Source organism: Lytechinus pictus, chromosome 16, assembly GCF_037042905.1.
Source record: "Lytechinus pictus isolate F3 Inbred chromosome 16, Lp3.0, whole genome shotgun sequence".
NCBI classification, from domain to species: Eukaryota; Metazoa; Echinodermata; class Echinoidea; order Temnopleuroida; family Toxopneustidae; genus Lytechinus; species Lytechinus pictus.
This window is the reverse complement of record NC_087260.1, coordinates 20,562,819-20,671,491: the sequence shown is the minus strand read 5'-3', so window position 1 is coordinate 20,671,491 and position 108,673 is coordinate 20,562,819. Positions and strand designations below refer to the sequence as shown.

The window sequence follows — 108,673 nt, the reverse complement described above, 5'->3', positions numbered from 1 at the left end:
ACAAATATTACGCAAGTACCTTGAAGTTATTTCAAGTACCATGTAGAGCTACGGTAACACTATACACAGACTATAGTCTAGAGGATTTCAGCAGTTGGTCGGGTTAATTCAAAATCTGTGCTTGATAGCGTCGCATGCTTTCTCTTACAAAAAATCTTGAATAAATAATTTTTTTATGACCTTCAAGTTGGGTTTGCATCATTTTCAAATTGAGAAAATTCTGTGCCATATGTATGCCACAAAATAAACTTTGTTACATTTGTAAAATGTCCATTTAATTGAGTTCTGTTGTTTACATTTTTATAGAGAGGTGGGGAGGGTTGAACCATAATATTGCTGGCACTTGTACTATTACTATTTCAGAAATTTTGAAATAGAAAGTTAAAGGGATGCTCCAGGATGAATATATTTATATCTCAATAAATAGAGTAAAATTCACAAAGCAAAATGCTGAAAATTATATCAAAATCGGATGACAATGACGAAGTTATTGAATTTTAAAGATTTGTATTATTCCGGCAAAACAGTTTTAGGCAAGTCTTTATGAATATTCATTAGGTGGGCTGGTGATGTCACATCCCCACTTGGTCTTTTAGTTATTTATTGCTGCAAGTTATTTCATCATAATGGAGACACATCATTTACACATTTATGAAAAAAATGAAACGATTATGATTTCATGTAATAACATAAGAAAAAGTAAAATGGGGATGTGACATCATCAGCCCACCTAATGAATATTCATGATGACGTGCATACAACTGTTTTCACAAAATATTGCTAAAGTTTAAAATTCAATAACTTCATTATTTGTTGTCCGATTTTGGTAAAATTTTCAGCATTTTGCACTGTGAATTTTATTCTATTTATTTAGATATAAATATCTTCAGCCCGGAGTACCCCTTTAACAATATTCATTCACATCATATAATCAACCAAAGAGATGATAGACTTTGCCATGTGCATGTAAACCGTTTGTTCAATTTGTGTAATCTATCAAGTTGCTATTTATTCAACCAGCTACACGTACCATATGTTGCATTGAACAAATATATTGCAGGATTTTCAATTATATATATTTGGCCTTATCTTGTGAAATAGCATAAGTCAGGATTTCAGTAGTTCTCCAATCTGATTGTTTGGGTCGATTTGGGGAGTGTTGCATGCAACAAATAGTCACTGAGTAGTTTGCTCTGAGCCAATCAGATGCAAGGATTTCCATAGCTTATAACAATAGTTTCATGAAATGTTTTCCAGGGTATCAGATGATTATGAAGCTGGGACTTTAATGATATGGTCACAATGCATTCGTAAATCATGCCACAAAGATACATTGTATATAGTGCACAGAGCATGTTGGCTATAATATTGCATTCTTGTACAGTTTTTGACCTGTATATACTCCAGCAAAGATATAATATACTTTCATAAACTTCAAGTGATTTTTTGTACAAGATTCAGGCAATCATGAAGTACATGCCCACCTCGCATGATCCAAACACTTTGAGAAGGTACGTGTAGATTTGGAATTTGGAAATTAGCCGTAGTGCCCACTGCAGTCACTTTTTGAAAGTCAAGAGTGTCTGGATTTAAGTTGAAAATGTTTTACAAACGATCCCATCTGGGAATTTTACTTTCTAAATTGCTCTTAACCAATCAGATGCAAGGATTGTAGCAGCTTGTAATGTGGTAGCTATAGAGTACCGAAGCAATGACGTCAGTTGCCATGGGTGTCATGGCGGCCTGGTTCTGAACAAATGAACCCGCCGAATGAAAGCGTGACTGTTTCTCATAGGAGAAATTGGCTGCTATCGGAATTTGATCGCTTGCAACCTATTTTTCAGACGAGCCAAAGTCGTACAATCGTCAGTTGCGACTGTTTAGAACCAGCCTGCCATGACACCATGGCAACTGATATCACACTTCGGTACTCTATAACAGTTGTCAGCAAAAATCACCTATAAAAACCTTCAGAAAACACTTTAAATTGAGGTTGGTAGCGATATATTTTGTCATACTGTGAATGAAAATAAGATTTTCTTTTTTAATTTCATGTCTTGAACATCCTCCTGGGCCTCCATTTCTTTAAGAGCTTGTCGTTGTGGTAACAGATGGCAATACTATAACTTCTGAAGGTGGCAATACTACTGGAACCTTGATTTCCTTGGTCAATGTTACCATAATTTGAAAAAAAGGTTATTTGTGAAAATGGGTTTCAGTTCGGACTGCATCAAACTATTACCTGTATAAATATTGGTTTAATCCTGCTTTAATAATGTGCAATTATTTATCATATGACCTTGCAGTACATGTATAGTTAAATATATTTCTGTAAATTTTTAATTTAACTCTGTATTATTTTAGTGTAGTTAAATATTTTTGTAAATTTTTAATTTAAGTCTTTGTTTTAGGTATCAAATTTAGATCTTTGCATTCAAGGAGGGTTAAATTATAGCAAGGATTCAAATCATGCATAAACTCAAGAGGAAGGTTGAATGAAGACTTACTACTAATACAGAATAAGGTTCAGATTGCGCCAGAACATCTAGCCACCAAGAGCTGAACCCCGGCCACAAGGGATGAACACTCCGCTCGCAACAAATCAATCTGTATTGGACATCATCATTTTGTGATCAAGTCTACAGGGCCCCTTGAATATGGAAAGTTTAAAGTGAGCTTACCAAAATAATTTTCTGTTCACATGTACTGCTATAAGTGAAGGTGCCACTTTACTGTTTATTACGTAGATGTTTGTTTTTGCCAAAGCCTAAGGAAGAACGAAACTCTTGGAACAAGTTGGCTTTAAGTCTATGAAATCAATGAAAGTCTGAGAATAGTGAAATTATGACCATCTAATCAGTGTGATTACTAATATCAACATTTTCCAATTCGCAATGTGACTAAAGTGTTGTGACGGCACACTTGTACAACTCCCCCATTACTTCTGTACATATTTTACTTAAATCAACACTTTTATCAAGTCTATCTGTTAGTAGATCAGGTGGGTGTTTCATAAAGCTGTTCGTAAGTTACGAGCGACTTTAAGAACGACTAGATAATTGCCAATGAACATATAATGGTGAACATCATTTGCCACAAGAAAGGATCACCAGTCGTTCTTAAAGTCGCTCTTAACTTACGAACAGCTTTATGAAACGGCCTCCAGGTGCATATATGGGAGGACATATGAGGTTTCATGATAGATATCTCGAACAAAGTGTTTGTACCTTCAAAAGAATGATGTCAAATCTAGATGTTTACAGTGTACAAATGGGAAAGTGGTTCATGTGTGACATCACAATTTGTAGTCACAATGCCAATAGAAGGATCTCCATAGCATTCGTGTTTGCGGCAATCAAATGCTTACAATTTTATACTGTTCAATTGTTTTCAAAATTTCATTGATCTTATTCTTTGTTTTTTATTTCTGTTTTCACTACAGCTAATTTGTACCAGGGATTTCATTCTTCTTTAATAGCCCTGGGCCGGTATTTAATTGAAAGTATTTCACTTAGCATTTTCTTGGATAAGCAAAATGCTTTAACTTGTATTCCGATCACATCTAAGTATTTTACTTTATCAAGCCAAATTTAAGCTAAATACTTGCTAATAATCATTGCGACGTCATACACTTTGAGCCAAATAGCGCGCAATGTGCATGTATCCATCTGTGCGCAGAATGTGTGATGTTTGTAAACTGCACGCAAGCAAGACTCAAGTCTGGTAGGCAGCTGACTAAGATTTAGGCAAATACTTAGCTGAAAAATGTAATTGAATACAAAAGATCTATAGTATTTTATTTAACCAAAATACTGAGTAAACTACTTTAAAGTGGCTTAAATATTGAATTGAATACCGGCCCTGTGTGTTGTTGGGTAGAGTACACCTCATGTGTGTAGTTTCTAGACTACCGAAATCACATGTTAAATTTCCTTTGTATTTTCAATTCTTTTCATGCAAACAAGAGAAATCTGAGCTGTACCATCTATGAATAAGAACAAATAGCCATATTGTGTGTAGTTTTTGGACAAACAAAATCACATGTTAAATTTCCGTTGTATTTTCAATTCTTTTCATGCAAACAAGAGAAATCTGAGCTGTACCATCTATGAATAAGAACAAATAACCAAATTGTTGAAATATTTTCCTATGAAGCTTCAGGTACTTATAAGCCCCACCCACAGGAATCATCTATTCTTCGTGCTACTTATCTGTATGTACTTTATGATTGTAATGAAAGATCCATGATTTGCAAATAAACTTCATAAAAAAAACACATTGATATTCCATTACCGACTGATCATTCTATTGCCTCGGTAAGTTATATCCATTGCTAGAAAAATACCACCATAACAAAACTCTATGGCCCGTATTCTGAACTCTGGTTTAAATTAAACCATGGTTAAAAGTTGTGGTTTAACTATGGAGAGCCAATCGGGGTACAAATCCCTAACAGTACACATCCAATTTATTAACTCATATGACACCCAAATTGTTCATAATTGTCTGGGAATGATAACTGAAGTATTTTTCATCTTTGTGAAAGCAAAAGGAAACAAAATAGTAAACATAAGAAATACACAATATAAACAGAATCTTTGAATTTTTGGCTCCCCATAATTTTAGCACAGAGTTAGACCATGGTTTAAGTTAAACCTGACTTCAGAATACGGGCCTAAGTCAGATGCAAGTGCATATTTGTCATACGGTAGATCGAGTTTGGTTTTAAATCTTTCTGCATAAATTCCCTGATGAAGAAAACAGACCTTTTACACATTTACTGAAAAAATCATACAACAAAATAGTTTGGAACCACACATTTAAACTTTGGCATGATTTACTATTTAATTAGAAATATTTTAAACCAAAATATTACAAATACCCTGAATTGGTTATCATATAACTCTATAATCATATACATAAATGAACTTTGATCAATTCCATTAAAAAAACATGTACTATATTATAATACCAGATTACACACACAAATCATTCTTATAAGACAATTTAACTTTATCAAGCAGTCATAAAAACATTGTGAAATGAAAAAAATGAATTATTTCCTATTACAACAAGCAGCATTTTTTCATTGAAAGACAATGTAACTGTGACAAGCATTAATCAAAAGATTGAAAAATTAAAATGATCTTTTCTCTATTACAATGAAGTAGCAATTTTAAAACAAATTTAATTGTAATCTTAATTTGTTGTGATTTCAGACAGGACTAAAGTACTATTTCTTTCACATGCACATTTTGTAACCTCTTTTTATCAAAATTGAAAAATAATATAATACTGAAGTTCTGGCTGTAGCGAACCTACCGCATTATAGGCGCTGAAGCATTACGAGGGCTGCATTTAAACCAATGAACTGATTGAAAGATGACAGTTCAGTAACAATAACTATACAATAGATTAAACACTCACATGAGTTGATGAATTTCCAATGTTTGATAAAATCAGCTCCAGTCTACCTTCAACAATTAATATCAGAATACTCACCCTCCCGCAACTTGCGCTCATGCAAAAAATCACTCTTAAAAGTTCCTGCCATCAACACCCAGTCTTATGGTTCCCGATCTTTTTGTTCAGCATCCCCTCAACTTTGGAACAACCTTCCTCAGAGCATAAAACAAGCAGACTCAACTGACAAATTCAAATCTATGTTAAAAACTCATCTTTTCGTTAAATAGATCATCCTTAGCATATGCGGCTTCAACTGTCTACTTTCAACTGTTAACATGTATAATTTGATTTTAGCTGAAATTTCTTGTCTTCCTATGTATTTTCCTTAAGCGCTTAGAGACATTCTTTGTGATAAGCGCTATATAAATGATGTTAATTATTCTAATGAAAAATATTTAGTACTTTACAATAATGAAGAATTAACAAACAAGATAACAAATATTGGATTATTTTGTAAAAAAAAATCCCCCATCTCTTTAGGCATCAATCAAGTTGAGATTGAAGACGTTACAATTTTTTTTCACGTTTTACTTAATTTTGACAGACCTTGAGGCCCATCAAAGAAAGCTTTGCGACCTTTTTTGGATACAGGGCTCTCGACAACATTTTTTCCCCAGGAATCTGGCCAGGCGCCCAGATTTTATAATTTTGCAATTTTGAGCGCATAAAGTTCAGTTTTGGGCGCCCAGAATAAAATTTCATTTTTAGTGACCCAACCATCATGCACACACAATCAACCTTGATGTTGACAACTTCTATTGCATTTTGTTTCCCTTTCCGGCATAGTCAGGAAGATACTTGAATTATATTTCTTCCAGGATAGAGTTCATTCCGGAATGTATGAGAAATTTATTATATATCCGATATTACCAGCATTACCTAAAAACATGTTCTGAACAATTATGCCTTAATGTGTGATGTTGATAACTTCTACTTTTATTTCTTTTATGACTTTCCTGTGAATTGTATTTCTTCTTGGAGAATAGTTAATTCTGGGAGTTTAATAAAGAGTCTCTCAGAACACAGAATATCTGAAATAGGGGCATCTTCTCTTTTCATAAAGCTCTGACATATTTAGGAACTTATTCGATGGAAGGAATTGGAAATCAATTCTGGAAATTTTGAACGCCTGATCCGGGTGCCTGCTAATGTCGAGCCCTGCCAAATGAAAAAAAATTCCTAACTATTTCAGTTGTACACAAATTATTCAAAGGCTGACCAAATGAAAACATACACAAATGCATTTCCATGTAAAAGGCAACGTAACAATTCTGAATAAATCAATAAGAAAAAAAATATGAAGGCTGCTGAATACCACTGTGACCTTTACTCATATACAGGTCAAAGACTGAATATACAGATAATAAAACCATTAACCCTTTGCACGCTGATGTTGTAATTTTGCACATTCGTACAATTAATTCATCAATCATAATAATTAGTTTTCTCCCCTACCATCAAATTAGATAAGCTAATAAAGGCAATAGTTCTTGGATAATATCTATATAATGATAATAAGTATAAAATGGTGCAATATGAATATCTTGAATTAAACAATTGTCATTATAATCCCCCAAAATAAATTCAGTGTGCAAAGAGTTAATAGCCTATAACAGATTCCATGCATATTCCATATTTATACAATAGTAAATATATAAAATTTCTGAGATAGTAATATTTTTAAAGCATGCATAATATATATGTCAAAATGAAAGAATAGAAAGTATGAAAGAATATAAACATTTGGTCAATCAAAATATCGATTCATTTGGTAAAACATGAAGACACGATCTGCAAATTATTTCAAATTGCAAATAAATGCATTTAAACAAGTAACTGAGTATTCATATACACGATCCACAAATTTTGCGGCTACTTTACGGATATGATCCTTTTAATATAGTGTACGAGAACAAAGTTCAGTGAATTCACCTTCTAATTTTTTTCTTGCCTGCATAGCAGAAGCAAAACATACATGTAGGAGACGCTGTGTACATTCTAAGGCTACAATAAAAAGGGAAAATGTTTGATTGTTATAAAGTCAGCACTGCTGTTATATTGACTTCTATAATGCAGAAGTGCCTGGCAGGAAGGTTCCACTTTTTATGAATTCTTATACTGTGCGGATTAGTACCCTCGACAACAAAATATTGTGCTATTATACTCGTATACATAATACTGCAAATGTTGCAGATTTTCTGCAGATACGCAATACACACACACTTTCTATGCACATTCCCTTGTACTGTAATGCTTTCATTTCAATTTATGATGTTGCTGAATAATGCTCTGATTCTCAGATATGAAGAGCATTGGCTGTTTAGAATACAGCATTCTGACATATATACATGTATGCTGTAACAGGGGTTTTGGAAAGCGCTATTTCTGGAATTGGCATTCAGAATTACTCATCTTGTTTGAATAAACACCCAGTCCCATAAATTTTTCTCTGATTAGATACTTGATCTGTACAATATTCAGATTGATATTTTTTTATGCATCATAAAAAAAATATACATTCATTTTGATAAACTAAATCAACAAAAATAGAGCAATACTTGATTATTTAGATACTCCTTAATTAAGTTGTTCATGATTGCAACTTATTGGTATGAGATTTAAAATCATTTTTACTTTCAATACTGTGACACACTTTCAATGCAAACCACAGGACAATGCTCCTGAATATCATCCGGGGAGCCTTTCACGAGGAGTTATCTCTGTGTGATTTTCCATCAACTAACTTGCTCTCGGCCAATCAGAAGCAAGGATTTCCTGTAGCTTATAACATCTTTGGGTGAAAATCAGTGACAGACATCTTCTTGAAATGCCCCCACGATGTTGCATTCGAGGTAGGTTAATTTTCATCATACAGATTTTAGGTAACCACTGATCTGTACCAAGTCATAATATCTTTACCAAGAGATGAATGAATATCTCATTGGCAAGGAGGTTTTTAACCACACGGCCCTTACAGTACGCCACATTACCACTTCTCAAACAATCCATAATTTTACAATGTACACTCCTAACATGGACGTAAGTCAATAAATGCTAGAAATTTCATAAATACCTTAAGAAGAGTTGGATTGAAATTTTGCCTACAATCACAATTGTACTGTTATTTTGACAAAGAGCTTCTGAGGTGTACAACACCTGCTTGCACCTTCTATTCAGTATAAATTGCTGCAAAGATCACTCTTTAATGCCGAGGTAGGGTGATTAAGCACCGGGGGGGGGGGGGGTGTTTCACAAAGAGTTAAGTGTGACTTCAAGTCATGCTTAAATGCTGATGCGCACATGATATGTAACGCGCAATCTTATTGGTTAATACGGAGTATCCTGCGTCCTCTTGGCATAATCTGACCAATGAGGTGATTTGCTTGATACCACACTCAACTAAAATTTAAGTGCGGCTCTAAGTCATACTTAAATCTCAGTGAAACACCCCCCTGGTCAGGTAAATGAGGAATGTGTGTAGATCGTAAAGCTGCTCGTTAGTAACAAGAGACTACCTGTGACTAGTGACCCTTTTTTATGCTAATGCAGATTCTTAATCATCTGTTTTCCCATCAACTATACTTGAAATCCACTCTTTTGAGATGAAAATTCTAATCTTTGATAACAAGCATTGGAATGCAAAAATTAGTAATCTGTCAAGGGGCCTGTTGCAGAAACCGTTGCAATCAAACACAACTCAGAAAATCAAATGTACCTTGATGTCAAACAATGGAAAGCACATATTATGGAATTGCAATTGATTTGGTTTTTTTAGATTCCTTCAAACGCAACTCTTTCTGCCACGGGGCCAGGATTTCAATAGAATTATGGAATGATACATCAACTATAATATGGGGAAAGAGTTTGGTATATCATGTAGCATAAGAAATGGTCACCAGTTGTGCATAACTCACAAACAGCTTTATGAAAAGGCCCCCTGCTGACTTAGCTGGTATACCAAGCCAGCCCTCTCTTGACAGCCCGTTCCCAGGTCCGGAATTCCTTCTCTTCCGTTGTGATGGGCTTGGGCTCAAAGACAGCATCCTTCTTTCTAAGAGCCTGGAGTTCTTCTTTGTTCTTCCAGATTCCTTCATAACAATGAGAAAAGAAAGAGAAAATAAATATATATCTTTACAAGAAAGCAAAACAATGGGTGATAATATGACTTGATGAAAATAGGGGATGGAAAGAAAGAACTTCAATCAAACATGGTGAGGAAAGGAGAAAGTTATGACAGCTTGAAAAGTGTTGACTTTTTATATGGAGATTCTCAAATTGGCAAATTACTTTAAGATAACAGACCCATGTGGCCAATTCTCAATTTTTTTGCGCTAACATTTCCAGATAGTCATTATTGCCTCTCAAAGCCATGATCTGTGTTCAAACAAAACTACCCCAATTTTGAAAAGATTACAAAGAGGACCAAAATTCAACATCAGAAGTTAGTCATAGTTCTTGCCCCCTATTGTGGCACTGCCCCCCCACAATATACAATCTTGGATACGTAGTAGTGAAAAGTGCATGCTATTATCAGTAGCTTATTCTGCATAGATCTACCTGAAGCTAGACCAGCCAGGAAGGCGGCACCAAGGCAAGACATGTCCAGGTTTGTAGGACGCTCTATGGGCTGTCCTAGGAGATTGGCAGTCATCTGTAAAATGAATTCATTCCGACTGACCCCACCGTCAACTCTGTTCAAATAATATCAAATAAATCATCAGTGTAATGATGAGACAAAAAGGGAGAGATTAGCCTAAACGTGTGACAGGGCCATGTTGGTAGGCCAATTCATGGTTGGTCTAAAGAATGGCCATGAGCAAGAATAAAAGAACTACATGTACTTGCTCCTGCATCCTCTCCAAAATTCTTGTTATAACATTTAATCGCATCCAAGGATAGTCCCCCTCATACATTGCAAGCATGATCAGTATTGATCTCCCCTACCAACTTTCTTGGTCACTTCGGTCATCAGACAAGAATCTTTAGTCATACCCAAGACAACCTCTCGTACACAAGGCGACAGAGCCTTTTCACTTGTGACTCCTACACTCTGGAACTGACTTCCCCTTAGCTTAAGATCTCATTCCTATCTTAGTTCCTTTAAAGTAACACCCAAGACATTCATGTATCTCTTCCGCAAATAGTAAGCAATCTGATTTTCACAGTTAATTTGCCTGTTGTTAAGTTGGTAGTCCAGTCATCTAAAAGGTTTCAACACAAAGTGTTGGTCATTTTCCATACATTTCTCCAATTTGACACACCTACCAGAATACCAGGGGTTGCTGCCTATGGAAAATAATACACGCAGCACCCCCTGGGAAAATCTTGGAGGTGCTTCAGCACCCCCGCTTCCCAGGGCCATGTAAGTTACTGAGTCTAGTTGAATTAAGTTAAGTAGTTAGGTTGTGTAATCTAAAGAGTTTAGAAAATTTTTATATGCTTCATGAAATGCAACCGTTCTCACCTGATTACTTGATTTAGCTTGACCCTACTCTCCTTCTTCTGAACTTCATAGAGCTGTTTTACCCTGTAAAATAAAGAGTAGAAAACGGAAATAAAGGCTCATTCAGATAAATATAAGCCAACATCTTATTTGCAAAGTCAATGGGAATTAGGAATAACAGATCAAATTTCCTAAAACGCTATCTAGAGCAAGATAAATTTTGTTCAAAGTTGTGTACAACTTTGTGCAAACGAAAGACATCATGTAACAAAGCTAATTACTCTTCACTCATTTTCAAAATATTACATTTTTTCAAGTAGATGCTTGAACAGCTCTATCATTTTCTCTATTTGAAATAGAAATAAGATTAGTATGAAATAGAAGAAACCATGCATATGCAACCAAATCAGTTTATCTCAATTGACAGAGGCACATCCATTTGCGTACATTGTTTTGAGAAATGAGACTTGGTTTGAAAAAAAAAGGATGAGAGAATTTGAACAGCATATTCTTTGCAATTAACTTTCACCCTTTTAAAAGAGCAATACATAAGTTTAAAAAAGGTTGGCTCTTCCTTTAAAGTTATTACAGACCTGCCAACCCCTGGGAATGAAAAATTGTATTCTGTGATTAAAAAAAGTGTATTTTTCCCCCCAAAAGTGTATTTCATAATAAAATGTGTGGCGCACTCGCTCATCGAGGCGCTCAAGCTGCATGCAAGCTAAAATGCGCACTGCTCAGTCTTGCAGATGAAAAAAAAAAATTAAACATGTGTATATCTCACCCTGGTTTTAACAAAATGATTGAAAAAAAAAACAAGTTACCTGAAATTACATTGATCTAATAACCATATTTGTGTCAGTTTTATGAAATGGAGACATATAGAGATGATTTTTCTCAATAAATTACGATTTTGTATTAAAAAAAACGTACTGGTTGGCAGGTCTGTTAATACTATGGCATAACCCCATAAACCAACCTGTATACAACTGATTCTAGCAGTGACCTCGTGACATGAGCTGGTTTTGTCCTAGGGGTCAACCCGATGAGACAGGCACATGCACAGTTATCATTGATTGGGGCCTGTAACATCAAACAGATTCAACATTTTTAAGAAGTATACAAATGACAGTAAAAATAGAAGTGTATAGAAAAGCAAATACAGTAGACATTGCTTAATTACACCTTCCATAAGATTAAGCATTTTTTTTCAGACTGGAGAATGCAAAACAAGTTTAATTCAAATCTCAGTGGCGGATCCAGAGGGGGCGGGGCACATCCGACCCGTGTCTGCCTTTAGAGAGTCACAGCAAATATTTTTATAGGAATATGTCGTTCATACAGAAGTGAGGACCTCTTTTTTGCTTGTCAAATTGCACACGGCACGAAATAATCAGCCTTTTTAGTGGAAAATGCCTAAATGAACAACATATTTCTGTTGTCTCAAAGGAAAAGACTACGGCAGAGCCATTTTTTCACATATTCCCCTAACTTGGTAACTATGTATAAGATGCTAATTATACCAAGATTTTGTTTTCAAAGGTTGTATTTTGGGCAATGATTGCTGAAGGCAGGAGAACGTCATCATCAATATCTTTGACATCGCTGTCATCATCATAATGATTTTAGTCAGCTAAAATTAAATTATATACCGCATATCAAACACAAGTGGCTACAAAATGCATAAGAATATGCACTTAATGTACATCACATTATCATTAAAATCACATACATGTACAGCAAAATTAAATACGAGTTGCTGACAAAATACAGAAGAATATAAGCAAATCATATTAGCATCCAAATCACAAATGAAACATGTGTGCCTTCATATTACATAAGCATACATTAGTGGCTACAAATATCTTAGAAAACAATGCAACTTTGTATCTCATTCAAATCACTTAGTCAAGAAGGACCACAGACAATACATGCAACACTGTAGAATTCACAGAGGAATTATTTTTAAACATTAATTTGACTTACTTGTAAACCCTTGAAAGCTGGGACAAAATAAACACCACCATTGTCATCCACTGATCTCGCTTCACCATCTGTTTCTGCAGGGCTATTGTAGTAACCTAGAAAAAATAGAGAGAGAAAAGGGAGATATTTCCATTCTGAAAATCTCAAATCATTTGAAGTATAGGAATCGGCCTTTTGAAGGACTGAGTAGGTAATATATGGTATTTTAGTGGAACAATATTTTGAAGAGCTTTGCAACCGCAAGGAAAAGTTGCGAAACCAAATAATTAAATGATTGAACTGGATATTCAAATTGTATGGGAAGATGATATTAATGTGAGTTTTCACATTCTTGTTTGTATGAACCCTGCAGAACACAACAATTTTTTAAATATCTGTAATACACTACTCAAAAAAAGTTAAGGACCACTTTTTAAAACATACATAAAGATTTTATACAAGGTGTTTTATTTCTGGAAATACCTCAGTACAACTGTCCTAAATGTCCTTAAACACGCTGTAATCAATTTCACGCATGGGTGGTTTCAGTTGTTGCACAATGTCTCTCGCATCACTGCACATCCTGAAAAGTTGCTGCAGCGAAGTCATTGTTGAGGCGGCGTGCACTGTGAAAGCGGTTGCGGAGGCTGAGATTCATCAAGTAGCGATCATCTCTAGGGGTTGTCGAAACTGGTCGGCCACTGCGGGGTCTCTCGGAGTATAGCCCTGTCTCTCGGTGTCTTTGATTTGCTCTGCTAATGACACTGTGTGACACGCCCATCATTCTGGCTACTCTTCGCTGACTGAGGCCAGCTTCCAGCATCCCTAGGGCTCTGGCTACATCTGTTTCACTTAGGTGGTGTCTTGGCATTGCTGTTGTAGGCAAGTTGTTGATTGTACAGACTAAAGACGGAAAATGCTTTGGAAGACACTTGTCTTATGGCCCACTTTTGTACGGGCACATTGCAATGATGCCAGAGACATCATGAAAGAACTGCATGTGTGAAATTGATTTCATTGTGTTTGATGGCATCCTGGACAGCTGTATCTTGGCATTGCTGTTGTCAGCAATTTGTTGATTGTAGAGACTACTTGACGAATCTCAGCCTCCGCAACCGCTTTCACAATGACTGCGCTGCAGCAACTGGAGTGATTGTTTCCACTCAAACAATCCGTAACCGACTTCACAGAGCCAATGTGCATGCCAGACGGCCAGCTCAGTGTGTCCCACTCACCCCTGCTCACAGAAGAATTCGTCTCAACTGGGCCCGGGAGCATGTCAGATGGACCAGACAGCAATGGCGTAGAGTTCTGTTCACAGATGAGAGCAGATTTTCCCTTGACCACAATGATGGACGTTCGAGAGTCTGGAGGCGACCAGGAGAGAGATTTGCAGACCCCTGTATTGCAGAACATGACCGTTATGGGGGAGGCAGCGTCATGGTGTGGGGAGGCATCACCTACGCCAACCGTACTCGTCTCTACGTGGTCCCAGGGGGAGCAATGACAGGAGTGAGGTACAGGGATGAGGTCCTTGAACCTATAGTGGTGCCATTTGCAGAAAATGTGGGACAAAACATCATTTTCATGGATGACAATGCCCGTGCCCACCGAGCTAGGGTGGTGACCGAGTTCCTTGAGGGCCAGGGGATTGAGCGTATGGAGTGGCCAGCGAGGTCCCCGGACTTAAACCCGATAGAGCACGTCTGGGACATGATGGGGAGGAGTCTCGACCAGCTCGAAGCCCATCCACTTGGACTGCAGCAGCTGGGTGTGGCTCTGGAGGCTGCATGGGATGCACTGGACGTCAGAGACATCAATCGCCTCATCAGCTCCATGAGACAGCGCTGTGAAGCCGTTATTGCTGCAGGAGGTGGTCACACTCGTTACTGAACTGCCTGAAAGACACTCAGACATTCGTTTTTACCACTTCATGTCAGTAGCTGATACCCCTCGGGGCCCACTTTTCAGGATGTGCAGTGATGCGAGAGACATTGTGCAACAACTGAAACCACCCATGCGTGAAATTGATTACAGCGTGTTTAAGGACATTTAGGACAGTTGTACTGAGGTATTTCCAGAAATAAAACACCTTGTATAAAATCTTTATGTACGTTTTAAAAAGTGGTCCTTAACTTTTTTTGAGTAGTGTAGTATTCTGAAGGTGCTTAGACTAGAAAATAATTAAAATATTCTGCTTTTTTAAATAGTTCTTAAAAGGACAAGTCCACCCCAACAAAAACTGATTTGAATAGAAAAAGAAAAATCAAACAAGCATAACACTGAAAATCTCATCAAAATCTGATGTAAAATAAGAAAGTTTTAACATTTTAAAATTTTGCTTAATTTCTCAAAACAGTTATATGCACATCCTGTTTGGTATGCAAATGAGGGGACCAATGACATCACCCACTCACTATTTCTTTTGTATTTTATTATATGAAATATTTTGATTTTCTCGTCATTGTCATGTGAAACAAAGTTTCATTCCTCCCTGAACACGTGCAATTCCGTTATTTTAAAATTTTGTGGTTCCAGCAAGGGGTTCCTAATTGTCAAATTAGTAAAAATTGAAATATTGTATAATTCAAACAATAAAAAACAAAAGAAATAGTGAGTGAGTGACATCATCGACTCTCTCATTTGCATATGACTGAGTTGAGCATAGAACTGTTTTGTGAAAAATAAGCGAAACTATAAAATGTCATAACTTTCCTATTTTACATCCGATTTTGATGAAGTTTTCGGCGTTATTCATTTTGGATTTTTCTCTATTTATTTAAATCAACTTTTTTCGGGGGTGGACTTGACCTTTAATATATCAGTTGTCTCCAAATGCTTTACATACATGTATATACTTTACCGTTACCCCAGCCATCAGATTTTGGCACTTGCACACAATACATGTATATGCACTTTCTCTCCACACCCGGGGGAACATTCCAACAAGAGTTCCAAGACTAAATTGTTAGGCATACTGAACAGGCTTCTGCATCCTACCGGGTACCCATTTAACACCTGGATGGAGAGTGGCAAAGTATGGACAAAAGCCTTGCCAAAGGACACTAGGCTGAAGTGGGATTTGAACACACAACCCTCTGCTTACAAAGCAAAAGTCAGGACCACTACACCACAATCAACACAATGCTTCCAAAGCAAACACATGGAAAAACACATACAAAATTTTAATAACAGTTGCCGGCCGACAATGAAACATACATGTACCTTTTAGAAAACTATAAAGTGATGGTGAGATTTACGGAAGACCACCTACCCATAGATTGACCCCAGTCCACCAAAGTCCCGCAATCCGATTGGTTGCATTCAGTGATGTAACAGATGTCATCCTTGATTTTCCAGCCAATCAAAGGATATGCACCTACCAACAAAAACAGCAAGAAGAAATCATGGTGTAAAACTATGATTCAATCTTGAGGACAAAAGCATACTTGACAGAGCTGAGCAATAGTCTCATAGTAATCCTGCAGTTCGCTGTGGGGTGGGGAAGGGGAGAGGCGACACAATGATTACAACTGATTATGAGCCATCCTTAATTTCCAATATGCACATTGTTCAGAAGTTTTCTTTGAAGAACACTCAGTAGGACTGTAAGTGATTAACTTGACGATGGATGTTTCTGGAATAATCCGTTTACAATCTCCTTGGAATCCGATTTGCATACACTATGTGTCGCCATGTCTGGCAATCAAGTGTTCTTATTTTTATCAATGATATCAAATGTATTTTGTGAGAAAAAATAATTACAACGTGAATAATCTAATAAGTACTTTTTTATTTTGATCAATGATGCAAAATTGTCAAAAAGCACAGGTATAAATGTAGGCAGTGAACCTACATATATAGTTCATGGGGGGGGGGGGGGAGAAGATCTATTGTTCCATTTCCCATTTAAATAGCATGACATCACAGATTTATGCCAGTGTCAAAAAGTATTGAAAATATTTTCAAAACACCCAATGTTTTTTGTGAGAAAATATGTCATTCTAGCTGCATCACTATAGCTGTATAGTGGGAAGCGCAAATTTGAATGAACATACCTTGGGCAGGCACTGACGGCATCTTCCCCGTGTTGACGACGGTAAACGCTCCCGTTCCCAAGGTTATTTTCATATCCCCTGACCTGAAGCAGCACTGACCAAAGAGGGCGGCCTGCTGATCTCCAACCTGAGCAGATAGTGAAGGTGAATCATATGTCAGTTCCGGGTCCCGTCTTACAAGTGCTACGATTAATCCGATCAACCACAACTATGGACGGCCAGCAACGTCAACATCTAAAATTCATATTTGTTCATAATATTTTCTAGATATAATATGTACATTCATCATCCTCTTGAAAATTCATGAAGTTATTGATTGTTGCAGCCAAGCATATTCAGCTTAAAATGGAATAAAGTCTCTACAAAGCAATTAAATAATATCAACTACATGAATAAGGTGGTGCCGAATTAGTGAAATTCAGACCATTAGAAATTGAATCAATCCTGCTCAGAGTCACATCCATCGCACACAGAAATGCATGAATGGGACTAAACATTAAAATAATCTTCCCAATTATTTTAGATTTAACACACAAAAAAAACCAACAACCAAGAATGACAAACTCATAAATTGTACACTTACCACAGCTTTTATTGGAATCTCCACACCAAACAAGACTGGGTCGCAAATCCCAAAGTCTCCACTAATAATAATACATAAATAAAAGTGAATATTAAATAGAGATGAGTGAAACAGTCAGTTCTCATGTACAATATGTACCAATCATATTGATGCATAGTAACCACTCAAGGTGATTTTTACATATAAATAAGTGCTTGATACAATGGAACAAAAAATCTAATTGATTTACAGACATCATTACCCCTGTCATCGGATCCTGGGGGCGTTTCACAAAGATTAAAGTATGACTAAGAGTCGCACTTAAATGTCTAGTTGTGCACTGTATAAAAGGCATGACAGTATTGGTCAGATCATGCCAAGAGTACAAGCATTACTGCGTATTGATCAAGAAGATTGCGCGTTGCATATCATGTACGCGTCAGTATTTAAGTGCGATCTAGGTCATACTTAAATCTTTGTGAAACACCCCCCTGGCTTGCAAGCACACAATGTTTGCACCTCCTCCACTACCTGGGGGCATTTCTGAAGGAGATTCCAAGATAAGATGCTAAAACTGTCAATTAACTTGTTATTTACAATTCTTATTATATTGTTGATAATTATTCCCTGTATAACAATAAAAGCATGTCTGTACAAGAGGTGAAAAGTGCTTTAAAAATTCTATTCAGTAGAAGAGGGTGATTTAACTACAATGCGACAAGCAGAAGCTCAAGTTACTCAACTAGAAAATACCACATCAATATATTTTACATAAAAATGCACTTTAGGACAAAAATACATAGAATGATCAAGAAACATAAGAGAAGAGGGGAAAACTTATAAGAGGAGGCGGAAGAACAAGAGGATAAACGGGATGGGGAATGGGAGGAAGGGTAGGATGGCGAAACACAGGAGAAGGAAGAGGAGGAATTATGAAGAGGGGAAATATGAGAAGGAAGAGGATTAGGAGAAGGAATACGAGGAGGGGAAGAAGAGGAATAGGAGGAGGAGGGAGGAGAATAAGAGAAGAAAGAGGATTAGAAGATGATGATTTACAGGTGTAGGAGGATATGAGGGGGGAGGAGGAGGAAGAATGGGGAAATAGGAGGATGATTGGGGTTAGGAACATGGGGAAGAATAGAAGGAGGAAATAAGAGGAAGGGAAAGGGAGTAACAGGAGGAGAAGAAAGAGAAGGAATACATGTAGGAGGATTAGGGTGACAAATAGAAGGAAAACAAGGAGGAATAAGAGAATGAAGAAGAATATAAGGAAGAATACAAGGAGGAATAAGAGGACGAATAGAAGGAGGGGGGAATAACAGGAGAAGGAAGAAGATTAAGTGGAAGAGGAGGATGAACAGGAGGAGGAATAGGATTAGGAGGAAAATGAATAGGGATGGGGGAGGAGGGGAAATAAGGAGGAGGAATGAGAAGAGGAGGAAGTGGAGAAGGAATAAGAGGAAGAAGAGAATGAGGAATGGGAGAATGAATAAAAGGATCATGAGAAGTAGGAATAGAAGGAATAAGAATAGTAGGAAGAATAAGAGGAAGAGGAGAAGGATGCGACAGAATGGATGGACAAGGGCGATTTCTACCTTGTGTCTCTAATTTCAGGCAGCAGTGAGCTTGGTAGACCAAGATATGACATGTGAATACTATTCCATCTAGACTGAATGTGAACACAACAATAACAGAATAAAGTCATAACTTATAACAGAACACCCAGAGAAGCAAAAATATGGAATTAATAGGAAAAGGATTTTCAATTGTCACAAACTTATATTTCACTGAGTATGGTATTTAGCCTAAATATAGGTAAGAGTTTTAAACATTGAAATGGTTATGAATATCTAGAGTATAAGTTCAATCAATTAAACATATTCATGCATAAAATCTGTTTCCACAGATATTGAAAGATTTAATGGAACTATTGTAATTACTCATTGGGGGTCTGGGGAAGGGGTTATTGTTTCTATGAAGTGCACATAATCCGATAAGCACTGAACAACCCACCGAAAACAAAACATCACAAAACGCAAAAAAAAAAATTGTTACACAGAGATGTCATCTTATAGTCATGTATTGATCACTTCTAATCTATTTTTTTTAATCAATTAAATGCTTTAAAAAAGTTTCAATATTTCCTCTTTTGAAGATATCCTATTGAACCCCTCCCCTATCACATAATGATAATAATAATAACAGTAAATTATCAATGATAAAAAAAATAATGACTATACAAAACCTAAAATTGAACAAATAAAAATGTGCCTGACCGAGGAATTAGGATTGCACAGAAATACAGTTACATCACCCAAACAAATACAGTTGTTCCCATACTTACTACGTACAGATCATACAGGCCAGTGCAGCTTATATTGGATAGGTCAGTAGCATGAACTTTCCCTGAAAACATAAAATAAATCATTTCTAATGTTATCAAAATTATCCTTGGAGTAAACATGTCAGGGTAAACTTACATCTTCTCTTCGTCCTCCTCTACCACCCCTTCCTTCCTCCCTACTTCCTCTCCCTCTTCTTCTTCAGCTAAACATTTAAAAATAATAATAGGCATTTATATAGCGCCATCTATCTAGAAATATTCTATTCCAAGGCAAGTTGTTATTATTATTACCCCGGCCTTAGCTCAAGCTGCCTTTCAGCGCTCATGCATTCAAGGAAATAATCCTGCCGGGTACCCATTCACCTCACCTGGGTTGAGTGCAGCACAATGTGGATAAATTTCTTGCTGAAGGAAATTACGCCATGGCTGGGATTCGAACCCACGACCCTCTGTTTCAAAGCCCGAAGACTAATCCACTGGACCACAACGCTCCACATTTCTCCATATTGCACTGCACCCAGCCAAGGGGAGGATTTCATCAACATGTGTCGTCCCGACAACTTGTCAGATCCGACAACTTTAATTGATTCTTATATGCTGAAAGGCAATGTTACTATGGCAACTGTCGGATAAAATTGGACTTGATGGATAAAACGTCCAACACGTCCTTTAAAGAAATGCTCCCCACAGTGGCGTAAAATAATATTACGTTTCACCCTTCTCTATCTCCTTTTCTTTCCTTTTATCTTTTGTTTTCTTGATGTTGATGTTCTTACTTGTAGATACGCTAGTGATGTCAATACAAAGCACACTTGACCTCTCTGTTTGTGCGATCCTAAAACTGTGGAGGGATTTGAACAAACTTTCCACTATAAATTCATAAAACAATAAGGTGCATTTTTGACATACAAATTAAACATCCCTGATCACCACAGCATACGACTGGGTATTATCTGTATCCATTTGCATATTCATTCGGCCATCCCGTTTTATAAAACAAATAAGGCGCATTTTTGACGCACATTTTAAACAGCCTGGATTGCCACAGCATAAAACTGTACATTATTTGTTACATTCATATACATCCATGGTAAGTGACCGTTTACAAGGGTATAGGAGTGGAGACCACAACCAAGCAATCCCATGGAGCAAGGCTACCCTTGATGAAAGCTCCAAAGAGGACAGCTTTTCCAGAAAGACATCATCCTCGAAGACGACTCCCCTACTCAAAAAATAGGTTGTCCTACGGGGCAACTGTCCAAGAACTATACACATATACTAACCTTTGGTCATTTTCCACACAAGCCATGTATCTATTGTTCCAAATAGGACCTCCCCTTTTTGCAGATCCTCTCGAACCTACAAGAAACAAATGAGGAATGCTTAACAATTAAAAAATAATAATAATAAAAGAAACAAACAAAGTGTCAAACTAATTATCAAAATTGTTTCACTTCTTCTATAAACAGTATTGGTTTTCATATTATCTACCACATGAAAATTATCTACCAAATGAAATACATGTAGAGCAGGAGGGGGAAACACTACACGACATGATTCGATCAGCTGATCAAACAGGTGCACAGGTCTGACTCTTTTTCTTCCTGGGGAGTTTTTCATGAAACAAAATATTGGCCTTTTCCACTGACAATTGTTATAAGCTGCAGAAATCATCGCATCTGATTGGATCAGAGCAAGTTTTGTCAGTGGAAATCACCGACTATTTGTTTCACGATACACTCCCCTGACTTCTAAACAGGCAATTTTGAGAATATATTATCACTTGCATACATTTCAAGCTCAATTGTGACTTGTATGTTAAGTTTCTACTTAAAGGTCAAATTCATCCCAACAATAAGTTGATACTGAATAAAGAGAGAAAAATCCAACAAGCATAACACTGAAAATTTCATCAAAATCGGATGTAAAATAAGAAAGTTATGACATTCTAAAATTTTGCTAAATTTCACACAACAGTTACATGCACATCCTGGTTGGAATGCAAATGAGGGGACTGATGATGTCACCCACTATTTCTTTTGTACTCTTATATGAAATATTCTGATTTTCTCCCCCTTGTCATGTGAAATTGAGTTTTATTCCTCCCTGAACATGTGGAATGAACATTGTTTTTACATTTACATTATTGCCAATTCTGTAAAAATTGAAATATTGTGTAATTCAAACAATTAACCAAAAAAAAAAAGAAATAGTGATTGATGGACATCATCGACTTTCTCATTTGCATATCACCGAGTTGTGCATGTAACGGTTTTGAGAAAAATAAGCGAAACTTTAATATGTCATAACTTTCTTATTTTACATCCTATATTGATGAAATTTTCAGCGTTATGCTTGTTTGATTTTTCTCTATTGATTCAAATCAACATTTTTCTGGGGTGGACTTGACCTTTAATGAACAAAAAAAGCAAACACATTTATACATGTACTTACTCCATTTATATTGTCAAGGACCCAACAAAGCCTCATGATAACCTGAAAATATTTGAAAAAGGAGAAAATGAAGACAAAAACTAATTTTAGGCATTAATTAAACTGTGTGCTTATTCATTTCTATCAGAAAAAAACCCTAAGCAAATCATTAAAACATTTATGTTTGGTTGTATAACTGAGAGCAGATAGTGTATAAAAATATTTTTCTAAATATTATTGTTTTTTTTTAATAATAATTCTGAATGCAAAGTTAGTGAAAATTTACATCATATTGCAGCTAATTCAATAACTAAATTGTTTTCACCATTAATTATTATCATTTATCCCTGCCAACATAAGTAGCGCATCTAATTTTGTCTGAAGGAGAGCAGCAATAGACATTCTACTTTGATCGATGAACAGGCTTAGTCCTACAACATCGTTGGAGTAAACTAAACTAAACTAATAATATCAAATAGCATCACAAACATACTCAATTCCATCATTTTTGTCAATACAATGTCATCAACACAACCACCACTACTAATACCATAATCATTTCCATCATCAGAATCATTAATACAATTATCATTACCATTACCATTACTGATGATGTCCATCATCATCTTCATTACCACCATCATCATTATCCTCAACATCATCATCATCACCACCATCACCATCATCGTCATCGTCATCATCATCATCGTCATCGTCATGGCATCATCATCATCATCATCATCATCATTATCATAATCATCATCATCACCTAAATTTAAACATCATCATAACATCAAAACAGAACTTACTAGCTGGGGAGTAAATGACAGTACACTCGCTGCTTCATATCTTCTGCTTCCAGTTACCCATTTAACAACCCGAGCACCAGCCTTTAGGCCCTGTACACAAACAGACAATGAAAGATAATTCTGAATTTACGCTTATTGGTGAATAATTAAAATGCGAGTTGCAGCCCATTCTGCCGGATTCCACATAGGCAAGATTTATACCAATTTTATTGGAAGTGCCGTGGATAAATCTAGGGGTGGTGGTTGTGAAGGAGGTTTGGGACAGATCAATGCAAATGAACCACACAAATCACAGACCATATATAGTTTTTACTCTTATAGAATTTTTGTCATGGTCAAAAGAGAGAAAAACTTGCTATTGCTGATAACTTACTAGCCATAATAACCAAGGGCCATGGAACAGAGAGTCTGAAGGGGCTTCAGCCTCCCCCACGCTTTTTTCAGTAACCATATATGCACAAAAACATAAAAATAGCCATGAAATTGTAAATTTATGCATGTTCACTCAGCCCCCCCCCCCCCACCACCAACTCTTGGCTCAGACCTCCTACCGTCTTCTCACAGCCCCACCCCACCCTCTCCTATTTTCAAATCTATTCAGAGACCCCTGATAAAATAGATCCAATATCTTTGTGACATACCCTGAAAGTAATTGCCCTGTTGACCGAATCAGTGAACTGAGCTGCCCGGGTGTCGTTCCATGAGATAAAGTTGTGATAGTGACACGCGGTGCGCTTGTTCCATGTCGTAAATGTCGCCCTCTGTGTTGAAATTCCGATAGATGCTATTTGATCGGCTGGAACTTTGGAATCTAGAAGAGGAACATGTTAAGTATTTCAAAGCTAACACAGAAAGTTCCCCTTTTATCATAATGTGATAACTATTTTTAATTACATAAAAGGGTATAATAAGCAAAATAGCTTGGTTAAATTAGTGCTACATGTACACATATTGACTACCGTAAGTAACGGTCTATTAACCGCACCTTTTTCTCGGCGGGATAGAAGCAAAAGTCGGGGGTGCGGTTTATCCACGGTGACGGGTCCGAGCCAGCCCGCCGTAACCCGTCCCGAACATGTAAGACGTCTGCCAGTTCACAACACATCGAGTGGCCGGGCGTAGCCGCCCAGGGCAATGTCGTTAAGAGGGGTATGAGCCGCGGGTAATGGGAAGCGATTATTACGATCTTAATCAAATATTGTCCATAACAAACGCACCCACCTTCATGACACTAATTTCGACTTTATTCTCGATTCAAAGCAGCGAAGTACCCTGGCTAAGTTCAAAGAGAAACCAAGCATACTCGGTAATATTTTGTCACAGCTGAGCGAGAGTTGAGTGGGCTGAGAGCTAGCTTGCGTTGTATTGTGGTATTATAGTGCGACTTAAGCTGGCGCTATTCATTTTAACCCCAGCTCCTCGGCCGCAAAAGTCCCGTTTCGCGCCAGCTTATTTTTTCTTTCTCGTTTGCTTTTCATAAGATACCATGTACACTACGCACAAGAGAGACGGCACGAAGCCGTAAAAACAATTGGAAAAATGCCAATTTCTCTGTTTCTCGAACCTTCCTGTAATCCCGTATCCAAAATTCATGCTAAGACATCGAATGCTAGACAAATTCTGAAAGTGATTGTGAGGTTGTGATGCAAGAAATGTGAATGTTTCTTCTTCCTACGCCGGGAACGACACATCATAATTTGATAAGATGTACTGCTGGTACCGTATCGTAGTTTGCATTGTAAGAACGGCAGTGCTGTGTGTGTGTACACTGTGACTGTGAGGTGAGTGAGTGTGTAAGTGGCCAATATTGTCGGGACTTTTCTTTCTTGCTAACATTTAGATGAATTGATCAAGAACAGCAGATTTCCGCATACCGGTAATCTCTTTGGATACCTTGAAATCTTTAACTGAGTTGTTGTTTCTTCGTACCTCAAATATGCATGTAAATGTGAGAAGGATTTTATTATTATTATTATTCATTTATTTTTTTTTTGTCCAAAGTTGGGGGTGCGGTTTATAGTCCGTTACTTACGGTACCAGTAATGTCTATGAAGATATGAGACTGATCCATGCATGGATGACTACATTCACCTGTGGAGCAAATTGTAATTTTTCTGAAAAATCATGACAAATTTTCAGAATATATTTTGTTATAGTCTTTATCTGGTGCATTTTCAACTTCAAGTTTGGTGATTGCTATTCATTGCTAAACTCAAATGCAACTATCCAAATAGGAACAAAAAACAGAACAGAACAAAGCAACAAAACACTTAAAAAATCAATACAAACCTTCTATTGCCTCTCTACCGACTGCCAAGAACTGTGACCAAAGGACATCTGGAATGATTTCGACATGGCCCCTTTCTGGAACGGAAAACTCCAACTGTTAAAGAGATTGAATACAGGATGAAGTCGTTGTTAAAATCATGTTTGGCAAAACTGTTGATAAGGTCCTTGTATATTTTTAATCCTAATGAGAATCTTCTATGACCATGCTTTACCCATGCTACTCAACACCAAATAAGTTTTTGGTATCAACTTCATCTTTTTATACGCAAATTCATTATTGTAAATATATGTTCTTGTTGAGACTCACATACTCCCGATCGAAGTCGATAGAGTTTAATAAAATCTTATCTTCTCTTCGATGCAGTTAAAGGCAATTTGAATAATCTATGAAAAACTTAATGCCTACTCAAGGTAAATCCAAGATAAATACAATCAAATACCCTGATTTTACCATATGAAATCAAACATTCTTGGAGGCCTTTAATTCAATATCTTTAGGGCATCATCACCCAAAGGCACATTTCTTTAATAACTACATGTACATCATAAATGGGAAAATGAAAAAAAAATGGTAAAAAAAGGGGGCACAACAAATCTCCAAGGCCACTCAACTATTGACCTACTGTGCATGTGCATGACCAGTAATTTTCAAAACCCTAACAATGTCATTTTTGTTGATTGGTCCAACACCAAAATATTTCCACATTCATGATCACATATCCAGGCCCTGGCCTGAGCTCTGCCTTTGTAGCTTTTTGGCTCCCTGACTCTGAGTGAGACTGAGTTAGCTGGAGTGACAGTGCTCCCGGCCGCAAAATTATTTTTCCCACCGGAGTTCCGGACCACAATATGAATATTCATGACCTGCATCTTTGGAATAAGGGAACGCATGTGCGTGGACTTAATTTTTACTAAATTGTGGTTGTTCGTGTTGCCATGAATGAATCATCACCCTCAGTCAAATTGCCAGTACCCTTATCTAGTCCTTAGGCTTATATCTAGATCCAGTTCTCAAAAACTTATCAAATTGCCATTAATGACAAGACAATTGCTAGACTAGGCTATGGCTAGCCTAGGCTGGGGCATTAATTATATCTCAAATCTGGACCTAATGCCTGCAGCCGAATAAAGCCATGGTTAACTTAGAACTTGTTCGAGTAAAAAACCCAAATATCGGACGGTTCCAAACATCGGACGAAAAATGACTTCAACTACCTCACCACAACTACGGGTATGCGCACTGGTTGGGGACTTGCATGCATACATGTGATACATGAACATATCTCCTATTGAACGGCACACACAGTAGATCTAGGTGCTGCTAAAAAAAAATATTCCAGGGGTTAAATCCAGCCTGGGTAAAATCCATGATTTTGACTTCCAAAGATTCTTATGACCCTCGCTAATTATGGACTCTGAAAGATCAATGACCAAAAAAAATCTCGTAAGGGGGAAGTGATTTTCATCGGAAATATCGCTGCCGAGATCGCACAAGTTTGATATATCACAAGAAAATCTGCAATGGCCGCCACAGGGGTTCCCCATAGCGGGAAATTTGACTCCCTTCCAAATATGGCACTCTCCTAAACATCGGACATATTAGCCGATTGAATTGGAAATGCGTGCTGTGCTGTAAACATGCACGCGCTCGTTTTCAGAACGAAGTCGTGCGCAGCTGAGCGAAGACGTCCGATGTTTAGAGCTGAAAGAGGTCCATTTGGTAAGTAAATAATCATTATTTACCAATTTCATTATCAAAATTATTTATAGTAACTGAAATCGGCATTTGCGCAGATAAGATAAGTTATTTTCTCAACAATCAAGTCATAATTTTTTTATGTGTAGAGCACGATTCAAATCGCTGAAATTGATCGTGGCGCACAACTCTACACGTCCAATATTTGGAAACTGCGTCCAATTTTTGACAAAAAACAAGCTTCTGGTAGAAAGTAAATAATTTCTGTTTACCATGTTTTTTACATTAATATTCAACATTTGTACTATGGAAATACATGATTTTTATTTGATTCAATAATTGTATTTTTGTTTTGGTCCAAAAAAAGTGTCCAACATTTGGACACTTTACTCTAGTCTAATTCTGAATTTTACGTTTACTTTGTTCAGTAATTTTGTCTTGTCATATAATGGCAATTTAAGTGCAACTAGCACGGCACGCTGAAGTACCTGCCACTCCCACCTGCCAGGCACTGGGCTGGCGAAGGTACGGGCATGGCTGCACACGTCGGTAGCAGCCCGGCGCGCCCGCGCCCGGCCGTCATCGGCATGCTGGCGCTGGCATTGTTTTGTAGCTGGCGACGCTCAGCTCAAGTCAGATCTTCACGCCCATTTTCTCATACCTTCTGCAATCCCTGTCCAATTAACTCTGCCTTCTCGTCATACACGTGACCTCTTATCGTTGTTGTTCCAATGTCTATTGCTAAAATAAATCGCTTATCTGTCATCTTTGCGTCGTCTGCTTAGTTTGACATTCCTTTTGATTTGCTATGAAGTGAAAGTAAACATGCCACATTCACGAAACTTATCGTAGATGTAAAAACAGTCGTTAGTATAGTATGTGAACCCAGAGTATAGTGAGACAGATTACATGCGGCGGCGCATTTATCTGCGCGAAAATAAAAAAGAAATGTAGACCAAACGGCTGCATAAATTTTAGACACTTCGACCTTACACAACTCGCCTAAAAAAATGATTAAAAAAACAGAGATGCCCCTTCTATTTCCTTTAAATTGCATAGGCGGATCCAGGGGGAGGGCCGAGGGGCCCACCCCCTCCCCAATAGCGGAGCATAAAAAGGGGGAAGAAAAAGGCGGGAAAAAGGAGGAGAAAAGGAAGAGGAAAAATAGGAGTAAGACGAGTGAAAAAAATAAGATGAGGGGACGATTTGGAAAATTGAAAATTACGCTCGCGCTTCGAGCTCGCATTGCCTGATAGGTGATTTACATATCTTGCTCAACATGGATTTTAAAATATCAAACTTTGAAGTCAATATACAAAACACATTTCAGCTGGGAAATCGAACTTTCATTTTGTTTGATTTATAAACTGATTTTTTTTAAGTGCTCTCGAAACGTCAACTGCGTTTATATGGTCTGAATATTAACAGTTTCTACTCGCGCTGTGCGCTGGCAAAATTTGATTTATCAGGTTGGCCCACCAATTCGTGTATTCCATAAAATTTTCTAAATATCCCTATTCAGGTCTGGTTCAGGTCTGCTTGTCAAAAATTAGCTAGCGCTGCACGCTTACATTTTGATTGGTGAGTTATGTATTTCTCAATATCAAGTCTCGCTATATATAACAAACTCAAACTAGTGACTTAAAATCCCCATTTCTTGACAGTATCAAAAATTCCGGCAATTCAGGCCATGTTAACAGACTTCGCGCTCTCTTTAGGCTTGTATAAGATATTAATCTAGTAAGGCCTTTTTCAAAATAGAACATCGACAAGTTTCTTCTCGCAATTATAGGAAGAGGAATAGGAAAATAGTCATCATTTTCATAATTATGATGACAAAATGTCCTTAGAATGTCCCAGTCCTATATGTCAAAACTCGAAGTAATAATAATAAAAAGTATCGGCTCTTTATATTGAGTGCGATCGATCCATGATATCCATTTCACAATGCTCCTATACAAAGTGCTTGAAATGTAGAGCTTAAACAAACCTTTTTTCAGATCGGATTATCAAATATTTTAAGCTCGCGCTTCACGCTTGCTTTATTGATTTTCATGATAAAAATGTATTTAGAATGCCCAAATTCTAGGTCTTAATCTGAAACCCGTGCGCGCATGATTTTATGGCGTAACTCGTTCTCTATCATTATCCAGTTTCTGATAAGAATATTAAAAAAAATCTGCTCGCGCTTTGTTCTAAGTTCTATAGCATTAGATCCCAAATTACTCATCCTTTTCATGATTTAAAAACTTAATAGAGCTGTTTTAGGTCTAAATCTCAAAAATTTTCGCTCGCACGAATGGTTAAGCTTATATACCTAAAGTGATAGTAACCTATCCTGTTCACGATTACAAAAAGTGTATTCTTGGAATTTCCATTCTTTAGGTAGAAATGTCAACAATTTTCAGCTTAGGCTTCGCGCTCGAATTATTTGATTGTTGAAATGTGTAACGTCTTCATGGCTAACTGCAAGCAGTCCTTAACAGGTCCTTTTTTCGATGAGATCAAAACGTATATTAAAAATTTCTGCTCGCGCTCGTACAGTAATTATTTAGTTGTTTACACATCTTTTTCAGGACCACAAACATTACCCAGAGTGTTATATTTTTAGGACAAACTGCATAGAATTTCAACAACAACAAAAATTAGCTCGCGCTTCGCGCTTGCACTATCTAAATAAGTCTTATGAGATTATTATATATTCATGCTGAAGCTAAGAAATGACCATTAGGACTACCCCTGCAAAGAAACAAACAAATCTAGTTCGATCGGGGAAAATATGGCTGAAAAAGATTCTGCCCCCTCGACCTATTGGCGAAGGCTGGATCCGCCCCTGAATTGTGCTTCATCGTCGTCATATTCTCTCGATTAAAAGTAGTAGACAAAATAATAGACACATCGAGGGTTCTAGTAAGAATTAAAACTTTGGAACAGCTCTCAGATAATTTGGGGGTGATTTTGACACTTTCTGCAGCCAATTATAGGGGCAGGGGCCGCTGAACGATTTTGAAAGATTTTGAAAGCATGAAAGTGGGGCCGGGGCTGACCATGCAAAATCATAATAAGATGGTCAGTTTACGTTTTTGTACACGGTTTTGGAAAAAAAGTGTAGGGCTAAGGCGGCCCCCACAGCCCCACTCCCCCGGACGTTTCCACGGCCCATGAGGGGTATTGCGAGCGAGCTGAAGCGAGCTAGTTAATCAAAGATCATGAAAAAATATTTTTTTCAAGCATCGTTTGAATTAAAAAAGAGGATAAGTGAGCATAATAAAATTATATAACTGAACAAATAATTCAAGCGCGAAGCGCGAGCTAATTTTGGTTTTAAACGGACTCAAGCATCGTTTGCATTCTTGAAAGGATTGGTAATAGAGACCAAGGCTATATGCACTGCTTAGGATCGAGCGCGAAGTGCGCCAGCTATAGGGCCTATTACTAGTTGTTGTTTTTTTGTTTTTTTTACAGTGTTTGTTTGTCTGTTTTGTTTTTTGTATAGCCAGGCCTCGGAAGTGAACAATTTTCAGCAGCATTATTTTTAGACCAAACAAGTGCACACCTAATTACCAATAATGCGTATAGCATTTCTATTTATTTCAATGCAGGATTTCAAATAAAGGGGGAGCGGGGTGTAAAAATCTTTTCATCCACACATTTTCCCCAATATTGACAAGTAAGAAGCTGCCTTTTTAAGGTCTTAAAGGGGGCAGTCCTACCTGTAACACTGATGTTTTAGATCTTTAAACAAGATCGTATATAAGGTCTAAATAAAATACAAGCCGAGCGCCGCGGAGCGCGAGCTCAAATTTTCGGACATTTCATGTTTATATTTACAACTGAAAATTAAACATTCTGAGAATATTTGTTGTAATCATGAACAAAATGCGTAGGCCCTATTAATTATTAATCTTTCTCAACAGGCAACATTGCGGGCAGCGGGCAGGAAGCGCTCGCAAGAGAATTTTTTTTTTCTTCAGTATAACCGCGACAGTTTTTGTTTTCATGATCCCCTCTTCTTATTTAATTCAATATTTTCTTCCTCCTATCTTTAATTCTTTTTCTCCTCTCATCTCCTTTTTTTGCGCCGCCCGGCACCTCCCCTGGATCCGCCTAAGACCCCCTCTCACGGCATACTAGAGAACTGGTGTAAAATGAAATATAATTATAGATAAGTCAGGTTTATAGAAGATTAATCCTATCATGCCAATTAACTGCGAAGGACCATAAATGAGGCTTATTCATTTTCCTATACGCGATCAATGAAAATTATTCTTGTATCAGTATATTGCAAGGAAACTCAGTGAAGGCTTAGGATAAATGGAAAGTGTAAGGGTTTAGCAAAGGGGCATGGGGCAAACTCTCTCGAGAGAGGCGAGGCTAGCATTTATAAATTTACATGTAGTATATGAGTTGCCCCCTCGGGGCGAAATTTTTTATTTTTTTCAGTTACAATTTTAGATAAGAAGAGTAGTTTTATTCTTTATTTTGTCTTTAAATATATTATTTTTCAACATTTAGAGGTGACAATGTTGCAAAAACTCGTTTTGCCCCCCCCCCAAAAAAAAAAATATGCTTGGGGGGCAAGTGCACACCCCCCTGCTTTGGGCGTATACTAGTATTATTGAAGATTCATCCAAAACATTATTTTGAAAGATCATCGAGGTTTTCCAATAAAACATACATTTTTCAGTGTTGCTGACAGCTAAATTGGTTTAAGAGATGATTTTCACTTAATTTGATTAGCTGCTGAACCGAGACGAATGATGTGAGATAATAGTTTTTATGAATGACTTTCGAAAAGTTGCCTCACGTATTATACTGCTGCAATGCGACTACGTGGAAGATAAAAGAAAAAAAATAAAGGAGAAAGATAAAACCTCCTAAAATGAAACAAGCCATTTAATTCTTATAAAAAGATGTGGCAAAACTAGTCATTTCTTTCTGGTTGCCATTATCATGATTATAAAGCCAAGCCAAAGGGGAAAGAAGAATAAGAACTATACAGGGACGAATTTTTGGAGGCCGAAAGATTACCCGGCCGAGTCAATCTTTTATCATCCGGGAATTCGGAATTCGTTACCACAGCAAACATGTAAACTACATCGCAAGACTGCTAATGTCGAATCGTGATTCCCGATATAAAAGTACTGGAAATGACATCAATTTTGACGAATATTCGACATAATTGAATTATTGTTGACCGAGGATTAATTGGAATTCCCTTACATAAAAAGAACGGAGCATTTTTTTTTGGGATTAGCACTGAAGCTGATTTATTACATCAGGGTCACTCCGCATCAGAACTGCTGAACTGCGCTCAATTCGGCAGCTCGAAACATTTCACCGCTGGACCTGTGGGTGCACGGTCCCGTAGCGACAGCCTGTGAGCTAGGGCCGAAGGCTGAGGTCTATTTTGATTGAAGTGGAGACCAGTTAGACAGCAGTGAAATCAACATGAGCGTCAAGAGTGTTTTGAGTGATATGGAGTGGGACAGTGGGCTCCAAATTCCTGTTGCCAATCAGGAGAATAAACTGCTCGAAGAACAGGTGAAGAATTTTACTAGTTTTCTCAATCTCAATCTCATTTACTCACTCAGCTCAGTTTAACGTTTGTTGAATTGCCCCCATTTACGCAGCAGAAAATGATTTTTTATTTCAATATGCTTTAAAGTAAAACTTTGCAACATCCTTCCGAGCCAAGCAAGGGGAATTTTAATAGAAAGAAGATGAAAATTGCAAAAAACACATTATAAAATCCTTTAAAGATTTATTTTTCAATAACAACAAAATGATGGTCATTATTATTAGTTGATCAGTGATTTTGTCAAGTTTCCAACTTTTCCCACAGAAAACACATGTTGGGTAATACGATACCATTTCAACTTAAGTGATCTAAATATTTCACATGCGAAGAGGGGTCCGATTGGAAGCTGATATCATATTCGTAATGAAGAAAACTGATCTCTGCAAAAATCTGAGGCCTATATCTATATATTTACTTTGTGTAGAGTACAAGTACATGTATTCATTGTGGAATTTCAATGAATTTTAAGAAAATATTGCATTTGATATTAATGAATTTATGAAAAGTATATACGATCCACTGTATGTTGAGGGCCCAAATCTACCGTAGACCACTCATCCATGCATTTTGTGAATTTGCGAGATTAAATTGTTTTTGGTCAGGTTCTCAACCAAAATGATATTTAAAACAACTGCTCAATTTTGTTATTTGCTTTGGCCTGGGTAAAACAATAAATGGCTTTACCAAAGCCAAAGCGAATAACAAAATTTATCAAGCATGGAATGGTCTGAAAATTTCAGGATACTTTTGTTTGTTGCCTTTTTATATTCAAATTCAATTTCTAATACTAGATGAAAAAGCACTCAGTTCTGATTTTTATCATTTTTTCCCTCAGGTTGCCAAAGGACAGAAAGACAAGGTGAAACTTCAAGGAGAAGTCGGCCAGAATGAAGATAGAGTTCATGCAATGTCAGAGCATATGAGGAATGTCCAACAGGAGCTCAACCAAACACAGGTATATTTCTAAACCACTCGAGACAAAGTAACATGATAACGTGACTACGTTTTGTGGTTTAACCCAAATAATGAATGCTAAATCCATTTTAAATGTATCAGAAGAAAGAGTGTTTTCTGTTTTTTAAAATTTATTTTATCATTAAAATTTATCATTTGTTCAATGGTAAAACAGAAAATTTGAATTAGTGCTGCAAGTCAGGCGCCATGTTCGGGTTCGGTTCGGTTCGGCAAGGTTCGGCAGAAATTTGCCGAACATTGGTTCGGTTCGGGGTTCGGTAATGATAGACTGATAAAGCTATAGTTCATTCAGGTATACGTAGCGCGTACCGGTAGACAATTTGTACTTGATTGACTGCATGTGCTCGCGCGTACCTCTGTCACATCAAACCATTTTATCTCTATCTTGTTGACATGAAACTATGAAAGTTATAGCGCTCAACGAATCAACTGTTATCTCGAATTTGATTATCTGATGACAGATTTATTGGGTAACTCACAGTTCTAAAATGGCGACTCTTCCTAGTCGTCCATACCTGGACCACACTTTGGATACTTGCCAAATTAACTACGCTCGCGATCGCACTCGTACCCGTACCAGCTAGGCCAGCGCATGCAGTCCCCTTGTAGCGGGACTCTGAGCTCATGAATATTTATATATACAGTCCGGCCAAACGTGATTGGCAATTGCATCACATACGAGGCGGCCAGCGCCAGTGCAGTGCACTGAACTAGGCATAGTAGGGCCAGGGGCGTGTCGAAGAAAGCGTGCTTATGTAATGCGCCTTTCGCTAATTGGCTCGATGGGTGAACTAAACCACCAATCGCATGTCGCTGATTGTCGCATCGGTACATACAGCCACGTGCTTTGTCTGCTCGCGAAACTCAGCTCACTTGATTGAAGAGCAATTCCCGAGATTTCTATGATTTCATTGGTCAGATTTCATTCGACCATGAACATACAGACCAAGTGGGATGCAAAGTTTTACGACTGTAATGGGACAGGGGGAGTAGAGTGATCATCGAATTGTTTATGGTTAATTTGAGAAGTTGATAAGAAAGGGGAAAAAAGTAAAGATTGGGGGTCATTTTCCCCCAAGAGATGAATGTTTCCGCATGGCTTTATCTTCATTCAACTTGTCAACGAGGGGAAGTGGATCTTGCTATATGCTATACCGTAATCATTCATGAGTGTTTATTTTTATTTTCATCTGATTGTTAATAATAAAAAAGATAACTTCACCTCATCTCATTTCTATATTATTTGTTTTGCGTCTCTCCTTTTCATCTCTAACAGTCACTCACTTTATTTCCCACTTTCACTGGATCTCTCGTTTTCAAAACTCTTTACTTCTCTCTAAAATCATGAAAACTAGACAGTACTGTAGCGAGCCGACACCTCAATAATAATGTCAATCATCTCAATCAGATCTTTATTCTCCGCCGCAACAATACACGAGTTACGATCTTAATCACATCGTATCGTAATTCGTAATATTAATGGTACTTCATCTTTCACTTTCGGTTTATTGAGCTCGTTCATTCAAAATACTTTGAAGATTTTCAAACAAGAATCTTGTTCGCCACCTAAAAACAACAATATTTTAGATAATTAGATTTAACCAATGAACACTCATACAGTTTTGGTTTTCTTTACCATGCTTCGGCGATTCGGCCACAGAGCGAGAGATGATGAAAGCCAGTAAAATGATTATAGCGCAAGCTCGCGCAACATCATTCATCGGATCTCCTTTCTTAATCAGGGCCGTAAAAACCACAATGTCAACATGAAAATGAAAACAAAATCTAGTAACCGCAAAATAAGCGCATACTTCCAACATACAATTGCAAAGAAGATTAAATAGAGAATGCGCAAAAATAATGATTAGAAAGGGTGTAAACTTATAAATTTGTTAGCTGAAAGCCGTTTTTTTTTTTTTTTTGCCGAACTTCCGAACCAAGTCTTAGTGTTCGGTTCGGTTCTGTTCGGTTCGGAAGTGCCATGTTCGGCGAACTACCGTTCGGTTCGGCGGTTCGGCTACAGCACTAATTTGAATGAATACATGTATAAATCACTAAAATCCTTAGACTGACAAAGCAGATGAAACCTTAAAATTGTTGTTTTCCTTGCAAAGTAAAAAAAAATTGTAATTTAAAGATGATGATCATCTTTATTTTTTTAGTTGATACATGTAAGAACAGGTGGGGGATGAAGTTATGAAAGATTGAAGCTATTTTGGCAGCCAATTTGAAGTGGAGCTGATCATAGAGCAAATGGTTAGGAGACAAACTGGCTGTAGACAAATTAGGATTAGACCTTGTGGGAAAGTCAAAGAAACTGGTCTATTTGTTGCTGCAAGTTACCATGGAGAACACTGGGAAAACAAAATTTAATCAAACTTCCATTGAAAACTTATAATTTTTTTTATTTTCAGGGGCTACTTTTCAAAAATCTACTGCACAAATCTGCTTTAACATTGCAGTGAATGGGATTTTTCCAGGGATCTTTTTTAAAATATTTTTTTAGGGCAGTTTCGCGCATTTCAGGGGCAAAGTCACCAGGATTCCCAATGTAACTTTTTCCCTGGTGTGAAATAGGGTAAACAATTGTTTTTAGCTCAATAAATTTTGATTAAGAGTTCTAAAACTCATACCAAGTACATGCAAAGAAAGAGACTAGAAACAAAATTACTCAAAATATGTACACCTTGAAGCTTTAATCATTTGAATGTGTTTATTACAGTAAGTTTTCTTGTTTTCTTTGTACATGTAGAATGTTTGCAGAGCCAGGGACAATGAGATTGAGACAGAAAATCACATGAAGCTGGTTGCCCAGAGGGAGGAAGGGCGATTGAAGCAAGAGATTGTCAGGTTGGAGAATGACCTCGGTGACATCAAAGAAAGGAAGAATATCCACCAGGTGAGATGTGAAAGAGAAGTCAAAGCTCAGTTTCTTGTCCTAATGATGACAGGAACTGAATGAACTTGAGAATGCAGTAGGACGAGGGTTAAAGTTATGTTCCATATTGGAAATGATAGTTTGATATAATGCTCAAGATCATGGTCTAATGTCTTTGATCATTTGAATAGAACAACCACATTCTTCTCTGATAGCTTAAACTTTGTGTTGGCACCTTCGTTGGTTTGTATCCAGTGGTTACACTAGCAAATACATAGGCCTATAGTCTAATTCTCAGATTATTAAACACTGTCGTGGCTAAACCTGGCCGTCAATTAATCTGAGGCCATTGAAGGCCATAGCTTTGAATGTCTTGTTGATTTGCCTTGATGGCCCTTTTCCTTGGCCTTTGGAATATTTGTGTCCATTTGGAAGTTTGGATTTTGCCCATTCATGATAGAAATGTGCCCTTTTTAATAGGAAAGTGGCCTTGCCCTAAAAATATCAAAATTTAAGGCCTGCATTGATGAAGAACAACCATCCTTTACAGCACCTAACACCTTGGTACATGTACCTTCATTTGAGTCAATTGACGTGAATGATAGCCGAGGAGTTGTGAATGCAATTACTGCATCAAGTGACATTATATCAAGACTTGAACACAGTACCATTTAACTTATGTGCTGGCAATGATGATGTTTTCTTCAAATAAATAGTTGAAGTGCATTATAATCACTCTCTTTGTCTTAAGACCCACATTTTTTTTAGCAGATAATCATTCAAAGATATTTTTTGTACGAAAATTTGCAAAGTTGAAATATACAAATCAAAACTGAACTAGTGTAGTTGCAGTAAACAATGAATTCATGAGAAAGTCTTTAAAATCAAAGTTGATCGTCACCCTATCAGCAATTGTCACATATATTAAGATCTGTTTCATTCATTTGTGAACTTTGTGAAGTCATAAAATCAAACCTGAAAAACAATTACTCTGAACATGTGGGACAGTGTATTATTATTGCTAGAAAAAGCAGACACCATATTGGTGAGTGTTGCCAAAGGAAATGTCAATATCATTCAATATAATTCATTGTCATATTTTGTTTTTGATCAGAACACAGTTTTCAAGAACACCCAGAAGTTGGAGGAGCTGAAGTCACAATTGAACTGGGATCAGCAAGCCCTTGAGGCCTGGCTAGAGGAGTCTGCTAGGAAGGATGAAGACTTCATGACCATCACCAAGTACAGACAGATTGATGATGCCAAGCTCAAGGTTAGTGATAATTATGATCTTACATGAGGAAGCTTCCAAATTTTTTTTTTTTTTTATTAAATCATAAATCCATTTAATCATCACTATCATCCTAATCACCACATCACCCTCACAATCTTCATCATTAGCAACAAAAGGCGGTGCTGCACCATCCCGAGTTTGCTCAATCTCGAGATTTTAGCCCGATCGGCCCTCTTCGCGATTAATCTCGAGATTCAAGAAACCCCGTCTCCACCATCGCGAGAAGAGTGATTCCTGCTTGAGCGAGGCATCGATGCATTATGGTCTGATGCCGTGAATAAATAATCCTGAGTGCGTCTGCACCTACAAATTGGCGCGATAATTTGTAAAATAGCGCGCTATTTTGCAAATAATCCCAAGTTGCGATTGCAATCTCGAGATTAATCCTACGAACAAGCGCGATAATTGCGTCTCCATTGCAAATAATCTCGAGATTGTTCGGATCGGGATAATTTGCCGGATCAGAAATAGCGCGCTAGTTTGAAAACTCGGGATGGTGCAGACGGCCCTAAAGGCATCATCAACATCAACATTACCTTCGATCCCCATAATTATCATAATTACCATCATTCTTAGATTATTGTTCATGGTATAAACCTATCATAGCAAATTCACCCAATTTATCATTTTCAGTTTATATTTCCAACTTTGTCAACAATTGTTAACTCAATCATCATTTCTTAGAGCCAAAATGTGTATTAATTTATTTAAATTACATGCATGTGTTACTCCTTTTTGTTCCTCAATTTGTAAACACACATGAACAATATAGGATGTAAACTTAATTCAAAACTATGAGATCCAGCTTATATTCAAAGGTACATCTTTCAATTCACTGTTATCAAAGATACTGTAACAGCTATAAGGAAACAAATGTCATTTTGTTCATTTCAGGAATTGAGATTGCAGATGGAGAGAATGACAGAGACTTGTCAGAAGCGGAAGAAGGACTTAGATTCAGAAATGACAGAAACGCTTACAGCACAGGTAAGAAATTTCAACGGAAAAGGAAAATTTTGTGAGATGAGGTCAGGGGTGTGAGAGTTCAGATTTTTATCTGATTTCAGATTTTTTTGTTTTGATTTTCAGCTTAATTTCAGCTTATTTTTGGCCTTCCTCTGTACAAAAAGTATGGGAGCTCTTTCTATTTCAGACTTTTTCAACACTCTTCAGCTTTTTTCAGATCTTTTTATTTGTGACCACTCACACCCCTGGATGAGGTAAAAAATATCCTTGTAAGTTTTTTGGGAAAAAATGTATAATAAATGTTATGCTATATTAATTTGAAGATTACACCAAAACTTTTTTTCTTTCATATCCTTTAGTTGGAGATGGATAAAACTGCTGAAGAGTTCCGCAAGGCACATAATGATCGTCAGCAGCTGATAGAACAATGGGAATCAACAATTGAACAGATGCAAAGGAGAGATAGAGAGATGGACAGATTGGCCACGGTAAGATATCTCCAGGGTTTAAAGTGGGATTTTTAACATTTTGTTGAAGCACCAAATTTGTTATTTGAAACCAGGGGGGGGGGTGCTTAATCAACATTTGTCATCTGTCAAGAAATGTCGGATTTAACATCTGACAAGTCCTTTTATGATACGCTCCTCTGTATTTCGCCACTTTCCAACATGTGTAGGGACCAAAGCATCGTAGCCAGAGGTTAAGGGGAGAGAGACACCCAAAGCTTTTAGATATGAGGCCTTTTAATTGGCCAAAAGTTGCTATTATCAAAGGGGTACTCCATGCTGAGATTAGTTATACCTGAAGAGATAGCATAAAATTCAGTGAGCAAAACCCTAAAATTCCATCAAAATCTGATAAAAAATAAACTGTAGTGTAGTTCTTGAATTTTTGGAATATTTTGTGAAAACAATTATATGCACGCCTTCAACGTTCTCGCTACCACGCGTCACGGTTGGCGGGCGCCGCCAAGCCTGAAAATTTTCAGGGCAAATCCGCCAACCCTGAACTTCCCCGGCAACCGTGGCCGACAACTGTAAAACAGGCCTAGATCTACACATAAACTGAATAATATATAAAAAAATAATCTGCTTTTCAGATCCTAAAATAAACTTGTCGATTATTTCGATTTCTTCTCGGGATTTCTTTGACTCACTCACTACTACTAGTGCGCTATATATACGATACGTCCTTTACACGAGGCCCAATCTCTTTAGTGGGAAGCGCGAAGATGTTTACCTCGCATTTGCGTATCGCATTGCTCACATTATTTACGTCTTTAAAATGGTAGTAAATACGCTCAAAAACAAGTGAGGGGAGAGGGGTATCGTGGGTTACTGGCTTGGGCAATGTAATTTAGATTATTACGAATTTCATTTGATATTGTCACTTATTATGTCAAAAATAAAGTGTGTCAAAATTACTATCAAAATTCGATCGAAATATAGTTTCATCTCGTCCCAGGCCCCAGCCTTTATAGCTACATCTACATGAATTCATTGAATGCATTTCTGATGACACTGCCGTAGAGCGAATTGAGAAAAACTATTCAAAGATCACGTTAATAATGACAAAGCCAATGGAATGGATTGATATAATGTCCAACTCATTTACTTACATCAAAATGATTTATTCACATTTAAATTCCGATTTTACTCCATTATTTCCAAAGTCTTGATCTCTACGTCGATCTTTTGAAACTGTTGATTAATTTCGCGACGGCGTGTCTACCAAGTTCTGTGCCACTGCATTCGCGCTCGCAACGGTCACATTCATAATACAAATCGCACATGGCATCAAAATCCTTGATCCGGGGATCCGATAGTCTTCCAAAATGAGATGGGATCCAAAACTAATTTAATTTGATTTTTTTCATATATTCATTGAATCTGTTATAATTTTCATAATTAATAATCTTTATTAATATTATTCACATTTTTTATCATTACGACTCATTTTTTTACTGTGAGTTATACGTACAGTGTATTTTCATTTGTATTGTTCTTTATTACTCTTTGCCTGCCAATTAAATAATGAGCGCACCTGTCGCGGGCCTGAGAAATGTTTTTAGTCATCACAGTGAATGCTTTATGAATTTGTTGTACAATTGCTTAACTACGATTTAAAACAAAATATCATTTGAAATTAATTTGTGTAAAGGAAAAAAGAGAATGGGGGGTGGCCGTGGGCAATGTAGATGAAAATGATGGGATGTTTGTGACTTTGTGGGGGGGGGATTAAGTTCGTAGCGAATGAAATTAATATTCATTTATGGATGTGTCTACTGTGATTGTGGCTGCATAATCTTTATGGCGATTGGAAAATCCACCTTGGGTCGGGAGAGGTACGTGATTCAATAGATTTCGATAGAAGTACACATTCAACTGGCAATTGGCAATTCATTCACAGATATTCGTTTCAAGTACGAATTATTGAAGTTGATATGTGTGAACGTTTTAGAGGATATCGGATATGTATATCGTTTTTTCACGTCCACAATGAGTTGCTAGTATAATTTGAATATCGTTGGATGAATTTTTCAAGTTCACTTATGTCTTTATTGTTTTATATTGGAATTGTGCTTTTAATATATGAGTTATATCTTGGCAACGTCGTTAGCCTAATTATACTGCGAGTGGATGATATTTATGAAATGAGTTGGAATGTGAACGAGACGCCCCAAAGCCGATGGCACGTGATCTAATTAGTATTCACTTTCTGGGTTGAGCCAATCATTGTGCTTGAAAACGGAATTCCCCGAATTCCCGCCCTTGGAATGTGTCCCACGTGTGTGACCTGTTAACCTGTTGTTTGAATGCGAATCAGCTGATTTCGTGACCTCAAAAACTCTTCATGGTGTTGACGCTGGATGGGGGCTATAAAATTAAGAGGATCTTTCTCTTTTATTCATTTTTAATAAACTGTTCGTGATTTTCAAACTACACCTATAGTGATATTGTGATGCAATTTATTGAATCATGGTGCAAGAAAATATTTTTTTAATTCACCAAAATATACATGTAAGAAAGATTATTCGGCCGTCATCATCGGTAGAAGTATAGACACGTCTATAAAAATGTATTCGCTTTGAATATTGACTTCTTCACCAATCCCACACACACGATCTCAACATCCCCTTGTTATTGTCCACGCCACGACCCCTCCCCTATCGCTCTCTCCCTTCGACCATCATACAACCCCACCCCTCTTCCTCTCTTTCACACACGCTGTATTTGTAGGCCTACATAATGTATTATGTAAAAATAGAAATCTTATTTCCTGTCAATTAACCTATACTTTCAAAACATTTTAAATCGCAGTTAAGAAAAACAAATTCGTAATATTACAGTATATAATGAATGACTAAAAATATTTCTCACGCTCGTGATGAGCACAGCACATTCATTATTTTATAGGTGAGTAACGAACAATACAAAGGAACACAGCAATAATTGACAGTGATAAAAGAATCTCGATTGGAAATTATTAGTATAAACATCATCAACAGAAGTCTTATGAGAGTTATAGTTTCAGTGAGTATCGAATAAACCAAACAAAAAAACATGCAAATTATATAAGTTGGGGACCCCGTCTCATGAATACCGATGCCCATTATTTGGAAGCCTCGGAAGAAAACTTCCGAGGCTTCCAAATAATACCTCCGTCACATTTGCTCTACGGCGAGTCGAAAACAGCCGTTTTATTCATTTTTATTCAAACCACGGTAACCACCTATATTCAGCTGGTACAAAAAATGTTAAAACGGCTGTTTTCGACTCGCCGTACGGCCGCCGTAGAACAAATGTGACCGAGGTATAAAGTCGGAACAATCTTTGGATTTAGTAAGGGCGTGACGCAGCGCAAGCTCAAAGGGCTACGCATGCGGTCCGTAGATGCAAGCTCAAAGGGCTACGCATGCGGTCCGTAGATGCAGTCGGTCATTGACATAAGAAACAACACGCATTCACAAAATTAATCGCACTTTCTAAGGATGTAGCGATATCGATCTGAACATTGGAAAGTATGGAGTTAATTTATCGATGTAAATAGTCTATAAACTGTAAGTATAAAATGAGATTGACTTCAATTTCTAAGTTATCAGTAATTGCCTTTCTGCTTCAATCGCAATTCGCGCAACCGTTACGGCTGTGTGGCCGGAGAAGCATTAAATAGACTTAAAATGTGGTGCATTTAGCAGCAATCTAAGCTCATCGATATTGATATTTTCGATAGCTACCCCCCGTTCGATAGCTCCCCCCGTGCGTGCTTCGCACGCACCGAGGCCGCTGCGCGGCTTGCGTCACTTCGCGCCGCCAAGCGTCAGAGTGAACCTGGCGAGAACGTTGCACGCCTTTATGAATATGCAATCTCTATCCTCCTTACTCCACCCAGAAACTCGCGGAGGCCAAGTCGGACCTGATGGACCATGAGGAAATGGTGAAGGAGAAGCAGCAGTTCCTGGAGAACGAGATGGAGAACAACCAGGAGCAGACCAAGAAGATCCAAGCCACGGATCGACTGGCCGCTCGGCTCCGTCTCGACTACCAGGATAACGAGAACCAACGGATCCAGTTTGCTGATGAGGTGAGGCTTCCATTAGAAAATATCTGTGTTCAAGTTCTCGTAACACAAAGAGTTGCGACTAATCGTACGCTTGATTTTCACGATTTATTGTACATTGTAGTCAATGCAGTCAATCGTAGAAAACTGTTCTATGATCATTGCTAAGCTTGTTATGGGCCCCTGGTCTACATAACACAAAGCTACGCAACTGGTCGTAGAACTATTTTTACGAATTATCGTAATGACTACATCTTGCAATCTATTGTTTTATCATTAATCATGCAGTCAGAGGCCAAGATTTGTGTTGTGGGATCCTGGGTCGGCCTATTGAGAAAGAGTTGGTATAGATGCATCTATGCAGCCTGTCCCGTCTTACATGTCTTGGGAAGAAGCGGTTGACACACGATCCTCTCATGATAATGAATGCTCTTCTTTGCTAGTCTTGCGCTTGACATTCTAACAGTAGATTACGGCATCATGGATGACATTATCCAAGAAGACTTTCTGTACATCGTGTGTGTCCTCTTGACTCCACCCCTTCTTTGTGGCACATGCATCATGATATGCCTGCATTTATTTTATGCCATAGAATGTGTTATGAATGTGTTGCTAATGATCTATTTATCATCTTTTTTATCTTCCGCAGTTGGAGACCTTGAAATTCACCGTTGAGAGGACGGCCACCGACCTTGAGGCCATGAGAAGACAAGTCAATGAACTCAAGAAGGATGTAGAAAATAAGAAAGAGAGGTAAGACTTGATTGATATTCTCATGAACGGCAATCTCAAGATTTAGAAGGAGGTAGAAAGTAAGAAATAGCTTGTGATAAAGGTCTCTAAAGATAGTTGAGTTGAGATAGTTGATACAAGTCTGCTTAGAGTCACATTCATTGCACAGAGTAATACATTGATGGGACTTTGCACATATGCTAGGCCCAAACATTCAAGGCGTTTTGGGTCATAGCTCGAATGTTAGAACATCAGAGAGGCAGTCCTTTTCAAAGGGATTTGTTCTTGCAATATTCTCCACCAATAACAGGAAAAGAACTGGAAAGCTTACATTTAATGTTGAGATCCTTCTAATGACATGAGTTTTCCCATTTAAGATCTTCTGATGTGGGCTTTGAAGTTTTGAGGTCTTTCAAATGGTCCTGTGTCACTATTCTACACGTGTTCCACAAGACTCCAACCCTTCAACAATCTATTATTGTCATACTCTTCTGGACACTATCCCTGTTTCATCCTGTTCTAATCCTTTGTAAATCCCACGTGTTCAATCTGTAGAGTGGAAGCCGCCAAGAGACACCGTGGTGAGCTCATGAGTAAACTCAAGATGGCCACCGACCAGTCTCTCTCTGCCGAGGAGATGGCTGCCGTCATGGACTCCATGCTGGAGGATGAAGAGACCACACTGCACCTCTTGGAGCAGGAACTAAAGAGGCTTCGAGATCTACAATACAAGAGGTCCCAGGTAAACTGACTTCTTCAGTACTGAGCATGTTTGTCTTGAAGAGTCTGTGGTGGGCATTTCGCAAAGCAGTTTGTGAGTTTCTGTGACTTTACACCTGACTGGTGACCCTTTTTTGGAAGCTAAATCAGTTTGATGTTGGTATCTTTTACTCCAAGAAAGGCTCACCAGTTTGTAAAGTCATTCATAACCTATGAACAGCTTTGTGAAATGGCCCTCGGTATTCAGCTTAATTTGCATATTCATTGAGCAGAAGTTTTGAACCATTTTGAAATTTCATCTTGTCCGAAAATCATTGGGAGAGACAGTGAGTGATTTGAAGAACAGATATACTTCCTCGGGACGTTGTGTCTAAAACAGATACTAGTAGCTAACCCACACCTCTCTTCCATTTCAGTGAGAAATTCCTGAAATGGAAAATGGGCTTCTTTGGGTTAGTGTTGGAATTCTGTGAAAATTAAACTGATTGTGGCTGTGTAGACCTACAGGCAGGATGGAAATATTGAAGATTGAGTGAAGTGACATAGCTAGAAATATTACAACTTCTACCACAACCAAACCTGTTTTATTATTTTTTTAACAGGAGCAAGTAGGAACTTTTACAAGTGCTATTTGATGCAATGCTTTGAACAAACAAAAGATCTTTCCAAAGCATTGTCTTAAAACAAAAGATTGAATGAATATGTGATATCCTACCAAAAAAGAATGATCATTCAAAACATCATGTATTTCCAGAAATGATCAAATACATATATTATTTATTTATTCATTACTTCTTAACATGCTTAGAATACTTTTTGACTCTTTTTTAGACCTATAATCCATCTTATCCTTGCCATTCCCTTCTTTCTTGCTTCGTATTATATTATTATATTTTTATATTAATGTATGTTACATAATCGTTTTGTAAAGCGCTTAGAAAAACCATGTATTAAGCGCTATATAAATCAATATATTATTATTATGATCCATCATTTTAGGAGCTGTATGAAGCCAAGACGGCAGAGAAGAACTCAAGCGCAGAGATCCAAGGGGCCAGAGCAGCAAGTCGCAATCTCTCAAGCCGTATCAACAAGATGGACCATGACTCCCTCAAACAGCAAGAAATTATTTATAACCAGGTAAATCAGAGGTGATGTTTCAATGAGTAGAGGGTCGGTGGTGTTAGATAGCGCACTTTCCATCTTGATTAGATGCTCAAGGCGCTTCAGAGCTGAACAACAACAAGAGCTATTTACATATAATACATGTCTGAACAATAAGTCAATGTCTATCAAAAAGCACTCTTAAACAGGTATGTTTTCAGGTTGCCCTTGAAAGTGCTCGCTGAAGTCTGGGTTTTCAAACTCTGTGGAAGAGAATTCCACAGGTTAGGCCCTGCCTATGCAAAGGCTTGTGCCCCGCATGATTTCTTAGCAACTGGATTTGTAAGAGATTAGATGATGAGGATCGTAAGGTTCTTGAAGGTTGGTTGGTAATTATGCATCAAAGACTTATTGTAACTGGGGGAAGTACCATTGACTATATGAAAAATCAAAAGAAGGAATTTAAAGACTATGCGTTCCTTCATGGGCAACCAGTGAAGAGTTTTCAATATAGGGGTGATGTCGCTGCACTTTCTAGATAGAGTTACAATACGCGCAGCTGCATTTTGCAACCTCTCCAATTTCCCAAGTTGAGAATCTGGTAAGTTGTAAAGGAGGCTATTACCAAAATCGAATCGTGAAGACATGAGTGAATGTACCAGTTTCTCTGTTGCTGAACGAGTGAGATATTTTCTTATGAAGCCAATATTACACAATTGATAACGCACTGATGGAAGAATAGTGGAAAATGCAGCCATACCAAAGGAGTTTTGTCTTGCTCAGTCAGATAATACTACAGATAATGAGACACTGCTAATGGGTGACATGAAGCAGACATGCCAACCCTTCTCTTTTCAGAGTACTTTTTTTGTATGATTTGTTACTTTTTTTAAAATTTCCAATCATGGAGTATGTATCATACACAGCGCGTGACACTAGCGCCGGTCCGACGGTCCCAGACCGGAAAAAAATCACTGTCGGGCCAGTACCTTGTTGCATGAAAAGAACAAGTAAATTCTTGCTTACGAGCACATGTTCAAAAGGGTGAATTATCATGTTTTTAAGTACAGTCATTTCACATGTTTTTTCACCCATCTCACTACAACAGGGTGGCGATTGTTACGTTGAGACAAATTTTTAAAAATACTCTTTTTTTTGTCAAAAAATACTTTTTTTCCTTTTAAGAATACTTTTTTTTTTTTTTTAGAAGGTTGGCAGGTCTGCATGAAGGCAGTGAGGGATCAAGCTGGAATAGATACAATACCATATCACACGCCATTTTGTTTGTGTACAATGGTGGCGCCATCCAAAGTATTGTGTCTAATCTGGCTAGATCTAATCTAATATGGCTCCTGCATGGAGAATCTCACACGATATCCACATTTCTCTTTTTGGTTCAGACTATTGATACTAAATATTGGTGATCAACCTTTAAATTTCTATTTTCATTTTTTTTTCTCCAGGATTTTACAGTTCAGCAGCTGGAGCGCAAGATTGCCCGGCTGGAAGGCGAGAGAAGCACTGAGGAGATGGACATGCTCAACGCTCGCATCAAGGAACTCACAGATTTCCTGGAAGAGCGTAACAACACTCATGGTCTCCTCAGTAATCAGCTGAAGCGATTACAGGTAATATTGATGATAACCTGTTCTCATGATTTAAAGGTCAAGTCCACCTCTGAAAAATGTTGATTTGAATCAATAGAGAAAAATCAGACAAGCACAATGCTGAAAATTTCATCAAAATCGGATGTAAAATAAGAAAGTTATGACATTTCAAAGTTTTGCTTATTTTTAACAAAATAGTTATATGAACGAGCCAGTTACATCCAAATGAGAGAGTCTGTGATGTCATTCACTCACTATTTCTTTTGTTTTTTATTGTTTGAATTATACAATATTTCAATTTTTACGAATTTGATGATAAGGACCTCCCTGCCTGAAGCACAAAATATTAAAATAATGGAATTCCACGTGTTCAGGGAGGAATAAAACTTCATTTCACATGACAATGATGAGAAAATCAAAATATTTCATATTTCATATAATAAAATACAAAAGAAATAGTGAGTGAGTGATGTCATCAATTCCCTCATTTGCATACCGACCGAGATGTGCATATAACTGTTTTGTGAAATGAAGCGAAACTTTAAAATGTCATAACTTTCTTATTTTACATCCGATTTTGATGAAATTTTCAGTGTTATGCTTGTTGATTTTTTATCTTTTTATTCAAATCAAGTTTTTGTTGGGGTGGACTTGTCCTTTAAAAGAATTTAGTCCCATTGCCAATTTAAGGATTTCACTGATTATCAAAAAATTCCATCATCAAATATGAGCATTAAATGAGAGATATCAATAACAGCTTATGTAGAATATTTAACAATTTCTTCTAACACATTTTATTTTATTTCTTTAATGGCTGTGTATTTAAAGTTATGAGGCCAAAGCATTAAATGTTATTGTAACTCAATTGTGTTGATATGCAGTATCAGTTGCATGTCCACTCATTTACTTTATCAGTTAATCACCTCTTCAGTGAAAAAATTATCAGATGTATTTTATATAAAATTAATTTTTCTTCACAGGACGACATACGTCGAGTCAAGCGTGACCTCGACAAGAGCGGGGCGGAGAAGGCCGACCTTACAAGCAAGATTGAGGAGCTCAACCTGCATAATGACAGCTCGAATCGTGAGCTCAAACGCATTGTCAGGAACAAACAGGTTAGTGACCACCTGTATATAGTGACTATGGGTGGTATTCTAATATGGTTTAGTTAACATGTGGTTAACATAGACTACAATTTTGTGGAGTGCCAGTTATCAACGTTTTCCCTAAATACAAATTATCCTGATGCTTCTGCAAAAATTTGTCATCAAAATAAATTGTGTTGTGAAATTAGGTTAATGTGATAATATGAGAATACAATTTCTTTTTGTCAATTTTAGGGTTACCCCATCATTATCATGAATATTGAGGAAGTAAGGTGAAACCTAGCATTCTATAGATGTGTTGAGTACTGCATTTCTTTTTTAGTCTACGGTTATCAGAATACCATCATAAAAGTAATTTCTCTTGAAAACATTTGCTAAATGAAACAAGAACCATGATCTTTATGATCTTCCAATATCCATTATAATTATCCAAGCCTGAATTAAAGAAAAAGTGAATGAAATCTTTGGCTATTTTCTTTTTTTTGCTGCCCTCTCTCTCTCTCTTTCTTTCTCTCCCTCTCTATCCCTCCCCTCTCTGTTTTACTCCACTTTCCACCATAACTCTTGATCCAGGACCAAATGGTAGAAGAGAATATTCTCAAGTTGGAGTTGAAGCGTCTTCGAGACATCCTCAACTCACGAGCCGACGAGGTGTTGACTCTCGAGAAACGTAGACTGCAGCTCGAGACAGTAAGTCCAAAATAGTATGAACACCCTGACTAACATGTTCACATTTCAGAGACCAATTTTTGGTAAATCCTAGGGGTTTTTTTGGGGGAGGGGCAATGGCTGCGAGGGCCACATCAACATTTTTTTTAGATGGTACAAAGCAATATTGCTTTGTTTAGCATTTTATTGCTAATTTTCGTGGCTAAAGTATTTGTATAAACATGTAAAACTTGTTTTTGAAAAGAATTGTTCAGAAATTATGAAAAAAAATAATCAATGATTCTTGACATGTATTTGATAACTGTGTTACTCCAAATTCATCACTTATCATTCAAATAAAGGCTATGAATGAGAGACGGAAGGAAATCACTATCCACAAGGAGATGTTGAGGGCGCAATTGAAGGCTAATGACGAGGAGCGCGGTACGGTCAGTTCCGAGCTCCACGATCGCATTGCCAAAATCGACAAGCTTCGCAAGAGGTGAGAATATTAACCTATTGTGTCACTCATTGTTAGAATACAGACCTGCCCTGTTTTTCCAGATATCACTTAGCTTGACACAATGAAATCTGCAGTTCTTTGGAATGCTAATTTTCATCTTTTTTTTTTTCAATATTCATGGGAAAGATAATTAATGTACATTGAAGTTAATTTCATACTTGCATCATCCCTTTTTGTCTCGCCTGCATAGCAGAGCGAGACTATAGGCGCCGCTTTTCCGACGGCGGCGGCGGCGTCAACATCAAATCTTAACCTAAGGTTAAGTTTTTGAAATGACATCATAACTTAAAAATTATATGGACCTAGTTCATGAAAATTGAACATAAGGTTAATCAAGTATTACTGAACATCCTGCCTGAGTTTCAGGTCACATGACTAAGGTCAAAGGTCATTTAGGGTCAATGAACTTAGACCATGTTGGGAGAATTATTTTCAAAATCTTAACCGAAGGTTAAGTTTTTGAAATGACATCATAACTTAGAAAGTATATGGACCTAGTTCATGAAACTTGGGCATAAGGTTAATCAAGTATTAGTGAACATCGTGCTCGAGTTTCAGGTCACATGACCAAGGTCAAAGGTCATTTAGGGTCAATGAACTTTGGCCAAGTTGGGGTTATTTGTTGAATTACTATCATAACTTTGAAAATTTATGGATCTAGTTCATGAAACTTGGACATTAGGTTAATCAAGTACCACTGAATATCCTGTGCGAGTTTCAGGTCACATGACCATGGTCAATGGTCATTTAAGGTCAATGAACTTTGGCCGTGTTGGGGGTCTTTGTTAAATTACCATCCTAACTCTGAAGGTTTATGGATCTAGTTCATAAAACTTGGACATAAGAGTAATCGAGTATCACTGAACATCCTGTACGAGTTTCAGGTCACATGACCATGGTCAAAGGTCATTTAAGGTCAATGAACTTTGGCCGTGTTGGGGTAAATGTTGAATTGCCATCATAACTTTTAACGTTTATGGATAGAGTGAATGAAATGTGGACATGGGTGTAGTTGACAAGTCTTAAGTCACCGTTCAAATGTCATCTACGGTCAATGAATGTGTTATTATGTCATTATATGAATGGTGTTTTTGTGAATTATTATTTTATAGTAGTTTTCAAAGTTAGCACTGCTGCTATATTAAATTGCGTAATGCAGGCGAGACTGCCAGAGGCGTTCCACTTGTTTATCATATCATAACAATATTAATTATTTCAACTGTTTTTTCAATGCAGGTTTGAAATTATATGTACTGGGAGGATGAAATGGAAACTTCCACTCTATCTTGACCAAAAGGCTTAGCGGTAGTGGCTTTATACCAATGTAATCATTTAAGCTGCAATGCACAAATACCAAATGTCTCAAATATTTTTTGTCATAAATTCCTTTTATAGGTATGAGATTCTAATGGTTACCATGGCACCACCAGAAGGTGAGGAGGATCGCTCTCAGGCGTACTATGTCATCAGGGCAAGTATCAATATCTCAAACATTTTTCCTCAAATAACTGGTTACGTCATTCTTTCTAGTTACCATCAGTACTGCAATTTTTCTGAATAGCACTAAAATGTCACAGTGATTCAACAAATATCCAATTATTTGTAACTAAAGAAAAAAAGAGTAGTAGTATCTTTTAATAAAATGTGTTATAGAAATGTCAATATTATCATTATTATTAGTACTGTAGCAGTAATAGTAGTATGATTAGTAATTATTACAAGGAATAATTTTGCTTTACAATAGCATTTTTTGTCATAAGAGAAAAGCTCTCAACTACGTTATGTACATAAAAAAATATGCTATACAAGACTTTATGCATAGCAGTCTTTCAAAAATGTGGAGCAAATTGCGATGCGATACAAGGAAAATATTCCCTGTATTAGGAGTGGTAGGAAATAGTAGTATAAGTAATAGCAGCAGTAGTTGTAGAAGTAGAAATAGTAGTGATAGTAGAAGAAGTCGTAGTAACAGTAATAGTTTTAGTAGTAATAATAGTAGTAGTTGTATTAGAAGTAGTAGTAGTTATAGTAGTTTATGAAGTAAGTAGTAGTATAGTAGTAGAAGTAGTTGTAGTAGTAAATGTACAAGTAATAGAAGTAGTAGCCTTAACAGTAGTAGAAGAAGAAGTATAATAAAAGTATTAGTAGCAGTAGGTGTCCTAATTAATGACTGATTCTTTTTTGCACAAATAAACAGGCCGCCCAGGAGAAGGAGGCCCTTCAGAGGAAAGGAGATGAACTGGATGCCAGGATCCGTAAGGCTGAGAAGGAGATCAAAGCCTTGGAGAACACGCTCAGATTGATGAACGGACGCAACGAACAGTATAGGAAGAGCTTCAACAGGGTTACTGAAACCAGTGAGTAACGATTCTGTCTAGACAGCAAAGGTTACGTAACTGACAAAATACTGCCCCACAATTACCCCTTGTTCCCACTCAAAATCTTATTGTGCATTAATTAGCAATGGTTCAACCCCCGAAACCTATAACGGCTTAGAATATTCTGGTGCCTCAGGGCTCTTCTACCAGTTCTCACTCCCAACTACCGTAGAACCAAACCAAACCGTTGATTTATCGCTCTGAATAACCTTGCGCAGGTGAAGAGTTCGAGGAGAAGCAACGTCTGGAGGAACAGCTCAGGGCCGCCATGGACAAGTACAAGTACAAGAGAAGACAGATCAGGGAGCTACAGGATGATCTTCAGACTATGAGTTCAACCATGGAGAACCTAGGACGGGATGAGAGCGCTTACTCAGAGATGATCCAAGAGAAAGAGGTAAGTGGGTGATAATGATGATGGTTGTGATGATGGGGGTGGTAGAGATGATGATAGTGACGGTGGTGGTGGTAATGATGATGATTGTTGAAGTAGTAGTGTTGGTGATAGTGATGATAATGGTGATGATAGGATAGTGGTATGGTGAAGGTAGCGATGGTGGTGGTGGTGGAGTTGATGGTGTGACAAGTGTGGTAGTGGCAGTGGCAATGGTGGTGATGGTGGGGAATTGATGGTGATGATGGCGGTGGAGGTGGTGGAGGTGATGGTGGTGATGGTGATTGTGATGATGGCCATGGTGATGATGATGGTGATGATGATGATGTTAATGATAATGGTCATGATGGCGATGCTGATGGTGGAGGTGGCAATGATGATGACGATGATAGAGATTGATGATGAAAGTAATGGTGATGGGTATAGGACATGATGATGATGGTAGTGATGATGATGACGATGAGGTGGTGATAATGATTTTGAAGCTGCTGATATCAATGACATTAAGATGTCCCCAAAAATGATGCACATGGTCAATTCCAGCGTAACGGACATGACGTTCAGACAAATTTTTGTAATTCAAAGGTTTATACAGTAGAATTAGCAGTCTTTTGATAATTGTTACTAAGCTTATCAGACACATTTAAGTATCAGTTACATACACATAAAATTTCAAATCGTTTCGTTGAAGAGTTGCGGAGAAATTGCACTCTTTGTAAGCGTAACGGACATGACACGAAATGGACGAAGCATTTTTACCTCCTATTGCTTATCAAAATTCCTGTGAATTCTTAGATTGCATGCACCTGACGTTGGTGTTAATTTAACCTTAAGATCATGCTCTATCCATAAAATGGTGTTTAACAACAGTTTTGCAGTGCATTCTGTATTCATAGCTCAAAATGTAGCGTAACGGACATGACACACGAAGCGTAACGGACATGACAGTTTCGTCCACTTTTTGTAAGCGAATATAATTATTTTATTACAAGACGTGGTACAAGTCTAATTGTTTACATCTTGAGGCTAGAGGTTAGAGACACACATCATAACTGGTAATCTGTAATATCTCTTATTATTTTGCAATTTGAGAGGGGGGCTTTTTGTACAATATTCATACAACATAAAAACATTTAGAAAAAATTCTTTTACACCAGTTAACAACAGTTAATGAGTATTTTCCAGTTACTACCATTCGCCACACCTAATTAAAAGAGAAAAAGTTGATAGTAAAGATTATTTTTTATTCATGGCTTACTATTTGATATTATACACTAGCGTAACGGACATGACACCCTTATGAAGTGAACTTCATCAGCACTTATTAGTTTCAAAATGAAAGAAATATGAATAATGAATGTAATTATGTAACAGAAAAGTACCTTTACTAAAATTCTTAAGAAAAATATGTAGATATTATTGGCAGGTATCATTAATTTAATAGCTATAGCCCACATGATAATTTTATATAGAATACAATGTTTATCGTACCACTACGGCACACTGAGAAGACCAAATCTCATTTTTTGTGAGAAGAAAACAAAATGTACCAGACCTGTATAAATCTAAAATGAACAAATTATGAAATGTATTTTATGATAAAGAATATGTACTAGTATTAATGTCAGTTTTAAGATTTAAAAAAAAAATGATATTAAAAAGTATTTTAAAATTTAATAGCAGTACCTGGAAACCAGTCTTTCATTATCGATAATCGATTATGTATGAGTTGAAAGGTAATCAGAATGTTTGTAAATCGCTTCTGAGATTTTTTTTCATTCAAAATAAATATCATCAGTGTAATCATCCTTTCATCAAATCTTGAATGTTTTAAATCTTACAATCTTGCTTGCTGACAAATGTGGCTGTATCTAATTTTGTTGCATTGTCCGCGCTGCTTGTGTACAAATGAAGATCATCATTCAAATCGTGATTATGGCTGACCAAAATACTATGATGACATAATTTATTGATCGCGCCACATTCCTTCCACAGCCCCTTTGATTTGTGATATTGCAAAGAAGTGCCACTGTAGATTCATAGAGCTACATCATGTAACACAGATATCTGAATCAATACAAACTTGTTTTTAAATGTGAGCCCGTACCATCACTAAAGAAGTAGAGGTTGGTGAAAAGTCAGATACTTTGAAGCAATATCATAATTGATCTCATGAATTCACAAGTTGGAGTTTTATCATGCTCCAAACTGTCAGTGCAAACACCTAAGATAATCAATTGTATTGTTCAAACACAAATGATGCAGATTATGATCTGAGTATGTTGCCAGATCTAGCTGCATCTTATCCTAGTATTATGTGGCATACCCGGTAATTCTCAGAAAAATCTACCAGAACAAGAGCTAAACTTTTATCATTCACCAACTTCTAAAAATAGCTTGAATGGCATGCAGATTCTAGGAGTTATTACATCCAGCTATCCTCAAGCCATTGAGACTAACCTCAGTCTGTGACACTGAGCCTAATTATTTTGCTTTTGTGAATGCTGCCTTTTTTCATATATAAGGCGTCATGTCCGTTACGCGAATTGTCATGTCCGTTACACCATTTTTATGAAAATGAGAAGTGGTAAGGGAAAATGATTGCTACACATGGTAGGAGGTTTAATTCTAACATAGAATCTGAATCTGCAGTATCTTTGGACAAATTTCCTGTAAGCTGTGAAAACTTTAAGTGAAAAACGTAACGGACATGACACTGATAATGGTAAAGAAATCACACAAATGTGAAGACAGATTTCTCTAAAATTGATGAATGGCATAAAATTTAACGATGATTTTCTGTTGATTTAAACATTAATCAACTATTCAAAAGTTAAAAGACACCTCTGGGACCTTATTTGCTTTTAGTAGAGACAGGAACGATGAATTGTTTAAAAATAGCCACATTTTTTAGAATTTGCAATTTACTATTCTGTTTTTTTTATGATGGAAAAAACTACAAAATTTTATCAATATTGCGATGTTTCTATTGGAAATTGAAACTTTATAGATTACTTTTTAAGAAAATTTGACTGCTTAAGTGAAATCTGAAACTTCATTTTTTCTCTAAAGTGAACATTTTCCATGGAATTGCCCACATCTTATAGTTATATATGCTCATTTCCCAGTTGCGATACACTCCATGTATTCTATCCTTACAAATTGTTTAATCTCTACTCTGTAAATGTAGACCTTCTGCTGTAATAGCCTACTCTTTCTAAAACCTAAAACTAAAAACCATTCCATCATACTCTTTACTACCCTTTACAGAACAAGAAGCAACAGCTGACCAAGGAACTGGACGATCAAAAGGTCAAGATTGAGAGGGTCATGAAGCAGATCGCTCGCTACGCCAAGGAGCTGAGGGTCAGCCGTAAGGTCAAAGGTGAAACTCATGAAGAGGTATGGAATAAACTTTTGTAACATTGGCAAAACCGTGTAAAGTATGTAAAACCCCTTCCATGCCTCTTAAGTCTTGAAAATTGTCCAAATAAAGTACCCCCCCCCCCGTCTTGTGGTCATCTGTATGCATGCTCTCAGTTCAACAACAAAATGTTTATTTTAGGGGGTTTTTAGGAAGGGGGGTCTTTATAATAATTCAATGGGGGTACTTTTTCGAGAATAAAAATAATTTTGGGTAGTTTTCAAATCTCCCAATCCAGAAATTTACAGGGTACTTTTGCTTTCTTTCCTTTAAAATACATGTAATAAGGGGTATGATTATGCTGGCTTGTCTTTCGAAATTCTGTGATATGGGGTCAATACCCAATCTATTTCCATCCTTTAAGTAGGTACCACTAAGAATCTGGAACAAAGAGAGACTGCCAGAATAGGGGAGGGGGGGGGGGGGGAGTTGCAGATTGATCTCAGATTGGGTTCAAATCTATTCCAACTATTTGGAAGACACGCCACAGTCATATGCATTGATATTTCTTTTTGTAGGCTGTATATTTGAAATTGAAAGTAGTTCATATTGTGTTTTTTCAAGTCAACATCTCCTTTTCTTTAATTTTGACTGTTTACCTTTGTACTTATCTTATTTATGTATTTATTTATTTATTTTTGCTGAGCAGAAAGACTTTGAGTTGAGGGAACTGAGAGAGTTCAACAAGAACGTGATGAAAATGATGGGCGAGGTTATCCATTCCTACCCTGACATATCGCCAACAGCTCAAATGCTCTTCTCACAGGTAAGCAATTAAAAGTCAGTGGCCCGTATCTGAAGTCCATTTTAAGTAAGATCACTGTCTAACTCTGCTAGATTAAAGGGAAGCCAAAAATGTCAACAATTTAAAAATATATATATTATGTTCCTTATGAATATTGTATTCTTTATCCATGTTTAACATTATATTTTCACGTTGAAGCACCTATCATTAAACAAAGATACAATATATCTCTAATTAATATTATTTCTAGTTGAATAGGGACAATGGCCGTATTCTGAAGTCAGGTTTCATTCAGGCCATGGTCAAACTCTTTTAAACTTATGGGAAGCCAAACATTTCAAAATAAAATGTGCATTATCTGTTTCCTATTTTTTACTTTAGCTCTTTCCCTATGTTCTAATGATGAGGAAAACTTTCAGTAATTATTCCTAGTCAGTTATGAATAATTTGAGTGTCATATGTGCTAGCAGATTGAACATGTTCTCTTAGAGATATCTGTTGCAATTGGCTATCCATAATTAAACCACAACTTAAGACTAGAGTTTAAATTAAATCAGATATCAGAATACAGGCCAATTTGTCTCAAATCCACACCCGACCGACCGCATGTATTGTCATCAAAAGGCAATTCTTAACATCAGGTAAAAGGATTAAATGATAAATGGCTCTTTATAAATAAGTCCGGGGGAGTGTTTCATCAACATTTTCATCCGACAAATTGTCAGATCTGACATCTTTCTCTGATGTTGATTGGCTGAGAGGTACTGTTACTATGGTAACTGTCGGATAAAATGGGACTTGTCAGATAAAACGTCCGACAAGTCCTGTCATGAAACAACCCCCAGGTATGACAGCTAGTGCAGTGGTGGGTGATTCTCTTTGTGAAAATTCTAATTTTGAATTTTAATGATATCTAGTGCCCTCTTTCGATAATATTTTGCTTTTATATAAAACAGTCTTATGTAACATATTTAGTGATTGGATTTTATAAAACTCCAGGAATAACCTCCTAAAATTTCAGCCCATTCCATGCTTGAAAAGTGTTTTTATTTTTAAAAAAATGCACATAATTTTATTTGCACCTGGCCAAAATAGATTTTCATGATAAGTACACAATACATTTTAAAAATGCATTTTTTCTTCTAATTTTCCAGAAACCAAGCATTCATACACTAGTTTCATTTATGGGATATGAATAAAGCTAGATTTGAATTCAAAGAATTAATTACTTCATCTTGTTTACACTATTCAGAAAAGTTCACTTTTCAATATACACATATACGTTTACAGAAAAATAAAAAATAACATCGCTGCAATTTAGAACTTCCTACATGTATCTCAGAAATAAAAAATAAAATATATGGCCTATACATTTCTTTAAAATCAAACTTTCCTGAACTCTGATATGAAAACTGTTTACAGATCCGATAATGCAATGGTAACAAGATTTTGTGTGTAAATTCATGAATTCGTAAAGAGTGCAATTATGTAGGTCAACAAGTGTGAGATTTATTTGATTTTGCAGAGTTAAATAAAATTCATTGATTTTGGGATAAACAAACATTCTTACTCGAGTCTTATTCATTTTGCCTCCGACGAAGATTCTGCTAGGATCGAAAGCTTAGGCCCCTTTTTGACTTTCTTATTCATATATCTTAGGTTTAGGATAATACTGTTTGGATTATGGGAATATACTTCCACTTGATCTTATGCTTTCAGACGTCCAAAACCCCTTTGCTTTTAATGCATGACGATGTATCCACCCTATTCTGTATCACTTTGAAAGAAATAATCCTGTTCTGATTAGGACAGGCCATTAAGAGATCAACCTCTATCCTTCAAAATAAAATGACTTTCTGCCTTAATAAAGCAATTGCTTGGATTCTATAATTCATGTTTATTGAGATGCCGGGCTTTGCTGGCTATAGTCAAGTGCCGTTCACATATGCTGCAGGATACAGGGTAAAATCTTTGTAAACTCTAAAGAAGTGCTTCAGTAATTGCATGAAGCAGAAATTCACCACAGATCTACTAAGCTCCCCGTTGATGAAAATAAATAAAAAGCATGCGATACTTTCGATCTTATTAAAAAACAATCCTACATCTTTGCTGTGTCATATATAAACAGGACCAGCTATGTTGATCTAAGCCATAATGCCATCAGTTGAAAAAGGAAGCAAGTTGCATATCAACTAATTTTGATAGTGATACGTGTATTTTCATTATTTCTCTCTGTATGTTCTTTAAAGCAGAAGATAATGCATAAATGGTCTACCAGCTGACCACAGACGTTATACAATACCATAACTCTATATATCATGTGATTGACATGTTACTGATCTCAAATGGTGACTGATAGTACTTCATATCCATCATCAGTGATGACGTTAGAATGTCACGTTACTGATTGCTACTGGTGATTGATAGCACTGTCCATAGAAAGTGATGATAATGTCTGAATGACATGTTACTGATCACCAATAGTGACTGATAGCACTGTCCATCGTCAGTGGTAATAACGTCTGAATGACGTTACTGATCACCACTGGTGACTGATAGCATTTAGATCGTCACTATCTGAATGACCATGTTACTGATCACCAATGGTGACTGATAGCATTATCCATGGTCACTGGTAATTAACATCTGAATGATATGTTACTGATTACCAATAGTGACTGATAGCACTGCCCATCGTCAGTGGTAATAACGTCTGAATGACGTTACTGATCACCACTGGTGACTGATAGCATTATCGATCGTCACTATCTGAATGACCATGTTACTGATCACCAATGGTGACTGATAGCATTATCCATGGTCACTGGTAATTAACATCTGAATGATATGTTACTGATCACCAATAGTGACTGATAGCACTGCCCATCGTCAGTGGTGATAACGTCTGAATGACATGTTGCTGATCACAAATGGTGACTTATAGCGATACACATCGTCAATGGTGATCTAACGTCTGAATGATATGTTACTGATCACCAATGGTGACTTAAAATGCTATCCAAAGCAAGCAGGCCAAAAAAATCAATTCTTTATTTTTAGGGACTACTTTTCGCAATTGATTGCCTTAAATTGGCAACATTGAATAAGCTTTGACATTGCAGTAAATGGGGAATTTTGGGGTCTATTTTGTTATTTTCCAGGGCTTTTTTGAGCATTTTAGGGGACAAAATTGCCCTGAGACCCTGTGTACCGTAATTTTCACCACTGATAGCTAGTGGTGATAACATCTGAAATCACCCATGGTATGAAAGATACACCTTGCTCTTTTCTCAGAAAGACTATATCCATCACTTGCGTCCTTTTGTCATTGTAATACAGCTTGACTCTGAAGAGTCAAGTGGGTGAAAGTATCAAAGGTTTATCTGGGATATTCAGGATTTAGAATTTGATGCATAAATAATGACCCCTGTGCTCTTTCACTTAAAAGTCCAAAGCAGTTGATCTTGTTAGAGATCTTGGTAGATATTGTAAAGTAGGTGTTGTCATCTCTTTGGGATTAGCTTTCAACTGAGGAATACAATAATTGAATGTAACAAATAAAAATACAATATAATTATCTTGTAAATTCCCCACCCCCTCTCCCTTCCCTTTTCCTTCCAAAGAAAAGTTACAGATATTGAGAAGGTTGTTTTTTAATAAAATATATTGAAAATGAGACGTCTAAATTGTTTTGTGAACTGGTCTGGCCTTGAGCATCCAATTAAGATGTAGAGTGCACTATACACATTCTATGTATTTTTTTTTCCATTAATTTAGAGGCATTATACTGCATACCTGTAGAACATTCTTCTTAATCCCTTCAGTGCCCCCTCCCTACTCTTAATCTCTCAAAGCATGAATATCAAAATGCTACTCCATATCATTAATTTTACTATATCATCATCTTTCCTACTTTTGTTTATTCTCAATCAACATTCTAAAAGCTAATCTAATAACTATCAATAGGGGTTAATTTCAAAGAAGAGGTGCATATAAAGCATGAGGAGGGTGATTCAAAAGGAGTTAGGCATCACTTAAAGTCATGCTAAAATGCTGATGCGTACATGATATGCAACATGCAATGAATCGTATTGATAGATACGCTTTACCGGTGTCCTCTTAGTATGATCTGACCAATGTGGTGATGCATTTTATACCGCAAGCAACTGAGACTTTAAGTGTGACTCTAAGTCATTCTGAAATCTTTCTGAACACCTCCCTCCCCCCCCCCCCCTGTTATAAAGATTGCTTTGACTTGTTTGGCTGGGGTTAATATCTGTCTTACATAAGGTCGACTTATGCTTTCCTGTATAAGTTACCTGTATTATGTAGAAATGTAAAACACTCTTTTAATACAATAATGAATTTAAGAATTATACCATCACTGGAGACCTTCAAATCTAAACTGAAGTCTTATCTTTTCTAACAGTATTAGTTATTGACACTTTGACACTCATCCAAACTTTCTCATTCTTTCTTTTCTTGTGCGCCTCGGAATAGAATATTTCTAGATAGATTGCGCTAAAATGCCTATTATTATTATTAATATTATTATGATGATGAACCTCTAATATCTCCTCGACTGTTTTGTCTATTGTAGGCTGGCTTACCAGTGCCACCCCCACCAAGTGCCACTCAACGCTCCTCCAGACCAGGCTCTGCATACAGCAGTCGCAGCCTCTCATCTCCAAAGTAAGATCTTACGTGTATATTCCTTCATTTTGTTGCATGAATCGTTTTTACCATAATGTATACGTCGAAGATATGTCTGCTCCACCCAAACTCTTCTAAATTTTTGTGTTCAGATTTTTAACCTTGGTAATGCAAGTTCGGTCATTCCAGTGAAACCGACTCCAGACAGACGAAAGCTTGTATGTTATTTTGAATGGCATACCATTGGTCGGTTTGGGGACGGTTTCATTGGTGCGACTGTAGCTCAAAAAAATTACCAGAAACTGGTGTCCTTTTCACAGAAGAAAAATGCGATATAACTCCAAGTATGCATTTTAATATTACTAATATTGAGGAGACTATTTAAAAACCCTCTTCTATTTCAATTTAGTTCCAGACTTTTATCATTGCAATTTGTTAGTGTAGTAGGTTTCACGTTACACCATGTATCTTTCTTGGGCAAGTGTTGGTCCTGAAAAGGATCACACAGGCTCGATTGTTCAGGATCAACATTTGCCCAAGAAAGATACATAGTGTACCGTGAAACCTACTACACTATTCTTCTTTGCCATGGAAACCTTCAAAAGTTGCATTGCAATTTCGTGCTGAAATGAACCTTTTTTTTATCGCTTCTGTTGTAGATGGACATATTTCTGTCGACCGGTCAAACAAATTAGCAGACATGTAAATCAACCTATTTTTGAACAGCATTGAAATATTTATTAGTATTGTCAAAGTACCTTACTAAGTAACTGTCATTATCATGCCATAGAAGTGGGTGAGCCATTTTATTCCACTTTGATACAATCTATCAGTGAAATTTGAGTGGTTTTAGCAGACGGAAGTTTGGAGAGGCAAGCCATGGTAAACAGACGACTTGTGTTTGTAGTATCTTTCCACTAAACCTCTCTCATGGCACTGGACAACCTATTTTGTATTATGTCTCTAATATTGTATATTTATTCATTTTTATTTTATATTTAATCACAGGACGCCCTCTTCAGTTCGGAGCGGTGCATCAAGCCGAGCCAGCAGCATTGGTTTGAAGACGGTGGACGTCGGAGGGTTCGGGATGTCCAGTAGTCCTGCTGGGACGCCCAAGAGCGGACGATCGCCCGCTGGATCACGAGCAGGCAGCCGGACCAGCAGCCAGGGCAGTCTTCGAAGTGGACGTCACTGAGGAAATACTGATTGGGATAGAGGCCTCTGAAGGGGGGGGGGGGGGTCTTGAGAATCAGTGGATCTATCTATTTATTGATTCTGAAATCTGTTAAAGTTCAGGTGGGGGTCAGTACCAACAAGTCAAACTTCAGTTTTAGAAACTTTTAAGATCGTTATTTAATGGTCATATTGATCACATATTGTTCCTCAAATTGGCAGTAATTGCAATATCTTTCAAATCAGTTAATCTTGTTTATAAGTTGTATTCTCGGTTAGGGTCAAGTTGGGGGTCAACTATTCATTATTTAAGTTTAATTGTTAAATTGATCGCATATTGTTGGCCAAATTATCAGTTTATTTTTGCTGGCAATTTTTTTTTTTACACACAAATTCCACAGTTTATTTATGTTCAGTTTAACTCCGAAAGTACAATGAAATAATTGCCAATTCAAAGATTTTGAGCTTCATTTTTTTTCATTGAAAAATATCCTTGCATCAGATGAAATGCCCTTGAGTTAAAAATTAGGATTGTTGGTACAGTAAGAAAATGGAAAATTATAATAGGATATGGGAAAATAAAAAAGGCATGAGTTACTCTTGATAAAATTTGTTTCATTGAGATACATTCCAAATTAAATGTGAGAAGTGTTGTGTGTTTTTGAAAGAGAGAGAAGAGAGAAAGAGAGAAGAGAGAAAGAAAAAGAGAGAGCGAGAGAGAAAGAGAGCTTCAAGGAAAGGCGAATGGGAAGGGAAGAATAAATTGTAGTACATTAGGATTTTTTTTGTCATAATTCAGGAGTGAGGAAATTTTATATAATTCTAGATTTTCTTCTGTAAATCACCTTGCGTGTACAGTACATGTAAAACTTATATTTTGTATATAAAAAGCTTATTATATAAATATATATATTTCTTGCATTTAGCATAAATGGGCTTGTATTCTGAATACAGGTTGAACTGCAGTCAAAATTATGCTTTGACTATGGAATGCCAAATGTGGCACAAATCTCCAACAAAAGAGTTTAGTATCACATTTGGCACATAAACCATTAATAACTGTTTTTTATTGATAATTGATAGTTTTCTTTACCTTTAAAGCATGGAGCAAGTGTGAGCATAAGAAATAAAAGTGTAAACAAGGTTTTGATATTCGGACTATTCATGATTCCAGCAGAGTAAGACCATGTCTGACGTTGAAATTGTTTCTTAAAGGGATGCTCCAGGCTGAAGATATATATATGTCAATAAATAGAGCAAAATGCAGAATATTTGATGAAAATAGGATAACAAATAATGTTATTGAATTTTAAAGATTTGCATTATTCCGGTGAAACAGTATTAGGCATGTCTTCATGAATATTCATTAGATGGGCTGATGATGTCATATCCCCACTTGTTCTTTTGTATTTTATTATATGAAATTAGATTTATTCAAAAAATGTCTACCAAGAACTAAAACAATTGGATTGACAACTGATTAAGTGCATTAGTTATTTCTTGCTGCAACTTATTTCATCATAATGGAGACACATCACTTTCAAATTTATTAAAAAATGAAACAATTATGATTTCATGTAATAACATAAGAAAAAGGAAAGTGGGGATGTGACATCATCAGCCCATCAAATGAATATTCATGAAGACATACCTAGAACTGTTGCACCGGAATAATGCAAATCTTCAAAATTCAATAACTTCGTTTTTTGTTATCCGATTTTGATCAAATTTTCTGCATCTTGCTCTGTCAGTTTTACTCTATTTATTTAGATATAAATATTTTCAGGCTGGAGTATCACTTTATACAATTGAAAAACTTGTAGATTGTCGGGTGGAGAGGTTTTAACATTACCAAGAAATTGCAAAAAAGATTTGAAATGTCATGCCAGTTTTTTTTCTTTTCAAAATTCAATTATCAAATGAAATTCATAATAAATGATAAAATAAATTATCTGATTGTCGAATGTGAAAGAATAGTCTTTTTCATAATGTCCTGATCTACATCTATATATACTTGATGTTTGTTTTGACTTTGTAAATAAATGTCGCTTTTAAAAAAGGAAGCTTCTGTGTCGATTGTAGTTTTTAAAATTGAATTGTATTTTATGTCCAGGAGAAGAATGAACAATGAGAAATTAATTTCATATTGATTTAAAAAAAATCGTTTCAACAGAAGAAAAATATAGAACAAAAACAACAAATGTTCTTTCCCTGCTTTGGGGAAAAATTGAGTTCTTTTCCTTGTTTGGGGAAAAAATTATACAAATTCAAAATAATCTTTCTTTTTCGTCTTTCACAAAATAATTTAATTCATGATTGTTTCAATTGAGGTATTCAAATTAAAAAAAAACCATGGTAGTGGGCTGTAAGGGGGTTGTTTAGATCTTCAAACTTGAAGAAGTTGCCCAATTATGGTATGGAAACCAATATGAATTACCACTACACTTTAGCTTTTAAAACAAGGAAATAAATAAATTACTATTTTCTTCATATTTTCAAGATTTATCTCACTCTTTCTATATTTTCATGTTTTCTTTAAGTGGATCCAAGTGTCTCTGAAGTTGATACTTGTGATTGAAATCTTAAAAAAATACCCCAAATTCTAACATTTTTAGTTTGGCATTAAGTGCTTCAAGACTATTTATTCCTTGAATTTCCATACTTTCAAATTGTATCTCTTGAGCATTATAACATTTCAAAACATTATTTCTAACATTAATATATTTTTGGGGTTGATTGAAGCTTCTCATGTTTGGGTGTGTTTGTTTCACTTTTTGTTTTTATGTAATAACTTACAAGTGGATTTTGTGTCAATTTTTAAGAAGTGAAAATGCAATATTAAGAAAAGAGGAAGGAAACAAAAAGAGAGAGTGTGTGTGTGTGCATTTGCAAGTTTTCAAAAGATAGTACTGTGGACGAGTGGTCTAAGGTGCCCAGCTACACCATGAAGGTCTGGGATTCCATTCCTAGCATGGCCTTGAACAAGGCATTTTATCCACATTGCTCTATTATCTTGCATCAAATAGATGAAAAATGCTACACCTGTATATGCATTAATATTGATACCTACATGTGCATTTGTTAAAATATTAATAATACATGAGATTTGTATAGCGCACTTTCCATCTTGATTAGACACTCGAGGCGCTTCAGAGCAGAACAACAACAAAAGCTATTTACAATACATATCTACAAAAATAGTGATAAAGATTGATAAAAAAACCCTCTTTATATTTCTGTTGTTACATTATTTACAAACACTACCACATGCTTATGACAGGTATTAAGGAATACCTAGATTTCATTGATAAAAAGGATAAGAGAATGATGACTGATTAAAGAAAAAATTACCCCTTGTATACATCCAACATAATTTCATTTTAAAAAATGGTGTAGATACTTCCTTGCAGAGAAAGAAACTAATCTTGAAATGAATGTACAAGTAATCTTGCATAATCAGATATTCGCCAAGTCAAAGTATGTTTTTAAACCAGGTTATACAAAAAAGCTAGTACTGTATATTATATATGCCTCTTATAATTCAAAGTTCTTCCAAGTAGAACAGATTTCTTGGGTCTCTCAAAGTTACCTATATCTTATTTGAAGAACACAACCAAAAACACATACATGTAAAAATCAAAATCAATATAAATATATAAGACTTGATAGCTTTGACATGTACTCGCATGCACCAAAAACTAGCTTTTCTGAACTATCGCCCCCCCCCCCCTCACAATAGTCAAATACAGTTACTCCAATTACATTTCTTCTATTTAGAAAGCACACTAACAAAATATATCCTCTGGCGCCCTCTCATGTCTAATTTTGTAGCATGGTCCCCCAAAATACTCTATATAAATATAAGAAGTCCATTGAAAGTTCATTTCGAGTAAATCAAGAAATCCGAAATAATTAAGTTAGTTTTTCATTCATTTCTGACACTTGTGGGTATAATTCTGGAATATAAATTAATAGAAGATGGGATCATGTATAAGCGACTACATCCTATGTTAAACTTCATTTAGCAAAGAGATGGACTTGGGTCAGACTTTTGTTCATATACTCATCTGTGTCGTTAATCTATGCATTTTAATCATCTATCCAAGTGGAAGTTGGTCATTGGGATGGATGGTTTTTTTAAGTGTTTTAACAGACCTGTATCAATCATTTTGATTATTTACGTCTGGGACCGACATTTAACGTCACCCTCCAAAAGACGTGACCAAGGCTCGAACATCTGCATCTATTTGAAACTTCGTCCCCAATGTAACTTGAATAACAGACACATGCCATAACACCCAGTTAAATAACTATGAGAAACTGATCATATAAGATGGGGCTGTGCGATTAAAAAAGACAGCTGGGACAGGAAGTTCAGTCGTTCAATATTGCTTTATGCGTTCAGACATTTCTTATAACGTCACAATCGGGTAATCTCCTCTCTCCTCCTTTTTTTTTTGTCAATTAACCGATCAAAAGAAAATAAGAAACGGGTGGCTGATGAAATCCTGTTAGACCAATCTACTAAAGAAATAATCCCCAACGGAGAATGGTTTTATCACTGGTGGCATAATGCCCGAGTTTAACTGGCAAGTTGAGGAAAGCAATACCTTTTGAATAGCATTATACCCACGAATGGCCATCTCCCTTAAGAAATTATGTTAGCGAGTGTTTTTGTCGTCGCGAGAAATAAAAGCGATTATTCTGCTTCGGTGGGAAATGAAATGATATGGAGAGGCCACAAGGGCTCGGTCGTCCAAAATGAAATTCTTGAAAGACCGGGGGGGGGGGGGGGGGGGGGGTGAAATCGGATGGGGAGGGGAGGGGACAAGGAGAGCATTGCATGATCTGTAAAGTACCCCCCCCCACCAATCGACAGATACTATATGCTTACACATGCAAGACTGGATAGTCATTTAAATTTGTGCCCGTGATAGCATAACCACATACCTACATTGAAAATAGTTTTCGGTGAATATCTAAATTTTACATAAAAAATATGGTTCTAGTTAGTACATAACATTTGGCTTCTGATCTCAATATATCAATTTATATTCTGTGGAGTAAAAACTTATTTCCAGAAAAAAATTATTCTCAAGAAATGCAAAATAAATCATACAAACCTAATCCATGACAAAAAAAAGATCAATGCAATATTTTTTTTTTCAACATTGAGATGGAAAAGATACTACATTATGTCGCATTGAATACAATATATGTTATATAATTCTATATCAAAGACTTTGATCTTTCACATTTTTTCCATAAAACACTGGAATCTCTATCAATCTCAAAAATATGATATATAATTTCAATGTTAAATGTATTTTGAAGAAAACAAGAACAGGTGTCAGAATTGCATCTTCTGGTTTCAATTTTCACTTTCTATAAAAGGGTTTAAAATGCGATTGGTCACCATACAGGTCTATTAAAATCTTGGCTTGAAATCACTCAGATGACAGAAATGGTGAACGAGAAGAATACTTCTGTGGAGAAGTAGAAGCAAAGGGAAGGCAACATGGAAGCTGGAAGAGAGGATAGAAAGGAAGCTAGAAGGTATAAAGGAAGAAGAGGAGGTAAGAAAGGAGGTGAAGAAGAACAAAAAATGAATGAGGGGAGGAGAAAGAAAACAGTTGAGGATAGAGAGAGACAGGATGAGGAGGAGAAATGGAGGAAAGAAGGAAGATGGAGAAGAAGGAAAAGAAGGGGAGGAAAAAGAGGAAGAAGAAAAGGAAGGAGAAGGTGGAGGAGGAGAAGGTGGAGGAGAGGAAGGAGGATGAGGAGGTGGAGAATGAGAAGGTGGAGAAGGAGAAGATGGAGGAGAAGGTGAAGAAGAGGAAGGAGGATGAGAAGGTGGAGGAGAAAGTGGAGGAGAAGATGGAAAAGAATGAGGAGAAGTTGGAGGAGGAGGTGGAGAAAAAAGAGGAGAAGGTGGAGGAGGAGGTGGAGAAAAAAGAGGAGAAGGTGAAGAATGAGGTGGAGAAAGAGGAGAAGGTGGAGAAGATAGATAAGGAGATGTATTCACCCTCCTTCCATTACTGCATCTCTCTCCCTCTCTATTTCCAATAAGGATAGATAGTAAAATATCATCCTTTTCCATTCTCTATTTCCTCTTCCTTGTGTGAAATACTTCTATTTTCCTTTGCATCATCCTTATATCTTACATCCCCCCTATCGTCTCCCTCCTCCCTTTTTCATTTCAATATTCATATCTTCTCAGTTATGCCAGTTTATTGGATTGCCGTCCCAAGTACAGTGCCAAATGAGATTACACCTGACTGGTAATTCCCCTTTCGGCACTCTCCCACCCATTCTTGGTGGAAGAGAAAGGGCGCGAGGCGATCACTTTTCTATCCCCTAAACAGGATTAACGATGAAAGAAGGGGATAGGATGAATTGCATGATGAGATGGCAAATTAAGATACAATAAAGAAAAGATACGGCCATCGAGCCCCCTACTCAAAGAGAATTGTCATGTTACATCTTGCTTCGTGCTATGTATGGTGTAAGTTGTGTTTCTTACCAGACACCCTGGATTTCACTCTTTTTTTTAAATTTCAAAAATGTTTCCGAGTTTTTAACTATATCATATTTGTCTTAAATGTCTCTGCTCTTTGTTCCTTCTCATTGAAAAATTCATACTACATGTATATTATGAAGCATAATATATATAGATTACTTACTTTAATATAAATCTGTATTATTGTACATAGCACAATGAGCATGTCTGATGGACGTGTGCACTCTAGGAGAATCCATCATCATCATCATTATCATCGTCATTATCATCATCATCATCATCATCATCATCGTCATTATCATCATCATCATCATCATCATCATCATCATCATCATCGTCATTATCATCATCATCATCATCGTCATTATCATCATCATCATCTTCATCATCATCATCATCATCATCATCGTCATCATCATCATCATCATTGCCATTATCATCATCGCCATTATCATCATCATTATCATCGTCATTATCATCTTCATCATCATCATCATCATCATCGTCATTATCATCATCATCATCTTCATCATCATCATCATCATCATCATCATCATTATCATCGTCATTATCATCATCATCATTATCATCGTCATTATCATCATCATCATCATCATCATCATCATTATCATCATCATCATCATCATTATCATCATCATCGTCATCATCATCATCATCATTATCATAATTATTATTATCATTATCATCGTCATTATCATCATCATCATCATTGTCATTATCATCATCATCATCGTTATTATCATCTTCATCATCATCATCATCATTATCATCGTCATTATCATCATCATCATCATTATCCTCATTATTATCCTTGTCATTATCATCATCATCATTATCATCATCGTCATCATCATCATCATCATCATTATTATCATAATTATTATTATTAGTATCATTATTATCAGTTCATACATCAAAGTATTGTGTGACCAAAGCATTTATCAAAAATAATATTGCTACAGCAAACAGTTGTGCTAAAAAGTTAATAGACACCACCACAAAATTCACTCCTTCATGCTGAGTGTTGAGTGTAGACAACAACGCTACAATGTTTGGCGAGCCCAGAGAACCAAACTTCACTGAATGTAATATTTTATCACCGGACTTCACAATTCAATATCTAAAAATGGCAGAATTTGAATATTTTCATTTTCTGGTGGGGTTACTAACATTTTGAGCACCACGGTAGGTACGCCTTCTACTTACCGATTCCAGGGTTCCCAGCTTTTCAAGAAAACTAAATTCCCTGATTTTTCCCTGATGAAGTTTTCAAATTCCCTGATAATTACTTAGACCCATTCCCAGTTTCGCATGTTTTCTAAGTTGTTGCAGTGAATTACATGTATTTTCAGTATAAAAACAATAGTGTAAAACTAATTAGTACCACCATAACCAGTCCTTCCATGGATGGTGTTTTGATATGCAAAAAAAATCTAACAGAGTCTGACTGACTACCGTTCTTTCGACTTTTGGGCTGATCAAAATTCCCTGATTTTTCCCTCATTTGAGGCATTTTCCCCAGATTTTAGGAATTTTTTACATCAAATTCCCTGATTCTTCTCTGACTGGAAAAAAGTATTTAAAAAAATGTCCTGATTTCCCTGATGAGCTTGGAACCCTACTATTCAGAGGTGTAAATAACACAGAAAGAGATCCTTTGAAACATAAATTGGAAATAAATAAATATTGTGCTTCTATCTTTGTAAGATTTGGATTTACTCTCTTTATACATGTATTTTTTTGTTTGAATCAATGCTTGGTTGCAATAAAGTCTCTCAAATAAATATCATATATGCACTGTAATGACAGGAAAATGCTCAATTATTTGTGCCTATCTTTAAGTATTTCTCTTCTTTGATTTTGAAAAATTCTCTCAGCTTATAAGTACATGTACTGCACTTCAACTACTCACTTATTAAAAAAGCTTCCGTCTTCGTTAAAACTTAATCGAAATTCTAAAGAAGTGAAAGAGAATATTGAGAGAAACTAACTTTTCATATATTGTGGGTTCAAAATACAGGCATCTCAAAGTTGGATTTTTCTGAACAGAAATGTGCTCAACTTGCAAGTAATTTGACTTAGAAAAGATAAATAACAAATGATTTGGCCTGTGACATACATGTTAAAAGTGACACAATCAATAGTCAAATTAAGCATAATTGTAAGTCTATGACAAACTGTGTACAGAAAGTCACAATCGGTTGTAAATATTAATCACATACCATCATGGTACACCCCATTTCAATACAAATTGTTCACTTATGAACTAAATAAATATCAGATAAAAAAAGGAATATGTTTAAAAGTTTGAGTTTAGATAGGACAATGAAGAGTTCTTAGTTCCGTGAATATTCAAAATGTATAAATATTACATCACATTCGTTCTCGAGCCGAGTTTTAGATTTTGATGATAATTTTCAATACACATTATCACTTTATTCATTAGATAATGAAGAACATTGAAATTCCGTGGAGAAAAAGAAGTATCTGATTACGTGAGCAAAATCATATGTGAAATTGTCACAAAATTACCAACCTTGTAAGACCCGCCCCTGCGCAACAAAGGTAAATAAAAGTCAACAACACTCTGCGCCCACTCAGCTAATCGATAATCTCTTTTGAGGGCTCAATTTGTGGCTTTGTGGTTAAAATGAGCAATATTCTACAAGGAATTGAGAGATATGTGCAAATACAAGTTGATATACACAAAAGGGAAATGATACAAACAACTCGCGACTTTTGCCGCATGAAAAGGCGGGTGATATTCCCAATTGGCGTTGGATGGAGTCTGTATTGATTCCTACTCGGCGTCTTACAATGCACTTTAATTTACGTGGCAACCTTCAGATGAGAATTACAAGAATTCCTCTTATTGGTTGTAAGAAAGATAAAGACAGAGAAATAAACTATTCAATGGCGACCTCTTCTTGCTTTATATTACACTCAGCAAAGCAATAAACTCAACCGCTTTGCACCTTTGTGCGAGCAACTGAAAAGGCCTGAAAAGCATCCCTATGACTTCAAAGTCATGTACCAATTTCCTTTCTACCCGTGTAAGAAGTGGGCTTATATTTGACGGCCATTGTTGCAGTTTTCTTATGAAAAAATTCAAAACAGGTTGTTTGACGAAAGTCCACATGCACTTTGGGTATACTCTTGACAAAACCTCCACAAGCGTCTCTCCAGCGCGCCATGAATTTGAGATCAACATTCGGTAACTTTGTTGTACGACATCTGAAACTTATCAGATGCGTCACCCCCACCGGTAAATAAAATGCCCTTCATTGATTTATTGCCGTTTTGGGAGTAGGATGGAAACTTTCCTCTCGAGATGAGCCCACATGGGGGCGGTTTCTCTAGTGCTTTTGTGATTTTCCAAGTGCCTCCACCTACTCTGGAGTTGTGTCGCACTTGTGAACATTGGTCGGTCCTCAAAATGAAACTTCAAACTACTAACAATTTTATTGATCTATGGGACTGCAGACACCAAACTTTTTATTTCCTAAAGGCAATAGAAGTCACAGGAGGCACATAAAATCTACATCAAAAGATGAAGAAGTAAACACTTTTGAATATATAAATATATTTTAATGCTATATATTGCAATCAACAATTTGAATATATTTCAATCCAATATGTTTCAATGAACAATGTGAATATATCTATTTTTTCATAAATCATATAAACAAAACGGAATGAACACATAAACCCTGGATATAATATAGTGTACATTCCAAGCACACAAGATAAAGGGTAACATAAATATGAACAATCTATATATAAACAGACAAAAACGAACATGAAGAAAATGTGCATTATGAAAATGAAGAGAAGCCAGTAAATTCACTGCAAAATGCAATAATGATTAATGAATAAATGGTCACAAATGCTTAACAGCCAATCAAAATTGAGAATTCTATGAAAGTTACGACTTATGGTGCAGTCACATTTCCCCTACGCCGGTCGTACGGCCGAGTCGAAAACAGCCGGGTATTTTTTTGGTACCAGCTACGTATACATGTAGGTTGTTTGAATAAAAATGAATTAAACGACTGTTTTCGACTCGCCGTACGGCCGGCGTAGGGGAAATGTGACTGCAGCATAACCAATACGTTCATCCAAGGTACAAGATATATACATGAAGGGACTGTAGAAAGAGAGAGAGAGAGAGAGAGAGAGTGGGAGGGGGGAGGGCAGATAGACAACATTAAGACACCATTCTCATTATACCTTCTAAAACTGGTTTACTGGAAACCGGTTCAGGAAACCAGTTTGGAAGATCGCTTTGCTAGCGTTCCCATTTGATCAGCCGAAAGTGGTTTTCAAAACCACTTCAGGCAAAGCGGTCTTGTTGCTATGGAAACACTCAGTGGGGTGACATGTTTCGCGCGAAATTTGAAACTGCAGCGTAGGCATTCCACATATAGTGTGTGGAGTAGCGCGCTCAAAATGTGCAAAGATCGCTTCCCGAAGAACGGTTGTGTCCTCACGCTAAAACCAGTTTAACGAGCGATCTTCAAAACTACACCGCGAGGTGGTTTTCTGAACCCGTTTGAAAGATCGCCCAATAACGCTTCGACCGCTCTCATTACAGAGAGACTTCAACCCCAAGCTCCTTCTGATCTGGAGATTCTCCCCCCTGGATCCCCAAGCAAACAGGAGAATCCAACCTGATTTGCGCGAAGCGCACATCACGAGCGCGAAGTCCCTTGCGACCAGGGTGACACCCCGTGGTGCAGGGCCCGCTTAAGGGCCCTGGCAGCTCTAGGGTCCTAGATGCTCTCCGTGCTATCATGGGCTAATTTTCAATATATGATGGCTCTTAGTATTCAATTCAATTCAATTCTTTATTCCATTTCCATTCAAAACATAATATAATGTAATACAAATCAAGTACAATTTTACAGACGAGCACTCTTACTTCGTAAAAAAAAACCCAGTATAATATTGAGCATAAATGGAAATGAGGGGAGTCCACTAAAAAGCAAAGCTTGTAAAGTGTGGATCCCCCTTGGAAATGAAGAAAATATAGTCGACTTATTCATATATGCATATATATACAGGAAAGAAAAAAAGAGAAGAAACAAAAAGGTTGAAATCATATTGATGTAAACATAATTACTGAACAAATGCAAAGCTATTCACACAAAGAGGTCTTCACTGTGAAAGATATGTTGCGCAAGACAGAAGAAAAAGCAGAAAGAAAGAGGGAATGACAAGACATAGAAGACAAGACAAAACAAAAGACAGGACAGTACAAGACAAAATAATAACATAATAAGTAAATTTTTTTTAAAGGAGGAAAAGTCAGAATGGGGAAGGGCTGACCACAAACCAGCTTGATCTGGTGAAATAACAAAAGATGATAAAACTGGACAATATAAGATGAAAAAAGATTAAACAATAAAAAAAAAATGTAAGGATTATAATCAAGATAATGAAGTGTTAGTTCCGTTGGGAAAAATTATAGGAATTAAGCAGGATAAGTTTGAGTTTAAATTTGAATGAATTTAAAGAGACACTGTCTTTAACATTATTAGATGGGGAGTTCCAGAATTTAGGACCGTTGAATAGGAATGTATTTTTTGGCCAGTAAAGTTCTGTAAAGTGGTATATGAAGTTCGTCAGTGTCTCCTGGGGTAGTTATGATAAAATTGATATTTAGGGAACATGGCATCAAAAATATGGGGAAGTGCATTATTATTATAACTATACATGAAGTGCCCTAACTGTAGTAAATAACAATTCAATGAATCAAATTATACATTTTGGTTTTATTTCATATATCATTATTCATGCATGTATATGAAATTGATAAGCATCTACAAAACCATACATTTTTGCAATATCTTTATTCGTATCAACCAGTAAAGACATATTCAAATACTACCTCACCTTAAAATGACATTTCCATATCCATCTTGTCTCATCTGGGCCTGTTTATTAAGGACTTACACATAACTTTGCCACAATGGCAACTACCATGGTAACACGGCTCAGCAGCCAATCATAATCAAGGTTTCCATGGTAGTGGCCATAATCATGACAATTTATTTTTATTTATTTATTTTATTTCCAGGCAAAAGACAATAAGAATATATACAAGAGGAATAAATTACCACCGACTAGTGCCTGAGGATGACTAAAAGAAAAACTAGTTTCTGTTATGAAGCTCTCCTCACTAGTCGGGGTTTACAAATATACAAAATAAAATCAGATAAAATGGCAATATATGTTTAGATGCACTACTTAATAAAACAAAGAACTTAATAATAAAGAGTGTTTGTTTCCATGTGCAATTATAATATCCAGTCAATATGAAGTGTTAACGTATTTAAATAAACAACTTTATGTTATTATCAGATAGTCAAGCCTATGGAGATGGAGTTGCATATATTGTGAGAACTTCAATGTTACATAAGCAGAGAATAAGCAATATAGTCGAACGTGACAACAATGATCATGCTACAAAGTAACACAACAGTAAAATATAGTATCAAAATAATTGTCATATGCATGTATACAATACTCAGAGAGAGAGAAAGAGATAAAAGTGGGGAGGGAGAGAGAAGAAGAACGAAAAGAAGAAGAGGAAGAGAAAGAAGAGGAGGGGAAGGAGGATGGGGAACAAAGAGTTTAGAGAACTGGGGTAGAATGAAAAGAAAGAGAGAGAGGCAATAAAAGAGACGAAGCATGACATACAAAAATGCAAATTCTACTACCATGAATACAGTTGATAACCTAACATACAGGAATAAACATTATGAACAGTACAAGAGCAAATAACTGCATAACAGTACGGTAATTAACAAAATGCATGAAAAAGGGCACAATATTTAAGCTAAGAATATAAGGCTAAATACATGGCCATTTAGCCTGCACAGAGTGAGAAAACAGAGAAAAGTAAGACGAATGAAGGGGAAAGAGAGAGAAATTAGAGGTCTAAAAGGAGACAAGACGAAAACAATACTCTGCATGTCTCATTAAAACGCATTTTCAATTGGAGGCATGGAGAATAAGTGTTCACGTAGAGCATTAAGGAAAGGAGTCACAGATACACCAAGGCAAAGATCTCTGATCTCTGAAGGGATAGCTTCCCAGAATCTGGGGAAAGAAAAGAAACAAGAAAATTTCAGGGCATTACATCGTGCAAATTCATGGATGAAGAGTAACTTGTGAGAGTTCCGAGTTCTTGGCCTGGGTAAGATATGAGTAGGTATGTCGTAAGTTCTAAACAACGATTTTACAACAAAGGCGGTAGATAGGTAGACCAGTCTGTTATACAATGGTGGGAGTTCTAAGCTGTGTAATCTTTCATCATAAGATAGTGAATTTGCCCGATCATAAGGAAAGCAGAAACGTGTGAATCGACGTTGAACTGCTTCAAGAGAGGATATGTGGTTTTTTTGATGTGGTAGCCAGACTGGTATACCGTATTCAATTATAGGTCGACAAAGTGAACAGAACAAACGTTTCAAAATGAAAGGATTTCGTGAATTCACGATCCTGCGGATGAATCCTGACAGTTTGGAACATTTGGATACAACAAGATTCACATGCTTTGACCAAGTCAAATCATGCGAAAAGACCAAGCCAAGGTATTTGTAAGAATCAACAACATCGAGAGCATGGTTACCAGCAAAGTATTGAACTGTAACAACCTTTCGAGATCTAGTGATGTGCATTATCTTACATTTCAACGCATTCAGTTCCATGGAATTATTATTGCACCAGAGGATTATGGAGTCAAGGTCAGATTGGAGAACTTCAGTGTCATTCTGGGTACATATTGTACGATACAGCACTGTGTCGTCAGCATATTGGGGCAAGCAAGTACCTGCAGAAATTAAGTTGGGTAGGTCTGCAGTAAACAAATCAAAAAGAATAGGCCCAATGACACTCCCCTGGGGGACTCCAGAGGTTACAGAACTCCAATCCGACTGACTACCTTGGAACAGAACACGCTGGACCCGGTTTGTAAGAAAAGAACAGATCCATTTCAAAGCATTCTGACATACCCCAAAACTATGTAGTTTACAAATAAGTACCGAATGACTCACTTTATCGAACGCTTTCGACCAGTCTAGAAATATTGCATCTACTCTCGGCGGTGAGGTGCGATCTAAAGTTTTTGCCCAAGTATGAAAGAGAATCGCGGCTTGCGTAGCACAAGACCGCTTAGGTAGAAACCCATGTTGAGTGTCAGGGATGATTTTATGGTCTAAAGAGAAATCAATTAGTTTGCGCACTATAATCTTTTCAAGGAGTTTACATGGTACAGAAGTGAGTGAGATAGGTCGGTAATTTTTAATTGAAGACCGTTTGCCACTCTTATGCAGAGGGATAACATGAGCAGCTTTCCAATCATTCGGTACAGTGCCTAGATTCAAACTGAGATTAAAAATGCGAGTTAGAATGGGGACAACTGAGTTACCGGCAAGTTTGAGAAATGCCGGGGAAACACCGTCTGGGCCAGGAGGTTTGGAGGATTTCAGATTCTCAATTGATTTTTGAACATCTGCATTTTCAATCTGAATTTGTGAGAAAGGGGTTATACCAACATGTTGGGCATTACAATTATTTGTCAAGTCATTAATATCGGCGACAGGTCCAGTACAATCAGAAAAATTGCTACAGAAAAACTCATTAAACGCCTTTGCGATCATATCAGCAGAATCATACGAGTTACCATTAAAAACAAAGTTGTTAACATTAGAAGTTCGACGTTTCGCCTTAACGAATGACCAAAACCGTTTCGGATCATTGTTGGCATTGATGGCAAGGTTGTGTACATAGTCATTGTAGGAATATTTGCATGTGCGCTTCACTTCTTGAGAAATCTCTTGATATTTAGTCCAGAGTTTCTTGTTTTTTTCGATGACAAAGTTACAACAGTTGCAAGTCCTTTATGAAACGGGCTCCTGATGGTGATCTCTGGAGTAAGATTGCTTTAAGTTGGTTCTCAGCAATTTAACTACTTTCTCTTATTTCACGCGGTATTCATAGAAACCAAAATGAAGGAATTTCCTCATTTTTTACATTCTAATGATGTATAGTCATCAATTCATTTCATGTCATGTTACCAATTCTTTGGTATATACTAGTTTTAAGAAGGTAGTGAGAATGGTGTCTATGTCAAGGCCCCCTTGCATTAAAGTTACTATTATGGAAACTTTGCCATTGAATGGTAACTCCCATGAAATACCTGATTTTGATTGGCTGTTGAGCATGGTTACCACAGTACTGAGTAGTTACCAATTAATGACATATATAGTCACCATCACTAGCGTACCTACGGGGGGGGGGGGGGGGGGGGGGGGGCAGAGGGGGCACTCTGCCCCCCCCCCTGACGAGCTTAAAAGACCTTTCTTGCCCCCCCTGACGAACTTGAAGACCTTTAATGCCCCCCCTGAAGAGAGCCTGAAGACCCTTTTTTTTTTTTTTTTTTTTGCTTGTCAAATTATTTTCTGGTACGAGAACCTAAATTTTTGTATTGAAGACCTTTTTTTTTTTTTTTTTTTTTTTTTTTTTGCTTGTCAAATTTTTTGGCGGCCGAGTACGCCACTGGTCACCATAGTAATAACTTTAATGCAATGGGATCCTTGGTGGTATATTAAAAAGAAAGATTGAGGAGAGTGAAAGAGAGAGAGAGAGAGACTAACAAATATTTTGTCTTGAATGGCTTCTTTGAAAATAAGAAGAACTAAAAAAACCAATCAAACTACCAATAAGCTCTGTTAAAAATAATGAATAAGAATATTACATAATACACCCTTCAATAATAAGAGAATGGCTTCAAGATGAAAAATTACAAGCATATTTATTCAAGTTGCATGAAGTAATCATATCCCAAACTACCATACAAGATAACAAAAAAAAAACTTTCTTTCCCTTTTTTCTTTTTTTTTATTAAGTGTCCTTTTCCTTGGACTCACAAAATTGCAAAGGTTTTGCGAGGATCTAAATGTCAAAAATGGTAACGCCCAAATTTTCTTTTTTTTAATGCAACAAAAGTGCACAAAACATGCGCTTGAAGACCCATACCAGAGCTAAAAGTGAAATACCATACAAGATAAAAGAGAAACAAACATTCTCTCCTCCTTTTTTTATCAAAAGTGTTTTTTTTTCATGGGACTAACAAATGATTTGCAAAGGTTTTGCAAGGGTGTAAAGGCTTGGTCCCATTGCACTTACGGATGCAGAGAGGATGATAGACGGAAAAGAATCTTGCCATCCGTTGGAAAACGTTACGTATCCGTTGTGGACTCTTTGCATACGTGTTTCATACGCTCTATATCCATCGAGCATCCGTCCACTGTGATTTCATTGTTTGCCCATTTTGTCCATTGTCTGGAGCGGATGAAAACGGATGGAGCCAACCTAAAATTTTGCTTGTCCGCTGTATCAGTGATGAATATGTTTTGTGTCCGTCGGCAAATGGGACCAGGCCTTGAATGTCACAAATGGCAACAACAAAATTTTATTCTTTTTTATGCAACAAAAGTGAAAAAAACATGTGCTTAAAGACCCACACCAGAGCTAAAAAAGAAATTGACAACCCCAAAAAATAACCAAAAAAACTCTTTAGCTACATAGCACAATAATGTACATTAAAATTTTATGAATATTCATCGCTTGCCAGCTGAGTATTTTTGTTTCAAAACTAATGACCTTTGACAATAGTCTTTATTGAGCTTTCTTAAATGGCCTGAATTATTTGATGTCACACTTTGTCATGAGGGTCGTGATTACATATTAGATTTTTACGTATTTTTTTTTAAGTTTATGTATTTTACCAAACTATTGGTACAAACATTCATCTCTCAATTAAAAATACACCATGGAGTGTGAACACTACACCAAACAGTGTTAAAATAACAAAGGAACACTACACCAAACAGTGTTAAAATCAAAGGAACACTACACCAAACAGTGTTAAAATAACAAAGGAACACTATACCAAACAGTGTTAAAACAACAAAGGAACACTACACCAAACAGTGTTAAAATAAAAGGAACACTACACCAAACAGTGTTAAAATAAAAAAAGAATACTACACCAAACAGTGTTAAAATAACAAAGGAACACTAAACCAAACAGTGTTAAAATAACAAAGGAAAACTACACCAAACAGTGTTAAAATAACAAAGAAACACTACACCAAACAGTGTTAAAATAACAAAAGAATGCTACACCAAACAGTGTTAAAATAACAAAGTAACACTACACCAAACAGTGCTAAAATAACAAACAAATGATGTGATAGTAACTTCTGTGGGTTTTTAACTAACCACCAAACAGTGTTATAAATAACAAACAGAATGTGTGATAGTAAGTAACTCCAATGGGTGTTGAACATAACAGATGGGTGTTGAACATAACAGCAATCGGTGTTGAAATAAAATACAGAACATGTGATAGTAACTTAGTAGTAATGGATTTTTAGAATGCACCATGAATTTTACACTGGTGTTAAGTGCTTGATGTGGTCCTTTATATATACTGGTGGTGTCATTTTAACACCAAATATTTTTAGTGTACATGTAACCCTCTGATATCTGGCTCCTTGTTCTGTTTTGAATTTTGTATGAAATGCCCAACAATTGATTGGGAAATCCACTTCCACTAAGCATATTTACGGGATGCTTGGAGATGTATCGGCGTCATCATCACCACCTGGACTTGCTCTTGGTGTTGAGGCTGGAATCCTGGCCGTTCATCAAGGATGGCATTTACAGACAGTCTGCAAAGATTGCAACAAAAATCAATCTTCATTTCCTTCTCGTTTGAGCGAGTGTCATTATGGATCAAGCGGGGCCATTTCAAGTAATATGTGATTGTTTGCCATAAAGCTAATGCAATGAAAAGATGGTGAAGATTTCTCTTCAACAACATAATAACTAAGAATGGTGCCTATATACATTCGATAAACTTTTATTGACCCTCAAAACTAAAAAAAAAAATATGTTAGTGCTTCTTATGATGCAAGTTTGATAAAAGGGGAATAAAACCCTGGAACAAGTGGGCTTGTGTGGAAAGAGAAAAATCAAAGAATAAGATCAAAGTAAGTTTGAGAAAAATTGGACAAATAATGAGAAAGTTATGAGCATTTGAATATTGTGATCACTGATGCTATGGATATCCTCCTATTGGCAATGCGACAGATTATGTGTGATGTCACATCTGAACAACTTTCCCTTTGATGGACTATAAAATACCCCCAAAATGTATCTTTTTGCTCTTTCTTAAGGTGATACAAACTCTTTATCCATAATATATTCTTTGAAAATCTGTATTACAAGCCCTCCTATAGAAAGAATTAATGATCTACTGATAGATGTGATAAAAGAGGCATTTTAAATGAAATATATACAAAAGCAATGGGAAAGTTGTTCACATGTGATATCACACATCTTTATCGCATTGCCAATTTGAGGATCTACATTGCAATAATGATCTAAACTTCAAATACTCATAACTTTATTATTATTCATTCAATTTTTCTAAAACTTTCGTTGATCTGTTTCTTAGATTTTTCTGTTTTCACACAAGCTATCTTGTTCCAAAGATTTTTTTTTTTCCTGTATGTTACACATATATCCATTTTGTGTGGTACTTGAAGAACAGACCTCGATAGGCCAATGCCTGGCCTCCTCTCTGTCCCTCACCTCCCCCACGCAACAATCTTGATCAGTGAATGTAATTATATGTTTGCTTGTAGGTTTTTATTTGGAATACATGCAAGAACAAAATTGATTGAATATTCTGAATGATTGCGATTACTCATGGAATATAAATAGAAAGAAAAAGGAAATGATACCAAACTGAATAAATTGAAACCATTTCTCAAGCAGTATACTGCTCGAACCCCTAGTAAAATCTGTTTAACTTCAAAAAGCTTATTAAAGCCCGATCACACCGACCGAACTTTGCTGGAGTGTTCCTTGAACGGTAGGGAGAGGGGGCTGTTGGTTTAGCGGTGGCGTTAGCGTTGATAGAGCGGAGTTCTGCTTATGCGGGCGTTGGCTCGGCAGGGGTTTAGAGTTGGTTTAGCAGCATACTGCTTTTGACTACGGAGCTGAACTGATTGCTTTGATAGGACTTCTGATAGATTCCAATGGGCTCCTGGTCCATTTCTCCCGTTTTTATAGGCAAATTCTGGTCCCGCTCCGACACCTCCATACCAACGCCAAACCATAGTTCATCACCGAAAGGATTGCTGCTTCAACACCTGACACCGTTCCAGTAATCCTGTGTCCGCTTGTAAAACGCTTACAACCGCTCTACCAAAGTTGATTCAACGTTTAATTACCGCCTGGGCAAAGCTGGCGAAGCAGCAGTGGTCCAGCGTTAAAGATTTCTGGGTTAGCCTAGCGGATCCATGAACTTGCATCTAGTGGTGCCAAACTTTGAGTGGGCATTGTTGAAGTGGTGGTGAACTTTGCCAGAGCAAAAATTGCCCGCTCCTCACCATTTGCAATATTTTGTGCAGTGGCGAACGGTAACAAATTCTTTTAACCATTCTAGGAACGTTCCAGCAAAGTTCTGGCGGTGTGACCAGGCCTTTAATTACACTCTGTAAACTGACAGTAATGAAATAATTATTCATAACTCCAATTAAAAACTAAATTTCTACAAGAGAAATGAACTCCTTGCATAACAGCCAATATATCTGGATATGGATGTTTAACTTGTTTTTCCCAACTTTTAATGAAATAGAAAACATGAATATAAGACAACATGAAAATTACTAATATTGTTTAAGATTTCTCTTTAAAACTAAATACAGGAATATTATACCAGAAAACTAGTTTAAGCACATGCTTCAAAAAATGGAAAGGATGGAAATTATTAATTTAAGCTACATGTATATGTATTTTTATAAATATTTTTTTGGAAGAATGTGATGAAAGAAAATGGTTCAATGCAGGACTGCTTTTCAGATCCCCTCTCATGAAGTATATAACAGCTGAACTGTCAGGCCGATAATTTGGGTCTAGTCCCTTACATTCTTATTTGTGCATAGTGCATGTGACCTTTTGAAGAATCAAATCGATTTTTTAATAATTTTGGTGATTCCAATGCTTTTAATAAAACAAATAACAATTCTTAGTTTTATTCATAAACAGCTTTCCACAGTCAATTTGAGATAGTTTCTCCAATTATCAAATTCACAACCAGAATAAACTGTTTTATCTTTAAAGAATTATAATTTTAAAGGCTTAATCATTTTGACACTAAGCTAAATACCCAACGACCATCAGCTGCTCTTTATAGCCATCAAGGATCACTTTTGAGGCAAAAAGGCAATGCTCTCTTTTAGACATCACCCCGTTGCCGTTGCCGAGGGCCATATTCTTTTTTTTCTTTTAAAGATGGAAAATAGAAAACATTTTAAATTTCATTTTGGGTAAAAGTGGGACAATCGTAGACACGCTCCTGTAATTAGGGCTATGCCGATGGCCTTTGATGTGGCTCATTAGTGGGCTATTCATCTCAAAGCGCGTTGAACAATTAATGCACAATCAATGCTACAATCATGAATGATCAGCTGTGTACTACAGGCAATCTCATAAAAAGCTATGGATCAGCTGCTTACTACAGGGTATCTCATAAAAAAAAGCTATCTTATATTGCAGGAATGAATGATCATTATCGTGAATGAGCATGCTATTTCATGTGCATTGATATATATATATGTACAGGGTGCTCCATAAAAAAGTGTTTAATATTGCATGATTGGTACTCTGTAAGCAATATGCTGCAATAGTACAAAATCCCAAAATAAATCCACTCAATCATGCTTCTATTTCATCTCATTCACATCACAGTACTTTTAGAATATGCAGATTTGTTGAATGTAGTTAAGTGGAAAATTTACCAATAGCAAGATGGATTTCAATGTGGAATCCCCTTATCTCTCAATGATTGTTCAAACATGTAATGAGGCCTTTTTATTTGTCTGGTGTCTAATGATGTTTTGCCTTGAATTGACCTTAATCTCCTAAATATACATTAACATCAAATATTTAGCTTTATTCATAACTAAGCTAATGATAATGTTAACAAAGAAATATTCAATTGTATCCTAGATGTTTCAAATAACCCCATTTAGGGCAGACTTACTTTCCCACTTTAGTGTTGATAGGAAGAAACTAACAAAATATCAAATAAATCATAACACTGATTCTATTAATAACCTTCGGCACTTACCATTTTAAGGACAAGTCCACCCCAACACAATATTGATTTGAATAAAAAGAGAAAAATCCAACAAGCACAACACTGAAAATTTCATCAAAATCGGATGTAAAATAAGAAAGTTATGACATTTTAAAATTTCGCTTAATTTCACAAAACAGTTATATGCACATCCTGGTCGGTATGCAAATGAGGAGACTGATGACGTCATCCACTCACTATTTTGTTTGTGTTGTATTATATGAAATATGAAATATTATAATTTTCCCTTCATTGACAAGTGAAACAGTGATTAATTCCTCCCTGAACATGTGGAATTAGCCTTGTTTAAAACCATATGGTTCAGTCAAGTTGGTCCCTATGGTAAAATCTGTAAAAAATGAAATATTGTATAATTCAAACAATAAAAAACAAAAGAAATAGTGAGTGATGGACATCATCGATTGACTCATTTGCATGTCACTAAGTTGTGCATATCACTGTTTTGTGAAAAATAAGCGAAACTTTAAAATGCCTTAACTTTCTTATTCTACATCCGATTTCGATGAAATTTTCAGTGTTATGCTAGTTTGATTTTTCTCTATTAATTCAAATCAACATTTTGCTGGGGTGGACTTGACCTTTAACATCTGATAAACATTACATAACAACAACAACAAAATATATGTTTACTAAAATTATTGATGGACATAATAACCAAAAATATAAAAATCTATCAATGAAGGCATGGACAGGAAGGTGACACGACCCCTTTAGAAAAGTACAATTGAATCTATAATAGGTCCATCACAAAAAAACAAAGTGAAAACAAATTCAGGAGACAGTGACACAATAGCCATTAATATAAAATCCTTTAATTACAGCTCCCCAACAACCCGAACACAATGCAACAATCAATAACCTTTATTTAACAACTATTGTTTTGCAGTGCCATTGGTTTTTAGTCCTCACTGAAACAGAGAGAGTTCAATAGTCGTCAATAAATCTCCACACTGCATTATTGTGTACATTGTGATATCAGAGACTTGTTTCAAAAAATTAAACGACCAGGCGCTGCTGGAGAAATTGAATTGTCTAATAATCAATAAATGCTTACAGTGATTGAGCAGGGTATAAACAACACTGTTTGAAAGGAATTCAGCTACAATAGCATATAAATAATCATTTAAAGTTATATTTTCAGATAAAAAAAACCCTTCTTCGTTTAATACCTGAAAATCGATAAATTTAAGTTTAAGTTTGGAGATGATTAGTAACAGGAAATCCCTATAGTGTAATAGCATCAACATATAGAATTTTTGAATCACAAAAACTCTGAGCCAATAATTGAAAACAGTATTTATAATTCTATTTCAATTCCTAATTCTTGTAATGGTTGTTTGGATTTCAGATTTTAAAAAGAATGAACTTTGTTATTTAAAGATGGTGATTGGTGGGGATTTTTTTACCTGATTGCTAAGAAAGCATGAATGCTTGTAAGCAAGCAACCAGAGGACCGACGGCTTAAGGTCCTCTCCAAAGGACCTGGTAATGAGGATTAATGCCTTACCAAAGGGCACTAGCGCACCAAGTGGGAATAGAACCCGGGTCACCGGAATACGAATCCCCCGCTCTACCGACTGAGCTACATGTATCGCGCCTCCCTATGGTGTATAAACACAGTGTAAGTTTAAGTTTAAAAGGACGATCTTACAGTATCAGATTGTAATCTCAGCCAAATGTTTTCTCACAATCTTTCCAATAGCGACATTCAATCTTCTCTCCTAGTAAAACTGTCCATTCCAATCCAATATTTCCAAATAACTTTTGAAAATGTGGCTTTTCAAAAATCACATCAATAAATGATTCCATCTTTAAGGTTGATACACTATTGAGCTCTAAAGTACATTGTCACAATCCCACATCAATACAAAGCAGTTTTAGTGGGACAGTATTATCCTATTGATGTTTAAATTGATTTTCACAGCTTAAACTTCATTCCGGGGGCCCCCATTTGTCATATAATTAGCAAAAGCTTTTAAATTTGCATTGATTATTGACTGTCATGTCAATGGTACATAGCTCGGTCATTACAATGAAAAGTGCAAAGAATTCAACTGATTATTATTTCTGGTGAGTGAGGTGAGTGAAAACACTAACTATTTGGAGGAGTCTGGGCCATTATTATATATATATATATTTTAATCTGATGGGTGGGTTTGGGGGAAGTTAATATTTTTTAATCACCATGATCAGAATTCAATTTATTTTGGTACTAGTTGTCATGTGCATTAAATACACAAATGCATGAATGAGAGTGCACATTAATATTCAGTCCAAACACATTTAAACCATTTTTTTAGGGTGGGGGCATATTTTGAATATTAAGGCATCTCAAAGCAGAGGCAGGGAAAGGCCACGCTGCATGCACAATGCCTTAAAATGACAGCATAATGTCACAATCTACAATTTCCATGTGCAAATTAATTCAAAGTCTCAGCTGATGTTGTATCGACTACGAACATTAAATGAAAGTTTTGAAGTTGGCAAATGATTTAGTTGTTATAAGGATGAAACATATCTGTCTAATGAAACATATCTGTCTAATGTGAATTGGGCCTGGTGAGAATGTCATTATATCTTTATGACACAGAAAGAGAGAGAGAGAGAGGGGTGGGGGGATTAACACAGGAACAGGGCTTAACCAGTAGATATTCGATCCTGCCAGATACTGCAAAGTGCAATTGCTATAATGATGATGCTCCTATGAAGATATTAATGTGAAAATGTGAATCGGGCCTAATGAGAATGTTATTCTATCTGTATGACACAGAGAGAATGAGAAAGAATGAGACAGAATGAGCTCGAAGGGGGGGGGGGGCACCAGCAGATGCTTAATCACTAAATCATGCTAGATAGGTCTACTGCAAAGTTCAACTTAATTGGCATAATGATGATGCAGCCATGTAGACATTCATGTTCAAATGTGAATCAGGCCTAATGAGAATGTTATTGTATCTGTATGACAGAGAAAAAAATGAGATTGAATGGGGGGGGGGGGGGTAAATGCTCAATCCTAACATACACTTCACAGTATAACTTGCCATAATGATGATGCTGCTATGAAGACATCAATGTTCGAATGTGAATCGGGCCTAATGATAATGTTGCCACATTAACTGCATGGCAGAGAAAGCAATGGTTATGATGATAGTAACAGACCGTACCACCAATGAAAGCTCAATTCAATCAGTTAATCTACTAATTGTCATTACGTTGACTAAAGTAACACGCCACAAGAATAGGTTAGTCGGTTCAAGGGACCCAGAATAGTTGGATGATGGGCTCTGAAAAGAATGTAGGAGGAAGAAACAGATGGAAGATGGAGAGGTAAAGGGTAGGAGATAGATGGAGGGAGGGGAGAAGGAGGAATCGTGTGTGCAAATGAGAAAGAGAGAGGAAGATTCATTAAGAGAGAGAGTGAGAAAAAGGGAACAAAATAAGTATTTATAAAGAAGGGAAACAAAAGAAAATGAAAAGAAAACAAAGAAAACCAACAAAAAAACGAGGAAAGGAAAAAAAAACAAGGAAAAACTTAAGGAAAAAAACCTAAATTGATTTTTGACTGCAAATAGTCAAAATTTCGTCATCGCCGTCGCCAGATGAAGAATTTATTGCACCTGGATCTAAAATTCTCAAATAATGAGAGAGAGAGACTCAGATGATAGAGAAAGAAAATCAAGGACAAGAATAATTAAAAGTGGAAAATGAAAGAAATGAAATGGGCGGGTTAAAATTCTTTCTTTTTTGTACAATGAAGTATAGTAATTATGTGTATGCTGTAAGTATTATTTATATTTTATAATGCTTAAATTTCAAAGATAAACTTATAAGAGAACTAATGGTCCAAATTTGCCCTAACTCTTTTAGATAAAAAAAACTTCTAGATAACCTTTATTTCATGAGGGATGGATTAGGAGACGGAAGAGGATTTGAGATAGTACAACAAAACATGGAATAACCAAACATATACTTGACAGTCAAGTTAAGTGATGATAAATCCCCATTTGAAAGACATCTCACTTCTTAAATGCTTACTGGACAATAATGAAAAATACCACAACCTCGATTAAATTGAAGAAGTGTGTGAAAAGAGACACTTCGTTAAAGACCCCGCTCCAGAAGGGCGGCCTTTGCCCACAAACGGCCAATTAAAAGCAAATTACTCATACCTTTATAAGTGAAAGGACACGGGAGGCGGGGCTTTGGACAGGCACAACGTGACAACAAACGCCAACAATGGCAGGTGTCGGACACACTTTCCGCAAAGTGTCGGCAACCAGGACGAGGGAGGATGCTTTGAGCTTTGGCCGCCTTCATCCTAGAAACTTGTTTGTATTTGTCTCGGACAATAACGACAAGAAAAATCTACGTGTGAGCGTTGTCCTTCGCTCAAGTCACATTCCTTTTGGTGCGGTGTCCAAGAAGAAAGGCGAAGACAGGCGATGAAAGAGCGGGTAGAATTTGTCCAGCTGCGATCAACCCTGAAAACAATATGGTGAGGATATATAAAGAAAAGGCAGGAAAATGGATTATTTAAACTATTCTACTCTTTCTATCAGGTACTGTACAAGGACGGTTACCAATTCTTGATTTATATAACGAAGTGTTAAGCCTATGACATTCAAGAAACAGTGTGATGAACAATTAACCAACAGCAATTCAGAGTTGCCTTTTTTGACAGAGCTTTCAAAAGAGGATGATCAGAATTACTTTGAACACACTGCCTTTGAAAGAAGAAAAAAAAAGAAATGTAAAGAAATTAAAAAAAAGGAAGTGATGAAAATATTGGTTTTCATCAAATGTCAGCTTGACTCTAAAATGCAAAATGAAAAGTGGAATGATAGACATCCAGAAGCTACTACAGGTACGTGTGTATCATAATTATGACAAACTTTGCTATAAGCTTGATAAAAGGATTAAATATAATAAATGCTGCTTCATATATTGACTGAAAGCTTATACAATACCATCTTCTATTGCTTAAGGCTATTTACCCCGTTAAAAAACTTATTAATACAGGATTTCATCAGGAATCCTCATTTGAATTGTAAAATATTCAAATGTAAATTATATTCAATTATCCTCAAAATAAAAAAAAAGAAATGTATATCTTGATAACAATATTTGAAACATTTTCTGTTACATGCAAATGCAGGAGTAACAACTTTTCAAAGAATGATTATTTATGAACAAATTATAACGCTGCTACATAGAACTACACTTTTAATATATATCAGTAACTTTTGCAAAGTAGTTTTGCCAGAATTATAAATGTTGAATCCTTAGTTTAACTTCATGTTTTCTAGGCCTGCAAGCACATGGAATCCACAAAGGCAATGAAATATTTTGATCAAGTGAGCAAATAGGCAATATGAGCTTATTTATTTCCTTCACTTACAGATAGGCCTATAGATAACCTTTCTTCAAACTTCAGGTTTTTTTTAATAAAAAAAAAATTCTACATATTATCATCAAGACACCTGAAGACAGCAATCCAATCATTAGCCCTAAAAAACCAACCAAGGTGTGAAAAAATAAATAAAATAAGAATCTTTTAACAATTGTTTAATCCTGTAACTTTTTCAAACCTCAGTTTAACCCCCCTCCCCCCGTATGCGAGGCACACATGAACTTTAGATACCATTATTTGACATTTTGAAAACTTACATTCATTTTACTGAAAATATTCTCAAAATTCACCAAAAAGTACATGGAGTCCTTCAATTTCACTTTAGGTCTTAGGAAATTCAAAAGTGCCCCCCATGAGAAACCCAGTCACAGTAGGCATAATCCTTTAACTTTTTCAAACCTCGGTTTTACCCCATGTATCCTTGGCATACAAGGACTTGAAACAATATACAAAGGCATAGGCCCGTATTCTGAAGTCAGGTTTAACTTAGACCATGGTCTAACTCTGTGCTAAAATTATGGAAAGCCAAAAGTGTCAACATTTTTATTAAGTTGTATGTTTCTTATATTTACTGTGCTATTTCCTGATTCTTCAATGGTGAAGACAATCATCTATTTATACTTCCTAGACAATTATGAATGATTTCAGAGTCAAATGAGCTGAAATATGATATCTTTACTGTTAGTGATTTATGTAACAATTGGCTATCCATACTTAAACCACAACTTTACACCTGAGTTTAAGTTAAACCCGACTTCAGAATACGGGCCATTAAGTTTACAGGCGTTCATCATCAACGATGCAGTTAACTCCCGGACCTCTAACCTCTACAAAATATGGTGGCCACCCTTTGTCTTCAATTGCCCCTTCTCTACGGAATAAGCTACCTCTTACATTCATAGGCCCGTATTCTGAAGTCGGGTTGAACTTAAACTCAGGTTTAAAGTTGTGGTTGAAGTATGGACAGCCAATTGTTACATAAATCACTAACAGAAGGGATATAATATTTCAGCTCATTTGGCTCTAAAATCATTCATAATTGTCTAGGAAGTATGTATAGATTATTGTCTTCACCATCGATGAATCAGGAAAGAGCACAGCAATTATAAGAAACGTACAACTTAATAAAAAAAAAATGATACTTTTGGCTGTCGATACTTAAACCACAACTTTAAACCTGAGTTTAACTTAAACCTGACTTCAGAATACGGGCCATAATGTCAAGTCTGTTAGTCAGTAAAAACCCTACTTAAAATAGATGTTTAACAGTTGTAGGTTGATCATTTAGAGGTGCATGCCAGTTTTGACTATTAGTATTAGTTGTGTCGTTCCCCCCGTATAAGTATAAACCATAAACAGTATAAAGTGCGCCAAGAAACGTCCGTAGTAAGCTCCTTATAAATGTTACATATTATTATTATTATGCACATACGTTTTTTTCATCTTACTAGAATGATCTCCCTTTGGTTACACAAAATAATGTAATTCTCTTGAAATATTTATAGGCATGCATATCATAAATTTTGATGACAATTAACAACATTTACTGAAAGAAAGAATGCTTACAAAATATCACCCCTGGTATTGCGAAATGATTAGTTTCCATAAGAAATCTTAGATACCTAACATAGTCCTACTGGAAGGAAGAAAAAAGTAGATACAATCTTCACTTTCCATTAATTCCCCTTCGATGATAAGAAGGGTCTCACGTTGACATTTTGAACTGCTCTTTACTGCTAAATTAAACCCTGTCACCTTTAACATTAATTTTTCATTTTGAGAGTATGATCTCTTGAAAGAGACAACAAGTTGGCTCTAGAAAAAGTAGAAAAATAGGAGAAAAATAATGGTGAAGGTTTGATGAAAAATTCATCAATGAATAACAGATGATTTATAAATTGTTAAATTGTTGTTTTCTTAATAAACGTCACAGACATGCCCTCTTTATGTGCATGATATAAATTCCCCAAAACAAAATTTAAAAAAAATGGAAGTGATTTCATTCGTGCGGGATATATAGCATCAGAAACATCATTCCATATCCCCTTCTAAAAAAGTATTTTCATTCACCATGTCCCATTAAAAAGTTGGAATTTATGGAATTCATATTACATGATACATTTAGGAGCTGCTCGGACATGGTGTCACAAATTAACATCTATAAAAAAATCATTACTCTCTATTTTTTCAATGGATTTTCATCAAACCTCCACTTATTATTTTTCTTTATTTTTCCTGCTTTAGTAAAACAAAATTATCGTTAGGATTGTTTCCTCTACCAGTTAATATACATGTAACTCTGATACTTAGACTCACAATACCTTGTGTAAATACAGTACTATGAAATATGAAATGTGAAACAGTGCCTCGCCCTGTGTACTGATCGCTAAGTGCATAACCTATAACTCCATACTTGGAACATAATAACCCACACATTATATAATATCTTCCTCCTATAGCATCTTTCTCGTAGACTTGCAATACTTTTCCTCCTCAATTTAATGTCTCTCTTGCTCTAAAAAGGTTGATGCATAATCATGTATGACCTAGTTTATCGCCAGATCATACAGCTCGTGCCATCGCTGAAACCCTGATTTAACCGTCAGGCCAGACACAACGCCTAATGCAATATGTGGGGCTAACAAGATATCAAATGGCAAGTGCTTTAACATGCAGCCATTTCTTAACTTCTTATCTTATGATATACACAGCCACTGTGGATCAGCCTTTGGTTTCAAGAAGAAATTTTAGTTCCTGTCATGATATTAAATTGAAAAGGAAAGTGTCTAAAAGTGATTGTGAAAGGTTGTTTATAAAGAACTGAAATTTGCTGTAAGGCAATGGAATCACAAGAATGATAACCAATTTCTTGGTTACCAAAATGGTCACGAAAAGGGTAAACTATTAACTCGGCTGTGCAGAAGGTCATATTCACCGCAGCCAGATAAGAATGTGTGGGACTACACAAAAAGCACTGGAATTACCAAAATGGTCACATATTGATAAATCAGCAGAATAATCATCAGTTTTTATATAGCTCATAACATAGAATAAATATGTCTCTTAGCGCTTCAGAAAATAAAGAAAAGAAAAAGATGTGTTACTGAGTTCACTTTGTGAGGAGACTTGAAGAGAAATCCTTTCCACATATCAATGAAATTTAATAGAGTGCAACAATCTGCCCCTAAGCTTTCCCTCAACTTCTTTTTCTTTGAAAAAAGCACATCATTGTCTGTATTTTTCACAGGGAATTTGACACTATTCAGATATAAATCACCCAGGGTAGAACAGGATTAATAACCAGCAGAGTTATGTCATTTCACTGGAAATTGGCATATGTTTTTTTTTTTTACCAGAGGCCATGCAGACTAGGAGCGTGTTCAATCTCGATTTTCCAATTTAAACAGCAACATGAATTACGATTGAAAACACGATTACAAAACACAGAACACAAACATGATCAGCAGTGCACTGTTCAGTGTCCAAAATGTAAAGCTGATTATACGTATTGTCTTTAAACTTCCCGTTCTCGTTTATAGCAGTTTGACTTTGACCCATCACAAGAAAGGTCAATTCTGACACATGCTTGCGTAGACTTCCACTGCACGAGAAAATTCAAAGATGTAAGTGTAAAATATGAGATGATTGCGTTTCCAAATACACCTTTTTGGAATGGAGGCATTGACCACACCCTTTGTTACCCATTACATCCATATTTTGTAATTTCATTTTCAATCATGATTCATGTTGCTGTTTAAATTTGAAAATCAACATTGAACACACCCTTAGCTAAAGGATTTCTTGATGGTACATCATGTTTGCTTTCCCCCAAAGATTTTTCTATTACAGGTATTTCCAATGCCTTTCACAAAGTCTGGGGTCAGCAAATAATAATCCACTCCCCCCATGAAAGTTTGAATGTCCATATGACCTTAATGGCTCGGTCACATTTTTCCCAGATGGCCATACAGCGAGTAAAAAACAACTGTTATCATAATTCTTGTACCAACTTCCTGTGTGTGGTTCGTATAGAAATCCGTAAATCAGTTATTTTTTACTCACCGTGCAAACATCATAGGGGAAATGTGACTGCAGCCTAAGTGATCTTAATCAATATATTTGTAGTTCACATGCAAAGAAAACTTACAATTGAATATCAAGGTATTCATATAGCACTTCAATTAAATTAATTTGACTCATGAGCTCCCCTGAACATTTTCATGATTCATTTGTAATGCAAGAAGCTCTTGCAGGGATTTTGCATGGCTTCTGAGTTTGAATCTTGTGCATCTTTAGAGACCAAATTCAAGAAACCTGCATTTTTTATTCAAAAGTTGTGCATACATGTATTTTGTATCCATGTCTGAGACCAAAATAGTGGATATCATTTATTATTCAAAGTCTAATTTTTTTAACCTACAATGTAGAAATAATATCATTATTACATAAAATCATCATTTTAGGGGGCTTTCGTGAATTAAAAAAAAAATATATGCTGTTCATGGTTGAAAACGAGGCATGAAATGATTTATTTTAAAGAATGGCAGTACAAGAGAAATTAATTTTGAAACAACTTTTTTGTTGATAAATTTATTGAGAATTAAACAGTATTTTGCATTATTAAGAAAATTAAGCAAAGACTATACATCTTTGACAAAATCAACAACATTTTCTTAGTTTTGTCACAGGCAATGGTACAGTGTGTGCAATCTTAAATTGCAAGCACAAAGTTGACTTTTAAAATACCAAGCCCCCCCCCCTCCTGCCATCCCCTCATAACACAATTTCAAAAGAGCTCATTAAAGGACAAGTCCACCCCAACAAAAAGTTGACTTGAAGGAAAAGAGAAAAATCCATCAAGCACAACACTGAAAATTTCATCTAAATTGGGTGTAAAATAAGAAAGCTATGACATTTTAAAGTTTCGCTTAATTTCACAAAACAGTTATACGCACATCCTGGTCGGTATGCAAAGGAGGGAACTGATGACATCACTCACTCACTATTTCTTTTGTATTTTATTATTTGAAATGTGACATATTCTAAATTTCTCCTTATTTTCCTATGAAAACAAATGTTTATTCCTCCCTGAACAGGCAATATTACATTTTTATAACATTTTATGGTTCAGTTAAGTTGGTCGTTAATGTCAAATTGGTAAAATATGAACTATTATATGATTCAAACAATAAAAAACAAAAGAAATAGTGAGTGATGGACATCATCGACTCTCTCATTTGCATGTCACTGAGTTGTGAATAGAACTGTTTTTTTTTAAATAAGCATAACTTCAAAATGTCATAACTTTCTTATTTTACATCCAATTTCGATGAAATTTTTAGCATTATGCTTGTTTGATTTTTCTCTCTTGATTCAAATCAACATTTTTCTGGGGTGGACTTGATCTTTAAAGATCACAAAATGACAAAACATGACAGTTGAAAATAATGAATATAAGTAAATATTGCTGCAAGATGGGAGGATTAGGATACTTTGTAAATTCAGCAGTGATGTGGCGCTACTATCTTATGAAGATATGAACGCATTATACAGAGTGGGGGACAATTCTGCTCCAGGGAAAAACATGCTTCAGAGATACCATCAAACATTTACTAAATGTAGGCATGGTGGCTCAGTGGTTAGAGAACCTGCCTCATTAACAGAGGGTTGTGGGTTCAATCCATAGCCAAGTCAAGGTCAAAGACTTGTCAAAATGAGACCTTCTGCCTGAGTAAGTTGCTCAGTGTATTAGGTTGGTAGAAGCATGAAGTTTTAATAAATTTATTATCCCCATCCAATGGACATTTTTGCAGTAATAAGACCTTTTTTCCATTTCAACTTTGTCATTATTCATTTCAATAATCATTCTTGTTTCTATTATTTATTTATTTCTGGCCCATTCAAATAGACAAGATCTTTTCTTATTCTATGTTACGAGTTTCAATGGATACAATTAATAATTATAATAAAGATTGATTTATAAATGAAGCAGATAATGACATGCATTTAAAAAAGTAAGCCATTCATATGTAATTTCATGCGATAAGAAAACAAGCATAACAAAACCACTTTTAAGGTAGAAACTTACTGATACAACATGAAAATATAACACAGGATAACTGGATTAGAGATAGGAATCAAATGTGTGACAGTACCATAATAATATTTATCAATTACTAGTAAAATCATAATAAACCATCTATAGAATTAATTAGATAATTCAGAAGGGGTAAATTATTTGAGAACTGTTACAAGGATTTGTGACCGAATCAGTAAAGAACTTTGGCTTATTTTCACGGTTGGTCATCTAGTGTTCTTGTATCCCTGTAGGGTCTGTTATCCTCAACCTCCTATGTTCTGAGAACAATTGTGTCATCAACACCTTGTAACATAACAATATGAAGAACATAGAGGAGAAGAGCATCAGATTGGATCCAATTCACACTTTATAAGGGACTATTCTTTGAAGATTTTAAGAGACACATCTGTTGAGGGCTGCCGCTCATTTGGCTTCATTCAGTCGGCTCGGGCGAACACTTGCGCATGCAATCAGACGGAGGGAGTGTTAATCGGGGAATGAATGATGCAAGAGGGGATCAATGCTAGGGAAGGAGGGGTGGAGATGAGGATACAATGAAGTGATATGAGGATGCATGGAGGAGGGAGAGCTGAGGGTTTGGAGATCGCTGTTGAGGAGGAGGGAGATGGAAGGGGTGAAAGAGGAGAGGGAGCAGGAGGAGGGGAGGGGGAGAAGAGAAGGAGAGGCGTAAAAAGTGGGATTGTGGAGAATGGGAGATAATGAAGTGATGTGAGGATGCATGAAGCATAGAGATGAGGGTTTAGAAATTGGGATGGAGAAGTGGGGAGGGGTGGAAGGGCTGGAGGAGGGGAAGGGGGAGAAGAGAGGGAGAGGGATAGGGATAATACATGGGAATAGGAAACAATAAAGTGATGTGAGGAGGCATGAACAAGGGGTAGATGAGGGCTTGGAGATCGAGATGGAGGAGGGGATGGAAGGGGTGGAGGAGAAGGGGGAGACGAGAAGGAGAGGGATAATAAAGGACATGATGAGAATAGAAAACAATAAAGTGATGTGAGTAGGTATGAAGTAGGGAGAGATGGGGATTTGGAGATTGAAATGGAAGAGGGGGTGAAAGGAGGAGGGGGGAGGTGTAAAAAGTGAGGTGTGGAGGGTGGGAGACAATGAATGTAAGGAAGAATGAAGGATAGAGATTGGGATGGAGAAGTGGGGAGGGGTGGAAGGGGAGGATGAGGAGGAGAAGGAGGTGAAGAGAGGGAGAAACAGATGAGAGAGGGGTATCAATGGAAATGAAAAAAGGGTAGAGAATAGCAGACAATGAAGTGATATGAGGATGCATGGAGGAGGGAGAGATGAGGTATTTGAGATTGGGATGGAGAAGTGGGGAGGGGTGGAAGAAGAGGAGGGGTAGGGGAAGGGGAGAAGAGCAGGAGAGAGATAGCAAAGGGGATGTGGAGAGTCGGAAATAAAATGGTGTGAGGGGGCATGAAGGAGGGAGAAGTGTGGGTTTGGAGATTGGGATGGCGGAGAAGGGGGATGGATTGATAGAGGAGGAGGGGACATGAAGGAGGGGTAGATGCAGGTTTGGAGATTGGGATGGAGGAGAAGGGGAGGGAGTGGAAGAGGAGGGGAAGGGGAGAAGAGCAAGAGAGGGATATCAAAGAAGCTGTTGAGAGTAGGATCCAAGAAAGTGTTGTGAGGAGGCATGGAGGGGGAGATAGATGAGGGTTTAGAGATTAGGATGGAGGAGAATTGGGGAGGTAGTGGAAGAAGAGGAGGAAGAAGATTAGGAGGAGGGGAAGGGGAAGGGGAGAAGAGAGAGAAAACCATGGGAATGTTGAGAATAGGAAAGAAGAAAGTGATGTGAGGAGGCATGAAGGAGGGGTAGATGAGGGTTTGGAGATTGGGATGAAGAAGGAGGGGGTGGAGGGGGATGATGAGAGGAAGGGAGGAATGAGAAGAAGAAATATACAAGGGGTATCAATGGAAATGAACAAGGGTGGAGAAAATGAGACAATTAAGTGATGTAAGGAGGCATGAAGGAGGGGGTAGACGTGGGTTTGGAGATTGGGATGGAAAGAGGATGAGAGGAAGAAATGGAGAGAGGGAGAAAGAGAGAAATGAGAATCAAATGAAGGGGAGGTGGGTGGAAAAGAGGAAACAATGAAGTGATCACAAAGAGATGATAGTTTGATGATTGCATTGCAGAATGATAAGGGGGGTGGAAGGGGAGGGGACAATGGGGAGAAGATGAGAGAGATGGGGTTGGAGAGAGAAGATACAGGGATGGAGGGGTGGAGAAAGGAGGTAGAGAAAGGGGAAGGAGGAAGAAAGAAAATGAAATTTAAAAAAATGATAAAAATATACAGGACGAGAAAAGAAAGAAAATGAAGAAATGGAAGCAAATGGAAGCAAAGAATGCAGTATTTATATTGAATTGTCAGGTGCCTTTATCATTCCTTGGAGTGGCTATGTGCGCATTAGAAATATACTTATTATAATTTAAAGTGATAAAAGGATATGCAGTTGTTGTTGTTATTATCATAATTATTATCAAAAGTGATAAAAAGTGAGAAAAAAAAATGCAGTTAACATAGAAATAGAGGCATAACACAAAAACAGGAAATATGACCTTTCTTGTCACTTCATTCATCTCACATGTCTACACAAATATTAACAATATATTATTGGTTCGTGGCGTGGCGTGGCGTGACAAGCACATGCACACAAGCGCGGCAATATTACTCGAGCCCTTTCCAAAGCACAATAAAAAAAACGGAAGAATCAAGGAGAATGAGAACAGCCAAATAAGATGGACATGTTCACAAGGTGTCATTCAAGATCAAACAACATCTCTCAGCAACAATAAATATAAAGGTCATCTACAACCGACAATAATGTCAAGCGCTAAGACAAGATCTTTCCTTTTTCCGTTTGAATGTACCTCATTTAGTTCTGGTGCGAAAATTAAGCACGGGCATGGATGTGAGGCGATATAATACAACACATTGTTCCGCCCTTCTCTGCCGAATAGTGAAATTGCTTTGTGGGAATTTCTATGGCGGACTTTCCACCGTTGAAATTAAGGCTTTGTGTCTCCTGATTAAATGGTGTCAGGCCTTCTCCCAAATAATGTCACTTATGAAACCCATTTTTAAAATCTTATTTAGGCTGCGCTTCCGTCACGAATCCACGTCTGTGTTACCTTCAAAAGACCTTTTCTTCATTCAGTCTCTCTCTAACACTCTTCATATTGATTCTGAAATTATAAAAAGGTGGGATCATATTATCGCAAGGTTGTTTCTCTTGTTCCGAATGACAATATCAATAACTAACATGACCATATGCAATAAATTTTTATGAGTTGTGCAACAAAACACTGATGGGAATAATTAAATACAGCAATTTGAAATGGAGGGATGGGGGGACATATTCCAAACAAACAAGTCAATAGGTGTCAGACCTTTGAATAAAAACATGGATATGACTATACACAAGTTTGCTTGGTCACCAATTTTCAGAAAATTGGCTGAATTCACGATAACCCTACTCTAATTCTAAATGGATTTTTTTTTCATGACAACAGAATCACCAATAAAACTAAACTGATATTGGGTTTCACCAGAAATGCATATGAAATATTTATACCAAACTATTCTAAAGTAATTTTTCATACTTTCAAATACTCATCTTCATCTAATTCACTTATATTCATTACATTTGATATTTTATGTGCACTGCAAAACTACACAGCCATGTGTTTTGGGTTTATTTCAAATTGGTCTAATGCTAATTCGTCCAATAACCAACTTGTCTACTATCATTTGGTCTACCATCAGTTCATCCACTATCTACATGGTCTAATTGCCATTTTGTCTACTCACCATTTCGTCTAAAAACCAGTTGGTCCATTAGCCGTTTAGTCCATATACCATTTGGTCTAATTGGACTAAGTGTTAATAGGGTGAAATGATTTCGAAGAAAATGGGTATTAGACCAACTGGCTATGAGACAAAATGGTCATAGACGAACTGGTGATTAGACAAAGTGATTATTGGACCAAACGGCTGTTAGACCAAATGTTGATGGACAGAATGGCATTAGAGTAGATGAAGGTAGACAATGTGATGAGTTGGCAGTAGATGAATCGGCAATTTACCGTGTTTTAAACGTGCCCAAGAAACGTGTGGTTTTGTTATGCTATTTCAAATCTTGTTGTTTAACATATCCCACTTACACTAAGAAGTATAATAATGAAAGTGGTGTCATTTGAAAATATTCCTTATGTCTGTAAATATTAATATGAGTGTATTAAATAGCAACTTCATTCGTGATCCTGTGATTGTAGTATAAAAAAGGGCAAAGGTGGTTGAGTAAGGAGGGGACGGTATAGACCCAAAGTCTCAGGGAACAAGTTCATGCATTAATCATACCGCGTGTTTCTACAGAGAATCGTTAAAAACGGTTTATATTTACGGAATCGAAAAACCGTATTGCCCTTAAACCAACCTGTTTCTACAGAGCAAATACTCTGATTAACTCACATTCCGCATCGCAAATACCGCGTCAACATTTCAATGAGGAACCGTATTTTGCGCGATGCGGTTTATCAATAAACCGCATTGCGTCTGTTTCTACAGGGAAATTTTCTGGAATTCTGGATACTTTCACAGGTAAGAGATTTGATTTTGGTTGTATTTATAGCTGAATGTGAGTTAAATGATAATCCAATACTGTGCACAATGTACTTCAATCAATAATTGTAAATAACAATTTATTAAGAAAAACTTTGAGAATCATTACACTCTAAAAAAAGGTTTACCCAATATTGGGTAAAATGGGAATATGCATGTTGGTAGGGTAAAACGATATATACCCAATATTTTGTAAATTTTATACAATGTTGAAATAGCCCAATATGGGGTAAAAAAGAAATACCCAGTAAACATGCATGTTCCTTTTCTACCCAATATTGGGTAAAATTTTACTCAGTGTTTTAGAGTATGTAACAGTAAATAGGACTAGAAGCTTGAAATGAAGAACACATTGTGATCTGATCTTTCAAACAAAATAGAGAGGAATGTAAAATTTTGTGTCATTAGAAAGCTCTACTTTACCTGATAGTATGAGGTTATATGTGCATATAAAACAATTTAATTCCTTAATGTAAAGATACGGGGGCATGGTCAAACTGGTAATTTACAATTTTGACAATTTCCAATTTTTTACTTTCCCTTTCAATAAAAATTACAGATATTTAAAATATTTTAAGAACCCCTCAAATATTACCCTAAAACAGGCAGTATAATGCAACAAAAGCTTTCTTATCAAGCTGTCAAGGATTCCACTTCTTACTTTTCTTGCTCGCTTGTCTGTAGAAGGCAGGAATGGTTAAACAACACAATTTTTTTTAATCGTTTCAAAGTCAGGTTATAATCTGATTAAATTGAGAATTGATGTCTTAAAACACACAGATGATATCCAAAATTATTCAGTGTCTTAAACTCTGGGAAGGAGAGCATTAGGTCTCATTAGAAAATAAATTATAAGAGTGAGGAAGAAAAGAAACATACAAGAGCAAGATTGAAGAAGCCCACTTTAATATATTCCATGGTGGGTTTTTTCTAAGTCTTTAATTAATGAAATAAAGAATACATAAAAACAAGGCATATGCAATAACATTGCAGCCCACTTGTGAAAATAAATAGAATATTGTGACCTCCTTTGCCATGTAACAGAAATGTATTGAAACCTCAGTATGAAATATCTCATAAAATGTCTTCACCTCTTGTGGGCGAGACAATAATTTCATGAAAACTACTAAAAGCAAGAAGCTAGCTTTAATCAAATCCTTGACATTTATCTCCATGTTTAATCCATAACTTGAAGAAAACAGAAAGAAATAATTCAATAAACTTGACTGCACACAGTTTTGAATCTATGCCTCTGCCGTTGCCAGATCTGAACTACTGGTATATTGCATTTTTATTTTTATATTGTGAAAACCATCAAATTAATCTAATCCCATTATTAATCTCATTGTAACTAAAGAAAATAAATTTATCAATAATAAATATATTTTTATTGTTCGAAAATTAGAAGCCTTTCAAGCATTCAACGGGATCTTCAAGCTTGAAATTTGACACCACGATCTAATGAGACCATTATCAATTTTATGCATACATAATCTAAAATTAAAGCTTTACAGAAAACATAGTTTTACTAGCATTAGTATCATGATTAAACTCCACCCAAAAAACTAAAGATCATGTCATTCCTATAGATGATTGCAAACATTAACAAAATTTGATGTTACTCCTTCAAACAAATCTCGAATCATCACAAATATATATTCAATTTTATATATATCTATTTAAATTGTAATCTCAAATATTGAAATTCAAAATCTTTCAAGTTTAAATAATTGCATGTAAATTATTCAAATCATGTGCAAAGAATAGTATTCTCAATAGAGGTAGATATGAGCTATATTCTTTATACTTTGTTAGTTAGATGATAAGAAGAATACTGAAAATAAGGCTGAATACACCGCAGACCAATGGCCTATTGTACGCTTTTGATTATCGGCATTTGGGGGTACAAAAAGAGCAAACAGTTCCCTAATGAACTATTACCATGAAGCAAAATGAAATTCAATCAGTCTACCTCATTATTCAATGAGACAAATGGCTTACAAAAGCAGGCACGCAGCGCCTCATAATGCGAGGCCTAATTACGGAGTTTCGTAGGGTGTCAAATTGTCACCTCCTCCGACACCACCTGGGCCCCGCCCGAGCAAGCATTAGACACGTAAGGTGAGGGAAGTGACGGGGGATAGAACAATAAAAACGGCAGGTCGCAAAGGGAAACGCAGTGTTCCATCGCCCGGCGATTATTTGTGCTCTTGAAAGAAATTCAATGGTGCACTTTTAAGGCCCTTCCATATACTGCTGTCTTGACCTTAGCAAACACAAAATGTTTTCAGAATGTTCGCAAGATGTTCTCTGCATGTCTACATGTTTTCAGACAGACTGGCAGACAGACGTAATTAAGGGAGAGGGGTAGAAAGTGAAAGACGGCAGAGTGGATGAGAGAAAATGAAAGAAAAAGGGAAAGTAAGGGAAGAGAAAGAAAGAAAAGAAATTAATACAAATACAGTAGGCAGATGTACAAGATATAGAGATGAGATAAACAGAGGAACAGAGAGAAAGTAGGAGAAAACTACATGTATATACATATAAAAACAACTTATATCTTCCTCCAAGAGAAGAGTAAAAATTAAGAGAATAGGAGAGATTGGGAAATGGATGAGAGAAAGGGAGAGGGGGTCACGTTATGGGAAAACAACTTTTGGGGTCTAGCAGCAGAAATAAACACATTTTTAAGAAAGGAGGGGGGTAAAAGAGAAAAGAAAAACAAAACAAAATAATATTAGATTTCTTCCTTTTTTAATGCATTTCATTTCCAGTCAAGATAAAAACAAAGTATGTGATGTTTCCATTGTACATTATTATCATCTTGCTTTGAAATAAAATAAAGAAAAGAAAATAATATCCTATCTAGCAGGGGATTGAAAAATTATAAAGTGAGAGAAAGAGCAAAGAACAGATAGGGGTGGATAAAGGAAGAGAAATGGGGTCTGAACCATTCTGGAAAACAACTTTTCCTGTCTAGCAGTAGAGAAAAGAGTTTATAAAAGAGAGAGTTAAAAGAAAGAGAGAAAGGAGAGATAGGATGGGAAAAAAAGAGAAGAGAGAGAGGGGGAGTGGAGGTTGGGGGTACACAATATATTATTTTCCTCTCAAGCAAGGGAAAGAGAGTTAATAGAGGGGTTAAAAAAGAGATTAGGGTAGAAAAAGAGAAGAGAGGGGGTGATGGGCATGGAAAGGGGGGGGGGGCTACACAATATGGGAACCATTTCCTGTATACCAGTAGAAAGAAGAGAGGTAAAAAGAGATGGTTTAAAAAAGAAAAAAAAGAGATGAAAATGAAAAAAGAGAAGAGAGAGGGATAAGAGGAGAAACGAGCTATACAGCTTTCACGTCTACAAGTGAAGAGTAGAAAGTTTAAAAAAGAGAGAGTTAAGAGAGAGAAAAAAATAGATGGGGTGGAAAAAGGAGAAGAGAGAAAGGTGAAAGAGATGAGCACACCTATGGGAACACCTAGAATCCTTGTCCAGTCAAAGCACATCTAGAGTACAACTTCTCGCATCAGGCGTTGTTTCAACAATGCGCGTAATTGGGCTGAAAAAAGGGGGAGCCGTGGGACAGATGATCAAGACGATTGCGGGGAGGAATCTCAAAAACAGTCTACAGATGAGCACTGAATCTACGAGCAAAACAAGCACCTCGGGGACATTGCAATCAATGCGAGCCTGAAATGTCACGTTGCGATACTCCTTTCAGATGACAAGTATTACAAAGCAGAATTCAAAAGGAATGAAGCTTTGAAGGTTGGTAAGCAAAATTATGGACAAAAGAGTGCCATAATAAGTCTTCATGTATATATAATATAACTATTTTTGTTCATTTACTAAAAGTAATAATAATGGATAATGTACATACAGTATATACGACAATGATGTAAAACATCATACTGAATGATTATTTTCTCTCAGAGACCCAAAAATTGAGGGGGCAAAACATGGCTTGTGTCACAAAATTCCCAGCAAGCAAAAATATTGATCTTTTGAGAATGGAAATCTAATTTTGTGATATAGACACAATATACAGAACATAGCAAATTATTAGCATCATATATCATACACTCCTTCTATTCCTTTCTTTTTCTTCTTCATTTTTTTTCTTGGTTTTGGAAGATTAGGAAACAGGGCCATGGCCCACTGAGCCCCTCCCCACCATCTGTACATGGGGGTAATATATCCAAATTTGCTTTGTAAGAGCATAAAAGATGTTGTTAGATGATAATGTGCCATGCACTTTACAAAAACTGAATATTATTATCATTATTATTTGAGGTACATCAAATTAACTTTGAAAGACATCTGAAAATGCTCTGCTCCCCAGCATATTCAGTACCAGAGAAGTGTCTCGTAGTCTCACCAAAAGGCAGTGTTACCTTTCAAAATAGATTGACAACATAATACCGTCCTTTACAATAACACGACACCCTACCCCAGTGATGCCTCGGGACCCTTTCTGGTAGATGAATAGCTGACAGTCATCGAACGCCTCCCGTCTTTTGTTGGTCAATTTGGCGCGAACAATCCGCCCCTGCTTCAATTGGATCAAGGAATGGATGGGGGAGGAGATGTCGCAGTGCTGGATGTGCCGGCTGAACAGGACAAGCGCAGAGCGAGGAATGCGAGTAAATGAGCCCCCGGTCAAGAATCCGATTGATTTTGATTGAGAGTGCGATATTTCTTGATGATCTTGAGGTTTAATACAGGGATAAGTAAAAAGGTTCTCCATTGTGACGATACTGATCCTTTTTTTACAGATACCTTAAATCTGCAAATTTTCATTTTGTCTGCACCAACTTCCATTTGGTCATATCCCACATGGTATAATTTAGGTTTGTCTTCAACCAGTTGTCTACTACATTAAGTCTAATTTCCACTTAACCCATTTACCATTTTGTCTCACTTCCAGTAAGGCTATACCTATTTCGTCTAACATCCACTTGGTCTTACATCGCTTAGTATGATTAAATGAGCCGTTTATGAACCAAATTTTCATTTGACATTGACAACGTGAAAAAAAGAAAGTGGACAAAGTGGAAAATAGACTTTCAGGGCTATAGACTAAATGACAGGTAGCCCAAGTGATGGCTAAATCTCATCAAGACTAATATATTAATTCCAACCTTAACTTGAGACTGATCAAAACACTTATTTCTATATACACATTTGTGATCGATTGCAAAGCTGTAAATGATTTGGATCAATCTCATATTTTTGCAAGACAGGACCAGGTATAAAAATGTCATCAATATTTTGGTAATGTAAGAATGTGATATAAGAATGTAATAAGGCCATATAACAATGCAATGTATAAGAAGGTAACATAAGGACTAAGGTTTTAGTCCTTATATTATAAGGTAAAATAAGAGGGTAATACAAGAAGGTAATATAAGAACGTAAATTAAGAAGGTATTGTCAGAAAGTAGAGTAAGAAACATATAAGAGGGAAATATAACAACGTAATATAAGAAAGTAATCTAAGAAAGTAATATCAGAATTTGTATAAGAAGGTATTAGAGGTTGATAAGAAGATAATATTAGGTTATATATATGAAGACAATATAAGGCAATAATAAAATGATATCAGACAGTGATATAAGAAGGTAATTACAAGATAACATGAAAAGGTGAGAGGAAATAGTAATATACTAAATTAAAAAAAGAAAGTAACAATTCAAAGTCTTGGTGTTTTATATTGTGAGTAAAAACAACATCAAACTGATTATCATCTGAATATAGACATCCAACTTGTATCTTCGAACCTAACCAAAGCAGCTTATTGCTATCAAAACTGACAAATTTCTATCATCACATACAATGACAGACAGCAATATAATTGAAGACACCTAACTCCTCAACACTGCTACAAAGAACAACTCTGCCTCCGGAAGTTATCTTTATTAATCTTTGGAGAAAAGAAAAAATAGACGGGAAGTGGATTACCTGCTGAATACCTTGCTAAATAAGTGGAACACAATGATATTAAGATCAATCCCATAAGAGAAGGACGGGTGATACAGAAATACTCCCCCAGTGGGTCCTCTTTCACACCAGGCAAATTCGTTCGCAATGCTTTCACGATAAAGCTTGCATACTGGATCAAATATTAAGAGCGTGGCCAAGACTGTTGATGATAATTGTGTGTAGAAACATAAAGAAAATATTCAAAGAACCTTGTACAATGAGGAAATTTGGCAGTTACAACTGGTCAATTTTAAAGAAAATTGCATCATGGTTTTGACTGATGTAGCCAATTCCAGTAGTTCATAATTTTGATGATAAAGAGAAAAATTTTACCTTCAACTTTTTCATGTACGAGGTACAAGTCTAAAGCCATTTTTATCGCTGATGCATGCCTTGATTTCCTATGTAGGGTCTTTAACTTAACACACAATAGTATTACAAGTTTCTGTTATCAGCTACTAAACTCCTGCCTTCTGATTGGCTGCAATAGCTAACTTATATTCTAGAATTCGCTTTTGATAACAAGTTCGATTAAAGGGGCACCTGTCTAAACCTGAGCAACACTCTTATCATGAAAGAAGGGAGAAAAAGCCCAATTTCTTTCATAACTTTTCTTTGGAACAGATTCTAAAAATGATTATTGTACTACTTTTTATCACGACCTGCAGACCATAAAAATACAATTCGTCCCCCCAAAAGTGCATGGTTTCGATACATCCGTACTCTGGAACCTGGTAGTCTGAACGGGGATGGACTTAAAAGGCACCATCTCGCCGGAGCGCCGCCGGTAAAGGGGAGGGTCTATTATGATTGGGCAGTTTTAGGACAACCGTCACTTTTGGCGATTCACAGACGCACTGTATCAGTTTCTTCACTCACGGCACACACAATTACACTGATTACAGTCAGTATTAATATATTGATAAGAACCCGGAGGATGAATTGGTGTCAGGAGGAATGAGATAGGATGAGGGAGGTAGAGAGAGAGAAAAAAGAGAGAAGAGAGTGAGAGAGAGAGTGGGAGAAAAGGGAGGTGAGCAAGTGAGAATATAAAGGAGAAAGAAAGGGGATATAAAGAAGAGGAATACAAGAGAGAAGAACATGTGGGATGAGAATGATTGTGAGATGAACAGACACAGATCAGAATAGAGATAGAGGTAATGAAGGAGAGAGCAAGAAAGACAGATAGAGAAAAGAGAAAGTAGAAAGGGTGAGTGAGGAACAGACAAAATGCTACATGTTTAAAGAGAAAGAGAGAGAGAAGAATGAGAAAGAGGGGGAGAGGACATCGTAACAGAAGCAAAATGGAAGAGCAAGATAAGTAAAGATTGATAAAAGGCAAAAAGAGAGAGGGGTAACAAGGGGTTAAAATGTGGAGAGAGTTACACGACTGGAGGGGGACCAAGAGTTGGAAAAGGATAGAAAGATGTAGAGACAGAGACTGAGAGAGAGATGACGGAAGCTGGGAGAGAATCCTTTTATCAATTTTGTTTGAGGCATGTATTTACCGTGGCGTATTGTGCCTCTAATAAGTCTTTATTGATATGGAAAATAGTTATTTGGGAGGTGTGAGTGATACCCGGGAGAAGCGCTGTAATCAAATAAACTGGATGTAAGAATCAGGTAATATGAGGAGCCCCGTCGGCCATTTCTCTCCCCGACTGGCCTTTCTCTCCTGCTTTTTTGCTTCTCCGCAGAGTAAACCTCATGGAGTCCATGTATAAACAAGAAGCTCATAGCATCAATGTCATTTGCGCATCAAGGAGCAAAGAAACCATGTATTAGTGGTGCGACCGCACATGTAACCAATGCTTCTGACGGATGATAATTTGAATGACTGGTAGCTTAAAAAGCTCTAAGAAGTATAAACAGTAAATATGAGGTGGGGGGGGGGGGGAGGGAGGGTAACTTGAAGCCCCCATTTCCAAGAAGAGCTACATCCCCTATTTTTTTAGATCTACTGAAATCTCTCTTTAGCAAACTGAATTCTGTTTTAATCTTCGTCAATAGGATTGTGCATAGTATCATAGATGTTAAAAGTTAAAGAAACGTCCAAGAATAGCTACTCAAGAATAGCTATAACATACTCATAACTCACAATTACGTTTGAGACATTGCAATTACGTTTGAGACATTGCAATTTATAATAAATAAAAGTATGAAAAAAGCCCCACAGAGAAAACTTTTCTTATTACTACATTCTATTGTTTTCATATACAGAAAATAAGTGATTTCTAGCA

The 108,673-nt window shown here is 36.5% G+C and overlaps 3 protein-coding genes and 1 long non-coding RNA gene across 5 annotated transcripts; 2 read left to right on the top strand and 2 right to left on the bottom strand.

The window, feature by feature from the left end:
• Nucleotides 1–4,822: 4,822 nt before the first annotated feature.
• LOC129278652 (putative glycerol kinase 5) lies at nt 4,823–28,056 on the bottom strand. Its single transcript, XM_064110850.1, has 16 exons — nt 27,727–28,056; nt 25,370–25,463; nt 23,722–23,891; nt 23,081–23,170; nt 22,293–22,334; nt 21,122–21,197; nt 19,839–19,900; nt 19,090–19,163; nt 17,516–17,576; nt 16,933–17,059; nt 16,149–16,253; nt 12,896–12,990; nt 11,889–11,992; nt 10,931–10,993; nt 10,024–10,157; nt 4,823–9,554 (listed from the first exon to the last, which is right to left on the bottom strand). The coding sequence occupies exons 1-16, from the start codon at nt 27,829–27,831 to the stop codon at nt 9,412–9,414; spliced, it is 1,545 nt and encodes a 514-aa protein (XP_063966920.1). The 5' UTR covers nt 27,832–28,056; the 3' UTR covers nt 4,823–9,411.
• Nucleotides 28,057–32,122: 4,066 nt separating this feature from the next.
• On the top strand, nt 32,123–64,595 carry LOC129279234 (coiled-coil domain-containing protein 39-like). Of its 2 annotated transcripts, XR_010296168.1 has the most exons (22): nt 32,123–32,609; nt 33,482–33,601; nt 36,374–36,520; nt 37,614–37,772; nt 38,688–38,780; nt 39,119–39,247; nt 43,152–43,343; nt 43,969–44,072; nt 44,607–44,793; nt 45,771–45,911; nt 47,339–47,503; nt 48,463–48,600; nt 49,165–49,281; nt 49,602–49,741; nt 51,158–51,233; nt 51,960–52,119; nt 52,359–52,537; nt 55,805–55,936; nt 56,608–56,724; nt 61,304–61,395; nt 62,365–63,862; nt 64,154–64,595. XR_010296168.1 is itself a non-coding variant. In XM_054915328.2 (21 exons), the coding sequence occupies exons 1-21, from the start codon at nt 32,517–32,519 to the stop codon at nt 62,552–62,554; spliced, it is 2,871 nt and encodes a 956-aa protein (XP_054771303.2). In that variant the 5' UTR covers nt 32,123–32,516; the 3' UTR covers nt 62,555–64,595. The 2 variants fall into 2 exon arrangements, 1 of the variants encoding a protein (XP_054771303.2); XM_054915328.2 differs by having other exon boundaries at nt 62,365–64,595.
• Nucleotides 64,596–68,199: 3,604 nt separating this feature from the next.
• On the top strand, nt 68,200–68,601 carry LOC135156939 (uncharacterized). The gene has a single exon (XM_064110947.1). The coding sequence runs from the start codon at nt 68,200–68,202 to the stop codon at nt 68,599–68,601; it is 402 nt and encodes a 133-aa protein (XP_063967017.1).
• Nucleotides 68,602–78,876: 10,275 nt separating this feature from the next.
• On the bottom strand, nt 78,877–88,805 carry LOC135156965 (uncharacterized). Its single transcript, XR_010296015.1, has 2 exons — nt 88,487–88,805; nt 78,877–80,817 (listed from the first exon to the last, which is right to left on the bottom strand). It is a non-coding gene; the product is annotated as an uncharacterized LOC135156965 (long non-coding RNA).
• Nucleotides 88,806–108,673: the final 19,868 nt, after the last annotated feature.

Coding starts and splice junctions, on each gene's coding strand:
- LOC129278652 (XM_064110850.1), bottom strand. CDS start 27,831: ATGACAGATAAGCGATTTATTTTAGCAATAGACATTGGAACAACAACG. Junction 17,577..19,089: donor CCTGAAATTAGAGACACAAG/GTAGAAATCGCC, acceptor TATTATTATTAG/TGGAGACTTTGGGATTTGCG. Junction 10,158..10,930: donor AAGCTAAATCAAGTAATCAG/GTGAGAACGGTT, acceptor TTATTTGAACAG/AGTTGACGGTGGGGTCAGTC.
- LOC135156939 (XM_064110947.1), top strand. CDS start 68,200: ATGGAGGAAAGAAGGAAGATGGAGAAGAAGGAAAAGAAGGGGAGGAAA.
- LOC129279234 (XM_054915328.2), top strand. CDS start 32,517: ATGAGCGTCAAGAGTGTTTTGAGTGATATGGAGTGGGACAGTGGGCTC. Junction 32,610..33,481: donor ATAAACTGCTCGAAGAACAG/GTGAAGAATTTT, acceptor TTTTTCCCTCAG/GTTGCCAAAGGACAGAAAGA. Junction 49,742..51,157: donor ATCGACAAGCTTCGCAAGAG/GTGAGAATATTA, acceptor TTCCTTTTATAG/GTATGAGATTCTAATGGTTA.